At 45.4% G+C, this 118,940-nt stretch overlaps 1 protein-coding gene across 3 annotated transcripts; it reads right to left on the bottom strand.

The window, feature by feature from the left end:
• Nucleotides 1-25,918: 25,918 nt before the first annotated feature.
• Nucleotides 25,919-101,193, bottom strand: FBLN5 (fibulin 5). Of its 3 annotated transcripts, XM_069465230.1 has the most exons (12): nt 100,740-101,193; nt 96,830-96,884; nt 94,749-94,800; nt 94,021-94,122; nt 91,325-91,579; nt 50,023-50,145; nt 47,051-47,167; nt 43,718-43,837; nt 39,611-39,733; nt 38,419-38,545; nt 34,587-34,782; nt 25,919-26,915 (listed from the first exon to the last, which is right to left on the bottom strand). In XM_069465230.1, the coding sequence occupies exons 5-12, from the start codon at nt 91,533-91,535 to the stop codon at nt 26,754-26,756; spliced, it is 1,179 nt and encodes a 392-aa protein (XP_069321331.1). In that variant the 5' UTR covers nt 91,536-91,579; nt 94,021-94,122; nt 94,749-94,800; nt 96,830-96,884; nt 100,740-101,193; the 3' UTR covers nt 25,919-26,753. The 3 variants fall into 3 exon arrangements, with proteins under 3 accessions (XP_069321331.1, XP_069321330.1, XP_069321329.1); XM_069465229.1 differs by lacking the exon at nt 94,021-94,122; XM_069465228.1 differs by lacking the exons at nt 94,021-94,122; nt 100,740-101,193 and adding an exon at nt 100,214-100,560.
• Between the last annotated feature and the right edge of the window lie 17,747 nt (nt 101,194-118,940).

The raw sequence follows: 118,940 nt of genomic DNA on the forward strand, positions 1-118,940 counted from the left end.
CTCCCGACCTCACTTCAGCAACCCCCGACCCCCCAGGAGGTGAGCGGAGGGGCGGGGCTGCCCGCCCGCGCACCTGAGCCGCGCTGCGCCTGCGTCCTCGACGTGTCGGCTCCTCCTGGCCGCGCCTTTCAGTTGCTCCCTCTGGAAAGGTCTAAAATGGAGCCACGCAGAGCTGCGGGAATGTGGAAGGATCAGAAGGGAGACAAGCGGAAAGAAGGATATAGAGGGAAAGCTCTTGGCCTGATGAACTTTTCTGAATTGGGGAGGAAGGAGCAGTGTCTCTTTCCGGAGATGTTTCTGCGCTCTTTTCTAAGAAAGGGAGAAATGTTGGTGTTTCTTGACTTTTAGAGTTTTTATAAAAAGTCTAATTATAGAGTCTTTGAGAATCAGCCCGCGTCTCTTCGTGTTTGTTGCTTTATATCCGTGACTGCCCTGCCACCAGCCGGTGTGTTGGAGGGAGCATTAGATGTGTCCACTACAACACCTCACATACCTGGTTCTATGCTGGAATCCCCTCCAACCCTCGCAAGGAGGTGCCTGGCCCTTTTCTTTTATGCTCCCCATGGTGGAAATCTCAACACTGTATCTCGGAAGTTGTTGAATGGATTTCTAGATTATCTGATGATGAATTGCTCAGCTTTTGAGATGCTGATGGCTTGTAAATTGAAGGTTAACACTTGTCTTCCTGGAGAGCAGCAGTCTTTCCCAAAGTGAGTTCTGTCAATCTGGAGGCCCTAGAGATGCTGGAGTAGAGGTGGGAGTAGATCCTAAGATCACATTAATTTGGAGAGAAGACACAGTACATACTTGCTTTCCTTGGGATTCACAACAGACATTAGCATCTTACAGTCCTAAGAACCATGTTTTACTTTGTTTAATGCTTCATTTCCCAAATTTATTTGACTCACAGAACTCTCTTCTGGAGAAATACTTGTTACCATTCTTGGGCATTAGTGTTTCAACAAACACTTTGACAAATGCTGCTTTGACAAATGTCCTAGTACATTCACCTTCAACCATTTATCACTAATGTTTGCAAAGTTCTGTACTGTTTACACAAAACTTTCACATGAGTCATCTCATTTAATTCTGGTAATGGTGATATAGCTGTTATTCTCATTTTTTGGTTGAAAAAAATGAAAGGTCAAACAACCAGTTAGTGATTGCCCAAGATTTGAATGTGGACTTTGAGCTCCAAGACTTTTTTAACTATTATAATATTCTCCCTCTCCCTCTCCCTCTCCCTCTCCGTCTCCCTCTCCCTCTTCCCCTTTCTCTCTCTCTCTCTCTCTCTCATATTTGATCCTTAAGTAGAGCCCATCCTTGGTTAGAAATCTCTAGATTCATGTGTTATTTGAAGCTTCTCAAGGGCAACACTATGTCTTTACCTATCCATTACTCCCCTGCAGCACCTGACATAAGTAGTGCACAAAAGGGTCATTCAAATGTGCTGAATGAAGAATGAATGAATGAATGCATGAGTGCTCAATAACTGATTGAACTGGGCTAAGTACTTGGTTCCTTAAATGAACAACTTTAACAACCTCTTTTTTATTGCAAAAATTCCAAGAGCAGGAGCAACGAATTGTTCCTAGTTTTCTTCCACAGTCCAACTAAAAAAGCTTTCCTAGAAGAATCCACTCTGTGGACAGATACAGCTCTTACAAAATCATGATACCACTTCCTTTGTTTGCCTTGAAGTGTGCCTCCTTCCTGGTTTACTCTCAGGGGTAAGGCTACATTGAGATGAACAGAGGGTATTGTAAACCTTTCTTTGTGCTCTTCCTCTGCCCATAAAAGGATCATCATTGCAACATTCTGAGTGGGGTTTTGTTTGTTTTTAATGTTACTAATCTTATATTATTTGAGGCAGATCTGGAGAGAAAAATAGATTTTGGTTGGTACGGATAATGACTGCTTAGATTTTATTGTGTGTATCAAATCTTTCATTCGACAGAGACAAATCTTGTAATCCCTATTCCTAATCCCTATTCATTCTTTACTGAATGCAGTTTGTAAGTGCTTTGCAACTCAGCCCAGGCCTACCCCTCCAGCCTCATCTCCCACTACCCCCAACCACACATTTTTGACCATCTGAACTAATTACAGTTCCTTAAGTTGTCCAATTTGCACATACTGTTCCTTTTCCCTCTCTCTTATGGGTATCAACTGGCAAACTCATATTCATTCTGCTGAAGTACCACCTCTTCTGAAAGATGAAACCCCACAACACCATTCCCAACTGAATTAGGTTCCCTCTCTCAACACTCCACCACAATGCATCCATGTCTCTATCATGACACCTACATAATAGCTGTAATTATTGGCTTCTTTTCCCTCTTTCCACTAAACTCATTCCATGTGAGTTACCAATGGGCAGGAATTATGATTTCCACCTGTTTCCTGAGCACATAGCATAGCACTCGACACATAGAAGGCACTCAAATATTTGTTAAATGAATGAAAACATAGCTTCAAAAGAGTATGAATTCCTGGAGTGCTTGTAAAATAATTTCACAAATATAAATGGTCACATGAATACAGATAGCAGACAGATTTTGGCTTCTCTAAAAGTTATTTCCTTCTAATATTCTGCCTTAGAAGAACATAACAGCAGAAGCCTAGACATAATCATTCATCCATTCATTCATTCATTTACTTGTTCAACAAACATTCGTGTGTACTATATAAAAGGTGCAGTCCTAGGCACTTTCAGAGAGAAAGTGACATTTCAAAAGCATCATGAATATGCACTGAACCTCAATTCCTTTTCCTGGGCACAAAGCTAAACTGCTTTGCCCATTCTCCTTGCATCTAGGCCATGTGACCTGTTCTGACTAATGGGACTTGAGCAGAAGTAGAGTTTCATTTCTGGATCTAGGCAACTAAGAACAGGTGAGCTTTCACGCCACTCTCTCCCTCTTCCTGTACCTTGACGACCTTGGACCATTACTAAACCATGCTAAACATTGCTAAAGCTGACAATGCAACAAGATGGGAGAAGTCTATGTCCTTGGCTGACTTCATGGAACAGAGCTCTCCCTGCTGCCCACTAACCTTCATTGGATGGTGATGTGAGTGAAAAATAAACTTTATTGTGTTAAACCACTAATATTTTGGAATTTTTTCCCAATAGCTAGCTCTAGTTACTCTGATTAGCACTTTCATGAACAATGACATATAGAGTACATAAAACAAAGAAAATTTTATCTCCTGCTCTAAGCATTGCAAGAGAAACATAGAACATAAAAATTTATCAAGGAGGATATTAAGGTCATAGAAACTTTTCATTCCAAGTGGATAAAAGAAAAATTTTTATGGATGTGTTTGGCTGCCTGATCAGAATGCTGACTTTTTAACCTGATAACAAGCATAGAATCACTATCACATTATTTTCATCATCTTTATCAGCCCTTCTCAGTGTCTTACATGCACTTTGAAGGATTTTCCCAAGGTGGACTTCAGGAGATCTAGTGTTACTCAAAGTTGAGTATATATTGAGGAAAAGATAGGTGTGGGAAAGTAGGCTCTGAATGGTCATGAATATTTTACTAAGGACTTTGCACCTTTAATCTACAGGACACATAGTTGAATAAACTAGGAACTATTTACAATATGATGAGTTTCTCTTTTCTTTCCTTACTCCATCATTTTCTTACCCAGGTACCTGACACCCACTAAACTAAGTTAACAATGAGAAAATAACTGGTCATAGATGCTCCACCAAGAGATCTAATCATAATGAAGTCCTCTTTTTTCAGTGCCCTCCCACAAAGCCCTTCCCCAAAACACCCCATTCCCCTCATCCAAACCCCCTCCAAATTCCACTAATCAATGAAACTTCATAGTTCCAAAATGCTGACAGTTTCACTGGAGGCCAGATGAAAAATATTTAGCACCTAGCACAGGTAAGTAGCACCAGTGGGATTAAAGGAAGACTATGAAGGAGAAAACAAAGAAATACAGGATCCAGACAAAAAGAGGGTTTTCTACCAATGACATGATCAACTCGCTCAGGTGGAGCAGCTGGTCCAAAAGGGCGAGAGCACCTGGGGCAGGTCCTATGAAACTGCCCCAGGATTCCAGAACACAGGTCCCCAGACTCACCGTGTAGAGCCGAGAAACATCTACATCCCCACTTCTGTGAACTCTGTGTGGATTGGAAGAAACGACTCAAATCTGAAGCAAATGACTCTGCATTCTTCTGGACTCTGTGTCAAAGTGCTTAAGCTGGAACTACATTCCCCCAAATTTCTTTCCCTATATAGTTCTAAGTTAGATTGACCAAAAAGAGGACTTTGGGAAAGATCTGGAAGGTAGAAAGGAAGCAGAGCTAGTCTCTCTGAAGATCATGGTGCCTACACACAGTGGCAGACAGACACAAAGATGCTGGCAGGTTACACAATGAGTGCATTGTGCACCGTTTGGGGAGTGGTAACACTTGAAGGTGCTGACTCGGGAAGGGGGGGGGTGGGGAAGGGAGGGATATATACCTACATGATGGGTACAATGCGCACGACCTGGGGAACAGACACGTCTGGAGCTCTGCCTTGGGGGGAAAGGCGGAACAGGAGCAACGTATGTAACCTGAAATTCTGTATCCCCCATAACAAGATGAAATAAAAAAAAAAAAAAAGAAAGAAAAAAAAAAAAAAGATGCTGGCAGGTTCTGGCTGGTCATGTTCCCCATATCTAGCTTTTCTTCCCAACTGTTGGCCCTGCTGACCACCAGAAGACCCAAGCCGGCCTCTGGGGCTTAATGGAAGATACACAGAAGCAGCAGCAACTTAGAGATCACAGTTATCTATAGAATTTTCCATAGCTCTCCTCCTGGGTTCCATGTCAGCAATTGGATGTGCCTGGCTTCCTACATTCATAACAAGTTCTGAACCTACAAGTACTCCTGTGCTGGGGCTTCATTAGGGCTAGTGACTTTTCTCTGATCCTTCATTCTCACTTTCAGAATTTTATTTCACCAGTTTCTCCCACAATCCTGTAAGACCTCTTCCTAGATCAGTAATACTCTGGTGGATCTCTTTCCCTGATTGAACCCCTCTGATATACCACGCATGTACTTGACTGCCCAACAGTAATATTATGTGGCTTGTATCACCCTTCCCTTCCACTACTGAAGGAAAAGTGCTACAGTTATATATAGCAATTGCAGAAATTTGGGTTAAAGTCACACCATGGTACAAGTCTGCCCAGGAGAGGGTGATTAATTGTACACTGCCTTTATAGTGTGAACTTACATGATAGAAGAACTGACTTTCAGCTTTTCAAGCTTAGAAACTTGCTTCTTTTCCCCTTTAGCATACTAAGTAAACCTCTCTTGAAGAAAGCTTGGTCATGCTCACTAGAAGTAGACTATAGTGTACCTGTCTATTAATACAGAATGAGAAACAGGATTGTTGCAGGGCCCAGACATTTGTTATCTTATGGCCAAAACACTATGCCCTACAGAAACAGCCAACCAGGAAGCTACATGATAATCAAAAGATTGCGTGAGGAAAGACATGGAACCAACATTAGGAGAGTTAGGAGGAATATTGAGCATTTAATAGCATGAAGTTATGATAGCCATCATTAATACCACGGAATGGACTGCCCTGTCACAGTTACAGACAAGCTGTGTGATTCTACTGACTGGAGGCATAGTCATGGTCATAGCCCTTCTTCTCTGCAGTAGATTATAGCATTGGCCCCAGGACTTCTTCCTGCACTGCATCCATGCCCTTTGCTATGAATTTGAAGTTCCTTCTGCTGAAGGAGTGGAGTGTATTTCCCTACCCCTTGACTTTGGGTTTGACCATGTGACTTCCTTTGGGCAATCACGTGAGGTGGAAGTAATAGTGTTCAAATTTGGAGCTTAGGCCTTAAGAGACTTCAGGTGTTTCTGCTTGCCCTCTTGTGCTTCTGCCAATGCTAGAAGATTTGCCTGGGCCAGCCGGCTGGCCCAAGGAGGGTGAGAGACCCATGGAGCAAGACATGCCAGATAAATCCAGCCTAGCACAGCTAATTTCCAGCTGAGCAGCAGACATGTCAGAAATAATAGATGATCATTTTGTTATGCCATAGCATCTGGGGACTTTTTGTTACACAGTTATAGTTACCTGACATATCCTCCAACTATGATTTTCTGGGATGGGGAAAATCTAACCCCACTGTGGCCCCAGAGTTCCAGACCAGTTTGCCCAGGACTCCCCTCCCAAGCACTAGGGACCACCAATTAGTAAGTTGGAGAATTCAGCTTCTTAACCTTAGTAAAATTCTATTTGATATTTTTTGCCCTTTGAGTTAGATGTAAAACTTAAATATTTGTCACAGCAGAGAAAAGAAAGATTAAAAACCTCTTCAGAAGGCTACCTCTGAAGAGTAATGATTGTAAATGTGATTTTGAGTGCAAAATCACAATCTGAAATGCAGTCTAAAGCCTATCATTTGTAATTTTTGCTTCATCAGAGTTTTAGGAAAACTCTTACGTCCAGCGAAATCCCCAGGCAGCTTAGGATGCCAAAGCTTTCTTCTTCTCTCTTTAAATCTGCTCCAAATCCATAAGGAGAATTCATGAATAATGTGGTTGGCAGATGGACAAAATATCCAAAGGCATACTTTTTTAAGACTTTAGTTAAGATGTTTAGTTTGTTAGTTTAAAGTATAAATTGGTCTCTATACGAATTAAAAGGGGGAGGGGCCTGGAAATGCTTTCTACTGTTTTTTCAGACATTCCTTCTTTCTCCACCACTCCCAGCCTTTCACTAGCTTCTCCCACCCTTCTAGCGTATGAAAGGACTGATGATACTGGGAATTAATTTTTTTTTTTTTTTTGAAATGTGGGAGGTCTGTAATCCATTTCCTACTTGATGTGGGTTATATTTACCAGAAGAAAAAAACAATACAAATACACTTCCAGCACAGCTGGGCTACAGCACCATAAAGTGGCTTTTAAAGAGCTATCACATCACCCTGTGAGGTGACAGCACTCAAGGGATGGGACAGAGTCTGTGAGGGCCAGAAAAGCATATCCTTCCATTCCTGAAAAACATCCCCTCAGGAAACAATTTGGCATTTCCTGCAAAACACGAACTTGCTTGGAAGCCTGACTAACTCATCACCCCTGCTCATCTCATCCCGCACGCCTGATTAATAACGCTGACGCGTTATGAGAACATGATGAACACAACTTCAGCGGGAAGAGGGGAAGGACAGCCAAGTAGTACCCTTGCCAGACAAACATGCATGTACACACACCCACACCCACACCCACACCCGGCCCAAATATATAAAGCCACTCTTACAATGTTGGGAAATATAAAATGCTTCAATCAAAACAACCTTACATTACTGGGAGGAGGGTTGAAAATTACTTCCTTCCTCCTATCCAAACATGCACATCAATTTACTTTGGAATGACAACAGTTTCCATTCTCCATTGACCTCTGCCATGCCAAACACTATGCTAATGGGTCATATATATACATTTATTTTAATTCCTGCAACAACCCTGTAAGAATTGGTAGATATTATTATCTAGACTTTATGGAGAAGTAACTTTTCCAAGATCAGAAAGAAGTGATCAAGGAGCCAGGATTTGAACCCAAGGTTGTGTGTGACTTTAAAGCTCAAGCTCCTTTCACTAAACCACAGACTTGGCTGGTAAACTGTAAAGCCCAGATATAGGTGTTGTCTTTACATAAACCCAATTTGTTACTCAAAGCCCATTGGAATCGTCATCTCTTCTGTGGATTCTTGACTTGTTCTAGACAGGGTTCTGATATTTACAAGTAACAGAAACTCACTCAAATTAGCTCAAGTAAAGAGCAAGGAATGGTATTCTAGTCCTCCCCCTACCGTAAGGAAATGTTGGGAACATATCCAGAAATCTGAACAAGCAGACCTCAGAAAGGGCAGGACCTAAGGCACCCAGACACCGCTCAGCCTCTCATTCGTGGAAACTGCATATTTTTGCACACCTGCATGGCCCAATCAGCTTCTCTGAGTCTCCAGTCCCTCAAAGCTTCAGGCTGCACCTGATTCTTTACTGACTTGCTTGGTGGTAAATCTACTAGACCTTTGGACGCAGGATCCACTGCCTAAGAAGTAACTGCTTCTCCCCTTCCAGATTCCTGGGAAAGGAATCTGATTGGTTCAGCTCATATTTTCCAGCCAGGCCACACACAAGGCATAGACTGCTGGTTGTGTCTATGGTTGGGCATCCCTGGGACAGATGCTCACCCTTGTTCAGTCAAACATAGCTGAGGAGAGGGCCAAGGGATCTGCTGCTATGCCTCTAGATGGAGAAGCATCCTAAAATCCAGCAAATGCTCAGCTCTTTTTCACTCTCCTTTCCTCTATAAGGCTGTAATACCTGCTTTAGCACGTAATTTTAAGTGGCCTCCCATTGCTCTACAATTGCCTTCTGTTTATTTTCCAGGTTCTTAGAGAAACCCATCTTACTGTTGCTATATCTACAGTATCTAACAGATATAACACAGTGAACACTGAAAAACGGCTTGCTGCATTAGATAATCATGGGGTGGGACAATGCAGAAGATCAAGAAGAATTTCTTTATCCCTTCCCTTGTTAACAGATCATCAGAACTAGAAAGAGAGTCAAATGCCTGGTGACAAGTCTTCAGCCTCACTGGCTTAACTGGAGCTTATGTGAGAAGGAAAAGAATTTTGAGCCTAAGGGCCGGGTGCAGTGGCTCACACCTGTAATCCTAGCACTCTGGGAGGCCGAGGCGGGTGGATCACTCAAGGTCAGGAGTTCGAGACCAGCCTGAGCAAGAGTGAGACCCTGTCTCTGCTAAAAATAGAAAGAAATTATCTGCCCAACTAAAATATATATAGAAAAAATTAGCTGGGCATGGTGGCACATGCCTGTAGTCCCAGCTACTTGGGAGGCTGAGGCAGTAGGATTGCTTAAGCCCAGGAGTTTGAGGTTGCTGTGAGCTAGGCTGATGCCACGGCACTCACTCTAGCCAGGGCAACAAAGCGACACTCTGTCTCAAAAAAAAAAAAAAAAAGAATTTTGAGCCTAAACAAAGGAACTCTAAAGTTTCTTCCAGCTCTCTTACCAAAAGAGGCATCCTGGCCAATAGCTCTCAACCTAGGTACCATATGGAGTGTCCTTGCTCCAATTCCATCCTTTTATCCCCCATTCAGAGAATTGTACTTGAATTAACATAAAGGACTCATGCTATTTTTGAAGTAGGCTTGATTCTGCTCTGATTTGAAAATAATGAAAAAGTAAATAATTGCAAACCTTGGTATTAAATTACTAGTAACAAATTACTGGCCGGGCATGGTGGCTCACGCCTGTAATCCTAGCACTCTGGGAGGCTAAGGCAGGAGAATTGCTTGAGCTCATGAGTTCGAGACCAGCCTGAGCAAGAGCAAGACCCTGTCTCTACTAAAAATGGAAAGAAATTAGCCAAACAACTAAAAATATAAATAAATTAGCAGGGCACGGTGGCGCATGCCTGTAGTCCCAGCTACTCGGGAGGCTGAGGCAGGAGGATCACTTAAACCCAGAAGTCTGAGGCTGCTGTGAGGTAGGCTGATGTCACAGCACTCTAGCCCAGGCAACAGAGTGAGATTCTGTCTCAAAAAAAAAATTACTGGTAACCTTGTTACAATTGGAGTTGTGATTGAGAGCTGTTAATTTAGGACATTCTGCTGCCCACAGCTGAGGTGACACTACCTGTATCAATTGGGATGCTTTCAGCCACAAATAACAGAAAACCCAATTCAAATGGTCATAAAAATAAAGAAATGTTTTAGCTGGTGTGGTGGTTTAAAGCATGTACATAATTCTTTGAAACTCCTCTCAACAAGAGTTGGAATCTATGTCCTCTGAACTGTAGCTAAGCTAATCATAGTGACTGGTCAACCAGCACAGTAGAAATGTTGCTGTGTGGTGGCCAAGGCTAGGTCATAAAACGTGATACAATTTCTATTTAGTCCTCTTTGGATGCTTGTTCTTGAAATCCAGCCACCATGCTCTAAGGAAGCCCAAGCAGTTTGTGGAAGACTCATGTGGAAAGGCATAAGGCCCAGGACATCTGATGGAGTCAGCACCAACTGTCCAGTTTGTGAGTAAGCCATCTTGGAAGTGGATTTTCCAAGCCCTCATTAAGCTGCCCCAGCTGATAACCTCATGGAACAGATACTAGCCTTCCCCACTGAGCCCTGCCCATACTGCAGATCTGTGAACTAAGTAATGATAAAATGTTGTTGTTTTAAGCCACTAAGTTTTGGGAAGTTTTGTTACACAACAATAGATAACTGATATTGTTAACCTAAACGGAAGCCAAAGGTAGATCAGCTTTCAGAGTCATTGATTTGGCAATTCAACCATTTATCATTGAATGTTTTCCTTCCCTTTTCTCTGATCTGAGTCATGTAAGCTTTGTCCTCAGTCTAGTTCTCTTTGTGGTTGTAGAATGGCTGCCAGGGGCAGTGAGACCCTCCTTCCTTAGTTCGGGTGAGGGGAATAGAATAAATTCCCCTGGATCACTCTTGAGAAAGAAACTTTTCTAGAAGCCAACAAACCTCTCCTCATATCTCTTTGGCCAGAACTGAGTCAAATGCTCATTCTTGAACCAATACTGGCAAACAGGTTAAGATACCATTGTCACTAATCAGGCCTACCCCTTAAATTGAGATAAGTTCCCCAAACCACATTGCTGCTCCTATGGGGTAGAATGGATTTAAGACATTTGATAAAAGGGACAAGTAAATGGGAAAACCTTCAGATTGTGGCCAGTCCAGGCATATGGTAACTAGGAGAAAAGCCACAGGATCATGACTATCCTGAGTAAGCTAGTGGAGGATCTAGCTTGGTACGGATTGCCCACCTTCAAAATCCATTTGGCTCTTAACCTTTCCAGTATCCCCTTCTCTGGCATCCTTCATTTTTATCACCTGTTTCACCTTCATCAGCTATCTGCATATTTATACCTGTTCTCTTGCAATGGTCAGTCTATAGGCCGGTGGGGAGAATGCACTATTCAACTTCTGGCAACTTATTTCAATTTCCCTCTGAAGGAAAACCTCCTGATATAAGCAAGAATTGGTGTCATTGTTTTTGCCAATGAAATAACTAAAGCTTTAGGATAGTCTTGGGAAGATTACTTTTCCCTGGATCTGTCTCCTCATATGAAAAACGAAGGGAGTAGACCAGAAGATTAATAGCCTTTCTAGCTCTAGGAGTTTTGGACTCTGCCTCCTATCTTTTCCAAGATGACTACAGCCACGCCTGAAAATCCATGCAGCTTTGTCTCAGTTGTGCTGTATGCTTAGATCTTCTTCATAATCACCATCTCCCCATCCTTCGTATTTTGCTTTCACTGCTCTGGGCCACCTCCAAAAGGATGCCTTCCTTTTTCTCCTCCTGGACTGGCTACCCCTGTACCTTTGGTATTGTGCTGACTCCTTTAAACACAGCACAACATTGTGATGGAGTTTAGCAAATATTTTCTTTCCAGAAATTGAACAGGATATTTCTTGAAAACAAACGTTTTTGTGAGTTAAGTTTAGGATGCTCAGAGTAAGCATCTATTTTTATCTGATCATGAGAACCACTCTTCTTCCATCCCAAAGTTGTGTGGTTGCTATGAGTTCCATGATTTCACTCCCTTACTCAAAGTTGATTGGTTCATGAGAAGGCATCTGACCCAAGGTGGTCAATCAGAATCCTTCCATAGATTTTTTTTTTTTTCAAACTATAAATAGGAAAAACCAGCCAGTCCTCTTTTTAGTGGTAGAAGACACTTTGTTGGCCACATTTCCTAGGCAGAAGAAGTCAACTTATGAAAAGGAGAAGGAAGTTAACATGTTGAGAGGAGTAAAGATAAGAACTGTGAGGTGTTCCAAAGGCGTTAGATTCCTTGGCTGCATTCAGTCCTGAGATAAGTTTCGCCCTTACTTTTCCCATATTTCTAGTATATAAACCACACCAATTATAAGCCCATAAACTACATCTTTTACCTAAGTTAATACATGTTTAGTTCTTGTCACTTAAACACAAGAAACAATATGAATACCGAAAAAACTGTGTCCCTGTGAGATTCTTTGGCACCGAGTCTTTAGCATTTTCATTTGATCATGATTTAGTTTTCATTTGCTTTAAGTGATTGCCTCTTAGTATTTGTTTATGGCATGGAACTGGGTGAAAAAAATGGGATTTAGAGGTAGAAAACCTGAGTTTAAAAAGTTCTGGCTTTAATACCTTTTTGCCACAGTGCAAAAGCCACCCTGAGCTTCAATCTCTTTTCTACAAAATAGGGATAATAATAACCTTTGCCCTAGCAACCTCTCAGGGTCATTATGATGATTAAAATAAGAAAATGAGGAGGGATGAGGCCATATTCATCTTGTATTTCCAATGTCTGTTGTAAGGCCTGGGACAGTGGTGTAGATACTGAACAAATATTTGATGAATGAAATAAAAAACACAAAAGCATTTAAACACTATTTAAATGTGAATTATATGATGAAGACCACTTTACAACAATAGTATATGTATAAATATTTACATTGTCAGGTTAAGTCAGTCTTGGACTAAATAACGATTTCAGTGTCATGAACAGAGCTTCCTATAGATAAGCTACAAAGTGAATGGAATCTGCGTCTGGGACCTCCCCCGCAATCCTATCTTTGGTTGTTCTCCCTAAATAGTGTGTCACAGTGTCTCTGGTCCCAAATTCTATAAGTGGCCAATGCCATAGGGCTGTTGGATGCTGTTACAGTAGCATCAGGCTGGAGAAGAAGGAGGTTTCTAAAGTCATGTAAGGCCGTTTCACTTGTATTTAGCACATAAACTTCTCTCTCCCATTGGAAGCATCACAATGGCCGAGGCTCCCACAAAATTCTCAGACTTCAAATTGCCTATTTATGACTTCTTTTTGCCTTCCCAAAAGCCCATGTAAAATTATACAAAAAAAAAAAAAATAAGGATTCAAGAAGCACAGCAGCCTGGGGCCATTCAGTAGAGGGGCAAACAGACCTACACACTATATTATAGTAATAATACAGCAGAGCGCAGCCACTGATGTTTATCCTGAATCATCACCAAGGAAAATTTTACACATGGTAGAATCTGGCTACTAAGACAAAAAGTGGTCAAAGTTATTTTTAATGTCCATGAAAATGACTAAAGTTAGTTTAAAGGTTTAGTGCTTCAAAAAGCATTTTCTGAATTATATGAAACATATTTCCCCAACTGATTCATTTTCCAGCTATTCAAGATAGCCTTAGTTTTCGTGTATCATTGCTCATTCAGTGGTTCAGTAAGTTACTCCCAGGTACTAGATGACCACAATGGAAATTTCACAACCCTTAATGTTGTATAATAGGTGAAAATGAACAACTTTCAAACAATAGGCATATTCTATTGGGATAAAAATGCTTTGCTTCACTAACATTGACTTTTTCAAATTATAAGGAAAAGTTGTCTTTGGCCAAATTTCCCATAGCAAAGATTATTGGAAAAAAATGAATTATCATGGACTTTTGATTTTTTTTTACCCCCACCAATAGATCATTAACTTGTGAATTGTTTAAAATAAATTACCTCCCACTTTCGTACCTTAATAGATGTGATCTAATACGTGTGCTTTAACCTTTGCTTGACGAGTGAATCATACAGAAGAAACATGCCTGGCGTGTTTGAGGAGAGGGCTGGAGCAACTGCAGCAAGAGAGAGAGGAAGAAGGCTAGAAATAGGAGGCAGAGGAACATGGGCTAGAGTTTGGGGTAAAGGAGATGGCATGGCCATTATTACACATTTGCTTTTACTCTAAATAGGGGGAGAAGCCATTGGAGGGTTTGGAGTAGAGAGGAATGGTATGAACTGATTTAACATTTATACTGATCACTCCAGCTGTTGGACTGAGAATAGACTTCTAGGGGCAGGGGGCAGAGGTGGAAGCAGGAAGACCATGGTGCTAGCTGACTCTGCCTATAATCAAGGTGACAGAGAAAGGTGTCTGGGACTCAGGTGGTAGTAGGGACAGAGACAGGCATGAGGATTAAATAATGTAACATATGCAAAGAAAATAGCTTAATGATTGGCACAGTCAGTCCCCAGTAGGTGTTCACTATTTTAATGGCATTCTGAACCCCAAGACTAGCCAGTAGACAGTTGGTTCATTAAATGGCAGACCCAGGTAAGTGATTACAAACTAGACAGTCAATGTCAGGATCAGAAAAGGAACTTTTTAAACATTTCTGTGTAGATTTAATTTAAGTGGAATTGAGTCAAAACTAAATAGTTCATGCTCCCCTTCATTGAATTCTCTCCTTGGATTGTTTTTAAAACTTACACACACACACACAATCTGTGATCAAAAGGTTATTGAAGTGCTGCAATTGCCCAGAATTCAGCCTGACCTTGCAGCACTCCTAGTTATTAAAACTCATTTCTATGAGCTTACATTTTTTGGTTTAACAAGCACAAGAGGCCATGAACTCTAATATCTGAAGCAAACGTGTTAAACATCTGGGATCTGGCGTAAGTTTCTCCTGTGGGATGCATTGTTTGTGCAAACTTTTATTGAATTAAAAAAAAGTAAGGACTGAATTTCAAAATACTCGTGTAACCTAGTAAGAATATTTTTCTGAAGCCAGAGTCAAAATACAGAGTTCTTGAAACCGATTAATAACCTTAATTTAAAATTAGGCTAGAAGTCTGTTCTTAAACACAGCATGGTTTTGAAATGGAATCAAGTATCCAGAGCTCTAGCTCTAGCTCTAACAAGAGATGGCTAGTCTAAATGAAATGTATTTTTCCAGGCTAAAGGCTACAGCTCACACCCACTCTAAGAAAGCCATGGAGTTTGCAGGAAGGGCATTGGCCTGGGGTTTAGGGCAACCTCTGTCATTTAAACACAGATGATCTTGCTTTATCCTGGGCTTGATTTTCCTTATTACCCACAAAACTTGAAAAGAAAAATACTGCCCCGTGGGCTTAGAAATATTCAAGCATTAAAAAATAAAATAAAACAATGAATGCAAAACTTTTTAAAGCTCTACACATATAGACACATAGGAGAAGACGGAATACTGAGGAGGAGGAGGAGGAAGTAGAATGGAAGAGATTTTTATTTGAAGATGGAAAAGACCAAACAAACTGAACAAAGCTTTTAAAGAAGAAAAGCTAAGGATTGGTTATCTTCTGGAGTGTTCCTCAAGGGCAAGACCTCTTGTACTCCTTTAGTATCTCTCCGAAGTCCCCATGGCAGCATCCAGACACAGAACTATCAGGCTAGACTGACTGACAGATGACAGGTTCCTCGCGACTTCCCCACTCCATGCCCTGAGCGTGCTGAGGGGCCGGTTGGGGGTAAAGGCTGGCACAGCCTCCTCCATTGCCTCTGGTAGAATGAAGACAGGAAGTAGAGAAGGAAGATGTCCTCCCAAAAGGGAGACAGAAGTAGCTTTATAAATCCACATCTCCGTTCTGAGAGGCGGCTGCCATTCCCCTGGAGCGGTTTTGACCTGAATGGCGGGCTGGGAGCTAAGTTTGGGAGTTGGAGTTCTGCATAATAGGGTAAGATGAATCTGAAGTTTAGGAACTTCATAGGAAGAAAGGATGAAAGGCAAGGAGAGCAGGGAAGAGGGGGGGATGGGTGGTGGAAGAGGGAGCCAGTGGAACAGCAGGGATGGAGAACCAAAATGTAGATTCCTCTCGGTCCGGCCCTCTAATCTCAAATCCTCAGTAAATTTGACTACACGCCTAAATGTGAATGGAGTATATTTGTTTCCTAGGGCTGCCATAACAATGTACCAAAAACTAGGTGGCTTAAAACAACAGGAATTTATGCTGTCACAGTTCTGGAGGCTAGAAGTACAAAATCAAGGTGTCAGGAGGGCCATCCATGTTCCCTCTGAAGGCTCTGGGCACCAATCCTCCCTTGCTTCTTCCTAGCTCCTGGTGGCTCCTGGAAGTCCTTGATGTTCCTTGGCTGGTGGCTTTATCACTCCAGCTCTGCCTCTGTCTTCACATGGCCTTCTTTCTCTCTGTGATCTTTGCATGTCCTCTCCTCTTACAAGAACATCAGTTGTTGGATTTAGGGTTCATCCTATTCTAGTGTGACCTCATCTTGACTAATTACATGTGCAAAAACCAAGGTCACATTCTGATGTTCCAGATGGACATACATTTTGGGAGGACATTATTCAATCCCCTATAGTGTTATTTCATTTTGTTTTTGTGGAGATCTAGGAAGAGGCAGAGTTTCATGTCAGGGTCAATTGGTGAGAGCCTATTGGGGGTGGCCACTGTGGTGGTGGTGAAATGGCCTATGAACCAAATGAATTCAAGAGAAGTTCAGAGATTGGAGCCGGAAGTGACTGTGAAAACAAAACCCCTCCTCCACCTCCCATTGGAGTTTTAGAAACGTAGGAGAGCTTTGGAATTCCACAGGGCATGGAATGAGAAGTTCATGGCAATATATTCTGTATCTCATTGGCCAGGAGACCAGAGCTGACTTCTGGGTTACAAAACAAATACACAAGAGGAAGGGGAAACCAGAGAGGTGACAGAGAAGGAAGGACAAAAGGACAAAAGGTGGAGAGATGAGTAAGAATGACAGATGAGTTTTTGAAGGGAGACCAAGGAGGAAAAAAAATCACTAGTTTTTCATGGGAAGAGTTAAGAACCTGGCATATAAAAAGTGCTCAGGATAAGTCTGCGAAAGAAAGAAAGAAAGGGAAGGAGGGAGGGAGAGGTGTGCATGGTAGTCCTCATGTGGTCTCACCAAGAATTGCCTCCGCTGTCCCCCAGAGCTGTTCACGCTGCGGCTGCTTGCTCATAACCCTGATTAACGCAAAGCTCAGAGCACCACATGGGAAGCGTCTCTGCATCACGGATCTGTAGACCGAAGAAGCAGTAGTCCGCTGTCCACTCAAGGCCTCTGAAGTCTTTCTGTCCTTTTCCAATGGTGCATATTCTGTCTAAATCTAATCTGAGTTGCCACATACTCTGATCTCTGTGGTTTCTGCTGTCCCTTGTGGTATCAGAGTTTACCTCACTGAATTCTCGAAAAGGTCAGTAAAATGGTCTAAATTAGTGAATGTCCTTCAGTACAAAAGGGCAAGGAGAGTCCTATGGATTAAGCAAATAGCTTTCAGATCACTTGAGATACAAGAAATTAAAATGTTTTAGGATTGGAAAGATTCTATGCTTTAGGGGAAAGAGAGTTAGACCAAGAGCCTATCTGCCAACCTGCCACTAACTCACTGATACCTGGGGCTGGTCAATATCACCCACCCCCAACTTCAGAGTCCCCAATGTAAACAAGGCAGTCGGTCCTCATGACAGAATTTCTGCATCCTTTCAGCTGACATGGTCTATAATTCTATACTTTTTTTGGAGGCATTGCCAATAAAATTTAATTAAAACTGTCTCCCTGGCACACCCACAATGCATTGCCAACATAAAAATGTTGCCAGAAACCACAGTCCCAGTTTGTAGAAAGTGGAGATGAAATGGGCCTGATTTCAAGTCTGTCTGAAATGCACTGAGAAGGCAAGTGTGAGGATATACTGAGGGAAATAAGACCACTTTAGTCCTTCAAGTTCCAGGAACTGTTTATAAACTAAGTCGTGGCGCAGGTGAATGGCTTGGATATGTGAAATGTTTGAGGTGAACAAAGTCATGGGGCAACTTCTGCTCACTAGGACAAGCACTTCCACATCCATCGTCTTATTTCTCAAGACAACTTGAAGAAGTGAGTATTACTATCCCCACTTAACAGATGAGAAAAGTGAGGCTCAGAGAACCTAAGTAACTTACTCGGGGTCACAAACCAGTAAGTGGCAGAGCTGGGACCCAAATCCAGGTCTATTCCAGTCCAATCCCAGCATTCCTTCAGCCTCACCAGATCGGCACTATTACACCCACTCATCTGGGCCAGAACAAAATTCCTACAAAGAACCAGAGCAGCGCGCAACACACTTTTCCATCCTCTGGCATAAAGAGCAGAAGTATGCTTTTGAATTAAAAGTGATGGCTGCCAGAGACCGGAGCAAAAAATTGTTTTAGCAGGGGATTTTTAACAAGTCAGTGCCAGAAACAGAGTAGGAGCTTAAAAAATATTCTTTAAGGAGTTGAGTGAATACAGGATTCAGAGTGAACATTTTGTGCAGGTTACCAAAGAAGGATCTGAGGCTCAGAAAAGCCAAGTGACTTGCCCTAGGTCACACAGCAGAAAAAACTGGAAAAATAACCAAGGATGTCTAGACTTCCAGACTAGGGATCTTCCCACCACATCTCCATGCCTCCTCTGTCCAGGAGAATGAATTCTTCCTACATATTTAATTAAATGCACTATGCTTTGGGGAGAAATGAATGCTAACCTCCAGAACATTTATTTGCCTAAGGAGTTAATTAGCAAATGACTCTGCTGCTTCAGGAAGCTAAGAGGTGGCATGGTTAATGCAATTTTCAGTTTTCATCTCAGGCTATGAGTCATTTTTGTTTGTCTCAGAATTCTTTCCTCATGTGTTGTATGTGGTGATCGTGATCGCTGGAGGTGGGAGCCCGTCACTCAGGGAGCGATTGGCTGACTCTTGGTGAGTGGATGAAGAAACACCGCGCTCATGAGTGTGTCTGGTCATGTAGATCAAAGTATGGGTCCTCTACATATGTTCCCAATTAACTGTGACCATCGCATTCCATATCCCTTCCACTCTCCTGTACACTTTCTAACCCTTCCACGTCCTAAACAAACAACAACAAAAAGGAAGCCCAGCCCAGCCAAAACAGAAACAGAAATCAGCCAAAGGAAGAAGAAAACATTCCAGTGACCAGTGAGAAGGCTCCAGACATTCAAGCATCCAGATGTGGGCTATGCTCCACAATGGCTGCCTGGCCCTGGCTTCTCGTCCCCGGGGGCCACCTCATCTGCACCCAGCATCCTTCTCACAAGGACCCCAGAGCTCAATCTCTAGCACCAAACTCTCTCCTTCAGTTCACACTGCTGACCATCCTTAGAATACCACCACCTGGATGTCTTACAGTCATCTCAAATTCAGCTTCTTTTATTTGTCCAACTGTGTAAGAGCCATGCATTTCACGGTACATAAATCTTATCTCAACAAAAAATAATATAAAAAAAAAAATCAAGCTTAAATTGAAATTCATCTTCTCCATCTACCAAAACTCCTCCTCCTGAGGTCTTTAGCTCACCTCAGGGTGTCCCTTAGCTCCCTGGGGGTCCATACCCAATAAATCACCAAGACCTACTCACGCCACCTACTACATTTCTCCCCTGAGTCTCTCCCCTTCTCTCCATTTTCTCTGTCGATTTCCATCATCACATTCACTGACAGGACAGCAACCACCTACTGTGTGCCAGGCACTGTGCCAGCCTTTATGTCTATGGTGACAAAAATGGTGCCATGAAGGAGTTTGCATTTTAGAACCCCAGGTGGTAACTTCAGCACAAAAGCACCGGTGATACAGAAGGGGTGATTCGCTCTACACAGTGAGGGGGATACACACACGGTAGAGCTCAGGGGCAGGTCTGGAAAGCTCCTAGAGCAGCTGACCACTGTTGAAAGACAGACAGGCATTTGCCAAATGAACAAAGAGAAGAAAGGCACTCCAGCCAACAAGAAGAACTCACAAGAACAGCTGGAGGGAGTATATAAGACATTCCGGTTTGGGGAGTTTTGTTTGTTTGTTTGAGAATTTATTATAAAGGAGGGTACAGTGGTGGGAGCTGGAGCTGGAAGCAGGTAGGAACCAGATCATGGAAGGCTTTGTCCATTCTGTTCAGGAGTTTGAACCTTAACCTGTGGGCAGGAGGGATGTCAATAGAGTTTTAAGCAAAGAACTAGTCAGCCTTACTCTTCCAATTGAGAGATTAGACATAATGCTCTCTTATGTGAACAACTGCAATTATTTTTCTTAACTCCCATCTCCCCAGCTCCATACACCATTTCCAGAGTGTTCTTCCTAAAAACAAGATCATGTCCTTTCCCTAATTAAAAAACAAAACAAAACAAAATAAAAACCCTAGCAAAGCTCCGCATAGCACACACAACAATTCCCAACATCTCTGGAAAATAGTTGTTGCAGGGGTCAGGGGGTAAGGGGTAAATAATTTCCTTACAAAAAGTTTGATTAACCTTTATACAAAATTAAACAGGCTAACTTTCTTGCAGGACTTCTAAGAACCTTGAATTTTCTAAAAATCAGTTGTGACTGTTTAAAAAGGGGATTCAGGATTCAGTTTCCCTAACTTGTTAAAAAAAAAAAAAAGGGAACTCTTTGATCTTGGAGCATTGATTAGCATCTTCCTAGACTAGCCTGTGCAATGCTGGCCTCCACAGTGGAGCCCAACTGAGCTAGGTGAACAGGACCATAAATATTTGGCCTCCACTTCCGTTACTCCCTGCCATACATGCACCCCTGTTTCCTCTGTTCCAGCCACATTGGTCTTCTTAATGCCCTTCCCTTTCTTCTATGTTTGAAGAATTCTTGGTCATCCTTTAAGTCATGGCCACATATCAATTCCACTCCGTGGGGTACATGGGAGGAGGCTGCAGAGATGTAGGTTGATGTGAATAAGGACTACTGTCCATGAAACCACTCTATGTACTATTTGGAAATCATTTGGACAAATAATTCTATACATTTGTGAAGAGTGCTACACTACATGTTACAAAGAAAGTTAAAAATTATTTGTTATTACCAAAGAGACCTGGGCCTTTTGGAGACTGTGTACTGTCCTGTATTTAAAGGGATTCCAGTTTTTCCCAGCCTCTCTGCTCCAGATTACATGAAGAATAAAAACACCATGTCAAGCCACTAGAAGCCACGAGGACTGGGGACACAGGGGGCAAGGGTTTTAAAAGTGCATTTCTGGGAAAGAGTGGGGGTAGCCTGGCTCCCAGACAAGGGGTGATCCCAGAATGGAGGACAGGAGATCAGAAAGAGCCCTGGGAACGGCTCCTCATGAAGAAGAGCACAAGGAAGACCCATGAGCACATCACTAGATAAAGATACTTTCTTTCTGAAAGCAGTAACAACAGGATAAGGACAAGAAGAAGGAAGCCATGGCTTTGCTCAGGATGGGATATTCTGGAGATTGGTTCTATGTGCTTGGAAAAGAAGAAAAGAGAAGTTGGAGGGAGAAACAGCAAAAACGCATGAACAGCTTTGTCCTTTGTCCCTCTCACTGGGCAGGACCTACCCCTGACTCCCGCCTTACAACTTGAGGATGGAGACCAGGCACGGGTGGGCGGGGCAGTGCAGAGAAGGAAAGAAGAGGAGAAGAGAGGAACAGGAAGAAATGGGAGGAGGGAGAGGAGAGGGCAAAGGAGTCTCTGTGCTCTATTCAGAAGTCAAGCGGGGATTCAGGGTTTAACCCCGGCAGGAAGAGGAAGAGAGCCAGCCCCCTCTCCATCCTCCTCCTCCTCCTCCTCCTCTTTCTCACCTCCGCCATCAGCAGGTTTGTTGGTCTTTGCTGAAGAACCAGCAAAGGGGGCCGAGGGAAATCTGGTGAGAATTAAGAAGAGCAGCCTTGGGACGCCTTCCCAAGGCGGAAGCGGCATCTGGAGGGACAGCGTGGCCGGCACAGGCGCTCTGGCTCGGCATTAGCTGGCAGGAGCTACTTCTCCTCCTCCCCGTAAGTGCTCCAGATGAGGCGACCTGCTCCTTTTTGGTGTGCTTTACTGTCCCAAAATTCTTTTAGTACACCGGGGAGCTCTTCACCACCTATCTGTGAAAAGTCCTGGCTTTTATGTTGAAAAATGATGCCACTGGAAATTTTTTTTTAAATGGTACTGAGGCCCTAAAAAGATAATACATTCCAAAGTTCCAATAAGAAAAAAGAAAAATAAACGCAGGAAGCAAGGGGGTCTAGCTCTCCCCAAATATGTATGATTTCTGAGCTGAAAGAATCCCCTTGACTAACTATGGTTTTACTGAAAGAAGTAGATTAGGATTTTAATAGTGCCTCTGCACAATAAAAACATAGCCGCGTTATTGGCCCACACGGCTGCTTCTTAGAAAGACTGGCAAGATGTTGTGTGGAAATGCCAGCTTTGGGGTAGAATCCATGAGGTCTTTTAAAATGTGGAAGTAGAACAAAACAAAACAAGACCAAAAAAAAAAAAAAAAAACTGCAGACTACAGTATCACTAGGAAAAGCTAAGGTATTTGCAAATATCATGGCTTGGTTTTAACGATGGCTTTTTTTGGTAAAAGTCTTAAGATCAGGGGATGGAAAACATTCACAAATATAACAACTATCCACACTCCCCTTTAGGGATAAAATGAATGGTGTGTACATTAAAGCTCTGAAGAATTCAAAGCACGTATTTTAAAGTACAGTAGCTGTTTTGAGATACAAGCCAGTTTTGCAAAATCAAATTCATTCTGAGTAGAGGGTTGGAAAGTAAGAATTAGAAAAAGGGATATGTTGAAACCAAAACAATCCTTCCCAAACAAAAACTACTTTTAAATGGAATTAAGCTATCCAATGACTCTCTGGCCCTAAATGAATGTTAATAATTTATCAAATCCTGATAATAGGTATCACAATAACATTGATGTTTGTATCTTTGCACAATTTACCCCACCTTCATTTTTACATTATTGCTCAATAATAATACAAATTCCTGAAAGAAAATGTTAGTCTCTGCCTGTCAACATGTAATTCCCCTGGATGAGAGAACATCAACAATGGCAATTCAATAAATCATTCCTGTGTTGACACCTATTTTCTCACTTTAATGGTTTATTTCTCTGATGGCTGCTGGCTAAGATGATTATTAGGAACCATCAGCCAGTCAAAGATTCTAACTGGAGCCTGTCATCCCAACAAACGCTACCAAAGTGATAAATCTTGCCTCTGTGTACTCCTTTATCCTGGAGCCTCTTGGTTATTTTTTAAAAAACATCCTTTACTTATGCTCAGGGAATCTAATGATGACATTGGCCATCTGTTAAGAAAAGGGACTAAGAATTTGAGAACAAAAATAGCAGCACAGGGAACAATGTGTGTATTTGTAGTTGATGAGCATTGGCCAATTCCAAAATAAGGAAGAGCTTTACTAAATAGTCACTTTTTTTAGGAAAGAAAATATTGCATTTCAAAGTACATACAGATTGTATCAGAAAGAAAGAAAATTTTTACCTAACATTTATTGTTTCCTTTAAGTGTTATATATTTATTTAATAATTCCAAGCAAAGTCATCTTATTCTAAATTTCAAACATGTCTATAAATATTTGTAAGAACTTTTGTTGCATAAAATAGAAATGTGTTAATAATTATTAAAATCTAACTAAAATGATTTTTGTTCACATTGCTAATGCACCTATCACGTTGCATCCCAGTTTGGTCTCATACACTGCATAAACCTTTGGATAAATGTGATATCAGTGGATTGTCTATCTTGCTCGTGTCTCTGAATCCAGCAAAACTGGTTCAAGCAAAGTAGATGCTCCACCAAAGTACATTATCCCCCTAGACAAAGACCTTTTACAAACACGATTTCATCTGGCAGGAGGGGAGTAAAGAATAGTTGCTCCTTTGTCATCTCTCTGTGGGTGACCCTCCTGGCTCAGGATGAACAACTTGGGCACATTACAGTAAACACTCAGGCCACAAAAATACCTTCAAACCACTGAAAATGAAGTAATCAGACCTCCTTAAATGTTTTCGCCATCTGGACAAATAACACCCCAAGGGCCAAGGCTGTTACCTAAGAAAATTTCTAAGTGTGTTACCCAAGCCCGAGAGGCAAAAGGTAGGCGGATTTTGTGCCAATTATAAAGTGTTATGATTGGCAAACCACTGTGAAACTCTGAACTTGCAGTTTAATGGAAACACTGGCTGTCATCCCCAAAGTACATTTCAAGGAATCACAAAACTTTAGAATGAGAAGCAACTGAATGGAAGTTTTCACCCTTATGGAACTCAGAAGATGAGGTGGTGACACGACTTTTGCAGGTGTCCCAGCTCTGACTGTGCACCCCTTCCACCACAGCGCCCTGCACTCTTCAGGACCTGATGGGGCGTTTAGAGCAGGGGTCACCGGACAAGCTCGCAGCCCAGCTCCTGGATGGGGCAAAGCTGACAAGGGACAGGCATGGGGAACCCAGAGGTCTCAGGGTCCGGGAAACAGCCAGCCCCATAAGATTCCTCAGCAGAGCACAATTCGGGCATTCACAGGGTGGGCCTACCCCAGTCCTGGGGGGAAAAAAAAATAACATCCAATGATTCCCAAGGGAGGCGGAAGCAAACAGCCTTCTGGGTTCTGGGAGCCTCTGGAAGTGTTTCTCAAACGTTTCGGGTTTGGCCTTACAGTACACACTTTGCCCCAGGCCATTTTTTCCCTTCATTTTCAGGCCCAAGTGTATTTTCAGGTAAATGGATCCCACATGCTTCTGATTCATTTATACTGAACTCATCAGAGTGTGTTTTGAAAGAGGAATCTGAGGTCCAAGAAGCCCTCTGAGCCTGCGTTTATGAGTCTCCCTGTGCCTTTTTTCTTAGAAGCAGGAAGCCACATTTTGACATGAACAAATATTAATAAATCCCAAGCCCTAGAGACTCAGATCTGGTTTCAAATGTGGCACCTCAGAAACCAAAGGGTCCTCAAAGCACCAAGACAAAGCTTCCCTGCCTTCTTTGTCAGAAGTTAAAGGAAACCTTACCCCTGTGTGTGCTGAGCCCAAGAGTCGGTGGTTCAGAGCCGCTTGCTGCTAGAGCTGCTCAGCGCGTCTAACTCCACATCCGCTGCTGTCACCTAAGCCTCCCCACAGGGGCGCAGGGAGCCAGGCAGGCTCACTGCCACCTTCTGGTCTTTGCTCTTTGTCTTCTGAGCTTTGATGCCGGAGCATTCGGAGCCACTTGTTGCTGATGCTATTGTTAGCATCGCTTGAACCTGGCTAAAGGAGCACAGCTGGGCATGGTTTGGATGTGCTTAGAGAAAAAAATAACCACAGCCAACAGCAACGTAGGGATGTGGTGGGTGTGAGAAATGCTCTGAGGGTGCGGAAGGCGCACCTGCAGCTGCTAGGATGCTGTGGGGGGCTGAACATGCTATTTCCCTCCACTGAGGACCTCAAGTTATTAGGGGGTCCATGAAATGCCTACTAACCCTAGGGGTCCGGGGCACAGCTCCTGGCACAGTGTAGGTCTTTAATAAACACACCACCACCAAGAAGAACGGGAGCATCCACAGATCAGTCCGAAGACTCAGCCTCGGCCATCAGGGAGTAGACTATTTTCCTGAAGCCCCAGGCTGATTCGTGGGATGGAACATAAAGGCAGCTGTCCCAACCTGTTCTCCCATCTGTGACTTGCACTGTTGACTCTCTTTGCCCCTGCCCAGGGTTCTAAGACTTGAAGGAAACCCAGAGACCCTGATCAGAGGAACTGAGAAGATGTTGGGGGCAAGGTGGCTAGGGCTTGGGCACCACGTTTGTCCACTTCTCTTTCTAGGGTTTATAACAAAGCATTCTCAACTCTGGCTAGTTATTACAGTTTTTAAAGGTCCAGATGGCTGGGCCCTACCTAAGCTCAATGACATCCGAGTCTCTGGGGGCAGGTCCCAGGGAATCAGTCTTTTCTTCAAGGCTCTATTAGTTATCCTTCGATGCAGCTAGGGTTGAGGACCACTGGCTTAAAGTAACTTGAATACCTTCCTCTTCTGTAAGAGTATAGGAAATAATCCACATAGGAGAAGTATTATGGTTGTTCTCTAATCACATAAAACAGGACTCAGGGTTGATGCTCCCCCTAACCTCTCTGCCACCCCCATGTCTCTGCCTCCCACATGCCATCAATTTGCCTTAGATGGTGACCTAGCTCTCTGGAGAGCTTTCCAAGCCAGCACACAATAAAAGATTTAAACAGAACTAAAACCAACTCCAAATGCTGAATCATCTACAATGTCAAAATGAACCAAACACAAGATCTCTTCGAATATTTAATCAGTTTGGAGATCTCTGCCTTCCAACCCAGTTGAGTAAACATTCTAAAGAAAGCAAGATTGAGGGGTCCTCAAAGAAAACATTGGGCTAAAATGGAGAGGAGTCTGGGTTTGAGAAGACAGAACGTAGCATGTGTCGGAAGGCCTTTTGAAGGAATTCTACCGCTTATTATTTTTTTTTTAAAAAATACTCAAAATGAACAAGAAAGGATTAAACAGTTATACAAATTTAAGGACAACTAAAACTTCTTTTATGGCTGAAAATACCAGATGTGATTTTGAAATAGACTCTTTAAAAACTCTTAGGTCCTGCTGTGGTTCATTTCCATCGCCTTCTCAGTGCACGCGAGAAGCAACCTAGCTATGCCCAGCGTCCCCGGGAGCCTGCGGGGCCTTTGCGAAGCAGCGACGCAGCGAGAGAGAGAGAGAAAGCAGTGGAAGAGGCGAGGGCAAGCTGTTCACAGTCTTTGGACACAGACTCAGACTCCAGCAAACCTAATCTCTTTTCTTTAAAAAAAAAATGGAAATAAACTGGAAAATCACTGGCAATCTCACATCAGGGGCCAATGATAATACTTTTCGATAACTGCATCTTAGGAGCTGGGGGTGGCTTTCAGAGTGACAGGTCTGCAATAGTACAGGTGGGGGTCAGGACATCGGGACTGACTCCCTGGGGAAACGTTCAGCAGGAAAGGCGTAACGTCTGCCTCGCTCTCGTGATCTCTCTCGTCCCCTCTCTTCTCCTGTCCCTTGGTGCTGGTGAGAGGCAGCATCGGAGGCTCCAGCCGAGGCTCAGAATGGGTACGGTGACACATATATCCGCAGTCGGATCACGGAGCTGCCTCTGAAGTTGATGACGGTGTTGACAGTGATCATTTCCAAGTCCAGCTGGATGTCCCGGGGCCCTTTGATGGGGCGGGTCATCACCAGGGTGGCGCTGATGGGGCCTGTTTGCTGTGGACAGAACCAGGGACACTAGTTAGAGAATGACTGATGTAAGCCCAAGGCCTGGGGGGTGGCTTGGCAGCATCAACCAGGGTGCTCCCCTGCCCACCTCAGTTAAACTGGCATCCCCTCGGTGTCAACTGTGCCACACTCCTCCCCTGGCTTTGCCCACTGTCCACCTGGCTCTTTCCTGCTAACCCTGCAAGTCTCACCTAGAAGGTCACTTCCTAAGAGAAGCCTTCCCTGATTCCCCAATCTAAGTCAGGTCCCCCTGTGACTTCTGCCACTGCACCCTCTACTTTGCATAGGATGGAAAGTGTATTACATATTACCACGTGTAATTGTCCACACTATTTGGTCCATGTCTGATGGTCTAGGTATCCACCAGACTATGAGCTCTGTAAGAACAGGGATCAGGGTCATACTTTTCACCACTGAGTCCACCTAGAACTTAGCATGGTGCCTTGAACACAGGTGTTCAGAAAATACATCTTAATGGTCAATGAATCATTGATCAAACTTCTGCATGACTTAGGGCTGTCACTTCACCTCTCTGGGTCTCATCTCTAGCATGAGAGTTTGGACCAGATTAGTAATTCCCAAAGAAATGGCACCAAAAACACCTGGAATACTTTTTCAAAACTAACAATTCTAGGGGCCCATTCCATGATTTCCTAGTTCAGTAGATTTTCAGGTGATCCCTGGGAAAGGTGAAATGTGTTTAAGAGCCCCCCTCTCAACACCCTGGAGTCACTTCCAGCTTTGCCATTCTGAACCCAACACTGTGGTCCTAATAATTTCATGTGAACTTTCTCCTCCACTGAATCCTTCCTAAAAACTTCAAGGAGGTAGGGAGAGAGGATACCATTTGAGCACCCAACCTGTGAGGCACTCTTCTAGCCACCTTTATGTATACCCGCTTATTTAGTCCTCATAAAAACCCTGAAAGGCCTTGCTATTCAGTTGTGGTCCCTGGACCAGCAGTGTTAGTATCACTGGGAGCTTGTTAGAAATGCATAATCTGGGGACCCACCTAAGATCTCCTGAGTCGGAATCTGTAGCTGGACACAATCCACAGGCAATTTGTGTGCACATGAATAACTGAGAGGTGCTGATCTAAAGGCACAGGACCTAGGCAGGGAACCTTGGCTGCCCTTGTCTAAGGGTGGTACAAAAGGTATGTCTCATTATTTCCCTATTTTATAGGTAAGCAAATGGAGCTCAAGTGCAGTTAAGTAATTGCTTAGGGTGACCCAGCTGCTCAGGCAGAGCCATGGGCTTCCATTCAGGTGTTTCTGACCCCAACCCCAGGCCTCTTTCACTGCACAATTAACAGAAGAGACTGATATGTCTGTTTTGCTTCTCCCTAGCACGTCCTGAACGAGAGCTGCTCGGAGGTCGGTGCAATGGACAGATACTAGCCACCTGAAGAGGAAACAGCATGAGGGAGAACAGGGACGGGCTGGACAGTGACTTCCCATAACTGCAGAGCCCAGCCTCGTGCCCAGAAACTGAAAGCAGTAGGCTCTGCGAAATCCAGGAACCTGGCTTGTTTAAAGACACACCAAATGTTTTTTCTGTCTTCATAGAGGGAGGGCTCCCCATAAAGTTCCGAACATCCCCAAGAGCTGCCACAGGTATGACAAGGGTGGGGCTGGTAGACAGGTGTGGACCAGGTGCCGGGACCTCCCCTGTCCACTGGGCTATCAGCAGCCTGACAGCCACACAATTTCCTCTTGGCATTGGCTCCTTCTGTTCCCGTCACCATTCACGTAGTTGGCACCTCTTCATGCCGGATTGCTCGGACTTCCTTATGAGCCGTTGCAAAACTTCAGAAGTCCTGCGCCAGGACTTCAGAGGGTACAGCCACACAGGGAAATGCCTGTGGCATTGACATATACAAATACCTTGTCAGCTTTTGCTGTTTGCATGAACAAAAGCCATGAGTTGAGGACTCTGAGCTGTGAGCACCCCTCAGGAGAGAGAGCTGCAGAGTCCAAGGTCTGGAAGGGGGAAGGTAGCACGTGGAAACTTCCAAGTTGTTCCTTTGGGCTTTCCTGGTAAATGTCTCCAGAGTATGAAAGAATTCTAGACTCTCCCATTTGGAAGTAACCTTAGCAGTTGGTGAGTCCAGTTTTCACCTGGGTCAGATCTGTAGCACCCTGAGAAAGGTCTACCCACAAGCACCTGGGAGGGTCAAGTGCCTGCCGGGGGAGCTGAGGACGACCACCTCCCACCCCACATTCAACTTTCAGGGCAGAGTCTTCCAAGAGCCCCTGGGCATTGGTGGCCCTGGTGATCACTGGTGCAAAATGATGATGATGAGGAGGATGGTGATGGTGGTGGTGGTGATCATGATGGTTATCATGCTAAGTATTTGCCTGCAACCTTTCACATATCTCTTATTTAATCCTCATAAACCTACACCATAAGTATGTTAAGGATACTACGTAAGGTCACAAAACTAGCGCATGGTATTAGAGCATCTGACTTCAAAACTCATGCTTCAAACCACTACCCTCTATGATGAGGTCTCAGCACCTCTCCACTTCCTTACCATCCCATGGCACTTGACTTGAGAATCGCTTTGTGTTGTGTTCCCCGGGTTGTTTGTCCCCTCCCCATTATAGTGCGTGTGCGTTCCTCAAGGGCAGAAGCCACATCCTGCTTGTTTAGAACTCTCAGTGCCTGACTTGAAGCCACATATATAATAGTGCTAAATAAACGTTGGTGGCGGAAGAATGCATACGAATGACACCGCCAGTGGAGTTGACCACAGTGAGAATCGGCTGCGAACGGCCCACCAGCCATATGTCTTCTTGGCCCCGATCCCACACACACTCAGGCTTGTTCTGAGTCAACTTGTGGGACGGCATTTTCTGACAAGCAGCCAGGCTGTGGCAAGTCAGCTTCCCCTGGCCCTGCCACTTGATCCCCTGGCCCTGCCACTTGATCCACATGTGTCACGGTGTAAATGCTCTTTGGCACAGTCTGAACCCCGTGACCATGCCCCTTCTTCTGGCCCTAATTTTGTCCTGGGGCCTCCCAGCCAAAGCCAATCACCAGTCCTCTGCCCAGGGCTCAGTGAGAGAAATGGCCAACAAGGTTGTGAACGGGGCATGTGTGTGTGCATATATGTGTATGCATGTGTTTGTGTGTGTGTACACACAGGTGTGTGTGCTTTGTCTGCTGGGTGAGATGAAGCTCCTTCCAGGGCTTGTAATCCAATCAGTGAATCTCAGGGTAGGAAAGCCTGAGCGGCCGTCCAGCCCAACCTCCTACACGATGCTCCAGCCCCCTCGGTAGCAGTCCCAACTCCTCCAAGGCCCAGGAGCTCACAGCCTCCTGCCAGCACTAGCAGCAGCAATAGCAGTGGCAAGAGCAGTACCTATACAGTAATAACTAATAGTTATTGAATACCTTCTATTGTTACTGAATGTTAAAGTAAACTTTTCTTGTTATCTCAGTTTCTGCTGAGGACCCAGAGCTGGAAGAGTAGGTCAAAATACCCTATAGTCTAAAGAGAAATGCAAGAGCATAGATTTTAGTGCCAGATTGCCCAGGTTCAAGTCTTGCTCTGGTGCTTATTACCCACGAGACTAGTTGGGCAGGTTGCTTAGCCTCTGTGCCTCCGTGCTCTCAACTGCAAGGCTAGGATGATAAAACAATCCTACATCATAGGACTGTTGTGAAGATTAAGAAGATTGCTATCTGGAAAGCACCTAGAATAGTGTCTGGCACATGTCGACCATATATACACGACTCACTGCTGATGCTTTGAATGCAGTTATTATTGCAGATACAAGGACATGTAAAGTGGCGGTCCAAAGCCAGATCTGTTTCCCTCGCTCTGTCACCACCTCCAGCCTACACACGCTTCATTAAATGCACTTTCCAGCTTCCACCTCAATCAAGAGGGGTCTCAAGAGAACTGTTCAGAGATGTGAGACCCCTTAAGTTCAAGGATGCAGAGTGCTACTGGTCTCTCCCCTGGAAGTCTGGAGATGAGAGCCCAGAGCTGCTCCACGCCACAGTGAGGAGAGAGGACTGCAGGGGAGCTGATGTTGGTGTCCTGAAAGGCCCTGTGTAAGGTCTGCCTGCCAGGATGCAGTGACATTCCCCCACTACCACCACGGAACATCTGTGTGGGACACAGCACCAGAAATAGGGGCAGAGAGGTTTGGGGTGGCAATGGATCAATGACAGGCCCTGCTGCCCACATCAGGGACTAGTCAGGGTCAAGTCCTTAGGCAAATATAAAAAAAAAAAAAACACCACAAAATCATCCTGTGAAAGCAAAAACTTTTGGGTCTCTACCCCAGAGAGAGTGGCAATGCCTGGTTACTATGGCAACAATCGAGGAAGACCCTGGCCCTCCCAATCTCATGCCTGTGCCCCCACCCCCACCCCTGGAGGAGCCAGAGCCAGTACTGTCATTGCTGGGAGGGCAAGAAGAGGGCAGTACAAAGGCCAACCACACCCCTCCCCTGCTCTGAACCAGGGGAAAGGGGAGCAGCTTTACATCGAACAAGAGGCTGAGAGGTTGACGTTTCCATTTGAACCAGCATGGACTTCCGACATGACAGGAAATATTCCAACAGTAACTGAACGTGCCTGTAAATCCTATGGGATCAACATGAGATGTCACCCAGGTGTGCACAGGTTTGAACCAGCAGGGTGGGAAAAGTAAAGCACCCCCACCAAAGCCTGCTTGTTTGATAAAAAGTCACTCTGTGTGCCAGGTGCTGTGCTAAGTAGATGATCTCATCTAATCCTAAAGTAAATACTGTTATTATATCCTCTTTACAGATGAGGAAATTGAGGCCCAGAGAGGCTATGTAACCCCAGTCTGGTAAACTGTAGAGTGTGGAGTGAAGCAGATCAGCCTGGCTGCCGAGCCCACAGTAGCACAACCAGGAGTGGCCGCCCGGGGAGGGTCCTGCAGCTTTGGACAGTTGGGACACCCGGAAATCCTGCCTTATCTGCTGGTTTCTCTCTGTCTTCCTGCCCCCGTGCCCTTCATGGGGCCCCCCCCCCCAAGTCCCTTTTCTCTTCCCAAGTGTAGCTCTTGGGACCTTTCAAGCTAGCAGCCACCTCTCCCATCCTTAAGTTCCTTGAACCATTCTCATGGTAGGCCTACGTCCCTTTGTCCCCTCAGCGTCCTGACATCCTCTTCTGAAGAAATACTAAACCATTAGGGCCCTTCTCAACATTCTCAGAGAGGGCACATACAGCTCGAAGCGCTGAGTTTCAAGGATCTCCGAGTTGCTGTGACAATCTGAGCACTAGAGAAAGTTTCCACGTAGGGGGTCTCCCTCCTGTCTGCTCCACCAGTAGGACAGTCTCCTTCCCCAACCATCACGGGTGCCTCTCACAAGTCAGCTGCCTCAGGGAATGTTTGCATCTAGGGAGATTTTAGTGGGTGGTGTCCCCCTAAACACAGGTGGGTCAGTGAAATTGTGCCTAGACAAGGCCACCCTCTGCAGATCTTTGCCCTGCTCAGTGGGGAAAACACCAGAGCCAGATGGTAGCAGTGATGGTATTTTATAATAAATCCCTAGGAGGGGCATCTTTGCGTCCTATGGGTCTGTACAGATGAGAGAGGCCAGATGGGAGCGTGCCAGTGGCCTGGGCTTATAGCAAGCCCACAGAAGCTTCATAGATTGGGTTTCTGCTGGACAGCCAGTGCTTATGGGTTTGGGTAAAGGACAGACAACGCAGCTCCATCTTCTTCACCTTGAGAAAGCTCCTCTACTCTACTCATTCCAACTTCTTTCAAAGCCCCTGATCCTGCTATGCTGGTCTACAGAACCAGGTCTGCACTAACTCCACTCCAGGTTGTGTTATCACATGTGACCTGGTTCTGTTAGGGTCTTGCCAAAAACACATTAATGAGGATATACCAGTCTCTGGGGCCTTTTCTAATCTGTTCTAACTGCTGCTTGTGAGACTTCCCTGTTTTTAGACCATTTCAGCTCCAGAGGCAAGGATTGAAAGACTGTACAAGGAATGGCAAGAGAGGCCTTAGAGAGTCCAGATACGTGGTTCTTTCATAGGCCCCTGGGCTGGTCTCTGATAGAAGCAGGTAAATGTCTATGGGCCTATCCTGTGAGTAGAGCTCCCCGCGGTGACCCTGGAGGATCACATGCAGTCTCTGCTAGAGATGCAGATTCCCAGGTACAGCAGCCTGAATAAGAACCCCCAAAGATACCCAGGTCCTAGTCCTTAGAACCTGTAAATGTTACCTTATAAGGAAAAAGGGGTTTTGCAGATGTGATTAGGGATCTGGACACAGGGGGATTACCTAGATGGGCCCTAAGTCTAATCCCAAGTGTCATTATAAGAGGGAGGCAGAGGGAGATTTGATGCACACAGAGGAGAAGGAGGCCATGAGACCACAGAGGCACATATCGGAGTCACACGGCCACAGTCAAGAAGTGCTGGCAGCCCCCACAAGCTAGAAGAGGCAAGGATGGATTCTCCCCTAGAGCCTCTGGAGGAAGCACAGCCCTGCCAACACCTTAATTTCAGCTCACTGAAGCTGATTTCAGGCTTTTGGCTTCCAGAACTATGAGAGAATAAATTTCCATTGTCTCAAGCCACCAAGTTGTGGTATCTGTTACAGCAGCCTCAGGAAACTGGGCCTCACTTATTGTCTTCTGAAATAGATTCTCTGGAATCTGCTCTTTGGACAAGCACCCAAATTCACACTGAAATGTGAGCGACATTGCTCTAGGCCAGTGGTCTCTAAAGAGGGGCGATCACCCTGGAAGTTGCAGGATATGAAGCTCATAATATAAATGGCACGGTATTACATGTCTGCAATTTACAAAAAAGTAAACATATTTTAGGATGTGTGCTTTAAAACTCTCTACTGATACAGATGATCAGTGCTGTCCAGTCAAACTTCCTATGGTGACACACATGTTCTGTGTCTGGGCTGTCTCACGCAGTAGCCACATGTGGTTATTAAGCCCCTGAAGTACGGCTGGTGCCGTGGAAGAACTTTTTATTTTCTTCATTTTTAATTTTTTAAGACTAGTCAAGTGCAGTAGTGAGAAGAGGGGAAAGAGTAGAACAAGGAGTTCGATCTGTGACTGACTCTGAACAATCAATCCAGATAACTCACTACTTTCAGACGAGCCTAATTTTATTTTAAAGTTTATTTAACGCATTTAGATTTCAAGAGGCACTACGGCTACTGCGTTGGACAACGCTGATAAAGCCACTTCCGTGGCCATGCCTTTACATTCGCTGGAACTTAAGCACTGTGGGAGCAAGGATTTGGGATGTTTTCTTCACTGCTCTTAACGTATCTTCAGTTTCTAGAAGTGCATCGTAGGTACTTAGTAAATATTTGTCAAATGGGTGGATGGATAAATGGAAACATGAATGCCTCTCCCGTAGAATGTTAGGAGAAGAGACCTAAGACTGTGTCTCGGTCTAACTTCCCCTTTCATACATGCGCATCCTGAGGCTCGCCAAGGAAAAGCAACTTGTACGAGGCCACACAGAAAATGGCGGAAACCAGGACCTCGAACCACCCCTTCCGCTCTGCTCTCTTCACACCTGTTCCTCCTGGCTGCACTCTTACCTGTGTCCGTGAAGCGCGTTCCTAGGGGAGACAACATAAGGCCACTGATAAAGATGGGGACCCCTGCTCACCCTCCCTCTTCTTACCCGCATGTAGAATTCTCTGCCCTCGTTCCCAGATTTGATCTGGAAAATGTAATAGGCCCCAGGGTAGCGGGTCGTTGCTTGCATTTGGAAGATGTCAGCGGGAACGGAACGTCCTGATACCACGTCCATGTCCCGGTACAGGATGGTGAAGGGCTGGTCTCTGCAGCCAGGATTCTCAGCAGGACACATACAGCGGCTGAGGGAGAGGAAATCATGTAAGAACTCAGTAAATCCTTTCCACGTGCTGGCTGTGCCCGCTGCTTCTCTTAAAACACTGAAAATGAGGCCATCCCATTTTTATCATCCAAATGCTGTAACTATAGACTGTCTCTGCTCCTGGCTCTAGTCTAAAAACTCTCCAGCATGTAGGGGAGCTCTCTGTTTCCTGGAGAATGGCCTTTTCTCACCAATCAGACATTCTGGCTACTAGATAGAGCATAAACCTTAGATCTCTGGTTTTCAGAACACTGGAACATTCTCTAATGCATTTTACATTTGTCATATATTTAGGCAGCAAAAATGTACCACTAGTCACATAGCCCTTCATTTCTTCAGCCATAGACACTCATTAAGAGATTTTAAAAGTGAGAAATTAATTTAAGATTGATGTGTCTGGGGGATCCTTTTACAGTCTCTATTGCACTTATCTCAGTCTGTGTGGAATATAACTGAATAAATGAGCTCGAAACTTACTATGTACAAAACATTACATTAGACACTTTGGAAATTCAACAATAAATAAGATCCTGATCTCAAATATTAATAGTTCACCTTCCAATAGGAGAAATAAATAAATCATAGACACAAATATCTCTAAGACAAAGCAGCTAATTTGAAACATGAGTGACCGCACATCCTAATATAAAATCGTTGACTTTTAGCACCAAATAATGCCCGTTATAGACACCGCCTGATTCATCCCTGGGCCTCACTTATCATCTTCTGAAATAGATTCTCTGGAATCTGCTATTTGGGCACTTGTCCTAAACCCCCCTTCCCCTCCACCCCGTCTCTCACCTCATCCCCTAAACTCCACCTAGGGGTCAGAGTTCACAGTAGGATGAGGACATCTGTTGATAAATGCCTTGGTGGCCAATGCTGGGAGTCAGCCTGGCTGTGTTTCTGCTGCTCTCCCTCAACTTCCAATCTAGCCACAAAAACTGTGGGTCCTACTCCCAAAGTAGATTCCAAATCCAACCACTTTCACACTCTCACCATCTCCATTGTCATTGCCAACGCTGTCCAGGCCACCATCCTCTCTCACCTGGACCTCTGTGATGGCCCCCTAGGGGGTCAGAGTGCCCTTTGTCAAACATAAATCAGATTAGGTCTCTCCACTGCTTAAGACTCTTCAGTGGCCACCCAGAGTGACTTAAATAAAAACTAAACTCCCACTTTAGCCTCTAAGACCCCTGGGGTCTGGCCTCTGTCAAGCCCCCTAACCTCCTCTTAAGCCACTCTCCACTGCACAAGCCACTCTGCACTGCACTCATCAGGCTGCAGCAACACAGGCTTCTTCCATTCCCCGAGGGCATCAAGGTCACTCTTGCCTTAGAGCCTTTGCACATGCTGTTCCCTCAGCTCTTCCACTCTCTGTTTAAAGTCCACTCACCCTGTCATTCCAGCCCAAATGTCATTTCCTCACAGAAGCCTTTGGACTCCCTAGTCTAGACCAGGTCCAGACTACTCTTTCTTTTTATGCATTTTTATTCTTCCTGTTGATAGCATCTATCACAATCTATGAGTATGGATTCATTTGTATGACAATTTGTTTACTGTCTTTCTCCTCCTCTAGACGCTAAGCTCCATAAGAGCAAAACTCACAGCACCCAGCACACAGCAGGAGCTTGGCTAACATTTAACAAATGAATGACTACAAAGATGTTTTAAAGTTTCATTTTTTAAGGCCACATCAAAATAGCCAAGTCACAATGTCTCTGGCGCCAAAATGACCACATTAAAATGTCACGTGTCACGCAGAAAATCATTGTTTCCTAAAAGAAGTTTGGAGGAGGGAGTGATGGTTCCCTGCAGAAGAAGATGACCAACAGCTGGGAGAGGTGGCATCTGAACTGAAATCTGAAAGGCGGGCGGCTCTGGCTGCACGGCGATGGAAGGAATGCCTTCCACATGGCAGGAAGTGTGTGCACAAAAGCAGGGAGGCCGGGCATTCTGGAGCATGGGTGGAGGTGAGGGCAAGTCCCGTTCAGGCTGGCAGGAGTGCAGGACACCAGAACAGGACCAGGAGCAGGAAGGGGGTGCCTGGGGTCTGGAGGGACGGAGTCCCCAAGCAATCTCAGTGTCATGCCAGAGACGTCACTGGTTACACCAGCTCTGTGCTGTGAGTTGAACTGGGTCAGCTCCCTGGCCACAGACGAGGGTGGCCTGGAGAAACCCAGGGAGAACCTGGGAGAGAAGCCAGGAAGAGCCGCGTGAAGCTCTGCTCTGCCACAAAGGGCCCTTGAACCAGTAGTCAAAGGGCCTTGTTCTAGAGGGTTGCTTAGAAGCATAGCTCTTAGCAACAAGTGACGACCTTTCTAAAGGACCCGCCTGTCCCAGCTTTGTCTTCTCTTTTGCCAATTTTTGAACAGAGTGGAAACCACACTGGTAAGCCATGAATTCCTCTCTTAGAGGTTGCATTCCTTGAGGGCGAGGTGGGTGTGTCTGGTTTAGCATTTTATCTCCAGCGCCAGGGCTTGGGGGCAACTGCTGGAAGAGAGGTGGGCAGCTACATACACATGCATGTGTGAGTGTGTGTGTGTGTGTGTGTGTGTAGAGGCCAAGGACGAGCTGAGATGGTTAAATAAGGGCTAAAAGAGAAGGAAAAGGAACTCCTAGTTTGCCAGCAACAGAAAACCGCTGTCCTAGTGCATTCACCTTGCAGAAGTTGTCTTCACTTTAATTCTCCCCTCAGCTCTAATATTTGCCATCTGGGGATTTAATCAAATGTTGACCATGATGATGTCAAGAGACTTGATTAGAACAAATTAAATACCCTCAGTATTGAGAACTCTCTAGCAAGCTCTCCAGCCCAAACCCACAGAATCGAAACCAGCACTCTAACAAGATCCCTGGGTGAGTCCTATGTGTGTCACATTTGAGGAGCCCAGCTCTAAAAGACCCTGCGTACCCAGAACAAAGTCATCAAAGGGGAAAGGAGGTTCAAAAGCCCTGACTCTCCTCTTGGCTAGCTTTCTAGAGAAGCTTTGCATAGCTCTGGCGTGAGTGGGAGAGTAACAGAGAACAGTGTGTGTGTGTGTGTGTGTGTGCATGCACACGTGTGCGCTTGTGCATGTATTTCTTTCTGTATGTTGTGGTCAAACATTTTGAAAAATACTTATTTATTCCAGGTAGGGATGTGTTTCAGATCTTATAACTTGTAACACAATGTTTTGCACACTTTGTTGACTACAACCCACAGTAACACATTTTGTGCTGCAAACCAGTACACACACAGATAACTGAAATAAAAGTTTCAAAGAACAAAATTGACTCTTGCTATGTGCGATGTACTTTGATATTTTCTATTTCAGTCTGTTCCATTCTATTCTGTTCTGTCCTACACACACACACACACACACACACACACACTCACACACTCCAGCACGTGCAGTGGGCAGCAGGCCAGGTGTCCTGATTTCCTGGCTGGTGATTGTCCTCTACCCCACGCTGCCAGCCTTAAGAGCCGGGGGAAAGCCCCTTCCAATGCTAATCTCTAAGATCCTTTAATTCAAAATACTCTTTATTCCAAGCAGTCATATTTTGGGGTGAAATGTCCTGAGCTCCACCCCTCACCCATGTTCCCATTTCCCATGGCGAAGCCATGACTTACTTATCACTGATCCTCAGATACGGCTCCTCGCAGCGGATAGGGTCGATGCATTTGAAGCCCCCCTGCAAATTGTAGCAGGTCTGCTGCAGATTGCACGTGTGGTTTCTGTGCTCACATTCGTTGATGTCTGAAACGCAGGGTAGACGAGAAGCTGAGGCAGGGCAGCAGGACCAAGGTGTCGGCCCTGGGCCAGGTGTGTGGGGGTGGGGTGGGAGTGGGGGCTGCCTGGGTCTTCCTGCAGAGCTGCACTATCCAATATGACAGCCACTGGCCACACGTGCCTACTCAGCACTTGAAATGTGCCCAGTCCAAATTGAGATGTGCCGTAAGGAGAAAACACACACCAGAGTTTGACAACTTAGTACAAAAAAATGTAAAACATCTAATTGACAATTTTTATATCAAGTACATACTGAAATGATACTATTTTTGATATATCACATTAAATAAAATATAGTATTAAAAGTAATTTTACCCATTTCTTTTTACTATTTTAATGTGGCTACTAGAAAACGTAAAGTTACACAGATGGCTCGAATTGATAGCTCACACAATGTTCCTATTGCCCAGCATTGCTATGGAGAATTCCTGCCTGGTGTCGGGACAGGGCAAGTTTCAAGGAGGCTGAGATTGGGTCAGTCACTCCTGCACTAACCCCTCAGGGGGAGCATGGGGCTAGAAATCAGGCCAAGCATAGCCTGGGACCCCACCTTTGGAGGGACATAGCAGTCAGCTGCATGAGGTCTCCCTGGCAACCATTCTCTAGGAAGTCAGTGGAGGAAGGCTGACCAAACTGCCCCCCAGGCCCCATGAGAAAGCCTGGGCTCTGGTCCTTGAGCAGGGCCAGGCCACAAAGTCCTGGTTGGGCCTGGAGTGGTCCTCAGAGGGGCCACGGAGATCTGTCTGAAGAGGCAGGAAGCCACTCATTGGAGGGAACCACGGCATCTGCAGAGTTCCTTACAGAAATGTGAGTGGCCCATGTCCTGGCTAAACGATAGCTCGTAGGGAGGGAAGACACCGACCCAGGCATCCTGCCCAGGGCTGCCACTCTGGGAGCCGCCAGCACCCACGCACACCCTCACCCCTGCCATCCTCCTGAAGCTGCACAGGATTCCCCGGGTGAAGAGGTCAGATGATCCCCTGAGTCAGCCCGCCTCATCTCTCCCAGCCAGACCCCTCCAGACAGCCTTACCCTGGCAGCTTCGGTTGTCATCCAGCAGGATGTAGCCTGCGGGGCAGGAGCAGAAGTACGTGCCGGGCTGGTTCACACACTCATGTTGGCAGAGAAACTCAGAGAAGCTGCACTCGTCCATATCTGGAGGTGACAAGTTACACCTGCTATTTACAATCACAGATGATGTGGGGATGGGAACTTAGTGGTCCTGCACTCTCCTGATACATATGATGGCTCTACTGCCAAGACGTTGTCGATTCACTTCTTGAACACTTTCGCTGATGGGGGGCTCACTACCTACTGAGGACACCCATGGATATTGGACAGCTCTAACTGTCAGAGAAGTCTTTCCTACATAGAGCTGAATGCACCTCCAACAAGCTTTCCACAGCCTCTGCCTCCAGTGCGGCTGCAGTTCTACTCGTCATTGGCTCTTTTTACCCTGTAGGTGAGTCCACCCTCCACCTCCGACCTGCCCAAGGGGCTGAGATTTGTTTTCCCACTGGCATTTTCTGGGTACAGACCTCTTCCCTAAGACCTAAAACACATTCCCAGGCCCAGGTCTTCTGAACGGGCAACTTTAGCAGTGTCAACTCCCGTCAAACACTCCTCTCCCCGCCCACCAAGTTGAACAACAGTATTATTCTTAAATTCACAACTAAGAGGGACATACCCAGAAGGCCATGGTATTAATTATATTAAAACTTCATTGTGCCAAAAACCTCCCGGAAAGAGTAAAGTCTGGAGTGGCGTGGGGAGGGCAGGCAGATCGTCTCTCTGCGGCCCGCCTGCCTCAGAGCCCCCCTGGGGTGTGGGAGCAGCAGCTCCCAGCCAGCCTGGAGCGGGGCCACCCTCTGTCTGCAGAGGTGGGACGTGGAGGGGGAGCCGCCGTCCATGTGATTTACAACTTGTTCGCATAGGCTGTGGCAGTTGATGCAGAAGCAGACTTCCAGAAAAGCAACTCTTCATCACACACACATCTTGGCAACGGAGCCCCCGTCCGAGCCTCATTCAATAAGCACGCCAAAGAAAACATGTTTTTCTCGCATTTGTTGTTTCCCGAAAACTTGGTTGCACTAGTTTCCCCATGTGACATGTCCTCGGATCACTCTCGAGCTCACAGACCACTGGTGGCTGCAATCACCCAGAGAGGGTGTCTGTCGTGGCCCGATTACAGAATGGGGGATGAACATATAAACATATATAAAGAAACACACAGACACACAACGACGGTGCAAGACTGCAGCGAGGCTGCTTCTCCGCCATGGGATCATGCCGGCTGTTACATGCCTAATGCCGCCGTCTCTCAGTGGTCTTCGGGCCATGAGGCATGAGCAGCAGAATTAGGACGGTGATTTGAAGAATAAAGCATGCTCTGACAATATCTGCTTCTGTGATGCCCCCTCCCTGTCCCCCAGGAGCTTTGGAGAGCCCCAGGTCTCCAGCCCCAGCCCAGCATAACAGAGAGAGTCCTGGTTTACTTCTAAGTTTGTAGATCCTGTTCATACCTTTAGTAGAAATAGTAGTGACACCTGCCAATTCCTCAGGCTCACTCCATGCCAAGCACTGAGTTAAATGTTTTACTCATCTTATTTAATCCCCACCTCAAGCCTATGAAGGAGGTGCTATTGCTCCCCATATTTTATAGAAGAAAAATTGAGGCTCACAGAGGTTAGGTAATTTGACCACGTTCACAGATAATGAGTAAGTAGGAGAGCTGGACTTGAACCCAGCCAGCTTTTAGATTCTCCACTTGTAAACACAATTTGCTCTAATGTCTCCCTGAGGAATTACACTCAGGACTTAAAATCAGTGGGCCTGGGGAGTCCTGCGGTTGGGGCAGTCCCCCAAGCAGGGTTGGCCCCAGGGCAGAGGGAGAGGGTCGCCCCTACTCCCACCTCCCACTGGGCAGGGAGGGGCTGTAACAGACCCCACTCAGTTTATCTTTCAGTCTGCAATTCCCAGCCTTCACTTAGGGCTGTGGCTCTAGCCTCCACAGGAAAGCTGAAATACAAGCCCAGTTTCTGGCAGGGAGCACACATGAGGCCATTTTCACTCCTCCACATGAAAACCCACTGTGACTTCCAGGGTCAGCTCAGCTTATCACATCCCTGAGGGAGGAGAGGACAAGGCTAGGAAGGATCTGGGGCTGCACACAGGGGCCACTCCAGCTGTGACAACACCATGAGGATAATGGTGCCGGGGAAAATGGAGAAGCACAGAAAGGGGGTGGGTAGGAAGGTGCAGAAAACAAACTCTCCAGCATCACACTGTTATTTGGGGCCGGCCCTCCCTAGAAAGCCTGCAGTATCCGGGGGTCGTGCTAAGTCTTACAGAATGCGGACACCACGGTGAACATGGAGGACAAGTTGGCCACTTGGGGTAAACTGAGTCAACTGACAATCTTTGCCAAATCAGCAAGGATTTAAGCTCCTTTAGAATCCAAAAGTCTCTTACACTTAGGGAAGATGAATTCATATGGAATGACACTAAGGTGCACCAGCTTGTTTAATTTTTATGACCACCCTATGAGGGTGGTTGGTTGGTTGATTTTTTTTTAACAAAGAATGAAACTGAGGCTCTTGATTTGGCCAAGGAAAGTAGTAAACAGTAGAGCCAGAATTTGAACTCAGCTCTGTCTGGCTTCCAAGTCACTCTACCATACCCCCTCTGCGGATGGCCAATGAACACCCATGGACTAGCAGGGAGTTCTGGAGAAACAAATAATCCCATCACATAATACTAAATTTTCCACACCTCTCAGTTCCTTGGCTCAGATTCCCCAAGGACTGCCAAGGAGGGAACCGAAATCGAGGAAGAAAGTAGCTTTTCATGCCTGCAGGTATTTTATTTCTGTTGCTAAGACTGATATTTAATCAGTCCGAGGCTCTCCGTAACTGCCTGCTTGTGGCTCTGACTCTCCTGGCCTTAGGGAGAGTGTTTCGTTTGTTTCAGGGAACTCTGTCCCTAGAACACTCCAGTCCTAAGTGAAGCGCTCACACAAGTCTCGTTCATGACATGGGTCGGTTCCCGTTACCATGAAACCCAGGATTAGGAAACTTTCCATTCTGCAGGACAAAAAGATTTTCCCACCCTAGTGTATGGCCCACTTATTTTAAAAAATACAATGAAGCATTATTAATTTGGACTTTGCTAATTCACAACTGCTGATGCCAAAAGTGAATGAAATGGAGTTTACTTTAATTCAACATTCACAAAAAACGAGGAAAGAAAGAAAGAGAAATAGAGAGAGAATGACAGAAAGGAGTTGTACGTGGCTTTGTGTGGGATGCTACACAGATAAATATGAGTAAGATGTGGTTCCTGTCTCAAGAACTTTGAGAATAGTTTAGTAATAGTTTTCTAACTATCTAGGAAAATAAAATTTAACTTTCTGGGGGAAAAAAAGAGAGGGTTAATAAGAAAACCATATTAGAATCAACAAACTAGCACGGACAGAGAATCATAGTTCCTTGGGCTTGGAAGGAATTTATAGGAGGCCAACTAAGCCACCACATCTATGTTCTCACAACAAATTATTAAGGTTTCATCTATTCAACACTCAATCATTCATCCTTTGATTCAAGAGCTACTTTCTGCATGCTGAGTCTGTGCCAGGCCTGGAGCTAGACACTGATTATTTGCAGAGATTTCAGAATTCACAAAGTATGTGCGCTTGTATACATGATCTCATCCATTCCTCCCCGCCCCCCGTCTCCTGCCACCTGATGAGATGTGCTGTCATCCTGGGTCACTGCCCTCTGTAAATACTGTCTGTGATAGCCCCAGGACTTGAGTCAGTTCTGGGTGAGGACGATAACTCTCAAACCAACATGCAAAACTGGGTGATTCTTCTCCCTTGTCAACCCCTTCTCAGGCCCTAGAGGGTAGCTTCAGTGATTTTTGCATTAGGGTTCAGATGACAAGGTAGGCGATACTCCACCTTACCGCTCAGGAAGTGACTCATCTCTGTTCTGTGTGGTTGTGACTCCACTGCACTGGGAAATGTCCCACACTGGCCATGTGTCCAGGAAATGAGAGGAAACACCTGTGAGGGAGCCCTTGCCCTCCACCCCTTCCCAGGCCCCTCGGACAGGTGGAAGGCTCCAGTGCCAAGGCCCATACCGCTGCAGTGGACACCATCGTCCTCAAGTTCATATCCTGGGTCACAGCGGCAGATGAAAGAGCCATAGGAGTTGACGCAGGTTTGCACGCAGGGGTTCTCAGTCGCACACTCGTTCACATCTGTGGGAAGTCAGAGCACATCACCAGCCATCCTTCAACAGGCAGAAAAATGCACTGGCAAAAAAAATCTACTACTACCAGGAGACCGGATTCACAGATACCAATGATCTCCACCCAGGGCCTATCAGATCAAGATCTCACACCCCAAAATGTTTACTGAAGGACAGGGCCTCCAGCCACATGTCCCTTCTGGGGCCGAGAGTCAGGAGCGGGGAAGCAACATGTCCACACATACCTGCACATACATGTATACATGTATACACATGTACACCTGCTAGTAAGTCTACCACCCAAGGCTCACCAACAGGAACGTCCAGGCAACCCCTGCTCCTCCCCATCCCCTGCTCATTCCACAACCAGTTGGCTCTTCTCATGCCCTCACTGACTTTGAAGTTTTAGGGAAACAAATAACCATGACCATTTTAGTAACATTTGTTGTGCATAAATAACTTCACTAATTATAAAAGGGTCTCACACTCACTCAATCCTTACAACTCTGCTTCAGGACTATTGTCCCATTTTATAGGTTAAATTGATTGAGAAGACCAGCCAGGGCACAAGGAGTAATGGGATATTCATTATCTTGAGCATTCACTATCTTAACCCCCATGGTTTCACGGGGGTACACATATGTCTAAATTAATGAAATTATGGACCTCTGATAGTACAGTGTATACTACATCAATTACACACCAAGGAAGTTGTTTAACATTTTTGAAGAATGAGAGAGGTGCCCAAGTGCACAAGCTAACAAGGACACAGGAAGAACTGGAACATGAGTCGGGGTCTTTCTATGATACGCAGGATTCATTCTGCACAGCTCACGGGTGAGGTGGGGGGAAGAACCCCTTTGTCCACTGAAAGCACCCTCTCTCCCACGCTTCACATGGCAATGGCCAAAGTTCCAGCTGAGAGATTTTCTACCCTCTCCAAAAGTCCAGGTAAAACCTCTTAAGACTCTGAATAGACATTTGAGCACTTTCAGAGTTAGAAACCTTCATGGTGGGCAGCTTGGGAGGCTTTTCTTCAAGGGGAGGGCTAATCCCGTGCCCACAAAGCTTCTGCTTCCCGGTGGCTTTGGAGCTCTGGGGTGGAAAGCAGATACATTAATGAACAGCCGTGTGGGGAGGGTCTGGCGAGATGCCAGCCTCCCCTGGCGCCCATGGAGATCGGGGTTTCTCCACGCGAGGCAGGGGCGGGCAGGAAAATACCCACGATGCTAAGCCACAGTGCAAGTTCCCACGGGGCAGCGCTGGTGAGAATTAGGACCGGCACCCTCGGCCTCTGGCTGGATGCTGGCCACACGGAGATGATGAGCTCAAGTCCCAGCCTCTCACAGCCCCCAGCTGCTTCTGGACAGCATCAGGACCAAAGGGATTCTGCCCCCTGGGGCTCTTGCTGCCCCTTCCTGCCAGCCCTCTCCAAATGCCCCTCTGAAGCCTCTGAGAGCAGCCGGCAGCCCACTCGGACTTGCTGGACAGCAAGGCTGGGCCCTTGCTCTCAGCTCTGCCACCACCTGGCTGTGTGACTTCGGCCAAGCTGCTTAACCTTTTTGAGCCTTGATTTCCTCATCTGAGAAGCAGGGCCACAAATACCTGCCTTCCTATCTCTTAAGGCTATCGTTGGGGTTCAGTGAGATGAACAGACGTGACAATGCTTCGAAGCGGGCAAAGGACTCTTCCACACATGAGGCGTAAGGATTGCAAAAGCGCGACGGAGAATGCAACATCCTGTGCTGCCCACGGGCCCTGCTGATGCAATATCCCAATGGCCAAGTGCCCGTGTCCAGGCCTGGGTGCTGTGCCTGCTGTTTTGTCACACTGCTTGACTTGGCACTGCCAGGTGTATTATCTGCTCTTTGTCAGAGAGCCGTCCCTGAGAGGCCTAAAGGACACCGGCGCCTTTTGGCTCTGCTGGGCATGGCTGTGCTCGGGAGGCACTGGGTGCACTGTGCCAGCCTCTGAGGGAAAACCTGGGCTGGCACCCCAACCCCAGGCCTTGGCACAGAGCCGCCTGCATCTGACCTAAGCCACTTACCGCAGCAGCAAGGGAGCCAAGTGTCTGCTCCCTGCGAAAGTGGGAAGGAAGGGCCTCTGTTCTATCTGCTTCCTTAACCTCCCAGTCCAGCCTCTGCCCTCAGAAGAAAACCACCTCTCCTGGCAAGAGGAACACAGTCCAGACTTCTTGGAACAATGAACAGAACCAGCTTTGGAGCAGAGACTTAGAAAGAATTCGGGATCAAGCTCTTTAACACTGATGCCTTCCTGTTTACCCGACAATTTAGATATGATTAAACTAATGGAGACATAATATCCTCCAACTGGCTGGCCAGGAGCCTGTCGGCCAGAACTCCGATGGTGTGACAAGGAAATGGGCCCTGCAAAACCTGAGGTCTCCAGACAAAGACCTCATTCTGCGTCTCGGGCGCTGCCTCCAACCTGGGCCAAGCAGCTGCCAGGGCTGGAGGCCCGGGCTGGGGGTGGGTAAGCCGGGGACCAGAGCAGGACTTGCACTAATTCCTTGGGTCTTAAGTCCCCCATTCACTTCCTGAGCAGAAGAAATCCTCAGATGGAAAGCACAATAAGCTTGCAGCTTGTTTTTCTTCCTTATCAGTGTTTGAAGTAATCACGTGAAAGTGAGAAAATGCCTTTGGGTCATTCTGGCTTTGTGGGGCATGCGGAATGGTAGGGGAAGTTGCCACTCCCATCAGACTCTTTGCTAAGTAACAGGCCCTCCTGGCAAGGGCTGCAGGGAAAACTGTAGTGAGAGGCCTCAAACTTGCCCATGAACGGCCTGCATAGTGCATATGTGTTTATTTCATGATTCATCAAGGGTCAGGGGTTCTGACCTCCCCTCTTTTGCCCTCAGGAATTGAACTGAGGCTACAAGACATGCAAGAAAATTTCTAATTAGGCAAAGCTACTTCTGGATAGCAGACACAGAAGAAGCAGCAAATCCACGAAACCATTGAGCTCCCAGCTGATGAGTGCTTGTGATTCTCCCCTTGGCAACACCCAGAGCACTTCTGAGATGTCTCATGTAACCTCAGTTCAGGTTTCAGGTTTCTGTAAGCGAAGGGGATGGGCGAGCGGTGACAGCAGACAGGAACACACTTGAACAGCAGTGCTTCCCACAAACACCAGTTGTCAGGTTCCAAAGAAGATTGCAGCCAGTGTTTCACGTCGTGTCCAAGTTATCATGCATGTCACATACCTTGGCAAGACCGTCCATCCTCATTGAGGGTAAAACCAGGATTGCACGTACAGGAATAGGATCCAGGAACATTTGCACAGAGCTGCTGGCAGTAACCATAGCGACATTCATCTATGTCTGGAAACAAACGCAAGCAAAGTGAGACAGGTCTCCTTCTCGCTCATTGATGCCATCACTAGCATGGCACGATTGCCTACAGCTTCGGCAGCAGGATCATGAGGGGAAGTGAAGGGAAACCAGGGCCAGATGGTACCTATTAAGCACCAGGATGGTGGTGCTCTCTAGATCACGAGGCCCAATCTCCCTACCTTTCACCTCGCCCACCCATCTCAGTCCCATGAACACCTGAACCTATCCTAGAAGTTGTAGGAGAAATTTCTGCTACAAGTGGGATGTTGGGCAAGATGGCCTCTCAGATTTTATCCAATGCTAAGATTTATCCAACATTAAGATTCAACTCTGAGATTCTATATAGACTTTTCACTGCTCTGGGAAGGGACAAGCCAGCTTAACATGTAAGAAGAATCCACAGCCTCACTCCAATAGGCTCCTTGCCAGCTCCATTAACAACAAGTTTGTCTAGCTGTGAGGAACGAGAGCCAGTGTGGACCAGGATGAGTTGGGCGGTACTAGTCTGGAGACTCATGAATCCAGTAACACAAGGATAATGGAGTTCACTTTGGATCTCCTCCTTGCACCAGAGTGAACTTAAAACTCTGGATAAACACACCTCTTCCAATTCCTAGCTGGCCTTTCCAGGGAAAGCCGTGGCACTGAGTGAATGGATCATTTGTGCAGAGCTGGGCAATGTGAGCTCCCCGTAACATGCATCCATCAATGGGGAGCCTGATGCCATCGGGAAAGCCCGTCTCAGCGTCCCAAGTGGATGGGATGGTGGTTTGGGGAATTTACTCCTGTGGGCTTGGGGCGGGAATGAAATCACCAGCCTGGAGACAGAGACAGAGTCCTCCCCTGTGCAGGCTGCTGCTGCGGCCAGTTGATCCAACTGTAGCTGTAACTGGTCCTTATCCCCGCCTCCCGCTACCCGAACCGTGTTCCCTCCTGGGACTCTATTGCCTTTTGAACCAGGGTCCATCCAGGACTCTGGAGGCCAGCTCAGAACCTCAGTCCTTGTGCCTGGTTTCTACTACCTACTGCCAGAAAGGACTCCGCCTCCCTGACCCATCTCCATCCCTTACCTATTGCTCAGCCCTGCTCAGATTCTGCACCCTGCCTTGGGACTCTGTTTTGTCTCTGAGTCCCAGCTACTTGAAACCTGGTCCACCCCACTGTCCCCTGAGTGCTGAGCAGTTTCTGTTTAGAAAGCCCCCTGGCTTGTACAGTTGCTGGTCCTGACCTCTCCTCAGGTGTAGGAGAGGGAGCAGGGACTAGAGAGGGTACCCTTTGCCCAGGGGTACCTTGAAGAGAAGGCAGCTCCCTGCCCCTCATTTTTCTGCAAAAGCACTCTCTCCAAAGGTGCACAGAGCAGGTGGTGGGTGGCTATGGCTTGCATTTTGCAAGAGAAAGGAGAATTTGGCCAGGGGAAGGCATGAGTTCAGCCATAATTAGGAAAGGGCTTTACGTCAGATGTGAAACGTGAGCAGGCTGTGCCACGTGGCACCATGCTAGGCCTTCACGAGCATCCCTTCCAAAGCTTCACGCTCTGAGGAAGAGAACAGCCCTCCCAGGCGGATTCGAGTTGCTGGCAGCCCTCAGATCCGGAGAGGTTTCCTGGCGCTAAGGTCTCCATAATGGGGCCTGTGCATCCGGGTCTCTACCTCACTAGCGCCCCTTGTGGAGGGAATAAGACTGGACTGAGACACAGGAGACTGAGCTGTTAGACCCAACTCACTTTAACTTTGTCCAAAATATTCCTCCTCTTTGAGTCTCGGTCTCCACCTCTATAAAAGTTGGATGACATAATATCTAAGATACCTTCCAGCTCTGAAATTCTACACGTTAAGTTCCTGTACAAATAACTCCCTCTCACTGATCTGCTTATGTTGAAATCGGTAGCATCAACTTTTCCATCATAGCAGAGATTGGTTTAAACGCACAGCAACCATCGTATTCACAAATGCCCGTGTGCGTGCCTGGAAAGGAGAACCGAGCCAAGTCCAGGCTGGCTAATCAGGCCTCGAGGACGCTCAGACGGGATTGAAAGCAGTCCCAAAGTCAGCCCCAATCAAGAGAGAGCTGGAAAGAAACACCTTCTCTCTTTTTGTTTCCATGATATGGTTTGGATCAGTTTCTCAGATCCTCCAGGACTGCCTTTCAGGCAACAGAATAGAGTCTTAGAGAACTTAAAGTGGCAAGGCGTTTCCAAGAAAACACAGCATAGAAATTGCACCCTAGAATTAGAAATTGAAGTGACAGCCAGAGATTGCTGTGAATTCATTCACTCGGCTAAACCCCAAACTAGAGGGGACGAAAGGAAAACAACCCTCGAGTAAAAATAAACAGAAAGATCATATAGCAGATGCCAACTGCAAGAAACAAAATTCCCAACTGGTGATGACTGACTCCTTAGGAGTAGCAGGGAAGGCCACTGCTAGTGGGGTGGGCATGTGAGATCAGAATCTACTAATCCACATTTGAGACACGGAACATTTCTGCAACTCAGCAAAAATGTTCTCTTTCCTTAGTATTATTTCTAACTAGTGCAAAATAACTCTTACCACTATCACTTCCTGGCTTAGATATAAACCTCATGCAGGCACGAGGAAGTTCTAGGTAAAATCAAACTTGAGCCCTTAAAAATACATTCAAAAACTATAATGAGGACATCATGGTGATGGTGACAACTGATTTTCAAGAGTGGTGATACACGTAAGCTCGAAAGCCTTCTCCCTCTTCTATCCCCCCCAAAGGAAAGCTTACTATCCTTAAGCAGCCAGCTCTGTCCACATCTCTCAATATCCCTGGCAACCATTAACTTCCAAGAGTCTCTGTGAACCCCAGGGAGCTGTTACCTAAGCATTGGCCTTCCAGAAGCCAATATCCATCGGTGCAAGAGCAGGTGTATCCTCCTTCCGTGTTGATGCAGATCTGGGTAGGGTTGCACTGGTGGGAATCTGTCGCACACTCGTCCACATCTGTAACACAGACATATTCCAAAGAATGTCACCTACATCTATCAAGAGTCCTGGAGCCACCAGAGGTGCCGGTGGCTTGCTTGTCTTGGCTGGGAGGCCATTGATAAAGTTACTGGGTTACACCCAAAGAGATGGAAACACCTCCCTGACAGGCACCCCTGGGAGACACTGACCTCTAAATGAAGGGGGCAGAGCTAGTCTGCTCACCAGAGACCCACAAAGGGAAATGGCCAAGAAGGGAACACACCTCCTTAGGCACTCTTCTGCCATCCTATGCCATCGCTCTCTGCAAGTATGTCCACCTTGTCAATAACCATGACTTGATTTAGAAAGGTATTTTGTATTAGGCTTATTCATTCATGTGTTAAACAGGGGTCTGCTTCGTACCTACTGTGTGCACAGGACTATGATAAACATCACTGCGAGCAAAGTAGAAGTAAAAGAAATGTTCCCTGCTGACAAGCTGGCTGTCTAGCTGCTCAATTATATTCATCCATGAAAATCTCTCAGCCTGGGGCTCCTGCCTGTCCATGGAGCTTCCCAGAGCCCTCCAGTCTTCCCTTCATTCCAGAGCTCTTGAGACTAACCCTTCTCTGCCCTCTGCTCACACTGGGTCTCTCTGTGCTGCTACAGAGCCCACCACCATCTCTCTGGGGGAGTAAAGGTTCTTGTATCCAAATCAGAGAACCTGAGACCGTGGGGTGACATCTGGCCTTCTGGATCCTTGAATGCAGCCTTTTGACTGAATCCAAATTTTACAGAACAAATTCTTTTAATAAAGGGATTTGCTCTGTGAAGTTTTGGTTTGGTCAAGGGGCCACACTTGGGGATATGGAGGGTCACATGTCACCTTGAGGCCACGTATATTCGTGGTCATGTTTCCCAAGGCATCTGGCACAGGCACTATACACAGTCAGTGCTCAAAACTCTTTGTTTAATCTGAAACATCCTTCTCCCCTCTCTCCCCTACGGTGCACTTTCAGGGAGAGCACCCAGGATCCTGAAACCGACCTCTGGACACCACACTCACTTTGACTAGAAGGAGACCTTTCACTAACATTCATGCATTAATGCGCTCCGCAAGGTCCCCAAGCACCCTGGATCTGCCTGGAGAGTCCAATGCCTCTCCTGCTTGTCAGCATGGCACCTTCCTTCCCCTCTCGTTACTGAGACAGGGTGTGCTCCTCGCCACCTTCTCCCCGGCTCCAGCACACCCCCCCGTCGTGCAGTCAGAACTAATGTGAAAAGCTGCATACTGAGCCCGTGTTGTGTGCCTGGCACCTCACTTGTTACCGTATTTATTCTCACATCACCCTGTGAGCTGGGCTCATGATCCCCACTTTACAGATAGGAAAACTGAACTGAAAGACCTAATAAGCACCAAGGTGGGAGCTGAGTCCTCCCCATCTGCCTGACCGCAAGTCCATTCTGTGCAGGAATGACAGGTCCTATCGCCTGGGACCAAGCAGGTTCAGGACTGGGCTGGCAGACCTGGGCAGAGGGGGGAGGGCTGAGATTTGGCTGCCTTTTAGTGACCCCACCTCTGTCTCTTGACACTGCAAATTGCAGACTTGATCATCATCCATCAGATGATATCTTTGACTCTATGTGGTGGGGGTGGGTGGTGTCTAGGACTCAAAGTGTAAGTTCCTTAAGGACAAGGGCCTTACGTTGCACAGGGCTTTTCATCACGCACACTCAGGAAGTCAGCACAGCTGATTAAGTGAAACATTCGACAAGGTAAGCAATGGTCCCTTGGGTTCAAGTGACACTGCCACAATCCACCACCCACCTGCAACAACTTGACACCAGCAACACTGATCAACCCCTACCCCACCCCAAAATGACCAGGTATCTGGCATCATGTGGAATCAGCCTTCACTCTGATTGACAGACAGCCTTCCAGAACCTGGTTCCGAGGTGGCAGCAGCCTCCATCCCACCCCGACATGTTAACCATAGGCAGCCTCCGTGGCAAAGCCCCAGCCCTGTTCTCAGCTGCAAAGACTTGGGCCTCTGCTCTGCACCTCCCTCCCACCCCGCCGTGCCCACCGAGCAGAGCCTCCCAGGGGAGCAGGTGAATAATGCTTGGCCCTAAGCCGCCCCTGCTGAAATCCATATCGAAGCCCATGACAATAAATAAGGCCACTATCAGCCAGTGTATGTTTACATGTTCCCAGCGGGGAGTGATGGATGGTGATTGTACCCTGGGAACACTATTGCCTCAGGAATTTCTGCTCTTTTTCCTGCCTTGAGGGGAATGAAGGGTGAGGGAGACCAGAGGGGGAGAATTGCTGGAGGCCCTTGGTGATAGCAAGTTCCCAAGCCTCTGTGCTTGTGCAACTTGTGACACACACAATATGCCTGCAAAGTCCTGCAGAGAGAAACTGGCACACTCAAGTAGGCCAACCTGGGCTCAGAAGAGCATGAAGGACCTACACGTGGGCGTGTATCTGCACATGCAAAGTACTCAGGCCCAGAAACAACATCTTTGAAGTTCACATTTTTAAAAACACCACCACTTTTAATGAATTAACTCAGTTATACTCCACTTCTGTTGATACACATTTTAAAAATTAAATTTTTGACTTTCACTCATTTATTGGGTTTTCAATAAAAAGTACATTTTGAGAACTCAGTAAGTCCCTGCAGCTTTGGTGGGGGGGTGTTATCCCATTTTTGTATCCTCAAAACACACCTGGTACCTACTGTGTCCATGGTAAATGTTCAATAACTATTGAATGAATAAATGCACGAAGAACAAACATTAATGCCTTTAAGCCCCCAGACAGGTTTCCCCAGCCAACTAGCTGACAGGACCATTTTGGGGTGTGTACTTTAAAAACAACCACCGCTATCCAAACCACTGTCAGCTTACACACCTGAATGGAACTAAAACTGGAAATATTCACACGGTGGGTTTCCACACGGGGCTGAAAGACGCAACACGCATTCCAGCTCACAGCTGAATTGCTTACATTAAATGCATTTGACTTAAATAACAGAAGGAAAAATACATTGAATCACTCCAAGGACATTCTTTGGCAGAGCCTCCCTTTCTGCATCAGTGGAAAAGTACAAGCTGCAGCAACCTGAGCAAGCGTCATTATCCTCGTGCTCAAACGGAGCTTGTTAATTCCTTCCCTGGGTAATGGTTAGGAAGAGTCTCCTAAGAGAAAAGAATGCTGGGTACATTCAATCATTTATTCACTCCTTCACTCATTCATTCTCTATGCTCTACAGTGGCTCCGTGTGTGTGTGTGTGTGTGTGTGTGTGTGCGCGCGCACCCTCCTAAACTTCCAGGCCATTTGGGAGAGCTGGCACCAAGCGCGTTCCCTCCCGCAGTACAGTTCCGGGAAGCAGACTTCACTGAGAGTCCTTCTGCCGGCTCCCTGCTCCCTCCTGGGGGCTGTGACCTGAGTCAGCTGCCTGGGCACTTGGAGGATTCTGCCACAGCAACCATGGCTTGGTTCTTTCCAGATGGGGCAATGTCTCTCTGCTGTCCAGGCACCCAGCAGCCTGGCAACTGCAGGAAAGCATGCACTGAATTTTCCAGAATGTGGAAAAGCCCAGTGTTGCACCTGCCTACTTGTGCAACTGTATCTGCGCTGCTATGGTCCCTCTAGATGTCCCCAGAGTGGCCTTCCCAATCTGAAGCAACAGCTGCTCACTTAGGAAAGTCATCAAAAGCCATCAATGTCATCTCCTTGATGTCTTCTGAGGAGGTCACAGGAAGAATGGGCTCCCATGCCCCAGGACCACATCTTAAGGGTGCTCATTTAGGATTTCATACCCGTAGCTAAGTCTCATGTCCCCAGCTAGACAGGAAGCTCCATGTGGGCAGGTGTACTGGGTACACAGTACATACAAAGGAATGTCCTTTAGGCAGGTGTGTTAAAGGAATAAAAGAAAATCCTTCAAATACTCTTCAAACACAGAGGCACCAGATGGAGAAATTGGCTTCAGCACATCAAAATACAACTGTCCAACAATCCTGGGGACAAGAAAATGAACAAAATCTTCCACTCTGAATCAAGGGACAGCATGAGAGGAAGCTGCAGCCTACAAACCCACAGACAGTTTTAGCACTTGGAGAGGAGTCTGCAGAGGAAGCCAGGTGACTGGCACTTCCGCTCTCTCCCGGACGATGAAGGACTTGCCAGGTGTTGTGTTGTTGGTTTATGCCCATTTTATGTCTTCCTCTTGGGAGCGGCCTGGCTCTCAGAAAACATTATACAACCCACTTCTCTGTCCCATATAAAACTACTGGTTCCACGTATGAGCTTAGTGTTAATTCACAGGTTATTACATAAAAATCTCTATAGGTGGATATAATAGATTTAATGTAGTGCTATAAATATGTTTGAATATAAATAACATGCATATGTATGTCAGCTCATATTACATACATACATGCATTTCACATTTCAGCATTTATTCCTGAAAGTTAATGGGAAAATACTTCGACTGTTTTCATAACACAAATTCTATCTGAAAGAAAATGTCCTTTAAAAACTGTGCAAACTAAAACAAAACACTAATGGTTCCCCCATGCCCACAGGGAGAACATTTTCGAGGCCGTTCTCCCAGCACCAAAGTTTAAGAGAAAAAAATGCCAAAGGGCTGAGACCTCCCAGAAAAGGGTAGTGGGTAAAAGAACAAGAATTTTGGGAACAGACAGAACCGGGTGTAAATCCAGGTTCCCACATTTGATACCCAAATAACGCTGAGCAAGTTCATTAACCTCTCAGACGGTTGGATGTTCTGCATGACAGGGCTAACAGAGCCGCCTCCTAAGTTGCTGTGAGAGTTGATACACTAACACATGCACGGAGCCCACCACCATTGCCTGGCACACAGCAAGTGCCCAGGAAATTTTAGTTCCCTTCCCCAGCGAGGTGATGTCTCTAACACCTATGGAAGACAGGGGAAGCTTGGTTTCTGCCTCCTGCAGACTCTGTTCTGGAACTTACCAGATGACAGTGCAGGGGCTCAGTGGGCCATAAGGCGTGGTTCATTCTGTGATTCCACCACAGTCACTTCTCCCCCTCGAGCCCCAGCCACGTGGTGGGCAATGCGGGTAAGAGGTAAAGAAAGGCAGGGTACATTTCTTCATGGGCTCTCAGTTCCTACATCTGCACTGGGGCATCCACAGCTCCACCTGTGACTCTGTAATTGTAGGCATCCAAGAGCATGAAGGTACGTCTGTCTTACTGGACCCCACAGCCACATATGATCAACCTTTACACAATCTGGGATTCTTCCCTCTTCCTGGGCCCCCTCTGACCCAACACTGTGAATAAGCAGGTCTGACTTTGTGAGCCTGTGTACATAACCTCGGCCGAATGTCTCTGTTTTGGTGAGAACGGCCATCAGCCAAAGGGAAACATTCTCACTGGGTGACACTGGGAGAAGCTGTCCAAGAGCACTTGGAAGACTACACCTTTCCAAGGCCTCCACTCTTCCTTTTTTGGACACGGCAAAAATCATTTCCTTGGTAGTAAATTTTTACCCAGTGAAATAACATGTTTTCCCAGCCCGTTTTTGTTCCTCCCTTGCTCAAGCTAATGGGGCTTGATAAGAAAGAAGAAAATAACAATGGTACATTCCTACACCTCCAAGTGAAGCCAGCTTCAGGCCTGCTGCTGGGCTGGATCAGTGCCATTTTTCAGCAAGACAAGCCGGCCAAGGCTGGAAGCTACACAGGACCTACTTCCCAAACACCTGTTTAATTAAAGATCTCAGTGTTTGAGAACTCGCTGTTGAATTCCTAGGACATCTGCACTCCATGTGTCTCAGGGTCCGGGGCAATCATTAGGAGCCAGATCTTTCTGTGTTTACAGCAGTTTCCCCAATGCTTGATATTAAGCGTGGAATACAAAGCTCATTTTGCGCCTCAGATTAGGCAACAAATATGTGGTCCATTTTCCAAACAACAAAACATCCTTCCCGCTTGGAGGAAACCAGCTGGAATTCAGGCCCCAGCCTGTGTGTGGATTCTCTTTCTGTAGCCATAAAGTGAGAGCCCGAGGAGAGTTCTAAAAGGCTCCTTCCAGCTCTGACCTTCTGCAGAGACAAACTATGCAACTAATGGGGATCACATTGTTTGGTTCTTGGGTAATTATTTTCATCCACAGAGTGCCTGGTAAACATCAGCTGACTTTAGTTGCTTTCAAAGTGGGCAGTGAATCAGCCAAGACCATTCAACTTTTGCCAATGCGTGAATGGTCACTGTGATGGGGGCAGGGAGAAGCACATGTCCCTTCTCGAGTATCATGCATCAAGACGTCCTGAGAGTAAGGAGACAAGGCTGCTTATTGTCAATCTAGATGTGTGGGGTTTTTTTAAGGGCATGCGGCTTTGGCCGTTATTGTGAATGTAAAGGAAACAGACGTGGAGCTCAAGCTAGATTTCCATTTACTGAAATTCTTGCCATTTGTCCGACAGAGAAGATTTTGAAATCTATACAAGCCAGTGGTTTCCAAACCTAGCTACCCAAGAGAATTGCCTGGCTAAATCAGAATTTCTGGGGCTGAGGTTTGGAAAGCAGTATTATTTCAAAGTTACTTAAATGAATCCAATGCAAAACCATATCTGGAATCCACTGTGCCAGACCAATATTTCTCAAACTTTAATGTGCATATGAATCAGTGGGGATATTGTTAAAAATGCAGATTCTAATTCAGTGAATTCTGCATTCCTAACTAGCTTCCAAGTGATGCCAATGCTGCTGGCTCAGGGACCACACTCTGTGCAGCAAGGTGCTACACCATTCTGAGTGCTAGCTGGTTCTGTATCCATGCAACCTGCTCAGAGTTTCAGAAGGTATTCAAGAGAGTCTAGAAGGGAATTTAAGTGTTCAAAACTCAAGTGGCAATTCCTAACTGGATTCTTCCCTCTCTAAGATAAAGCCTGCTGGTTACAATAGTAATGTGATTTTTGGAGTCTTATTAAAGACACTCCCACAGTCTAGCCAAAACAGACAGAGCCATTAGTCAACTCCACCCAGCCTAATGATGCAATGCCTTGAGCTAGGGCATCATGTGCTTTCAAAACCTTCTCCCTTACTTTTTAGTTCACTAGTGGTGTTTTAATTTCCTCTGAGTAAAATCAGTTCTCTGAATCTTAACTAAGTTCTTAGAAATATTGTCACCAGGCTGGGCACAGTGGCTCACGCCTGTAATGCCAGCACTTTGGGAGGCCAAGGTGGGAGGATAGCTTGAGCCCAGGAATTTGAGGTTGCAGTGAGCTATGATGACGCCACTACACTCTACCCAGGGCAACTGAGTGAGATTATGTCTTAAAAAAAAAAAAAAATACTATCACAAAAGTGACGACAAAAAGTACAAAAGATTCCAGTTAGGAGAAAGGACAATGTCTTTCCTCCAATACAGAGAATCCCTTTTTAACTGAGTGCTCATGAACATGGTCTATAACTGCTGTGGGTCCTGAATCCTGGAATCTCCCCACCTCCCCTCATTCCCTCTTTGCCTGTTCCTCACCCGAATCCTCACCTCCATCCTCCGTTATCCTGAGCATCATCGCCTGGGGTCTCCTTGTCCCCTCATACCTATCCCTGCGCTGGCATCCCATTCCCAACACTCTGTCTCAGCCAACGGTGCCACCACTCTCCAGTATCCTGAGCTGGTGACCTCAGTCATCCTTAAATCTCTCCTTCACTTCCTGCTCTCACACAGTTGCCAAGGCTGGGCCATCCTCCTGCTGGAAACCTTGCAAATTCCCCTCTTTCCTTAAATGCCCCACCCCGAAGACTCCAGGTCCTCACTGTCTTTTCTCTAAATGATTATAATAACTTCATAACTCATCTGCCAGTCTCCAATCCCTCCCCGCTGAACATACACTAAACACAACCTCCAGAATCATCCGAAACGCAAAAATGGACACATGGCTCTATGACTCAAAATTTTACATTTCCTCCTTAGAGATCTTACTGCACACTTTTTACGCTTTGGCAGCATGGCATGCTGAACCCACTTTTCTACTCGCACATGTGCAAAGCACGTTTAGTTTTATAGTAGCTTACATTGGACAATATAGTTAGCTGTGTGCATCTGAACCTTTCTTAACAGCAGGAAATGGGCCTTATTCACATTTGTATCTGAAGCGCCTAACACAGTTCCTGGCATACCAGGCAGTATAAAAGTGAATATACTGGAAATGAAGACACTTTAAGACTTTTCTGAAAGCAAGAGGGGAAATGAAGTCAAGTCACCGGACATCAGAAGAGACCAGTCCAGCCATCTATCTCTTTTGTGGCCCATGTCTCATTCCCATGAGATGAAGACAATCTGGTGGACATTTGCTGACAATTCCAGCTCCAGGGGAGCCTCAGGCTGAAGCTTGTAGAGCCCACAGTCTTATTCCCACCCTAGCCAGGGCCCAGGGCAGATCTGAAAGTGTCCGGAGCCTCCAGAGGCTGTGTGTCTTAGTCCTTTTGGGTTGCTATGACAAAAATACCAAAGACTGGGGGGCTCGAACAGCACGTATTTATTTCTCACAGTTCTGAAGGCTGAAAGTCCAAGATCAGGGTAGCAGCATCATCAGGTTCTGGTGAGGGTCCCCACAGAGTGGAGAACTCAGGGTTCTCCATCCCCTTATAAGGGCACCATTCCCATCGTGGGCTCCACCCTGTGACCTCATCCAGATATAATCACCTCCCAAAGGCCCCGACTCATAATACCATCACATTGGTGATTAGGCCTCCAACATATAGACATTCAGTCCACAGCAATGTGCTTGGCCTAATGGAATAAGTTATGATTCCCCTTTTCTCCCCGGAGAGCTTGACATCCCAGATGAGAAAGAACTTGATTCTAAACAATCACAGGAGGGAAGAACATCAGAGAAGGGAAAAGATACACCTTCTTCCAGGCCCGAAAATCAACATCAATAGGACCTCTTAGGGCACGACCAGGAAATCCAATCTAATTTTGGGGCTGGGAACAAAACCGCCAGCCCAGTGCTGGCTGTGACAACATCCAGGAGTGCAAATTTACCCCAAGGGCTCCATCAGCCCATCATCAGCCTCAAACATTCCCTGCTGGGTCACTCTTGGAGCATGACAGTGAAATCTGCAGGTGCACTCTTCCCACCCCTGGAGTCCATCACTAACTCACTGACTCACCAGGGTGATCTTGTGCATGTCACTGACCTTCTGTATCGTAGCCTCCTGATCTCTAAAACAGAGCTACCATCACCTGCCCTCCTAGAACCTGAAGTTGAGCAGGGAATGGCTTTGCAGAGGGCTATGAGAATGTATGATAGGGAGTGTCCCAAATCTGGGAGGTGAGGGCAGGTCTTGATATTGGACCATAATGTAAGGAAAGGTTTCCTCATGCCCACCCATTCCTGGAACCCAAAGCCTCCTAGGACAAGAGTGGAGAAATGCCACATGGCTCTTTCAACATAACAAGTTACAAGAAATAGGTCAGCAGGTGACTAAGAATATAGATTTTTCATTCAGAGACCAACCCACTCTATTGGTCTCCAATGCTCTCCCCACCCCTCCACCCTAGTAGGGTCCAAATCTCCCTGCTCCTCACCTCCAGTGGACGAGCCCAGCATGTCAGAGAGTAACTGCTGAGGCTGAAACAGAAAGGGAGGTGAACGCTCAGGGGATGAGAGGAAGAGGTAAAAGCATGCAGGGAACATAGGGGTGGGGAGAAGATCCAAGAGAGAAAGAGTCCTGGTCTCCTGGTCGAGAGTCGCTGTCTCCTGGTCGAGAGGTGGCCACATGTCCTGAGAGTCTGAAAGTGAAGGCCACACCCACAAACAGCACAGGGCTGAATAGGCCATGCCCTGCTTCCCACCACCCTTTGGACTTGGTGAGATTTGGATAATATCACTTGAACCTAAAATAAATATTTGAACTAATTAAACATTTTTCAGGATTGTGTACTTACCTGGCTAAGGGAATGGAGGCTGTCCTTTCCCACCCACCCCTCTGTGGCCACCAGCTGACTCCTGGTTTTCCCTAGCGTGGAAGGCAGGGGGGCAAAGCAGCGCCATGTGGGTCAACCAACTGGCCGACCTGCCTGACAACTCCAGCCCTCCCTCCTGCCGGAAAGGACACAGTGCCTGAGTCCCACCACCCACAATGCATCTGTTCAGGGTAATTTATGCCATACATATCTACCACAGGCCAATACTCTCATAGGTACTAGGGATTCAAAGATCAATGACACATGGGCCATGTCTATTTACAGTCTAGTAGAGAACAGACAAGGGAACACGCAATCCCAATTCAGTACAGTAAGTGTCATGCCAGAGAGAAGAACAAGGGCATTCCCAGGAATGGCTTCCTGCAGTAGAAGACACTTGGGTGAACCTAGAAGGACCATGTGCCATAGACTGCTATCATTCTCCAATATCCATCTCACAACTAAAGACTACATTTTTTAGCGTCCCTTACAGTGAAGTGTGGCTATGTGACTAAATACTGGCCAGTGGGATATAAGTAAAAATAATGTGTACAATGTCTGCATCATGCCTTTAAACAGAATGGGTATGTGGTCCCCTTGTCCCTTCTCTCCTCCTTCTGGCTGGGATGCAGGTGTGATGGTGAGAGATGGAGCAGTGATCTTGGATCCAGAGAACAAAGCTACACATTGAGCCTCCCTACCAGCCCTGGACCACCTCTGGACTGTAGTATGAGAGAGAAATAAAGTTCTCTCTTATGTAAACCAGTGTATTGATGGCCCCTTTCTTACAGCGGCTTAGCGTGTGTCCTAATACAAGTAAGCAGGAGTTAGCCAAAAGAAGTGCGTAGGGAACAGCACGTGCAAGGGCACGGAGTCATGAGAGGCACAGCAGAGAGTGGCTGAACTGGAGCAGTTAACACCGCAGACACATGTGGGTGGCACAGTGAGAGCTGGGTGGGGGTGGGAGATGAGAAGGGGACCCATCTGTAAAGGCATCATGTGCCAAGCTAAGGAGGCTGGAGGAAGAGAAGGAGGAGGAGGAGAATGGAGGCAGAGAGAACTGGAAAGAGGAAAATAAAAGAAAATGAGGAGATAGATGAGGAGGAAAAAGAAGAGAGAAGGGAAGGGGTAAAAATACAGCTGTCTTCTCCTGCATGTGGGAAGTGAAATTGGTTTTCAGTCCCTGGAAATGTTTTCCCCGGTGAGACCCCCATAGAAGTCCTAGCCCTTTCAGTTCAGCAAAAACCAGCATGAAATTTTATGTTTTGATGAGCTCTCTGAGTTAGCATCAATCAGAACAATTTGACTTTCATATTTAAAAAAAACCAAAGCCACAATAAGGTAAGCCCCCCCAAACTTTATTCCCTGACACTACAGGGTGGGGTCAAGAGTCTGCTCATAAGTGCCGGCTCAATTGGGTTCTTCACAAATGCTTCTCGATAAGTGTTAGTAGCAGTAGTGGAGGAAATTCAAATAAAGAAACAGTAAAAATAACTGGTCCAATGTACTTCCTCAGTGACCACATTTCTCTGCACCCCTCTGCCACAGATTTCCTAGAAATTGTTGTCTACAGCCACTGCTCTGCCCCCACACCTCCCATTCTCAACTCCAATCAGGCTTCTATTTCTTTCATTCCACTAAAGCCTCTCTCATCAAGGTCACCAATGGCCTCCTCAATGTCAAATCCAATGGCTCATTCGCATTCTCCGTCTTCATCCTTCACAGATTCTCAGCAGCATCTGGCACCGTCAACCTCTCCCATCTTCTATAAAGACTTTCTTCCTTAGGTTTCCTTGAGCCCACCCTCTCTTGGTTTGGGGACTTCCCGCAGGTTATCCTGGTGGTCAGTATGGATGGATCAAGCCTTTCTCCTTGAGCCCAGTCTGCTTTTGACCTTCACACCCTAGCTCACTGAGAGCCTTGCACAGAAGAGACAAGTCAATAAACATTTGCTGAACTAAAAAGTGCTGCTGGTGGCAGAATTTTACAGTTGGAAAGAATTGGGAAATCATCTAGTCCAATCTTTCTCCACCTTGGCTGTACATTTAAATCACCTTGGAAGCTCTAAAATATATTACAGGAGCCCACCCCAGGCCAGTTAAATCAGAACCCTGGGAGAGTCCCAGACATAGATTTGAATGTGCAGCCAAATTGAGAAACCCTGATTTATCCCAATGGCATGCATAAGAATCTCCTTGGAGGCTTGTTTAAAAAAAGTACAGCTCTTGATTCAGGAGGTGTAGAGAGAGTCCTAGGAATCCGTGCTTTTAGTGGCCATCCAGATGATGCCGGCGTAAGTGTTTACACTTGCAGAAACACTGGTCTAGTCCAACCATAAGACTGTGACTGACTCGAGGTCGGAAACCATACTTTTTTAATTTTTGTAGCCCCCTATTCCAAGCACAGTGCCTGACATAGAATATTCATTTGAAAACTAGTCACTCACCTCATACCCATTAGGACAACTACTGCTATGGTTTGAATGTGTCCTCCCAAGATTCATGTATTGAAATTTGGTTGCCATTGTGAAGTATTAAGAGAGTGGGAAAGCCAACTAAAATTCATATGTTGGTTGGAGGTGGGGCCTTTGGGAGGTGATTAGAATTAGATACGGTCATTAGGGTGGGGCCCACGTGATGGGACTGGTGGCTTTGTAAGAAAAGAAAGAAAGACCTGAGCTGCCACATGCACTCTTGCTCTCTTGCCATGTGATGCCTTCTGCCATGTTATGACACAGCAAGAAGGCCCTCACCAGATGCCAGCACCATGCTTTTGGACTTCCCAGCCTCAAGAACCATGAGCTAAATAAACCTCCATTCTTTATAAATTACCCGGTCTATGGTATTCGGTTACAGCAACACAAAACAGACTAAGCTAGCTGCTATCAAAATACAAAAAAAACAAAAACAAAAACAAAAACCTAGAAAATAACAAGTGTTGGTGAGGATGTGGAAAAATATGTATGCATTGTTAGTGGGAATGTAAAATTGTGTAGCTACTATGGAAAACAGTATGGCAGTTTTCCCAAAAATTAAATACAGAGTTACCACATGATCTGGCAACACCACTTCTGGGTATACATACAAAATAACTGAAAGCAGGATCTTGAAGAGATATTTGTACACCCATTTTCACAGCAGAATTATTCACAATACCCAAGAGGTGGAAGTAACCCAAATGTCCTTAATGAATGAATGAACAAAGAAAATGTGGTATATACATACAAGGGAATATTACTTGGCCTTAAAAAGGAATAAAATTCTGACATATGCTACAACATAGATGAAACTTAAAGACATTATACTACGTGAGGTAAGCCGTCAGAAAAAGACAAATACTGCATGAGTGCACTTATATGAGGTACCTAGATTAGGCAAATTCATAGAGACAGAAAGTAGAATGCTGGTTGCCAGGGGCTGGGGGTAGGAAGGAAGAGGAGAGATGCTGTTTAATGGGTATAAAGTTTTAGTTTTGCAAGATGAAAAAGTACTGGAGATTGGCAAAACAACATGAATACATTTAACATTACCAAATGTACACGTAAAAATGGTTAAGATGGGTGTCCCTAGAACTTGGCTCTTGTATTATTATTACATCACACATTAAGTTGTAATGCAATTTCCTGTACCCTTATTTATTCCAGCCACTAGAATAAAAGCTCAACATAGAATTTTTTTAATAGTTAAGGTAGTAAATTTTATATGTATTTTACCATAATAAACAATAAAAATAAAACTAAAAAACTAGGCACTGAACAAACACCTACATCTGGACTCTACATATGTTTACTGGGTGCCAATCCTGTTCAAAACACTGTGCTAGATGCTTCCACATACATGATCTTATTTAACTCCAAAATAACTTCTTCAAGAAATGTGTCATTATTCTGTTTTTACAGGTGGGGAAACTAAGGCCCCAAGGGTTTGTTATTGTGACCATGGACACCCAGGTCACAAGTAGTAAATCTGGAGTTTGAATCCAAGCCTTCTAATTCCAAGAGTAGTATTCTTCCTACTCTATTTCTGATGACGAGGAAGAAGACAAATGCTCTCTCTATAAACACAATCAGTTTTCTTCCATTTGTTTCCCCAAGAAGGAGGCTCTCTTGGAAACTTACATCTATTAAATTCAAATAACACCCCTTTCCTGCTGAGTTAAATCCTGCCTTTGCTAAGTGTTTTGGACATCACCTACTAAAGCCCTTTGTTTGCCCCCAAGAGCAGGCAGGCCTGGCTTCATGTCTAGCCAGGGTCATGATCACCAGGTAGGACCTGGATGTGGTGGCATTCAATGGTTTGCTCTTTCTCCTCATTTCAGATGGGATTTAAGCCAAAGAATGAAAACAAACCACTCATGGACTACCATCCTTTGTGAAGATAACTTAAACATCAGGAGAAGGAAGGCACACTGCAGTCCTTTCCTCCAACCACGTGGTTGTCTGCCGTAGGAAGCAGGAAGATCAGGAAAGGCTCCTGAGAGTAAGTAGGGGATTAAGTTGGCACAGGCCCTGGGCTTCTGGAAGGCACACTGGAGACAGTCAGACACACAGTGAGTTCTTCTCTCTCACAAAACGTGAGCTCCTCAGGGACCGAGACCATACCTTAATCCCTTCTGCATCCCTAGTATGGTGCCTGACACACAGCTAATACAACACTCAACTGAGTACTTACCAAGTAGGTAGTAACGATCACACTAACAATGATTGGCTGCATTTAAGGGCTTACCATGTGCCAGACACTGTGCTGAGTGTGTTATATGCATTGTCTCATTGAATCCACCCAACCATTCTATGAGGTTTGTACTATTGTCCCCATTTTAGAGGTAGGAAAACTGAGACCTGGATGAATTAAGTAGCATGACCAAGACAGCATAATTTGTAATTGGTGGAAACAGGACTAGAACCTGGCTCTGCAGCCCACACTCATCCACTTCCACCATGTAAACCTTTGTGAGATTTAAATGAACTTTAGTTTACTCTTTTGCCTTACAGCATGCTGGAAGGGTTGGCTGAAAAGTAAGTATCTGTAATCACGTGCTACAACATGGATGAACCTTGAGGATACTATGCGAAGTGAAATAAGCCGGTCACAAAAAGACAAATATTGTACAAACCCTCTTATGTGAAGTCTTTAAAGTAGTCAGATTCATAGACAGAAAGTAGAATGGTGGTTCCCAGGGACTGGGAAGTGGGAGGGATGGGCAGCTGTTGTTCAATGGGTACCAAGTTTCAGTTTTACAACATGAGAAAGTTCTGCTGCACAATGATGTGAATATACTTAACACTACTGAACTGTACTCTTGAAAATGGTCAAGATGATAAATTTTATGTGTTTTTATCATAATAAAAAAGTTAATATCTGTAAATCAAATTTGAATTCCATTCTAAATTGTACAAACTTTTCCTGCTTAAAGAGGTAATTAGCCTGTAATCTAAAACAAAGACCCGGCGAAGAAGAGTACAGCGGCTGTCCTGTAGCTCCCTCCTCCACAAAGGAACTAGAATCTTGTATCACTGAACAAGAGCAGAGAATCCGGGAAAAAAGGGATAGAGGGAGAGAAGGATGAAGGTAAAGGAGGGATGGGGGCAGGGAAGGAGGGAACCAGGAGCAAAGAGGTCTAGACTACGATGAGGGCATCTCGAGCCTCTGGCAACTCGGTTCAGAGGCCAACAGAGGTAGGAGGGTACACGGGCTCTGAAGTCAGACCCGGTTCAAATCCTGCTGGCCCCGTTGTTTTTTTAAGCTATGTGATTTTAAACCAGTTTTTAAAGTTTTGTTTGTTTGTAGTTTTTTTTTTTTTAGCTCCTACAAGCCTCAGTTTCCTCATTTGTAAAAGGAGTTAATGATGGCACTTACCTCATGGGGTTTCGTGAGAATCACATGTAAGTAAAGTTCTTAACACGGTGGCAGGCACAGAGTTGGGCCTCAGTGAAGACTGTGTAGCTCCAAGTCAAGAAGTAGGAGGAAGAAAAAGAGGAGGGGTGGGGCAGGGAGCCCACCTTCTAAAAGAAGTGAAAAAGAAGGAACTGAAAGCCAGGGTCTAGCCCAGAACTTTCCACCAGCTCGACAGGGGCCCTCAGTCAAGTCCTTCTTAGCTTGTTTCCTCCTCTGAAAAAAATGAGGTCTCTTGTACCTGGAAAGGTTCGTGAACCGGAATCTTCCATGGTCCAGTTGAGTTCCCTACCCTCACTGTTCACTGCCCAAACCTCTCACCTAGGCAGGAGTAAGGAGGCCCTCTGGAGGATGCAAGAGGAAAAGACAGAAGTAGGGCTGAGAGATGCCCACAGCTCTCCTCTGTGTACAAAATGAGGGCGTGACCTTGTAGACCCAGCTACCAGCAAGTAGGGAGAAAGAGGGGTGACCTGCGTGGGGAAGAGCTCCTTACCTGATGCCACTTTTAAAAGGATTTGGGAGCACAATTAAGTTAACTATTTTCTGATCTGCCCCATGTCAAGTATCTATTATCTTAAACATTGTTATAATGTATAAATACCATTATCATGTATGAACATTATGATATCTGAATATTGTTGCAATATATACATATTGTTATAAGGTATAAACATTGTGATACTTCCTGAGACTTGCTTTGGAATAAGAATGTTCTAATATTTCCCTCTGGACCTCTTTCAAGACTTGTGTGATAAGCATCTTCAAAAATCGAACAACCCTATGAAAAAGTGGGCAAAGGACATGAATAGAAATTTTTCAAAAGAAGATATAAGAATGGCTAACAAACACATGAAAAAATGTTCAACATCTCTAATCATCAGGGAAATGCAAATCAAAACCACAATGAGATATCACTTAACTCCAGTGAGAATGGCCTTTATCAAAAAGTCCCCAAACAATACATGTTGGCGTGGATGCGGAGAGACAGGAACATTCATACACTGCTGGTGGGACTGTAAACTAGTGCAACCCCTGTGGAAAGCAATATGGAGAGACCTTAAACCGATTCAAGTAGACCTACCATTCGAACCAGCAATCCCATTAGTGGGCATCTACCCAAAAGAACAAAAGTCATTCTATAAAAAAGACATCTGTACCCGAATGTTTATAGCAGCACAATTCACAATTGCAAAGATGTGGAAACAACCCAAATGTCCATCAATTCATGAGTGGATTAGTAAAATGTGGTATACGTATGTCATGGAGTATTACTCAGCTATAAGAAATAACAGTGATATAGAATCTCTTTTGGTCTCCTGGAGAGAGTTGGAACCCATTCTGTTACTTGAAGTATCCCAAGAATGGAAAAATAAGCACCACATGTACCCACCAGCAAATTGGTTTCCCTGATCATCACCTAAGTGCACATTTGGGAATAATACCAATTGGGTATCGGACAGAGGTGGGGGGTGGGGGGAGGGGATGGGTTTATACCTACATGATGAGTACAATGTGCACTGTCTTGGGAGTGGACATGCTTGAAGCTCTGACTTGGGGGGATGGGGGAGCATGGGCAATATATATAACCTGAACTTTTGTACCACCATAATAAGCTGAAATAAATAATATAAAAAAAAATAAATAAAAAATTGGACATGGAAAAAAAAAGTGCTTCTCAGCGGCTTTGGAGAAGACCAAGGAGATAATGATTCTCTCTTTAATTCTCTCTTCTCTCTTTAATAGGACAAAGTGGTTGTTGATTCAAAAAGAAGAAAATATACTCATAAAAACAAGGATTGGTCATTCATTCATTCATTTAACCAACCAGTAATTGAGTAGTGTAAAATGGAATTGTATTTTTCATTTTTTGTCTTCAGATGCCTTTCACAAGGAGAATTCAGGAGTTTTTATCTACCTATATTCTCTTAGGCAAGCATAAAGTGTTACTATCCTATTATTATAAGTGTAAAAATGAAGCAGACATGGTTAGTATATAGAACAAAAAGCACAGATGAGGATCTCAACCAGCCCCACCACCAACTAGGTTTATGTCAGTTTCCTCGTTTTTTAAAAGAGATGATCATGCCTGAGTATTTTGAGGGATTCAATGTGATAAGAGATTCCACGGGAGGAAATGCTCTCTAAAATATATTTATAGAGGTTATTACTATTACAGAAAAAATGCTCTTCTCTGGGTCATAGAAGAAATAAGTGGGAAAGCCATTATCTAAATCTATTCTGTTTGAGACTGAGTCTGATGGCCTCACAGTTTTACAAGCATCCTCTCAGCTACCCACTCAGTGTCTGCTTCCCAGGCCAAAGGAAGAAAGGGGTGAGCAGGACAGAAAATGTTTGGGGGGTGTGTATTATATTTCTGATGCTCATTTCGAAGAGCTATTTTTGAATATGAGGTAGCTGGTAGGACTGGACAATTTGAGCAGGAAGAGATAATTTCCCTAACGCCTGGTCAATAGACATCCACCCATCTGTCATTCATTATAGGAGCAAATATTTACCAAACAACTTCTCCGTTCTTGGCATTGTGCTTGGCACTATGGATACCAAAGTGAATAAATCATGTTCCAAAGACATTTCACAGAATCAGTATCATGCTGACAATAGTCCCTGATGACAATGCAATAAGTTAGAAATCAATAACAAAAAGATAAATTAAATACCCCAAAATGTGTAGGATTTAAGAACTCACCACTAAATAAATCTTAAACCATAAGAAGTGATCACAGTGAAAATTGAAAAATTCTTACAACTTAACAGCAATGAAAATACCATATATCCAAACTTGTATGACACACAGAGAAATATATAGTCCTAAACGCTGGTATTAGGAAAGAAGAAAAGCTTAAAAATAATGAGCTAAGCAACTATCTTAAGAAATTAGAAAAGGAACAAAGAAATCCAAAACTTAGAAAGAAGATAGTAAAGATCAGAAATTAATAAAATGAAATGAAAGAAATAGAAGAGATCAACAAAGCCAAAAATGCATTCTTTGAAAATGGCTAATAAAATTGATATGACTCTGACAATATTTGTTTTTTTTTAAAAAAAAAGAGTTAGCACAACAATATTAGGAAAGAAAATAGCAATAAAACTATAGATTCAGCAGATATTAAAAAGATAATACAAAGAGTGCTTGAAAAACTTCACACAAACAAAACTTTAAATGGACAAATTCTTAGAAAAATATAACTTTGCCAAACTGACTTAAGAAGGGTTAGGCAGTCCAAACAGTCCCACACCTACTAAAGAAATTATATCAGTAGCTAAAAATCTTCCCATTCACACACAAAAAATGTCAAACCTCAATGATCTTATAAGCAAATCCTAATATCCATGAATATATCATCCTAGCCTTCCAGAGAATAGAAAAGGAAGAATAATCTCACTCTATCAAGCTGATCTGTGAATATCAAAACTAGCAAGAGTAATTTAACAAAGGAATATGGCAGGCCATTTTAATGTATAGACATTGATGACAAAAATCCTAAACAAAATATTAGCAGTATATTTTAAACAAATCATACTATACCATGACCAAGTTGGTTATCCTAGAAATGAATGCAAGGGTGGTTTAACTAAAAAAAAAAAAAAAAAATCTATTAATGTAATTCTGCACATAAGCATATTTTTTAAGCATACTATTATCCCAATAGTTGTAGAAAAAGTATCTGATAAAATTCAACACCCATTAGTGATGAGAGAAAGAAAGAAAGAGAGAGAGAGAGAGAAAGAAAGAAAGAAAGAAAAAGAAAAGTAAGCAAAACTCCTTCTTAATGATGAAACATTAAACATAGTCCTTTACTGTCAGGAAAAAGATAAAGATGCCCACTGCTACCACCTATATTCAATATTATTCTAAAGAGCCCAGCCAGTGCAGTAAGACATGAAAAATAAATTAAATGCATAAGAATTAGAAAAGAAGAAACAAAATATGCATTATTAATAGATAGTGTGATTTTCAGAATAACCCAAAAGAGTCTACAAAGTACTGGAGATAAAAGGAGACTCTCACAAGCTATCTGGATATATTAATAAGATCAATATTTCAAAATAAATTGCATTTCTATACACTAGCAAGAAAAGGAACACTGAAATTTTGAAAAGGTACCATTAATATAGCAGCAAAAAATATATAAGGTTCTGAGGAATTAACATAGAAAAATATGTGCAAGACTTGTCTGATGAAAATTATAAAACCTAACTGAAAAATATCAAAGAAGTCCTTTGAAAGGGAGGAGACTGAGTGTTCAAGGATATAAACACTCAATAAAATGATTTCTTCAAATTTATTTAAAAATTCAATGTAGTTACAACCAAAACCACAACAGGGCTTTTTAAGGTACTTCGCCCAAGAATAGCTACAACATGCCTGAAGAAAGAATTAGAAGAACCTGTCTTACCCGATAAGACTTACCATAAAGTTATAATAATTTATACGAAGTGCTTTTGGTGCACAAATTGACAATGGAGCAGAACAGAGAGAACAGAAAGAGAACACAGCTGTGGACACTTGATGGGTATGATGGGGTACGACGGAGCAGTGGAGAAAGAAGGCAGAATTCAGGAAAAGGTGTTGGGATAACTGGTGATTTCACTATGGAGAAAAGTAACACTGGATCCGTACTTCTCAGCATATACACAAGCAAATTTTAAATGGGTTAGAGATTGTATGGGAAGGCAAAGCCTTACAACTTTTAAAAGCCAACATAAAAAAATTCATTTTTGATTTTAGGGTAGGGGACAATTTCTCAAACAAGCCACCACAAAAACACTAATACAAAAAAAAAAAAAGATTAATAAATTCAACTACATTAAAATTGGGAATGTCTGTAACTCAAAACACCATAAATCACTATGTACCACATAAAAATACAGAATGATTATAGATCAATTAAACAAAGAAAGAAAAAAAAACCCATAAGGATACTAAAAAGATATACCACAAGCTGGGAGATGGTATCTGCAATACATACAAGTGGCTATGGGATTTGCATCTAGATATAGAAAGAGCCCATATAAGTCACAAGTATGGGAAAGAAAGAAAACCCGGTAGAAAAATGGGCGAAAGACACATTAGACAATTTCACAAGAGAGAAAACACACATTGCCAATAACTTTATTAAAAGATGACTAACCTCATTAGTAACCTGAGAAATACAATTAAGAACATGAGAAAAAAATCATTTACAACCACTAGTTTGAAAAAAATTAAGAAGTCTGTCCATACCAAGTATTGGTGAGATCGTGGATCAAAAGCAACCCTTATGTACTGGTGAGTAGTGTGTAAATTGGTATAACTGTTTTGGAAAACAATAGAGCATCATTTTGCGAAGTTCAAATTTCCATACCTTGTAGATCAGTTGTAGAGCACCTAGAAGAATATTCATAGCATCATTCTTTGTAATAGCAAAAAACTAAAAACAACCCAAATGTCTTTTGACAAAAAAAGAATCAATAAATGGTGGTCTAGTCTGGTCTCACAGTGGAAAAGTATGCAAAAACAAAAAAGTATCCTACAGCTATACACAATATAGATAGAAATCACAGACCACAGATACATAATGCTGAATGAAATAAGCAAGTCTCCGAAGACCTTGGAAGAAGGTCAAAGGTGCAAGGGTGGAGAAGTGCAGGTGTAGCTGTATCAGCACAGGTTCCTGAGTTGGGTGCTGGGTTCTCATGGATGCATAGTTAACAAGCTTCTAGTTTTCATATAAGTTACACATAATTTTGTGTATGTATCAAATATTGCATACATTCTTTCCACAGTTCAGCTAACAGGTTACTCAGAGAGAACATCAAGTAAACAACAGCTACAACACGTTCTGATAAACATTATAATGGAATGACTTTTTAAAATGCTATGGAAACAATTAGTTCTGCAGATTTTATAAGAACTAAAGGCTCTACTGTCTCACTAATAATCCTGTGAGGTGGGCAGGGCAGGAATTGTTATCCCCATTTTACGGAAGAAAAAACTGAGATTCAGGGAGTTTAAGACTTGTCCAAGGTCATACTCTTAGTGAGAGGCAGAGCTAGGGTCAGACCCAGATATCCTGTCCCTGTCCCTGAGGCCTTTCTATGGGTGCTTCTCCATTAAACACTTGCAGGGAAGATTCCAGTTTATTTCTGACACCTCAGTACTGAGCTTCGGGCACAATTCTGCCCCATTTTCAGAAAAGTATTATTTAATTGCCGAAGATTTTTTTTTTTCTCAGTCATGGGGCCATGGTGCACCTCTGGGCCATCATTCCAGTTCAAAAGCTCGAAGAAGTTGTCCTGCACTTTTTAAGAAACAAGCAAGACTTTTTTTTCCCCAAGGGCAGAAGTTACTCTGACAAAACACGACTCAGGCAATATATGGCTACCTACAGCTATGAATCTTATTGACCATCTGCTAATGTCGTGCGCTTTGTACATATTCTCTCTCTCTCTCTCTTTTTTTTTTTTTTTTTTTGAGACAGAGTCTCACTTTGTTGTCCGGGCTAGAGTGAGTGCCGTGGCGTCAGTCTAGCTCACAGCAACCTCAAACTCCTGGGCTCAAGGGATCCTCCTGTCTCAGCCTCCCGAGTAGCTGGGACTACAGCATGCGCCACCATGCCTGGCTAATTTTTTCTATATATATTTTAGTTGGCCAGATAATTTCTTTCTATTTTTAGTAGAGACGGGGTCTCACTCTTGCTCAGGCTGGTCTCGAACTCCTGACCTCGAATGATCCACTCGCCTCGGCCTCCCAGAGTGCTGGGACATTCTCTCTTTTAATCTTTACAGAAAACCTTTTGAGCTAGCTATTATTCTCATTTTACAGGGAAGAAGGCCAAGGCCACTCCCAAGATTGACAATGATAAGCGGCCAGGAGCTAAGGAAGGACCAACAGCTCTGCACATGTGAGAGGGGCAATCTGGGTGCATGACCAGAGGTATCACCACGTTAACATAGAATTAGATCAGATACGCATCGGTGCCTTAACCTGGGATGATGATGATGGTGATGGTTATAAATGGTGATAATTGACCATTCTTTGTTTTCTATTTTTGTTTTTCTTAAGGGCAGGATGAAAAAGACAGCAGCACAAAAGAATTCAAGCAAGGCACGAGGCATCTCTTCAGATATTCTATCAAGAGGATTCATGGTACTACCTCCCCGATAATTGTTAATGAAAGGGAGAGTTAGTTGTCTCTGAGGGGCAGTGTGGGTCCCTGCATGCCTGAGGACAGGTGAGTAGCTCAGGTGGCAGCTCCAGGACCCTTGGTTACTGGCGATCACCCCTCAGTGTCATGGAAGGGTGTACGGACGACTGAGTGAGCACCCCCTTCCTTACCTGTCACTGTTGGCCTAGAACAAACTTCTGGGCCTTCTGCTTCGTCTGTTGCCATGTGGAAGCTGGATCCCAGGTATAGCTTTTACCCACCCAGCATGCAAACTTCCTTCATCTGATAACAGCGCCCCAATTTTTCTTTAAGGATCCCCTTTCTGCACTTTCGGTCCACGTGTTCTAGGTCACTTTAGATCCCTGTTGACTCCAGGGGTGGGTAAACTAAAGCCCCACGTGTTACTAGTCACAGCGATGAACTCAGAGCTGAGAATGTGACCCAAACTGGCTCCCAGAGCCCAGCTATGTCCTTTTGCTGGAGTTCCAGGGATTGAGGCAGTCTGCTAAACCGGTAAGACATACATAAGCCTGGAGCCGCCAGATCCTCCACTTAAGAGATCCTGCCTGAGAATGAAGAAGCCTGCCTATTAGAGAAAGGAAATGGGGGGAGAGAAAAAAAACCAAGGCTTTCCGACACTACTTAAGCCCTTGGCTCCAGCCATGTCTGAGGTTAGCTCTACTTCTGAACTTAGCTATAAACAAACAAATTATGTGTGTGGGGGGTTTTTTGTTTTTTGTTATTTATTGTTTTGCTTAAGTGACTTTGAGCTAGGTTTCTGTCACTTGCAACCAAAATGATCTGATGACTAATACATTGAATTTAACCAAATTTCCCCAAGCTTTATGGAGCAACAGTGTCCTAATGTTGGCATCCACTTCGTCAAAAGAGCATCAAGAGTAACAAATGAATCTACTTCATTTTAATAGGTAAATACTGAGAAACCTGTTCTGTGTTCCTAGAAATCTCTGCAGAACACATCAGTCTAACGTAATCCTTCCTAGGCTGGGCGAGGTGACTCACGCCTGTAATCCCAGCACTCTGGGAGGCTGAGGCAGGAGGACCGCTTGAGCTCAGGAGTTTGAGGCCAGCCTGAGCCAAGAGCAAGACCCCGTCTCTACTAAAAATAGAAAAATTAGCTGGGCATGGTGGCACGCACCTATAGTCTCAGCTACTCGGGAGGCTGAGGCAGGAGGATCGCTTGAGCCCAGGAGTTTGAGGTTGCAGTGAGCTTTGATGATGCCACTGCACTGTACTTGGGGTGACAGAATGAGACTCTAACTAAAAAAAAAAAAAAAAAAAAAAATTAATCCTTCCTAATCTTTTTCCTGTTGAGGCACATACAGAACACTACAAAAGTGTATGAGGCACAACAGAGTGAGCAAAAGTATTTGGCCCAAGGACTCAGGCATCCCAAGCCCCTGCCAACCATTCCAAGAGCTGAAGGGACCAATATCCAGGCACACCTACGACCCATGTGCCAGTCAGGAAGGTCACGTCTAGAATAAAATAAAAGTGGGAGGTAAGGTAAGATATTTTGGGGAAAATCCTCAAATAAGTCTTCTTTTAATAAGATGGGCAACTGCCTTTTCTGATAGTACATTCTTCATACTCCACACACCACTCTAGAACAAAGTGCTTTTAAGTTATTAGCAGTTTTTCCAACCCAGCCTGCCAAACCCCAGCTGTTTCTGCACAGTCAGGCTTTCTGGGGTGTGTGACCCTGGACTCGTGGGAAGGACCCCTCACTCTGCTGGAACTGCTTTTGCTCGCTTCAGCCGACCCGGACTTTCAGCCAAGAAACAAGGCGGCAGAAGGTCACTGGACTGGGGGCGGAAGGAGGCGTAGCCCTAGAGCTGGACCCAAAGAATGCCATTATTTAAGACGTGATTGAAGAGTTTCTTCAAGACTGGCCAAAGGAGTCATTCTCTCTGAACTCCGGGGGTTTAAGAATGCCGAGCGCCCAAGTTTGCAGATTCCTCCGCTGACCCGCTATGGTCAAGCAAGGATGGAAAGGTGGAAAGGGCCTCTTTTCTTCATAAATCCAGTAGCTTGACTTTATCTAGGAGTGCAAAGAGTCTAAGGAAAGGCATGTTGATGCTGCTGTTTTCTAACGACTTCCTCTTCCTGTTTATCCAGCACTTATTACCCAACTTTCTTGGACGGCTGACCTATCAACAGGCCAGTAAACAGCATTGACCCCACTCTGTACGCAAGACATACAAGGTAAGGATGGGAGAGAGCTATAAAGACAATTAGGACATGAGGCTTTCATAAGTAAGGAACGCAGATGCATTTCTAGGTCTAAGGTAAATTTCAAAATAGCTAGAAGGGGTGCTTCAAATGTTCCCAACACATAGAAATGACAAGTACTGGAGGTGACAGACACCCCAAATACCCTGACCTGATCATTATACAGTCTATGCATGCAACCAAATATCACATGTATCCCATAAATATGTATAAAAATCATTTATCAATAAAAAGCAAAAATAAAAACAAAACAAAACGAAAAAGGTAGATGGTAATAAATGCCCCAAAAGAGGTATAAGAAAAGTGTTTTGGGAACTCAAAGTGGGAGGCATCCAGTGGGCTTGGGATGAGGGTGGTGAAGGTCTAAGAAAGCTGGCTAGAAGAAATCACAGACAGGCTGGGTCATTAAGGGTAAGAAGAAAGAATAGCATGTTCCCAGCTGTCTCCAACCTCAGAAAGGGTCCCCACTGGAGGAAGAAGAATGTGTTCTGTGTTATGGGGTGACTTATATCCCCCCAAAATCCACAGGTCGAAGTCCTGACCCCCAGAACCTCGAATACAATTGCATTTGGAGATATGGTCTTTAAAGAGGTAATTAAGTTAAAACGAGGCCTTTAGGGTGAGCCCGGATCCAATATGACTGTTGTTCTTACAAGAGAGGAAATTTGGACACAAATGCTCACAGAGGGAAGACAAAGTGAAGACACAGGGAGGCAATGGCCAGCCACAAGTCAAGGAGAGAAGCCGAGAACAAATCCTTCCCTTGCAGCACTCAAAAGGAACCAACCCTGACAACATCTTGGTCTTGGACTTGTAGCCAACAGAACTGTGAGACAATACATTTCTGTCGTTCAAGCAGCCCAGTCTGCAGTACTTTGTTATGGCCACCCTAGCAAACTAGTGCACTCTGAGGGCCTTCCCCCTGGCCCCGAGCACTTTCCACACTGGAAGCTGCTACCCAAGCTTCCAGAGGGAAGGGGACTGCCTCGGCCTCCTCCCTCCCCTGTCTGGTGTCAGCGTTCTTGTTGACGAGACCCTATTAGTGTGCGTGTGGCTTTCTGGGCTTGATTTTGGAGCCACACATATTCTTCTCCACGGTCAGTAGGCTGCTCTGGAATGTGATCCTGGCAAGCCTTCCCTCCTCGTAGGAGCCAAAAGCCAAACTGCACTATCTCCTGTTGTCTTAATGACTTTCTGTTTTATCATCCCATCTGGGGCTTGTCTGCCTGCTAAAGTACCAGGGTCTCCTGCCCCGTTTTCTACATCTTTGGAAGGGGATAATGCTAGCAGCCCAATTTATTCAATTTATTAGTACAACTACTCATTGAGCTTGAATATGGAAAGAGCACAGCTCTGTGATTTACAAAGAGGGTTAGGGCTGGCCTGCCCGCGTAGCTGGCTTGGGGGAGAATTCTTATGAACCCAGACTCTAGTTAGAGGAACGGAAGCCATGAGCCACTTTAAAAAGGTAGCTCAGCTTTATGCACCAACTCACCTTATCCTGACAAAACCGCTCAGAATATAAAAGTTAACACAGGAAAACAAAATCAGAGATCCCAATATTGCCAGCAGGAGATTCTGTATTGGTCGCTGGTTATCTCCAGTACCTTGCAATGAATGAGTATCCAAACTCATCTTAAAGACCAGCCTTAGCCCACGGAGGAGAAGTGACCCACCCATGGTCATTCAGCTTCTGAATCCAACCTCTTTCCACAACACAACATTGTGTTTTGAGATGAAGAAACCAGAGACTTTGGGCTTTATCCCAGCTCTGCAAATGGCTTGCTAGTTGATGTTGGGCAAATGGAATCATATCGCATCCCTGGTTTCTTAGCTACATTATAGGTGCCCCTTCTTTGTGAAGACTTCCTCAACTCCCTTGGGCAGAATTCGTTGCCCCCAGGATGCTCAGTCCATGGCAGCCACGTGGTGATCTCTCCAAGAGTTGGCAATCCTCCTCCCCCGCCACGTTTCCCACCCACACACCCCATTTCCTGTGGCTCCTCCAAGGAGCCCACCCCCAGTGGGGGGCCAAAGCACGGGCCGTGTCAGCCTGAGCCCACCGTCGGCATTCCCCTGGCCACAGCGACAGCTTCGGGGGATCTATAATTACCTCTGGTCTTCAACACCTCTTTGTCAGGGAAGGTAAAATTTCATAGTTAAAATCCAACTCCACTCTGGAAAAATTTCAACTTTGTTCTTCTGAAACCAAAGGATAGGAGGCCTCAGACATCAAGAGTTCTGAAAGTACCACTTTGGGAGTTGTGAGGAGTGCTTTGTGCAAGCCTATCAGAAAACTTTCATTCTCTTACCCATGTGGGCCATGGTTTGGTTGGAATTCTGACAGCCTTCCTTGAATCCAGAGAATCCAATTCATCACCTGGGATTTTATGAAAATGATTCATGCAATCTATCACAGAGTTAATAATGACCCTTAGGAAAGGGTCAAGTGTAAAAATGTTAAAGAAAAAGGTAGCAGACAAGAAGAGATCAGACCAAGTAGCTCCCAGAGTTCTGTAAATGCTTGACTTTCTTTCTTCTCAGGTGTAGGATGATTACAAAGGGTCCTGACTGAGTTTCCAGCCCACAGTCAGCTGAGAAACACTTACCTACCAGCAGCGATGGGCCAGGCAGTAGGATACAGCAGGGAACAAAGTAACATTTCTCCCCTTCACAGCTAAGAGATGGGGCAGACACTAAACCAGCAAATGCATTAAGAGACAGTTATCAATCAGTGATTCTCAGAGTGTGGTCCCCAGGCCAGGAGCATCAGCATCTCACGGAAGCCCAGAGCCTACCCCAGACCTACTGAATCAGAGACTCAGCAGTGGGCCCACCAGTCTGTGTTTGAAGCCCTCCAGATGATTTAATGCATACTTAGTTTGACACAGAAAATGACAAAGGCTGTGACAGAGAGTAACTGTAGTGTTATTCAAGACAGGCGGTCAGGGCAGGGCTCTTTAAGGAAGTGCCATCTGAACTGAGCTGAAGGCTGAAAGAGGAGAACTAGCCAGCCACATGAAGAGCCAGAAGAGAGTTCCAGACAGAAGGAACAGAGAGTGCAAAGGCCCTGGGGTGGGGAGGAGCCTGGTATATTTGAGGAAGAGAAAGGAGCTAGCGTGGCCATGATCTTACCGGATAGGCAAGTTCTAAAGTCAGCAAGCCTACATGCTCGTCAGCCTGAACCACAGTGAGCACTGAGATGCTGGGACAGTCACGGAGCCCTTCCAGATATTCTCTAAAATGGAGGGAACAATGGCATTGAGCCTGCCCTCCTTGCTAGGCTGTTGTGAGAAGTCAGCGAGTGAGTGGAGAAGAAAGCATTTGGGAAAGCAAGAGGCAGCGCTCCAGGGGGAATTACCACGATGAAGGGAGTCAACGAAGGGTGTGACCACAGCATGCAGCCTCCCACAGTGGGGAGCCAACAGACTGCAGGCCAGTGCCACCTGGTCCCCAGCCACTGCCGGCTCTCTGGAGCTAAATGAGGTGGAGATGACGCTGGAAAAAGAATCAGTTTAGGAAGTCTGAGGTGGGGGACTTCCCGGAAACGTCTGACTGTGGAACTCTTAGGTTTCTACCTCACTGGTCAATCTGAGAGGACTCTGGGCTTCCTAAGGAGCTTGTGCCTTGCTCCAGCTGCTTGCAAACTCCTTCCGGGCGTTGTAAAGCAGGGTCCTGTCTCTCACAGTACCAGGTCATGTGCTGTCATCACAGTCAGGGTCAATTTCATCCATCCACTGATGTCCCTTTCTAAGGGGGACTTGGCAAAGGGCTCTTCTCTGCTTCAAGCTCAAAGGAGGGCTTTGACCAGGACCCTGAGGACACGGAGGTGATATAGTTCTGAGGTGGCCTCGAGAGCTCAGACTACATTAAAATCACTGCCTCAGACAAAACACGAAACGTACTAAAAGCTCCCAAAAGTCTTCAAAAGCTACCTGTCTCCAGAAGCTGCCCTTCGCCTGGCTGCGTGGCATCTTCACATCCCGAGAGATCAAGGCTGGAGGGAGCCTAGGCGAGTATGGTCCGGCCCCTCTTGGACAGATGGGAAAATGGAGCCCCAGTAGGAGAAGGAGCTGGAGCACCGCCACCCAAGGAGCTTGTCGCAGTGCTAAGATTAGACCAGGACTCCAGTCAGCTGAGCCCTTAAATCAGAAGTCTCCTTGAAACAGATGGAAACGTACCACTCTCCCACTCAAACACCAGTGTTCACAGAATGAAGTCCAAGTCGACTGCATGGCATTCAAGGAACCCCCAGTCTAGCTCCAGCCAACCTTCCTAGCCCTGTCTTAGCCACAGCCTGTGCCCACGCTGCAGCCACGCTGGGCATCACAGGGTATCACGGTGGGCAGGCGGCCCTCACCAGTAGTCCTCAACATGCAAGGAGCTTTCTTACCTCCATGTCTCTTGCCCACACTCTTCCCTGACTCACAACGCCCTTCTCCATCTCCAACATGAAAATCCTACTCAATCCTCCCAAGATTCATATCGATTCCCAGCGTGGAATCCACAGTCCCATGAGCACTCGCACGGCAAATGGCACATGCCGCTCTCGCCAGTCACATCCCGCGCTGCGGCTCGTGGATAGACTCTGATTAGTTCTGCACATCGCCCCTCCCCAACCCCACACACCCGCTCGGCGGAGAGATTCTGAGGGCAGGGACAGGGTCTCGGTCATCTTCAGACCCCCTCCCAGCACTTGGCTGAATCAGTATCTGTTTAATGAAATGGACGCACAGATGTGCAACACCTGTCCTTAGGGAAGGCTTCCGCAAGCTCTCCAGCCAGAGCCAACAGAGTGCTTCATAGCTACTCGTGCTGCTGTCCCATTTCGTTGGGCTGTAATTATTTACGTATTGGGTTCCATATTTCCACCAACCCGCCCAACTTCTGCCAAGAGACTGTGAACTGCCCAGGGCAGGAACAATGCCTAATTAATCTTTGTGTGCACCGCCCAGACCTCAACACACAAATGATATGTGAATGAATAAATTCCATCGGTGATAACAGAGGAACCTGTTTGCACAACTGTACCTCAGATATAATCAATTTCTCTTTCTCATTCGAACCCTATTCATACAATTCACTGCCTGTAGCTTTTCTGCTTGTTTGACAAATATTTATCAGGTGCTAGAAATACAATGGTGAGCAAGAAAGAAAGTTCTGCTGGGTGGAGAGATGTTAAATAAATAGTCACAAATGCCTATTTATCACAGTTATGGTGTATGCACAGAGGACAAGGACAGGACGATGTGGTCACTCCTGCCTCCACCCAGACAGCCCTGCCCAACCATGCTTCATCTCAGCCACAGCGGCCCCGGCAGGGATGGCCACCCCTCACCAGCTCAGATGCAGAAAACAGATGGCTTGTCTGTTTCCCCTACGGGAATGAAGCGGAGTCCGGAGTCCGGGGGTTTTTTGTCTTCGCATTGTTTCATATAATCTCCCTCAAATTCTTATCCCCCCTCCCATGGGAACTGTTAAAGATGCCAATTTCATACTGATTCCGGATGCAAACTCTGTCCTGTCTGACCTCATTGGTTCCTGGGGGACGTGTTAAGATCTGTGAAATATGTAGAGCTCATAAATCTACTCTGGCTGGGTTTCCACAAATGTTTCAGTTTGAAGGAAAACCAGAGAGCACTGACAAGACCCCAAGTATTACTGTTTGCCCGGCCCCAACACACCCGCCATCCCCAGCGCCTTCTGGCTGCCTGGGGCAGGCCCAGCACTGGCTGTCCCCGTCTCCCCTCTGGCCCGGCTCCGACAAGCTGGAGGGGAACGGAAGGTCAGGCCTTGACATCCAGTCTGATGTCTGCGGCCTCCGGAGGGAAGGAATCCTGTGAATGTCCTTTCCCTGCCAGCCCCCAAGGAGATGGCCCAGAGACCCCTCCTCAAGCATGCGCCTCTGTTTCCAAGACAAACAGGAGCCTCGGGGTGGTTGCTGGGCTCCAGGGGGTGCCAATGACATGTAATGCAATTGAACGGCGCCCTCTGGAGTTGTGCAAGGAGCTGACTCTAGCTGGCGAGGGGCCTCTGGGAGCCAGTCCCTCCCATGGCAGAAACAAAGCCCTGGCTTCAAGGTGTGAAGGGCACAGCCTCCCACAGAGTTTCGAAAGCACAGTGAAGGTAGGTTTCTCTGCAAGTTAATCTGACATGAAGGTTCTTTGCAGCCATCTGTTCCCGGCAGCCCCTCAGCGATGCTGTATATTGGATTCCGTTCCACGCTCACTGGGCGCCAGTGGTGCCCAGCGCCATGCTGGGTGCGGGGCAGACACGGTGGCCACGGCCCCGCCCACAGGGTGCTCAAGGAACAAGGAGTTTCTCGGTCACCTTAGTCTCCTCTCAGCACCCAGCTCAGCGGGAGGGGTCGGTACAGGGTGAGCTTCAAATGAATCAGGAGAGACCCAGAGAGGCTGGCAGCCCAAGGGAGAGAACGAAGATACCCACGTTGCTCTCCGGCACCCCCAGAGGCCTAGAGAGCCCCAGAGAAAGGCTCAAAAGCTGCCTCTCTGGCCAGAGCGGGATCAGAGTGGAGACAGCTGGGGAGAATTGCCAGTATGTGATCACACACTGAAAGGAGATCCCTCTCCTTCTCCCTCCCCCAAGCCACCCCCCCCACCGCCACCCAGGATAAGCAGCCAACAGGCACCTGCCACGGCTGGCCCTGCAACTGGGCAGGGGCGGCTGGGATGTGAGGCCAACAGAGCTGCTGCTCCTGCCAGGTAAAGAGCTTGCAGGTACGGGAGGGAAGAGAGGGAATGATGGCGGCGACGGTTTAGCGGGTGCAGACCTCACTGTCAGACACACGGCACATCCTTCACTAAGACCCAAAACAATCCCACGGATAAGCGTTATTACCCCGTCTTGGAGATGGGACACACCCAAAGGATTTAAAGCCAACACGGTGCCGTGACGGGATTCAAACCCAAGTCTGTGTGAATCTCAAGGCCACGCTCTCTCCACTGCATCATCCCACTATTCCCTGGCATAGCAAGCTGCTCACTCCAGGTCCATTGAGAAATAAAGATCTTTTTTTCTCTGACAGCTGATACTACAACTTGGGGCTATCAATTATTTACATGAGGCTGTTGTTGGCAACACCCAGTGTGATTCCTAATGTATTGTTTCAGTCAGTTTTATTGTACTCAGGCACACACGCCCCATAAAATGAATGCCTTGCATTTGTATGGTGTGTTTACTTCTTCATTTCATTTAATCCGTTCCTGATAGCACAAACAGCCCTCACATTGCTCTGTTTCTTGCATCACGGCTGGGATGGGGGCAGGAGCAGCAGATGCCTCGCAGACACCAGTCCTACAAGCAGATAGGAGCCATGAAGAGCATCTACAGAATCTGCTCAGTTATGTACAGAGCCTTTGTGGGTGATTCTGCTCTGGAGTTCACCAGCAATGGACTCCATCCACTTACATCAAAAAGATGTTCGAGAAGAAATCTACGTCTAGCCTTGACAACAAAAGAGACATTCCAATCACATGCCTCCATTTCAACACATTTAGAACCCTCGCACCTCTTTAAGAAGCATCCTAACATGCACCTCCCACAAATTTAAAAAACATATGGCTGAACAGTCTGCTCAGAACCCGCCCTGGCGTTTGAGGCTATTTGGAACCTTGCAGGTACCACGCTTCGTCTCTCCTCTGCAACACCTCTTGCTTTCAAACACAACCGGCTAATTCCAGAGTGGAATATAATTAAAAGAAACATGACCAGACCAAGGAACATAAGACGAGAGCCAAGAAAAACTTGTAGGTCATTGAAAAAACTTCCATGCTAGGCACTGGGGAAGTGACCTACTACACAAAGGCACCAAGGGCTGGGCATGTCCCACCAGTGGGGCCCCACCCAGCACGAGAGGCCAGTCAGTGCACTGGACCTCACCACAGAGCGGTGCCAACTGCCAAAGCCGGCCACAGCTGGGAGTGGGAGGAGCTTCCTCGCATATGGAAATCGGCCAGTCCCAACAGAAGGTGTCATCGAGCACGTGTGCTAGTGGAATCGCACCCAAGTAGAGAAGGGTCACGTTCGTTACCTGAGCAACGCAGGTGAGAAACAGTTAACAGAAAATCCAGACGGTCTGGGCACAAAAATTACATTCCCCAAATATTGGGAAGATTTAGGAGAGTAGAACATCCTGGAGTTGGGAGCCCGAGCAATCATCTGGTCCAGGGAATTTAACCCTTTTTTGTGTGTGCCTTGAACCTGTTTTGCAGCCCACAGGCCCCCTTCTCAGAAAAGTTCTTCCCCCTTCGCATAAAATAAAACTCATAGGATTACAAAGGAAACCAATGATATTGATAGACAGTGATCAAAAACTTTTTTAAATGTGTGATACGGTAATATATATACACACTTTATCAGTGCATTAAAGAATAAGATTAGGCAGCAGATATACTATCTTTTACAATTTTGAAGCGATAAGCATGAATGAGATTTCAAAATTCCAAACATTTCAAAATAACTGCCACAGCTGTAAGGTGATATGTAAATACCTGATTCTCTTGTTGATACTGTCACAGGTACTTCTAATAGTCCTATAGCTTGTTGCCTACATAATGGTCAATAATGCTAAATTTCAGTTAGAAGTTATGGGGGGGGAAACATGAAATAGATTCCCTGATTTCCATCCATAGACCCCAGATTAAGACCCCCTAATGTAATACAATCCCTTCTTTTTACAGATAATAAAACTTATACCAGAGAGGCCAAGTGACTTTCTAAATGTCACACAGCCAATAAGTAGTAAATCTGCGATGAAAATCCAGTTCTTACTGACATTTTCTCTGTTCCCTTTACCACTACAGCATGATGCTTCAATTTAGGCTCTCAAATAATTTCTTTTCCGTTTTTGTTTTGTTTTTAAATAAAAGTAGTACATTCTTCTAACAAATGCAAGCAAAATGGGAATTACACTTAAAAATTAAGTTTCTACCTTTCTTTAAATGTAGTATTGTCAAAAAAAAATAGATGGACTAGGGTCTTGCTAATCGAACTGCGGCCTCTGGACCAGTGGCACTGCGGCCTGGGAGCTTGTGAGAAAACGCAGAACCCCAGGGCCCAGCCCAAACCCCCCGAGTCAGAATCTGCATTCCCCAGGTAATTCCTGGGCACGTTAACTTCTGAGAAGAGCTATTCCAGATGACTTCCTGAAGTCCTTTCTCTGCTGAGGTCCCCTTAGAAGCACCAGTTCACCCCAATTCCTACTGCTGAAAAGTGGCAGGAATTCAACCCTCAACCCTCTAGAAGGTACATGCTATTAGATCTAATTCCCAGGGGAAATAATAAACAATAATAGAATAACAAGACTAGGGCTTTGGAGTAGGAGAAATCATAATGGGGAATGAGATTTGAAATGATGAAAACAATGATAATAACTCCCTTATTAAGCCCTTACCACGAGCCAGCCTCCATGCTAGACAATTTACATGCATTATCTCACTTAATTCTCCAAATTCCCTATGGAGGTCTGTACCGTTATCCCTATTTAGAGACGCAAACACTGAGGTTCAGAGAGGTTAAGCCACTTGCCCACCATCCCAGACAACGATAGGGAAAGAGTTGAAGCAAGCTGGGAAACCTTGGCTGGGGGTCGCATAACAAGCTTGCTGGGGCCGGTTCACGAGGACATCCGAGCAAACCCAACTGTGGAGCCCCTGCCTCCATCCTGGGTCCCACTCCCTCTCCAGGTCTGCCTGGCCCCGATGTTCTCAGCAGCTAAAGAACTGTGTGGCCTCAGCTTCACGCAGTTTCCTTCTGGCCTCAACCTGAGGACTGAGTTTCAAGTTACAGCCCAAGCCAGAGGCCTGAACAAAAAATAAGAAAAGTCTGCGGAAGTGGAGGCCACCCGGTCCTCCCTCATCTGTGCCAACCACAGCTGGCCACACTGAGGGCTGAGGTTTCGACATGCTCGCGGCCTAGTCGTATCCGCTCGCCACATTGGACTGACTTCCTGCAGTTTTGTTTCACAATTTAAATAAACCCAGGCTTTGCTGGCATCTCCAAGCAGATTCCGAGTGAAGCCTCATCAAGCCTTAGCTGTCTGGAGGCCTGAAAGGTAGGTGTGTCCTGAGCTCAATTTTAGGTCATTTGAAAGGTGTTAAAGAATTAGGCTTTCAGTACATCTTCAGACTCCAGATCTTTCCATGGGTTGTCATCCCAAGACCCTCGCAGCCTCCTCCACAATCCCTCCCAATTAACGTTTACTGTGTGACACTCTGTGCAGACACAGGACAAGGTGTTTTTAGATGTGATCTGTGAGACAGGCATTGAGGAAACCAAGCCCCAGGTCTCACAGGTAAAAAGTGGCCAAACCAAGGTGAGAACTAAGGCCTGCCTGACTTCTAAGTTTCAGCCCCCCCCACTCCAGAAGCCTTCCCGTCTCTGCCTTCTCTTCGTACCATCTCGGGAGCTTATCAGAGGCCACCTTGAATTTCAGCTGCTGTGTTCTGTGTCATCTGCCTTCTTTGACCACACGCTCTAGATAGAGCCCCATGGCTGTGCCCAAACCCCATGTCCTCCTCCGTGCCTAGGCCAGCGCCTGGCACCAGTGAGCACTCTGTAAACATCACTTGACTAAATATTGGCTGGCTTTCAGGAAAAATAACTCAAGAGCAAGCCTCAGGCCAGCACCATCCATCTTCCAAAAGGATCCATATGTGTTGCTCTCTGCCTGCTTGGGCACTCTGATTAAACAAAAATACCCTGGGCCAGAAGAAAGAATAAAGATATTGCTTGTAATTTTCACAAATGGTCAGAAGAATTCCTGCAGTCTCTGGAGTAGCGAGGCTCTAACAAAAGGCTGCTTTCTCAGCCGCAAAACATTTCACGAACATTAGTTACTGGTGGAGCCCCTAAATTTGCCACCGAGCCAAGTTGGTTAGCAAAGCCAGAACTTGGAATGTCCATCCAGAGCAATGACAAGTTGAGCCCCAAAGGGGATGAGCTTAAAGAGACAAGTGGCAGCCACATTCAGGGACTGGGTCTCAGAGGCAGCAGGCCATGAGAGGAAGGTTCCTGAACACAGGCCCACATCGTACGTGGGCCTCGGCCTTCAGCCGCAGCTCATGCCACACCCTGAGCCTTCAGCACACACCATCCTTAACCCCAACCATCCTTCTTGGGGATGTGTGTTTGGCCAGCCCAGAACTGTGTGTGTGTGTGTGTGTGTGTGTGCATGTGTGTGTGTGTGTGTGTGTCCGTGTGAGAGAGAGAGAGCACACACCTGCCTGGGTCTGACTCCCTCCAGCAGCCCTTCCCTCCTTGCCAGTTAACCGTGTCTGTCTGGTTTCCTTCCCCTGAGAATCTGGTCACCAGATCTCCCAAGGGTCTGGGATCTGGGTGACACACTCCAACCAGCCATGAGTCCCATCACCCTCTCGGAGGTTGCCCTGGAGCTGAACACCCTCATGCCAAGATGAATGACACAAAACTTGCTTGGCTCAGAGGCTGTAATTCTTGGATCACTGTTCATCCTGTCTGCAAACAATGTCCCAACTGATCCAGCTTTATATCTAGGGGAGTGTGGACCCAAACCTAAGGCCACACTTTGTTCCAGACGGAACAGGGTCTTGTTACCTCCAAAGTGGAACCCAAAACAGAGAAGTCAAGAAGGAAGCTCAGAGGTGCTGGGGCCCCATGTGCTGAGCCGGGCTTCCTTAGAAGTGGGTCCAAAGCCCAGCAAGAATAAACCACAGGGAAAGGGCGTACCCATTCGCTTCCTCAAGGCAGATTTTCTTATACTTTAGGAGAAGAAACCAGGGTGTGGAGAGGGCAAAAGATCCAGGATGCTACCTACAAAGTGGTTTGCCCAAAAAATGAAATATGAATTGAATCAAGTCTCTAGATCAACTAGCAGTTTGCAGAAAATTATAGTGAAGGAAGGAGTAAGTTAAAGACCACCACAGAGTGCAATCAGCCAAATCCCAATTATAGGAAATTCTTCAGGACAAAGAACTCAGCCTCTTCAACAGATAAGTAGCAAGGAAACAATAAAGACCAAGAGACATTTAAGAGACTTGTCAACCAAAGCAATTTGTAGACCTTGTTTTATTAACTCTGATTTGAGCAAACCAACAGAAAAAAGGCTGTCAAGATAGTTCCACATGCTCATCCCCTTTGGGGCTCAACTTGTCATCGCTCTGGATGGACGTTCCAAGTTCTGGTTTCGCTAACCAACTTGGCACGGTGGCAAATTTAGGGGCTCCACCAGTAACTAACAATTGTGAAGTGTTTTGTGGCTAAGAAAGCAGCCTTTTGCTAGAGCCATGTTAGTCCAGAAGCTGCAGCAATTCTGACCATTTGTGAAATGGCAAGGCATTCATGAGACAACCAGGGAAATTCAAGCACTATCTGGATATTTAATGATAAAAAGGGATTAATGTTGACTTGTAGGTTTCATAATGGTAATGTGGTTGGGGGGGCATGTTTTTGAAATTTTTGTAAAGAATCTTTATCTCTTAGAGATAATTCCGAAATATTTAAGGATGAAATTACATGATGTCTGGGATTTGCTTTAAATTAATGCACTGAGTGGAGGGTAAACAAGGAAGGAGATCGTGACTGTGCCAATAATGACAAAAGCTGGGTGGTAAGGAGCTAAGTGTCCATTGTGGTCTTTCTACTTTTATCTGGGTTCAAAATTTTACAGAACAGAAACTTTCATTTAAGAGAGAGAGAGAGAGAAAGAGAGCAAGAGAAGGATCTTGTTTTTAATCCTGACTCCCAAACTGACTCTCTGAAGTCCCTGGACAAACCTTTACCTGGCTGAGCCTCAGTTTCCTTATCCGAAGCCTGAACGGTTCGAATCCTGGTTTGGCCCCTCACTGGCTGTGTGACCTTAGCCAAGTTTCTGAGCTTCTCTGTGCTTCAGCTTCCTCATGAGTGCAGCAGGAATCATACTATTAGCAGCTCCACTTCAGAGGATTGTTATGAGGATTAAGTGCATTAATTCGTGTAACGATCCCGGCACACAAGCACTATCCAAGTGTTTGATATTATTACCACTGCTGCTGTCACTGTTGTTTATTACTTCTTATTTTGATGAGGAGGGGGATGAGACTCCTTTGGAGATGTCATCACCTCTCTTAGAACACTAAAGTTTCAGAAATATTTCCCGCTTCTCCCCGACACACACACCGTTCATAGGATGTTTCCGCCACAGGATCAGAGCCGGGCTCCAGAAGACACCCCCGTTCTCCTTCTCTGGGCAGTGACACCTCCAGACTCATCTCCTTGTCTTCTCAACAATTTCCCCCTCTGGTTTCCTTCCCCTTCCTCTGTCCCCAGGCCCACCGCTCTCCCCTCCCGTTCCTGGAAGGAACAGTGGGTAGAAGGAGCCTCCCTTCCCCGTCCCTTCTCTCCCCACCTCCCATGCCACCTCTTACAATGCCCAGAGGGACCTCATCGAGGGCCTATTTGAAGGTCCCCTGTAAACCAGGAAACCATCGGGTGGAGGGAAGGGAAGTCAGCAAGAACTGGGGACGTATGAATGCATAACGCTGCACTTTTTGGAAATGGATGGGCCTGCTGCCAGTCCTCACTGGGGTTCCTAGATTGTATTCTTCTTACAAAAGGGCCATTATGAAGGCTCTGCACCTCCCATGTGACAGGTTCAGAGCCATAAACAGCATGACGTCAGAGGGACTGGGGATGAATAGGTTTCCCAGCCATGTCCTCATGGTCATGGGGCACTGGGACCCCAGAAAGTGGTCTGGGGGAGGGAGTGAGACACTTCGGAGAGCCCCGCAGCACTTCCCAGCTGCTCTGCAAAGGGGCCAGTGGGACTGCCCAAGACATCGGCTGCCTACATCATAGCCACCAAGGCCCCCTCCCCAAAACCTGGAGTGCCTCGAAAGTGTCATCACACCCTCTTCCTCACCTCAGGATGTGCACGCGTAGGGCTGGTCACTCAGCTTGTCCCCTGGAAGAGCAGCAGCACCCCTGCCCCACTGCACTTCTCCACTTCTGCATTTTCTTTTAGGATCATTTCTTTTCTACCAGATGGGAGAGGTCATGCCATGTAGTTAGGAAATCGTGGACAGGACAGTAGTCAGGGGAGCTGGACTCACATCTACCTCTGTGATAACCAACTGGTTGGAGTTAACATTACCCTTTCTATAAAATGAAGAGGCTGAAGTTAAAGATTGGCAAAAAGTCCCTTCCAGTTACAATGATCTATTGCTCTGTTGCTTGCTATGAGGAAGTATGTTCCCATCTTCCCTACCAAAGCTGGAGGAGTACATGGCTCGATTGGACCCACCCTCCTTCCTTCCGCACCCTCATCTGTATTCGAGGTAAACATCAACCAGCTCCCTCTTCCCCTCATCTCTCTCTCTCTCTCTTTTTCTCTCTCTCTCTTTCTCCTTCACACACACATACACACCCCCCACACCCTTTGAGGCCAGTAAGAATACAGAAGCTTGGGTGCAGGTGTAGCTAATTTTCCCATGTAGCTCTGAAGCACACTTGTTTGCATATTTTTTACATGTGTTCCAATGGAAATGCACACTCATTCCCATGAGCATATAGAAGACAGGCTAGGCACAGTGGCTCGCTCCTGTACTCCTAGCGCTCTGCGTGGCCAAGTGGGAGGATCGCTTGAGCTCAGGAGTTCGAGACCAGCCTGAGCAAGAGTGAGACCCTATCTCTACTAAAAATGGAAAAAATAAGCCAGGCGTGATGGCACATGCCTATAGTCGCAGCTACTTGGGAGGCTGAAGCAGGAGGATCGCTTGAGCCCAGGAGTTTGAGGTTGCTGTAAGCTAGGCTGACGCCACAACACTCTAACCCAGGCAACAGAGTAAAACTCTGTCTCGGAAAAAAAAAAAAAAAAAAATAGAAGGTAGTGTAATATAGCCAGCACAGCCTCTCTTAGAGTTGGTTACAGCTCAACACTCCAGAGCCCTGAAATGGAACCAGCAGAAATCTCACTATGTAGACCAATGGTCTCCAAAACTTTTGGGGTATAGGAAGGAAATATTAGAACTTCAATTCATTTTTATTTTGATCACATCTTTATAAATTTCCTATTTCTTACATGACCTCTGTGCTCCTCAAACCATTAGTATGACAGGGTATGTATGTAATTTATAAATATCCATATGATGGGGTCCAGGCTAAAAAAGGTTTTGCGGATGGGGTGTACCATCAAAAAAGGTTGGAGCCTTTAGACTGTCTGCCAAAGCTGGAGATACTTACAAGGTTTTGGTGTGACCATAGCCAAAGGGACCAGGGAGGATCCTGGGTAACTCTCCTCCAAGGCCACGCTGGCCGACAGAACCCAAAGCTCTCTAGGACACTGTCACACCCCTTGCCAGCCCCTTGGTGGCTCCTGGTGTCCCACGTCTGCTTCCTCCCACAGTTCTACCCTTGCCGTCTGTGCCCATCAGACAGGCTCCTTTTGGCCAAAGGAACATTAGTTCCCACCCAAGTAACCTGCTTTCTTTCCAGAACAGTTGGCCTTGGCCCTCAAGGCTTCGTCTATTGCAGGCGCACACGTTCCTTTCAAGGGTGAGGGGTGTTGAATACAGAGCTCTGGCCCCTTCTAGGTTTTCTCTCTGGGATTCACTTACTAAGTCTGCCCAGATGCATTCATTATTGAATTGAGAAAGTATGAGCTTGTTTTCATATCTATCGATGAGAGAGAGACAGGGTGAGAGAGAGAAATAAAGTAAAGAAAAAACAAATTGGCTTTCTGGAGAACTGTGGCTGAAACAGCAAACTAACCTCCCCAGGTAGGCAAGGACCCAGAGATGCAGGTTGCTAGGAGTGAAACGAGAATGTAGAAAGTGAGTCATCGTTTTACTGGTGCATTGACTAGTGGCTAACAACCCAGTTGGGGTGGATGTGCTGGGTTCAGACAAGGCCTTCACCAAGCACAAGGGGAGGAGGAAAAGGCTGGGCCACTCACCCACACACTGGTTGCTTTCATCCATCTGGTATCCAAAGCGGCAGATGAGAGGCCTCGAGATGGTGGGGTAGTTTGGAGCTGACAGCGGTGGAGCAGCTGCTGGGTATGGACCTGAGTAGGCGTTCGAATAAGGGTTCGAGTACGGCCCTCGATACACCGGGTTTGTTCGGGGGATGCATAAATACCCGCCATTTTGGTTAACACACATCATGTCTCCTCGGCAGGCCTCGGGGATGGTCCGGCACTCGTCGATATCTGCAACGGCCAAGAAAGGACGAGCATTAGTGGACCCCACACGCGTTGCTCACGGTGCATATTTAAGCAGAGCTTTGCACCAGGAGTGGGACGAAGGACCCCCAAACACACTTCACCAGCATCTGCTCTCAAACACCTAGACAGTCCCCAGCTCATGGTGGGCAGGTAATCCCAATGTTGGCTGAACCGAATCAAAGTGACCAGTGTCATCCAAACGTCAGCCTTTCAAATACCACCATCACGGAATTGACCATATCCACAAAAACCTTGCTGTGGCCTGAATGCCCCCTCCAAAACTCATATTGAAACTTAATCCCCAATGTAGCGGTATTGAGAGGTAGAACCTTTAAGAGGTGAATATGTCATAAAGGCTTTGCCCTCATGAATGGATTAATCCAGTCATGGATTAATGGATTAATGGGTTCATGGGTTATCATGGGAGTGGGGCTGGTGGCTTTACAAGAATAGGAAGAGAGACCTGAGCTACCGCACTCGGCCCCCTCGCCCTGCGCTGCCCTGCGCCGCCCTGCGCCACCTCCGGACTCTGCAGAAGCCCCACCAGCAAGAAGCCCCTCACCAGATGCCGCCCCTTGATCTCGGTCTCCTCAGCCTTGGTAACTGTAAGAAATAAATTTCTTTTCTTTATAAATTACCCAGTTTCAGGTATTCTGTTATAAGCAACAGAAAATGAACTAATATCATTCGCTTAATACTTTTCTTTAAATGAACCCACATTTGAAACCCAAGTAAGTGTATGTTTTTAATCTTACATGACTACAGCAAATGAAAAGCACTCTCAATTTGCATAAATAAAACCAATAAAAATAAATATATAACTATTAAAATAAAGAGTGTTTATCTGTGGGTATACCATCAAAAACATGCCAGGTACTCTTGCATGCACATACTACACTCTGAGTAGGAGAAGCCTAAGAATCGTTCCCACTTCTATTCCAAATAACAGCTGGGCAGGGTAGAAAGAGTCCCTTGCATCGAGCAAGACAAGGTTTGGGCAAGAGCGAGTTACTTGTTAAGAAAGCAGAGTCTTACTTTAAAGTCAGCTCACACTGTGCAGCCAGCAGGGCCCATTTCCAGCCTGGCTGGTGCTCAGCCTGTTAAGCCTGGAGGGGCGGGCGGGCTCTCTAGAAACTCAGCCTTGCTAGGGTGGGCACAGGAGAGGCCCGAACTCTGGCCCCGGTGAGCAGCAGACCCGATTCCGTATACTGGGCCCTCTCACCAGCCTTGGCGTTTGCTCTAGTGGGACTCAGGCTGGGGAAGAGATGCCTGCATCCTGACAGCCACCCCCCCCCACCTCATGTGACAAACTCGGGAACGGGGAACGTTGAGGCTCAGAATGCAACAGCCTGTGCTCTAGCTTGAAGCCTGAAATTGTCATTAAAACCGGTGAGCCAGGAAAGAAGGCTGCTGCCTCTCTCTGTCCCTCGGCACAACTTCAAATCAAAGAGCCTTACTTTAAATCAAAGTGGAGTTAAATTTCCAGATTTCCCAGGGCAGGGCTTTATTTTTTGCCACTTGTCGTTTTTCAAGCCATCTATGTCCCCGCTGGTGCGTAGCTGATGTGAGCTCAGGGAAGACTAGAGATTTGGCATAAATCAGATATAATTTAAAAGCTAGGCGGGGCACGGTGGCTCATGCCTATAATCCTAGCACTCTGGGAGGCCAAGGTGGGAGGATTGCTAGAGGTCAGGAGTTCGAGACCAGCCTGAGCAAGAGCAAGACCCCGTCTCTACTAAAAAAAAAAGGAAAAAATTAGCTGGGCAACTAAAAATAGAAAAAATTAGCCAAACATGGTGGTGTGTGCCTGTAGTCCCAGCTACTCAGGAGGCTGAGGCAGGAGGATTGCTTGAGCCCAGGAGTTTGAGGTTGCTGTGAGCTAGGCGAATGCCATGACACCCTAGCCTGGGTGACAGAGCAAGATTCTGTCTCAAAGAAAGAAGGAAGTAAAGAAAGAAAGAAAGAAAGAAAAAAGCTGAGGGCAAGTGACGCTGTCTTATTCTTTTCATATACCCTGTGCTTCACCCAGGACACACTGTTGTATACCCTGAACATCCTGTCCACCCTGGTCTTTGCTCATGCTGTTCCTTCTACCCAGAATGTCATTTCTCAGGATCTTACTCATCCTTCAACACCCAATTCAAATGTGACCCCCGTCAACAATTTCTTTACTGACCCTGGACATAAGACATCATTCTCTCTTCTTCTTTTGCAGGGCTTTTACCTCCACGTGGCAATTACTTTATTCCAACACCCTGTCTCAAAGCTCGTGTCTAAGTCCATCCTTCCCACTGCATGGTGTGCTAAGAGAATGCCCACCCCCCACAAATGTCGTCTTCCTAATCCTCATACCTGCGGATATGTTAGGGTACACGGCAAAGGGGAATTACAGTGGCAGCTGGAATTAAGGGTGCTAATCAGTTGACCCTGAGACAGGGAGATTATCCAGAATTATCTGGGTAGACCCAATGTAGTCACATGAGTCCTTAAAAGTAGAAGAAGAGGCTGAAGGATTGATCAGAGAGATGCTACGACAGAAAAAGAAGAGATTCAGAGCGTGAAAGGCACTTGACTGGCTGTGCTGGCTTCGAGGACGGAGCAAGGGGCCATCGCCAAGGAAGAAGGGCAGGACCAGAAGTTGGGAATGGTGCTGGGCTGGCAGCCAGCAAGGACATGGGAACTTCAGTCCCACAACCACAAGAAACTGAGCTCTGCCAACAACCCCCATGAGCAAGGAAACGGAGCCTCCCCTAGAGCCTCCAGAAAGGAACATGGCCCTGATGACACCTTGATTTTCTTCTGGGAGAGACCCATGTTGGACTTCCGACCTACAGAACTGGTACATAACTTGTGTTGTTCAAGCCACCACATTTGTAGTGATTTGTGACGGCAGCCGTAGGAAACTAGCACAGACGGAAAGCTCCTTGCGAACAGAGACCGATTCTTTGACTCCTCACAGAGCTTAGCCCAGGGCCGGGCACAAAGAAGCGATGGGTCAAAGGGCATCGCTGGCTTCAATCATTTCACATCCCTGTGTCCTGTCACGGGCAAGGCTAACAAAGATTTGACGACACTGAACAACAGCCAGGAAAGAAACAGCCCTGCAACGGGGCCGAACGCCCCCACCCAGCGAAGGACGTTCGGTGGCTCATACCTAAGCACTGTCCTGACTGGCGGTCCAGGTCAAAGCCATTAGTGCACTGTGCCTGCAGGGAAGGAGAGAGAAGAAACAGGCACGGTCATTTCACTTCTTTTTTACGATAAAAGTATGTAGCTGCGTTGCAGAAAGTTGGGGAAATGGAATAAAGAAAAAAGGCATCCATAATACCAATACATGCACTATAACCCCTATTCATTCTTTTTAAAATTTTTCTTATGATTATTTTACACTCAGCATCCCTTGTTAAACTCCCTGCACCATTGCTTCATAACCCCCAGTTTTAGCAGATGGTTATCAGGCTTAATGCTCCAGTTATGAAAAGCAATCATCATCATCATCATCATCATATCTGACATGCCCAGTGCAGCCTGCCCTGTGTTCATCTCCTTTCTGGGAATGGATGCGCTTTTAAGGGCAGCGACGCTTTCTTTGGGTGCTATGTAACCTCTCCTTTAAAGCACCCAGCATAGGTTCTTTGTCCCCATGAAATCTTCTACCTGATTCTGACGTCTGCACATTAAATAAAAGCTACACAGCAGATGCAGTCAGTTTTCTAAGAAAAACAGAATTGGGGAAATTGCTCCATTTCAATCACACCAAGACAATTACACAAAGATGCTTCCAGAAAGAGACAGATCGTGATAATCCCAGAGGTTTGTAGGTTTTATGGACAAGCTGAGCTACAACTTTATGCATTTTAAAAAAACATCTTGGGGGTAGACAATCGGTGGGCTCTTCGAGAAGATCCTGCAGCCTGACATCTTATAGGAATAAGCCCAGGAGGTGTGTTTTTGGCTGTTCCCTATGGCTTCAGCGGTTGGGCTTCCCTGAGCTGTGGGTTGATTTGTGGAGATGATGGATTTGGCCCGCACTCCCAGGCAAGGGCCTCAGGGCAAAGGAAATGGAGCAGAGGAGCCAGGAGGCTTGCCAGAAAGTTCCATAGACCAGGAGACCTGAGTTCCAGCCTGGGCTGGCGAGGGTTCAACTCTGCTGGACTGCCGGGCTTCAAATTCTCACTCTGGCCTCTGCTTGCTGTACAACTTTTCCATGCCTCAGTTTCCCCATCTATAAAATCGGGGTGATAGTACGTACTTAGCTCTAAGTGGTTGTAAGGATTCTGTGTGTTAATATAGATCAAGTGCCTAAAGTATAGTAAACAGATCTTGTAATTAACCACTGGCCCTCCCTGGCACTCCCTGGGTCTACACGGCTCTGCACACCACGAGGCTGGGTTAGAAGACTTCAAGGTCCCTCCGAGGTCTAAAATGCTTCATTACTCTTCCCAAGATCCTTCGTATCCCCAGTGGCCTAAATATGTTTCAAAATTCTTAATGTGAAGGGAGAAAATACTCCCCTGCCCACAGCCCTCAGCCCTGCTCAGAGGTGGGGCTTCTCTCACTTCCTCCCGGAGCCAGAGACACAAATAGGCCACTGGGAGCTTTCAGGAGGGATCTGCCCATGCTTGCTCCAGGGCTGACGCCATGGGTCCATGCCTCCTGTCACTGTACAAAGTCCAGGCGCTGCAGGCTTCTCCCAGACCCCTACCCTGAGCCTAACCTCAGCGGCCCTTCACGGGAGGGGTCTTGGCCTAGGTTTGTGGCTCAATTACTCAACACTGCATGTCGCGTTTTGGGGGCATCTGATTTCCTCACCCACCCCCTCCAGTAGGGGATGTGTACGCGGAGACTCACACAGGCCCCTGGGGGCCCCACACAGGCATCCCAGGGGAACTATTGCCCAGAAACACTACAGCACACTTTACTTTTTAACCCTGAAGATAAACGGAGGCCCTCTGTGGGACACACATGCAGTATGAGCTGCTTAAAAGAGTCTTGGATGGGGCATCAGAACACTGAGACCCGCCCCAGTTCTGCCACTTGTAAATTACATCACTTGGGCTGAGTCTCAACTTCTCCCAGCCTCAGGTGTGTCCTCTGTACGATGAAGGGCTCGAGTTAGGTGAACCGTACAGCCCCTCCCACCTCCACAAGCCTAGGATTCTAAAATATATGGCTAGACATCCTCACCCTGGTTTTGAATACCCTTCTAGATAATCAAAAAAATAAAAATCTTACCTGTGCATTCCCAGGACTCGGAAGACAGAGAGCCAGGATGGTAACGGTGAGTATCCTGTGGGGGTGAGAAGTTGAATATAAATGCCCAAGATACGTTCAGGTCTGGGGGCACACGGCGCTCCTGCTGCCTGTGCGTTTATAACGGTGACTTCGCCACGTGCTTGTGTGGGGCAGGGTGTGCTCCGGAGAGGACAAGGGGATTCCAGACACCCCGACCACCCCAAACAGAGCCATGCCTCTTCCACTTGCTCCATATATTGGGATAATGTGTTAGGTCACACTTTTTAATAAAAGGTTTTGCTGCTTCAAAGAAAAAAAAAAAGGTCTAAAACCCGCCACTGTCATAGTAACCAATTATTTGGTCTTTCCTCCTTACATGAGATTTGGCTGTGTTTTGAACGTCTTTATTCTGAAATGACTACAGAGCGAATAAGCCAGCAGGCCCTCAAATGATGAAAGGAAAAGAAAGTGGGAACATGAGGCACTTTGAGTAGCACGGAAGAAAAAATGTGTCACAGAAGTCACTTAGCCCATCAGAAAACCTCCCAGCAGCGGATGGGCTGGGGAACTGCCACCAGCAGGCCCTGTCGGAGGAGAGGATCCAGGGGACCTGCACAACCCAGAGCAAAGGAAACAGCAGGAAAACTTAGGAGGAAGAGCCAAGAAACCAGGGGCCAGGCGGGCTCTGCCACTCACGAGCCACTAACCCTCTCTGACCCTGGCCTTCAGCCCTTCATCACCCACAGGCTATATCCAGTAAAATCATGGTCACCAGTATACTTTAAAAATACAAACTTGGCTGGGCACCGTTGCTCACACCTTCAACCCTAGCACTTTGGGAGGCTCAGGTGGGAGGATCACTTGAGGCCGGGAGGTCTCAATCAGCCTGGGCAACATAGTGAAGCACCACGTCTCTACGAAAAAATAGAAAAATTAGCCACTTGTGGCGGCGCATGCCTGCAGTCCCAGCTACTCAGGAGGCTGAGGCAGGAGGATCACTTCAGCCCAGGAGTTCAAGGTTACAGTAAGCTATAATGATGCCACCACACTCCAGCCTGGGGGAAAGAGTGAGACCCTGTCTCAAAAAAAATATACAAATTCTATACTACTTCACATCCATTAGGATGGCTATTTAAAAAAAAAAAAAAAAACAGAAAATAATGAGTGCTTGAGTGCTGGGGAGAATGGAGAAATTGGGACCCTTGTGCACTGTTGGTGGGAATGTAAAAATGGTATAGCCTTTACAGAAAATAGGATGAAAGCTCCCAAAACATTAAGTATAGAATTACCACATGATCCAACAATTCTACTTCTAGGTATATGCCTCAAAGAATTGAAAACAGGGACTTGAAGAGATATCTGTACACCCATGTTTAGAGCAGCATTATTTACAACAGCCTAAAGGTGGACACAATCCAAATGTCCATCAATCGTCTGTGGCCATACCACCCTGAATGTGCCCGATCACCTCTGATCTCGGAAGCTAAGCAGGGTTGGGCTTGGTTAGTACTTGAATGGGAGACCACATGTCCATCAGTGGATGAGTGGATAAACAAAATATGGTGTAAATGTACAAGGGAATATTATTCAACCTTAAAAAAGAAGGAATTCTGACACATGCTACAGTGTGGATGAACCTTGAGGACATTATACTAAGTGAAATAAGCCACTCACAAAGAAAGACAAATACTATATAGAGTCCACTTATATGAGGTCCCTAGAGTTGTCAAAATTATAGAGACAGAAAGTAGAATGGTGGTTGCCAGGGGCTAGGGGGAGGGTGAAATGGGGAATTGTTTAATGGCTACAGAGATTCAGCTGTGGGAGATGAAAAACAATCTGGAGATTGGTTACACAGCAATGTGAATGTACTTAACATACTAAACTGGACACTCAGATATGGTTAAGGTGGAAAAAATGCAAAATGTATGCAAATACAGAGCTTTATTTAGTGCTATTATTCAGTTCCGCAGCGATTTAACCAAGCAACTACTGCTTGCAGGCGTGGATACCAGGCAGAAGAGCTGCAAAACTATGAAACAGTCGCTACCCAGAGAACTGGTTGGGGAGCTGCACGAGTCTATAATGTCTGTATCCTTTGGCAAGGGCACTAAGAAATCTAGCCATTGAGTGCTATAGCAGGAAGGCTGGGAGTAGGAACAGGAAAGGAAGACTTCCTGGAGGAGGTGATTTTGAAGGACCTGTGGACCAAGGGACCTGGCTGAATTCAGTGGCCCGTTACTGCCAACATGCACTGCCACATTATAATCCCTCCCTTTATAGAGTGTTTGATAGATTACAAAGTTCACTGACATCCAGGACACATGGCTCATCCGATTCAGCAACCCAGAGTATTAGAGGGCCTGGAGTTAAGGTGACATCCAGAGAGTTGTAGGTGCTAGGAGATGCAAGCCCCTTTCCTTCTAGTCCCCAATCCAAAGAATAAAGACCCTGAGTGTCCACAAGTTTTCATTTCATCTAAGCGCCTGTGTGAGCCAGGTTCTAGAACACTGGAGACAGCTCTGACCTTATAAAGTGCAGAGCCAAATCCCAGGGCTTTTTGATATTTGCAACAGCCAGATTTATATCTGGAAGGAATGAAAGAACAATAACAAATTTATTTTCCAGTCTGTATATTATGAATTTCAATGTTTTCCTGTTTCTTCACATGAAGTTTCCTTTCGGTTGGTTATAAAACCCTGTCTCGTTTATGTTGGAGACAGAACAGGCTGACTGCAATGCAGTGGACTTGAAGAGCTAGTGGAAAAGGCGTGCTAACCCCATTTCTCCCTCTACACCCCGCTCTCCCATTCCCTCTGGCTGGCGGCAGCCCGGGGATGGGTCTTGCCTCAAGCCCAGCCTCCTAGAGAAGTTGGGTCCAGGGTGCCAAACAGGTTTCAGGTTAACAGAGCCGGTTTTCCTAAAATGAAATAATACCCAAGCACTGTTGCTCTCACAGCATCACAAATAGCTGCACTTTGTCATGAAAAACCCTAAAAAACTCCAAAACTGAACTGACTACAGGAATATTGGGGGAAGAGGGTTGGTGCTCCTGGCAACTTTCTAAAGCAGGTGGGTTCCCCCGCCTTGGTGCATCGGCCCAAGATGCATGCAAAGCGGAAGAGACCAACCAATATCAGGACTGTCTGACAGAGAAGTGCTGGTCCCCAATGCAGGATGACATTGTCACGGCTCAGTTTTCAGCATGCGTGTGCGTACACACACAGACACACACGCACAGTTAATTTGTTTAAAGCAGCTATGCTTTCAAGAGTTGGCTGAATAAAGACTGTGCAGATGTCATCTACGTAAAGTTCTTCAAGGTTTAAGGATCGCTCGACTGGAATTGCAATTTCCTTAAAGGACAGCAAAACGTTTGCTTACATGTATCTGCGTCTGCAGTCCCCGCTTCTCATTGGCTTGAAACTTCTGGGTCCCATGCCCTTTGTGAATCCCACACAGACATAGAGCAAGTCCAGCCCTGCGATGTTCAGCGAGCCCGTTTGCTAGTCCAACAGCCCACGCAGCAGAATAACTGCTAGGAACTAGTAATTGTTCTCCCAAATTTAAAAATACATCAAAAAAAATTTTTTTTAACGGCACACGAAGTTGCTGCCCTTTCCGAAAGGAAAAAAAAAAAAAAAAGAGGAATGAAGCGCTGAGATTTTTGCAGCCCTCTCTCAGATGCTGACTTCCGAAACTTAGAAAATACCCACTCCCAAAAGAAGGCTCGAGATAGAAATTACAGAGGCGCAGCTTTTTGTAATTAACAATGTGATTGCATCACTAGCTAATGCCTTTTCCAATATCCTGACACAGCCTGAATCCCAGCCATAGCCATTTTCCACCCATCGGAGTTTTACTGAGGTTTCCAGACCCCGGAGAAAGCAAGCCCGCGCCCAGAGCCCACCTCTTGAATCCTGGCATGTCCAAGACGCGCGAGGCGAGAAGCGACGGAAAGACCAGCTCGCGGGCAGGACCGGGCGGGGTCCTGCGCTCCGGCCTCCTCGGGGCCCTGGGGCCGCGGCGATTCTGTCCCAGACGGGCCGGCGAGTCGCGGAGAGGACACGGGGACAGCGCCTGGGTCCTCCGAGCCACTGCAGAGCCCACGGAGCGAGCACCTGGTTCTGCTTAGCCCTCTTCAGTAATTCAGCATTAAACCAATTGGAGGAGGAATGTTAAAAATGAACACTTCATTTTCTAAGTATGTTAAACAATGCAAATGGGGCCTCAGTCTGGACACAGCTGGTTCAGATTACAGCGCTCACCAACTGGCGAGACGCCTCACAACAATCTCGGGGCGCCTGCCAGGCCCAGTGCTCGCGCTGGGGGGAGAGCCCTGCTCGGCCGCGCTCGGCTGCGGGGCTGGGGGCGGCGCGCGCGGACCCCGACGGCCACCCGGGGAGGGCGGGGCCGGCCGCGTGGCCGCGGGGGTGGGGCGCTCGCGGCGCGGGCGTGGCGCGGGACAGGCGAGGACGTGGTCGCCTCCGGGAGGAAGGTGACTCGAACTCACGACAGGCGCAGCTACGGGGATCGGGGGTCGGTGGGGACTTGGGCAAGCGATGGGGGGCGCCCGATCTTCCCGAAGCTGGGGTGGGGACGAGGAGGAGGGTGGGACCCGCGGATGCTAACTGGAGCCTTGAGCTTGTGCAATGCAAGCCTCGGTGAGGACACTGCTCTCCCCGCCCTCGTCTCCGGACTCTCCCCCGCGTTTCCTTGCTTTCATGAAAAAGCATCCCTTGGCTCGAAAGTGATTTTACCAAGTGAAAAGGTGGTTTGAAAAGACAAAGAGACGGTTTGGGAAACTAGAGCGGTGGAGAAGAGCGCGATGCTGAGCCCTCGACACTCATTACATTGGGGATTCCACACTATTTGGCTTGGCCGCGGGCCACGCGCTCCCTGCCCACCTGCTTTCCGCCGTCGGAAAAGCGCGGATCCAGGTCCTGCCTCCTCACCACCGCGCCATGCGGCAGAAAGTATCATCTCCATTTTACTGGAGGTGGAGACAAGAGAGGTTAGGTGACTTCCCCGTGGTCACACAGCTATTCATTGATACACGCTGAGCCTCTACAGCCTACACTTCCAGCCTTTCCAAAGGGCATTTTTGGGTAAGTGGAATCCTACTTTGAAAATACATTACGCTAAAAGAGAACAGCAGAATGTCAACGGATACTGAAGCTGAGTGTCCATTATACTATTTTATTTACTCTGTATGTGTTGGCAATTTCCCATAAAACATATTTTAAAACAGTTTGTATTTACAAGGTTGTTCATCCTCCGACTGTTTGTAACAGCAAAAGATTATAAACACCCTTACAGTCCATCAATAGGCCAATAAGGGTTAAACAAAGTAAGAGACTTCCAAAGATGGACTATTGTGCAACCAATTAAAAAATCTATGCACATAAGGGTCTATCCTGGACAACTCCATTTATGTAAAATTCAAAGTTAGGTAGTGCCTGGGAGTGGGCACAGGGCCTTCTGGGTGCTGGTACTATTCTAATTATTGATCTGAGTGCTGGTTACATAGAGGTGTGTACACTTAACATTTGTAAAGTCTTATGTATGTTATACTTTATTTAAGGGGGGAAAAAAAGGACCAGATAAGGTGGGTCAAGCCTATAATCCCAGCACTTTGAAAGATCGAGGTGGGAGGATCCCTTGAGACCAGGAGTTCGAGACCAGTCCGGGCAGTATGGCAAGACCCTGTCTCTACAAAAAAAAAAAAAAAGGACCGAAGCGGCTCCTTATGTGCTGATATTGAAGGATGTCCAATATATTTTGTAGGTCAAAACAGTAGAATATTGGTAACTTCACACAGAGCAATCTGATACATTACTAAGCACAAGAAGTAGAACTGTGTGTACCGAATGCCACCGTTAGTGAAAAAACCAGATACACAAGTTCTTCCTTGCACGTGTACAGAAAAGACATCTCCTGAGGGACTCGTGAGAAATTGTTAGCATTGTTCATCTTAGTTCAGGCTGCTATTACTAGACACCATAGACTGGGTAGCTTGAACAATACACATTTAATTCTCACAGTCCTGGAGGCTGGAAGTCCAAGATCGGGGTGCCAGCATGTTTGGGTCCTTCTGGCAACGGCCCTCCCCAGGTTGCAGACGGCCTTCTTCTCGTTGTATGCCCACATCATGGAAAGAGGGAAACTGGGCCCCTTTTACAAGTGCACTGGTTCCATTCCCGAGGGCGGCCCTCTCATGACCTAATCCCCTTCCACAGGCTTCACCTCCTAAAACCATCACATTGCGGGTTAGGATTTCAACGTATGCGTTTTGAGGGGACACGAACATTCAATGTGCAGCAGTCTCCTAGGAGGGAAATAGGGGAGGCAGCTGGAGAACAGCTCCAAGAGGAGAATTTGATCTTTCTTGCTCACCTTTTGGCATCATTTGAATTTTGTACCATGTACATGTATTACCTATTCAAAATATGGGGTTAATTTAATTTAAAATGATATTAATATTATATTATGTCGAGCTGGTTGCCAGGGTAGGGAGAGTGTTAAACTGCTTAGTCCACTCAATCTGGTCAACCTTCCTGCAGGACAGGGATAGAGAAACTCAATATGCCTGTTATCTGTATGAGCAAATTGAGAACCTTTGAAACAATACTGTCCAGAGACCCATCTTGGACGGGGGAGAGCGTTTCCATCTTCAAGTTGTAGGGTTAGAAGGAGGGCCACTTACCAGTGGGTGACTTTGGGCAAGTCACTTAACCTCTCAACATCTCAGTTTTCTCACCTGCAAAATGGAGTTGGTCACGGCTACCTCTCAGGGTGGTTGTGGGAATGAAATAAAAGTTAGGTATCCTCATGACTGTCGCTGTGTCCAAATTCCCATTCCCCCCACAGTCCTCTCCAAAATATCTGTAATAGATAGTAAATTATCCACTTCTATGGCCAAGGAAATCACAACCTCGCAAAAGAGCCTATCTCAGATTGTTAGAAAATTTTGTCTTCTATTCAACCCAAATCTGCTTTCCTTAATCACCTTCCATAGATCCTCTTTCTCACCTCTGCAGCTACGGACTCCGCCCTCTTCTAGACAGCAAGCTTCCTATTCGTGGAAACAGTTCCCCTTGTCCACAAAGACTTTGTGAGAGACTGTCAAATGTTCTGCTAACATCAACACACATTTAGCTATAGTATTTCCTTGTCTAGCAAGTTTATTTTCAGAAAGAAAATGAAATTGGCTTGGCATGCTCTGCTGCATGACCCTTGCTGGCTTCTTTTTCTAAGTGTTTTTTTCTTTTTCATTTGCAAAATAGGGATCCCAACATCTACCCAGCCTCATCAGAATCAAATACAATCGAAACAATAAAACAGCTTTACAAAATGTAGATTGCGGCATAAATGTAAGAGGTTATCATCTGCTGAATGAGACCTTCCTGGTTCCAGGGAAGCTGACTTTCCTCACTGTGCCCTGGGTTGGAAGACAAATGAGCAATTTTTTTTTTAAAAAAAGGCAATATGTTAAATTGGGGGAAACTTCACAAAATTATACATTTAATGATATATTTTGACAAATAATATTAAATTGTTTATTTTCTTTCCACTGTCCAAAACTAATTTACATCATGATGCCTTTCTACAGGCAAATGCAAAACGGGAGAAGGGGACGTTATTGAGTGTCTATGATGGTGTTAGACTCTATACATACCCTCTTCTTGGACCCCCACGATCACCCTGTGAAATAGGAACCCTCCATTTTGCAGATCAGCAGGCCCAGAGGGATTAGGGCCATACAGGTAACAAACAGTCCAAACTCCAGCCCAGACCGGGCCTGTTTGATTCTAGAGTGCTCATTCCTTCCAGTGTACCCAGCCTGCTTTCTCTGACTCACTGCCTCCACAGCCAGTTCCCTCCCTCAGCCTCAGCTCTCCAGGAATACTCCAGAACTCCACGGGCCCTTCCATCATTGCCTCCTCTCTCTCTCTCTCTTTCTCTTATTTTTGAGCACTAGTAAAGCCTTTCACTTCTTATATTATGCAAACTTGACCCAAAACAGTCAGAAAATTTCCATTTTGGAAAAAGCACCCAAACCACCACCACCCCAAATCCTCAAACAAAAACCATCACTGGGGTGGAATCTTTTTGACCTTTTTTAGTAGTAGCCTACAGAGAGTGAACTCTGTGGACTGTTATAAAACAACAGCCAACACCTGAGTTCCGAGTTGGGCAAGGGCTCCACTCCACAGGTCTTCCCAACCCGGGGTGGGGTGGGGGTTTCCATTGTTCTGGATGCCCCTGTAGGCTTCCTCGCTCCTCCTCCCTCCAGCAGACTTCCCAATGAGTACGTGTCTCAGCCGCCCCTCACCACCTGGTCCCACCTTAACCATCTAAACTCTGGTTAAGTGCTCCCCATTCATCCAAAATGATGCTCCGTAAGTTTCCTAGTGGTCTCCTCATGGCCAAATACAATGTCCTTTCTCCGTCTCTGCAGTTCCCTGTGTCTCTGAAGCACTGCATGTTGATGGCTTGTCTCCTCTCTTGTGTCCGTGACTTTAGGTTTTCGCTCTGTGACCCTGACTACATTTTCTCCAGCCCTTTTCTTTCTCTTCCTCCCTAACCAAAGAATCTTCCAAAGTTAGATCCAACCTGTCCACTCTTTCTCACTTCCCTCCAGTCCTGGGAATAGTCACTGGTCCCTTAGCTTCACCTGTCCCCGTGATGCAGATGACTCTTGACTAAATCCCTCTTCCCATCCCTAACTTCTCCCGCACTCTGCAGACCGGAATGTTCACCTCTTTCTGGGAGATTTCCCCAAATCCATGTACTCTCCTGACTTACCAGGCACCTAGTCAGAGTAATTACTTCACTCTCTGTGGACCTATTATAAAAAAAAAGTTCAACAAGATTTCACCCCAGTGATGGTTTTTGTTTGAGGATTTTGGGTGGTGGTGGTTGGGTGCTTTTTTCAAAATAGAAATAGCTCACTGGTGACGTTTGATGATAAAGGATATATGCTCTCACGTTGCAGTTTGTAGGCTGGTTGTCTAGGGACAGTATGGCAGCTCTGTCCCATGAAGTTATCCAGGGTGTCAGGGTTCAGGATGGCTCACCACGACCACACCCACATTCGGGAAATAGGACTTCCGGCTAAGAGATGTAGTCTGTGTTCTGAGAAATCACATACCTCCTTATCTCAAAATCTGGAATTCTCTCACTGTGAAAGCAGAGAATGGACGTTGTAGGACAAGCAGCAATCTCGGCCACAAACTCTAGGGAACGTCAGCTGCCTCCCTACCTCCTTTGTCCATCTTTCTTTCTGGAGTGAAGATAAGCCATTGTCATTTATGTTGCAAATATTTTCCTTGGGGGAGGGAAGGATAAAGTAGGGATGGTTAATGGGTGCAAAAATAGAGTTCAACGGAATGAACAAGGTCTGGTATTTGATAGCACAACAGGGTGACTATAGTCAACAGTAAGTTATCGTATATTTTAAAATAACTAAAAGAGTGGAATTGAAATGTTCCTAACCAAAGAAATGATAAATGCTTGAGGTAACGAATACCCCAATTAGCAACTGGATTATTACACTTTGTATGCCTGTCTCAAAACATCACATGTACCCCATAAATATATAAAACTGTAATGTACCCATAATAATTGAAACTTTAAAAAACTAATTTAACAAAAACAAAAAATCTTTTCCTCGGTTTGTCTTTTGCCTTTTAATTTTTTGTATATGGCATTTTTGGAAATAAGCACACTTCACATTTGTATGTATTTGGATGTTTTAACCCCATTATTCATGGCTCCTGCCCTCAGTGCCAAGCGTGTGTTAAACAGTGACCTTTAAAAATAAATCCATAAAATCCTTTTGCTCAAAAGGTATTTTTTGGAAAAGCAAGTTGTACATAGGGAACACTTGACTTCTCCCAAAAGCCCAGCTAGTTAGTGGTAGGAGAGGCAGCCTAGTAGAGGGGAAAAGTCATGGGTTATCTCCCGGATGTGTGTCTGACCCCACGGCTAGCCCAAATTAGCTGGAACTAAACATCATAAACATACACGTTCTTAATTCTAATACTTCAAGAGTTTCGTCTTTACCCCTAAATTTCTAGTTCCGCTGTAATTTATTTTGGTATAAGATATACAGATAGCATCTACTTAATTTTTCCCCAAAGGATTAATCATTTGAAATAATACCATGAATCAAATAATGCCCTTTTCCCGCTTAATTTAAAGGCCACTTTTCTATATGCTACTCATATACTTAGGTCTGTTCCCCACTGTTCTGTCGATTTTCCCAATTCTGTGCCAGTATCACAGTTTATTTACTGTTACTTTAAAAGTATGAGTTGCTCTCTGGTAGGGTACATCCATCCCTGCTCCCTGCGGCTTAGTCTTTATGAAAAATACACTGGCTTCTCTACAGCATTTAGTCTTCCAAATGAAATTTAGCATTATTTCACCATGCTCCAAAATAACCCTATTGGAGAGTAATTGGAATTCTATTAATTTTTTAGAGTCTTTTGGGGGAGAACTATCATTTCATTCATATTGAGGCCTCCTATTCAGGAACATGAGCTCCCATTTATTCAAGCTTTTTTTGTTTTTTTGAGACAGCATCTCACTCTGTTGCCCCAGCTAGAGTGCAGTGACCTCATCATAGCTCACTGCAACCTCAAATTCCTGGACTCAAGTGACCCTCCTGCCTTAGCCTCCAAGTAGCTGGGACTACAGGCTTGTGCCACCACGCCAGGCTAATTTTTTTTTCTATTTTTTGGTAGGGACGGGGATCTCCCTCTTGCTCAGGCTGGTCTCGAACTTCTGACCTCAAGCGTTCCTCCTGCCTTGGCCTCCCAGAGTGCTAAGATTACAGACGTCAGCCACCTTACCCAGCCTTTTAAGCCAGTTCTTTAACCTCTCTGAGCTTCAGTTTTCAGCTGTAAAATGGGTGCAAAAATATGTCAGGGTGTTGAAAGGAGCTAGTGTTCACAAAGCACCTAGCAGGTGCCGATGCACATTAGGCCCTCAATAAGGATTAGGTCCCTTTCTGTCTTCTTTTTTTAACCACATTTGTCAATAGTGCAGATAGGTGTGCACAGGTCAAGGCCAACCAGGCACACAAAGAGGTTCCCCCACCAGTCCTGCGAATGTTTAAAAAAAAGATGCAGGCCAGGCGCGGTGGCTCACGCCTGTAACCTTAGCACTTTGGGGTGCCCAGGCAGGAGGATCACTTGAACTCAGGAGTTCAAGACCAGCCTGAGCAAGAGTGAGACCCCGTCTGTACTAAAAATAGAAAAAATTAGCCAGGCATTGTGGCGCACATCTGTAGTCCCAGCTACTCAGGAGGCCGAGGCAGGAGGATCACTTGGGCCCAGGAGTTTGAGGTTGCTGTGAGCGAGGCTGATGCCACGGCACTCTAGCCCGGACAACAGAGCAAGATTCTGTCTCAAAAAAAAAAAAAAAGATGCTGCCTGCAGGGGGAGACTGGGTCCCGACCCTTATGAGTCATTTACTGTAACCCCCTAACTTTGCAAACATGAAAACTAAGGCCCAGAGGGACCACTGCCCGAGATCATATAATTAGAGGCAGAACTGGGATTAACACCCAGGTTTCCTAACCGTTGCTCCAGGATTTCTTCCCCTGTTCCTTGTGGTTTTAACTGTACTGTAATGCAACCAACTTGTTTGAGAATGTCATGCTTTTCTGCACATACCTGAAATTTCCAGGAAATTCAGCAAGTAATGAAAACACGAGGGCTTTTCTTATGGATTGTTTTAACTGACTGTGGTTTTAACATGTAATCATGTGCAAAATATGGGATCTGTACTATCAATAAAGACTTTTGGCAAGCAGATTCTTTGCCAGGGAGCCCCAGAGTTGCACTCAAGGAATAGCTAACAGCATTCTTCAATTTGACATTTCTGTTTTGTTCTTGTCTATTTTCTGACACTTAATTTGGATTGAGGTTTGGGGCAAATCTAATATATTTAATATAACTGTAAAATGGTGTGATGCTCAAATTACCTCATTTCGTATTTACAACCCACATCAGATAGACCATATTAGTGGATCCCAGATTCTTGAATTTGCCAGGCTAGTAAAATCGAGTACCTCAAAAAGAAAAAGTAGAGAGAACAATATTATGCTGCCAACTTTTAATTTTGCCAGATAAAAATGAAAATATGTACAACCATCATATATCATCCTATTTTATAAGAGGAAGAACGTTTAATACCAAATGTCAGAGAGACTGGATCTCTCTCGTAGCTTGAATGTTTGAGCTCATGAAACATCATCGTGCTTGTTTTTCTCATTTTTGGTGGGCTGGTGAAAGCCATCGCAGACAGGCGCGCCTTGCCCATAGGAAGCAAGTTGCATGGCAGTTAGACATAAATGGTGAACTATGTTCTAAAACCCATCCGCTCCTCTCTAGTTGCAGACTCCTTCCTGCTCCCAACGTGCAGCTACTTCAAGCCATTTCGGTTGTAGCCCGTTCCGTTTTTACAGTTAGAACACGAGCGTGAAAAGAGCTTACCATGGTTTTGAATGTCAGAGTGTCAGAGTGCCACGGAATCATCTGAGACGCTTGTTAAAATTCATACAGGCCCTACTCCCTGAGATTTTGATCCAGTGGTTATGGGGGGGAAGGTGGGGGCTAAGGAATCTGCATTTTTACAGACGCCCCTGGTGATTCTGATGAGAAATTGTTACTTTCTCAGCAGCTCAGAATGATTTTGGAAAGCAGCTATTAAGTTCTCCCAGTGTACGTCTTCTCTCCTAAATATTCTTGCCTAAAAGTATTGAACCTGCATCTAATCAAGCGTCTAGCCCACCGATGTCCAGCTGAACTTTCTGCCGTGAAGGAAATGTTCTGTGTCTGCGCTGGCCAACGTGGCGGCAACTAGCAAACACGGCCACTGAGCACTTGAAACGTGGCCAGTGAGATTTTTTCTCTTTTATTTAAATTTAACTAACTTAAGTGTACATTTAAATAGTCACATGTGGCCGGTGGCTCTCATACTGCCCAGCATGGCTCTAGATCTAATGTGACTACCAATCTGCAAGAAATATAAGAACAGAGGAAAAAATTAAAACACCCATGCAGAAGAATCGATAGCAAAAAAGGAAAAAAAGAAAGGTGCAAAGAAATACAAACAGAGGGGGGGAAAGCTGGTATCAATCAGGGTCTGTCAAGAGAAAAACAGCCTGTACCAGGTAGTTTGACAGAGGAATTTAATATAGGGAACTAGTTACAGAAGTGTTGAAAGAGCCAAAGGGCAAGATAAAATGTTGGAGTGGCTCAGAGATAGGTGACATCAGGAAGCCACTACCTCCTGTCGGGTTAGAGGGACCACAGGAGAAGATGAGATAATGTTACCAGAGCCCAGGATCACGATGGAGACTGCCGGGGGAGTTGGCCCACTGAAGTGACGGGGTCACTGCCAGAGGCAGAGCGCTGGGAGAAATGCCCTTGATTTTCACCTCCTCCCATCCTTCACGTGTCCCACATGTACTTCCCATTGCCTGAACTCAGCTGGAAGCCAGCTGGCAAGGGAGCCTGAGAAGAATAGTTTGCAGGATACTAGTAGAGCAAGGAAGGGACAGGACAATGAATGGATCCAATTGGATCCGACAGCAGAGAAAAATGACTGGCACAGAGACATGAGCAAATGCAACGTTTGGATTGTATTTGGATCCTGATTTGAATTGACCAAGTGTGTAAAAAGACACACCTTTGATACAGTGAGAGAATCTGGATATGGACTGGGTGTTAGATAATAACAAAGAATTATTATTGCCAGGTGTGGTGGCTCGAGCCTGTAATCCCAGCTGCGAGGGAGGCTGAGGCAGGAGGATCGCTTGAACCTGGGAGTTCGAGGCTGCAGTGAGCTATGATCGTGCCACTGCACTCCAGCCTGGGCAATGTAGCAAGACACCATCTCAAAAAAATAAAATAAAAATACATTTTGAAAAATAATTATTGTTAACTTTGTAAGGTCTGCTATTTCTTATGTATCTATCAGTTATTATAGAAAGTCACACTAAAAACATCGTGGCAGATAAATGAAATAAGATTGGGTAAATCGTGTTGTCAAAGCTGGATTATGGGTTCATGGAAGTTCATTAATTCTTCTTTCTAGTTTTCTGTTTGTGAAGAATTATAAAACTAAATTTAAAAAATGAGTTTTTTATATATAGAAAAAATTAGCCGGGCATGGTGGTGCATGCCTGTAGTCCCAGCTACTCAGGAGGCTGAGACAGGAGGATCGCTTGAGCTCAGGAGTTTGAGGTTGCTGTGAGCTAGGCTGACGCCATGGCACTCACTCTAGCCTGGGCAACAGAGTGAGACTCTGTCTCAAAAAAAAAAAAAAAAAAAAGAGTTTTAGATTTTTTTTCACTTTAACATGTGTGATAAAAGTTTGACTTTTCCTCTTTTTTTCCCTCTCCCTTAACCCATTCTCCTTTTCTTCAGGAAACCCGTGACCCAGATCTACCAGTACTATTGATGGGCATGTGGTGAGTTTTTGTTGGCATGTTAATCTATGGATTGGATCTCTAGTCACCCCTGGGATTGCGCTAAGGAACATTCTATTCCAAAATGACCATTGTAAAGCTGTATTGGAAGTTGGCTTACAATGAGAAATTATGACAGCAGGAGGATGATAATTTCATTTCACATTAGACTTTTTTGAATCTACAATGAGACAGTCTTGAAATACAGGCTTTGCTGAAAGAAAGATTTTCTAAGGTCATAAGTAGAGAAATTTTATGGTATCAGAACTGCAACCAAGCAAATACATTTGGGACAGAAGTCAGGAGGTAGAGAAGATCACAGGAAAAAATTGGAGTAAAGAATTACCTGGGGTCAACCCAGGTGAGGGTTGAGATTAGGCCCATGTGGGAGCCCCAGGTAGGCTGAGGGAGAATCAGAGAACTCTACATCCGGGCTCTACATCCCTGCAGCTTCCTTATGTTATTCTACTTTTGTATCTATGTTCAAAGTTTTCTTTAATAAAAAGGTTTTTGTTATTTAGAAAATATGGCATGTTAAGATTTGATAAAGTCGGGTAATAAGTATGCAAGTGTTTTAGTATCTTATTCTGTAATCTTTGAGCATACTTTCCTTTAATTCTTTGCATTTACAATTGCCGCTTTGAAGTTTTTGTGGGTTAAATCCAAACTCTAGGCCCACACAGTTTCTTTGGACTGTTTTTTTCCTGAGTGTGGTTCATGCTGTCTTCTTTGCATTGCTCACAACTTCTGGCTGAAAACTGGACAATTAGATAACATTGTAGCAACTATTGAATCTGAGGTACTATTCTGATTTTTTTTTTTTTAGCTTGATTGGATTTAAATTGCAGAATCTTTCTCCCCCACAGGAGAGTGTGGCTGCTGATGTGTCTGCTTAGTTTTACATTTTTGTTTTTATTTTTCAGTCTGGCTTCCCAGAGGTCGCTCCTAGTGCTCAGCAGAGGCTATGCTGGGTAAACACCTCCAGCCCCCGGCTTCCATCCACGCCAGGGGTCTGATGGAGTGGTCGGTGCACGGGTTGAGCTGCTCGCTCAAAGGCCAGCCTCTCACTGGCCTGGAGTTTTCTTCCCACGGTGCTCTTTAGGGTCTCCCCTGGGCATGAGAGGTTTCCCATCAGCCAGGACCCTTCTATGACTCAGTTTCAGGATCTCCATGTTAAATTTCTGCTGCTCCGCCACTTGCCCATCCGGAATTGTAACCTCAGGCCAGCAGGACTGAGTTTTCTCCATTTGTTTCGTTCCAAGTTCCCACTTTTAATTGACATCATGGGTTTTGCATCCGCCACCACCCTCCACCACTGTGTCCACCCTGTCCAGTGACAATGCTGCTGGTTTTCACAACTAGCTCAGGGCTAGAAAAGCAGGGAGGTTTGGCGGGTGAGGGAAGCCCCAGGTAGGAAGGCCACAGACTCCAGTGGTTCTTACCTGAAGCTGAGAATTTGTCTGCCTTTGGTCAATTTCCAGAGCCCCAACGTGGTTGTTTTTGACAACTTTAGTTTTATATCTGTTTTTTGCAGGAAGGATTGGCTGACCTCTTTACACTACCATAACCAGATGTCCCTCCTAATAACCAATTGTTTCCTCTTAAATGTTTTAAGTATTTGACACACACATGCACACACACAAAGGATGACACGGGTAAAATTGCTTTTCAGCAAGTAATACGGATGTCTGAAGGAAAAAAAAGTGAAAAGACTTAGAAAAAGGGAAGTCTTAATTTCTCAAGTAGCAATTCTATGAAGAATTGATTTTTACCATCATAATAGTTTCAACACAGCAGCTACCAAGTTGCCAACCACAATCCTAAAGAAAGCAATATAGGTTGGATGCATGTATCTAAGACTACCCTAGTAGTAAACTTGTGTATAGCATGCAAATGTTTCAGGAAGAAAACATTAAAATGACTCTAACATTTTTCAAAGACTAAACATTCCATATGAATTATCAAAAATAAAAATTACCTCATTAGAACTTGGAATTTTGTCCCCACCACCGCCCCCTTTTATTCAGAGAGGGAGCCTGAATATACCTTTAGCAAGTGCATTAATGTGTTGACTCACAGATTACCCCAGGGTTCTTTAAATACACCTGAATAGAAAGAGCCGAAGAGGAAGTGTGAGGCAAATTTGCATTATTTTTGTTCTAATTCTTTAAAGAAAAAGTCTCCTTTCACCATGGGGGGGTGAGGGACTTTGTCCTTTGGGAAACATAAGCACTTAGAATAATAAGCACACGCCCTTTTGCACAGGAGGCTAGAAGGGCCTGGGACTAATGCAACATTGTGGGAGGAAAACTCATCCCTCAACACCTAAATGCCTTATGGTTTACAAAAAGGAATAATGTAGCTTACATTTTTAAGAGAGTACAAGAATATCTAGAAAACAACTGTACCAAAGTCTTATTCATACTAAGTTCACAAATATTTTCAAATCATTGAGATTTAATTTTTGAGGGTCAAAAATAGTTCACTGAAGTCAAAGAATGTTAGAGCTGAGATTACTTTTGTAAAAAGTCACAGCTGAAAATTATCACAGTTAAAATATCATTACAGTGCAAATTATGAATTTCTTAACCCCAAAAGGGCTAAAGACATCTGATGCACAGGAAGAGTCCACTTCAGGAGCCAAGGCCGAAAACCAACTAAAGGTTCAAATATTTGCCTTAAGTGATCCATTGTTAACATTTTTTAATTTTCCCTTATCTCTAAGACAAATATTGTTGCAATTATGATGAATTATTAATTTACTGTATGTACTAAATTATGGCAATAACATGCTGTAAAACCCTCAGCTATATCATTATTCACATGACCTAAATCCCAAGGACAGGAAGATAAGATTCTGGTTAGTAAAATTTTGTATTCCACTAGAACTGGTCAGGGCAAGAACCCTTTGACTTTTACCTTACCCTTAATTTCCTAGCTTGCTTCCTTCAGAAGTGCTCAAATGTTACTTCCTTCAAGATGTGCTGAACAACCACCCATCCTCCCCCCATCACTCTGCCAGGCCCAACTCAAGGCCCCCTAGCACCTGCGCGTGGCTCACGAGCATTGCTCACACTGTTATGGCAATCTGGACATGTGTCTGTCTCTCACCTGTGCACTTCTCAAGCCCAGCCACCACACCCCTCATTGCTAGCAGCCGAGCTCCCCTCCAACCGCACGGAGGAAAATCCCCACAACTTCCTTCCTCCCAAATCCACCTGCCAGCTGAATCGCCCCTCTCTTCCATCACTCCTGTCCCAGTTAAAGGAGTCCTTCCCATCTAAGGCCAATTCCTCCACCTGTGCTCTGATCCTGTGTCCTCCCTGCTCAGGAGCTCTTCTCTCTCCTCTCTCAGTCCCCCTAGCTGTGTCCGTAACACTCAGCTTAGAGCAACTCTCCCTCCATCCCACTCTGCTCTCCGGATGCCCTCTGGCCCCGCTGCAACCTGGTTTCGGCAGCAGAGCTGCCTACAAACTCTCCACGTGCTCACTGCACACTCAGCCCACTCGACAACATGGCTTTGCTCTCACCATTCCACCAACACTACCACCTTCTGCTCCGTAAGTTCACCAGAGTCTTCTCAAAACTCATCTCACCAACCCTCTGAGCAGCAAGCACTTCATGCTTTTGACCTCTCCTTACCTTTTGGAAAGAACCCTTGGCTTCAGTAACACTCCTGCCCCTGACATTCTTATCCACTCTTTAGCAGTAATAATCACAACTTTTAACATCTGTGTACAACTATGGACTTTAGAAAGCATTTCCACAAGTGTTACATTTGTTGATTTAGGAAACATTATGAATGAATGTGTCATTTGATACTTACAACCCCATGAGGTTTACTAGGTGGATGTTATCTCATTTCAGGAATGAGAAAAATGATGCCCTTAGTAAAAATTATTTTGTTAAAGGTCACGTAGGGCTGGGCATAGTGGCTCACACCTCTAATCTCAGCACTTGGGGAGGCCAAGGCAGGAGGATCGCTCAAGGTGAGGCCAGACCAGCCTGGGCAACATGGCAAGACCCCTGTCTCTACAAAAAATAGAAAAATCAGCCGGGTGTAGTGGTGCACACTTGTCCCAGCTCCTCAGGACGTTGAGGCAGGAGGATCACGTGACCCAGGAGTTTGAGGTTGCTGTGAGCTATGATGATGCCACTGCACTTTAGCCCAGGCAACAGAGCAAGACCCTGTCTCCCCAGCGCCAAAAAAAAAAGTCATACAGAAAGGGTCAAAATCAGTACTCCAATCCAGCTGTCAACTTTAAAACCCATGTTCCTTCAATACTGCCGTCATATGTACAGTTAAAAATACTTAAGTTCCACATCTAAGAAAAAATGAAGATATATTATTGTGCAAAAAAGACCAAAAGGCCAATGATGAATAATTCCCTCTAAAGAGGGGGGTAGGGAAGGCTGGCTAAAATCTCTCAGATCTTCTTTTCATAATTTTCAGCATCTTTTAAATTGTTAATACTTAAAATTTCCAAGGCTCAAGGAGTAGCCTAACAGCAGACATCTGGTGAACACTTAAAGACATTAGCTTCTATTTGAGTTCATCAACTGCTGCTATAAACAACATGTGTAAGTCATTTCTCCCCCTTCTAAAGAAAAAGTCAGCAGCTGTTTGCTAAAAAAAATTTTTTTTTATTGTGGATGAAGACATTGCCAACTTACATATATCATTTTTATTTGGAGTATTTCTTGCCTTGTAGTGCTCCTGAGAAATTCAAAAATGCGTTAACTTTAGCTCTACAAAATACCACCTAATGTTAAGGTTGGGTGGGAAATTTCCCATATTTAGATATTTCCCTAAAAATCAAAAAACAATTTATCATTTTTAAACAGAGAAACCTTAATAAGTTAAAAAGTAAAGACTGGCAAGTAATCACAAATGTCAGAACATTAGAAGTATCATTTTTTTCCATAGGAATATATAAAATAAATATCACCTATATTTACTTGATATCTACAAAATTAAAGCAAAATTTCTGTTGATGGAAGATGTTTTAAATATAATAATTTGATATGTGAAAAACTTCATTAGCTTTAAAAATCAAATCCAAATGCTTTTAAGTTTAATGCATAACATTTTCTAAATAATTTCTCATCACTCTCCTGTCCCTGAAGACACAGCTTTTTTCCCCCCACCTATTACGTGGATAAGTATTTTGATAGTCTTTTTACTCCTTTCAATTAACCATTAGAAGGTTGAAAGAAACTGAAGGCTTTATGGGGGGGGAGATATTAAATGTTTTAATTGGCTAGTTGCAAGAAAGTCATTGTTGTTTAGTTTTGTTTTTTCTCCTTTACTTTTTTTTTGTTTTGTTTCCTTTTTTCCCCCTCAGGTAATGGAAAGTATCTTTTTTTTTTTTTTTTTTAAATCAAGAATGGCAGGAACTAAAACTCAAACAACCCTATGATCCAGTATTGTACTAAAACTGAATTCAATGGCTGGATGAATTTTCCCCTATAGTATAGAGGTTGAAAACCATTAGGAATGTGGTGGCTAAGGTGGAATTCAACCACAAATTCTACTAAGTAGATAGAGAAATAAACAGAAAAATTACTGTAGTTAAAATACTGCAGTTAAACGTACTATTAGCAATGTCCTATTGCTAACATTAGAATTATATGCTTCATCACTGTCTGGTTACTAAGAAGATTCCTTTAGCAGATGGTTTATCTCTGACACAACTTAGTTTCAGAAAAGTCAATGAGTTATGTCTGGTTTAGATCAACAAACACTTAGTCTGTATACCAGCCTGCTATAGTTTCAATAATATAATGAAAACATGAGGTACTATAGCTTTAGGACGAGGTCACAGACTTATTTAAATAGCAGCCATGGAATATCATGCTCTGTGATGTTTAGCTATGCAACCCACCCACAACAGCTTTTAAACTTATGGTAGACTATGGTGTCAGGAGGGACAGACTGTTTTAGTCAGGGAAGAAAATACTCAAAAATGTCATAAAAGGCATTTCAAATATGATGACATACTACTTAAATTTTACCCACCATGTATGTCCTTTTCAAATTAAAAAACTTTTTGCAAGTTCTGTTTCTTCAAAATAAAGGACCATGTGTCTTTTTTTTTTCTGACTTCGAAACCAGTATTTCAGTTGTTCCACACTGAAATGAAATTTCAATGGCAAGCGGCAAATAATTTAAGATAGTCAGTGACAGTATCTTTGTAAGGAGCATATAAAAACCTAAGAGTAATAATGTCATAAAGAAATTATAATGGACAAAACTGACAGGAGGCAGTTTGACAGTTCTAATATAGAACTTGTATGACAACTTCCTTTAAAGTGTACTAAATAAAGAACGGCAACATAAATAAGTTAGCTAAGGAGACAGGTGGCGTTCTAAAGCAGCATTCTCAGTTACTGAATTTTTCAGAAAAACAAGTTTTACCCATCAACACAGAATAAAGATTCCAGTCTTCCAAACATTAGAAAGTATACAGTTGATCACAGCAAAACTAACAACCAAATTTTAGCTCTGGGCTGAGCCAGGCCTATTTTACATATTTGGATTAGTCTCATTTTCACCTTTCCTTGTTATACAAATGTTTCCATTTTAAAGGTATATCGAAATATACAAAATTTGCAAGAATTATCTTTTTAAATGTACAACTTCAACCAACTAATACAAATATGAACATCCTGATACAATGAAGTTTCAAGTCAGGATTTATTGTATGACAGGTTTATAAAAAATTAAGAAATACTTTCTCTTAAGTTTCAGACACCTGGTGCTGTCGCTGTCAAAGTGATTTGGGGACAGACAACTCCAGGAGTGCTGTACCAAGTATCACCACCTCAGACGGAGGCAGGAGGTGGCATGTTTAGCGATATTGCTAATTACCGTTACGCAGGTGCGCTGGCTGTGCGATTTAACACTTCCATGAAAGTTGTATTTGTGTGAGGAAACATTTAGTTTTAAGATGGTATCTTTAAACAGGTACCTTTGCTCTTAAAACCAAATTATATATTTGCACTCTCTATATATTCAACAATAAGAAGGAACAAACTATTGATCCATGCAACAGCTTGCATGGATCTCAAGGGAATCATGCTGCGTGAAAAAAGCCAATTTCCAGAGTTTACATGTTATCTGATTCCATTTATATAGCGTTCTCAAAATAACAAAATTCGGAGATGGAGAACAGCTAATGGTTGCCAGAGATCAAGGCAAGGGGCCGGGGGAGAGGCGGTTATGACTACAAAAGGCCAGCGCGAGGGACCCTTGTGATGGAAGTGCTCTGTATCTCGAAGGAGGTGGTGGTCACACGAACCCACACACGTGATAAAATTGCATAGAACCAAATACACATTTCATCTCAAGGCACCTATGACCTCCCAGGGACAATCTTGTTCTTGGCCTGTCTACACAAAGCTCTCTAAAGATTAACATATGCTTCTGATTGATTTTCTGCACAATGCAGAGAATGAGTCACCACTAGTATTTTTTCTTCATTAAAAACTCTTGATTACCTTTAAAAGATAAACCACATGTCTCTAGCTTAAATGAGCTTGAAAATCACAGAAAGAAATAAAAAGCTGATATACAGCTACTAGTATTTTTGTCTGTCTTTATTTTTGCAAATCAGGATAAAAGAT

This window comes from Eulemur rufifrons, chromosome 2, assembly GCF_041146395.1.
Source record: "Eulemur rufifrons isolate Redbay chromosome 2, OSU_ERuf_1, whole genome shotgun sequence".
Classification (NCBI taxonomy): Eukaryota; Metazoa; Chordata; class Mammalia; order Primates; family Lemuridae; genus Eulemur; species Eulemur rufifrons.

Coding starts and splice junctions, on each gene's coding strand:
- FBLN5 (XM_069465228.1), bottom strand. CDS start 100,269: ATGGGACCCAGAAGTTTCAAGCCAATGAGAAGCGGGGACTGCAGACGC. Junction 96,885..100,213: donor GACTGCAGACGCAGATACAT/GTAAGCAAACGT, acceptor TCACCCCCACAG/GATACTCACCGTTACCATCC. Junction 47,168..50,022: donor TCTGGAAGGCCAATGCTTAG/GTAACAGCTCCC, acceptor GTTTGTTTCCAG/ACATAGATGAATGTCGCTAT.